The sequence below is a fragment of the Amphiura filiformis genome, chromosome 11, assembly GCF_039555335.1.
Source record: "Amphiura filiformis chromosome 11, Afil_fr2py, whole genome shotgun sequence".
NCBI lineage: Eukaryota > Metazoa > Echinodermata > Ophiuroidea > Amphilepidida > Amphiuridae > Amphiura > Amphiura filiformis.
In genome coordinates, this window is record NC_092638.1 from 40,857,639 (window position 1) to 40,984,347 (window position 126,709).

Here is a 126,709-nt window from a genome sequence, read left to right on the forward strand (position 1 = left end):
GGGCTAAAAATTTTCAGAGCCCCTTTTTGCATCATGCCCTCCGTTTAATATGACAAGTGTTTGTGAACGGCCCTATGTGTTGAATATTATTTGGTAGAAAGGATAAAAGTCAAATTGAGAAAAAAAATTCTAGGTATGAATTGTTGTGCTAGCCCAATTAGGCCTATTTCAAGCCAAAATTGAAATTCAGTCCCCAACCCATGATTTCAGTAGGCCTGTATGAAATTTATAGTACATGTATAGAGCATAGGACTTTATTAAAATTATCAAAAAAAATAGAAGCGCATGCTAAAAATGATGTGATTTATGATATTAATTAGGTGATATTGAAATGTTACTACTAGTACTGTTCAAGATTTCAACTTAAAAATTAATGCCTATATTTAACGAGCCTTATTTCTTTAGGGGTAGGCTACAGAAGTTTATAGAACCAAAATTTAATTTTCTGAAAGATATAATTCATATGGAATGAAATTCATTGCATCTCATTCATTGCATTCATTCCGCCGCATACATGGAAATAAAACATTTCCTTCCTCCTAGTTTTCTTTGACGTGACGCGTGAATAGCAAAAGGCAAAACCATTTTATGGGGAACAATGTTTATGAACTCGTGAAAGACAACTCATGAGTGAAATCCCCTAATAATAATCCAATCCAAGCTTGCCGACGCGGCAAAGAACAATCAAACTTTGATCGTCAAGCGGCCTAACATAAAACCAGTAAATTGGTCGATTTTACGAGTTTTACGACCTCTGGAAAGAAACAAAGTTGGTAGAATAATCATGGTGCTCAACATCTGCAAACTCGCGTAAAAATCTCCACGACCTTGTAGTGAGGCCCACTACGGGTAATAAAATATGTTTTGTTGTTGACTGAAAAATGAATAAATACTGAAACACATAAAAAGGTGCATAGAAAAAAAAAAAATTTAGCAACAACAACGAGGGCCGGGTCATGCATATGCAGGCATCTCGTGCAAAGTAATAATAGGCGCCAAACAGCCGCAACGATTGACCGGACCCCAACCCGGCAGGGTCACAGGGAGAGTTGGCTCATGGAGTCAAACTACTTTCGGGCAATTTTGGCATTCGTGCAATTCCTTCTGTGTTGTGTGTGCGCTGGTATAGCTAGGCCGAAATTCACCGAGGTCGGTCGACCAGGGCGGCTTTTCATTTCTTCTACAGCAGATTATTATATAGCCCTGTAATTTCCAATGTCCCGCAAACTTCTTTTTATTGTCCACCTCTTTTATGATTCACTTTATTTCAACACAGCATGTATCTACCACACTGAGATGACCCGCTGGATTTCCCGTGCGGTCTACTCTTTTCGCTTGGCATGTATACCAAAATGCTTTTTATACCCGGAGGGGCGGATTAATGCAAATAGGGTAGGCAAAGAGCCGAAGAGATATTATCAGTTAAAAAGAACTAGAATTCTATTCATAAATTGTGCGAAGATATCGCGATATATGGAAGAATTTACCGCTAGCATTTAAGCACCTTTACATTATTTTATTGTAATACTGGCGGTGAATGCGGACGATCGTTTGTTTTCATCTAAATACTCGTTTTATCCTAAAAGTCCCTCCGGAGACGATTTCTTCTCTGATATCCCCTATTTAACTAATAAACGTGGTCCAATAAGGTGGGCATTGATTGGAGCGGCACGTCCTTTGAGGTGACGTCACTGCCCTTTGGGAGCCATCGGGCGGCGGGCAATTGCTTTGATGTGTTGCACTTTGAAACACAGAAAACTTCCATGCATTTTGAAGAGACCACGGTTTGCCTACTTTGAAGGTAAGCACAACGTTCACCAAAATTTTGCTACTTTTTGACGATTTTCTCCGTGTTTTAAGTCTCAGGTATGTTTCATAAATATATAATGTACTCGCAGGAAGCATATTTCCTCCGTTAGTGTATACTGCTGTAAGATTTCAAGCGCCCATAGCGTGGCTTTGTTGATGGTTGAGATATAGGGAGACACCATTATTATTACGGGCTGTTAACACATGCACATGCATTAGCACACTCAGTCGACGTACCGCAGTTCCACAGTGTACATGTGCTAGATGGTTTGGCGAGTTGATCGCTTTGGAGTTTTAGTTCTTGCATTGATGATTCCAGCGTCTGTGTTGTGAAGTAAGCTCTATACTAGTCACGCAAACAACAAAGTGATATACCAGTGATTCTTTACCAGTGGATCATACTCTATTTTTGGGGATTTTTTGTGCTTCGAATGTGTGGATTTATACCAAGAAGTATTTTAAATAATTGTGTAAGTTTCTCTACCACTACCAGTCGTGTGTGTGATTATTTATACCAGGGGGTCTGTGAACGCCACTGGTCAGTCGGCCAATCGGTTACGTGTGTTGGCCATTTTACTTTATCCACAGTCGTGTATGCTACACCTTTGCTTGGTAATACAGGGATTATATTTTAGTTGTTGCGTTTTCGTTGTAAAAAATTATACCAGTCATTCCAGTTTGTTAACTGGAGTTGGAATTCATTAATACCAATACTGTGTCGCTGTTTGGAATAATCCTTTTTTCACAGAGAATCGAGGCCGTCGACATGATGGAGGAACATTCGAAATAGAAGCCGCTAAGCTCGGTCATCGGTCAGCTTTGTTGAATGGTATTTCATGATTTTAGATTTAAAGAGTCATTTGAACTGTTGAGGCGAATTTTTCTTTTATTGGTGAAATTCCAGCCATCCTTTTGGATATTTGTTAAATTTGTGCTACAAAAGTGTACAACAACATGAACTTGTAAGGTGTTCATTGTGTTGATTTAGTTTGGTGTTTTTTATTTCCAAACATGTTTTTGTTTTGACTTATTAAATGAATAAATTGAAAGTTGGCATGCAGTTCAATAAATTAAATAATTTCCTAAATAAAAATACATGATTTAAAAGTGGCCTTTTAAGGCCTACGTTTGATTATGGATTTATATTATCATGCATGATGGCTAAGGGGCACTTTGTGAACCATAGCCTCATCCCCAACTTACTTTATGCTTCAAAAAAGATTACCATTATATTCCTAGGCCTAGGGCTACATCATAATGGGGCACATAGGGCGTGTGCCCCAATCAATCAGAAAATTAAGAAAATCCCATAGGAAAATGGCTTGTGCCCCGATCAGACCTGGTGCTCCCAATCGTGGTTAGTGCCCCCCATATGATGACCCACGCTACACCACTGGTTGCAGATGCGGTTGTTTGATAATGATATTGTCCGATTTATGCTGTGGACAGCCGAGATGAAAATACTAAAATTCTTCTCAGGTGGACTGCAAAATTTAAAAGTTGAAACAACATGCAGTTGCAATCATTCTACAATGTATGTCAGAGGTCAATACACCATTTTGTTTTAAATGGCTTACAATTTTTGCAATTTAAAAAAAGTTAAATTTTGAAGGTGATATAATCCATATCATACCATAGTGATATGTGATACTCATTTTAAAATATGCATCAGCAACACATTTTAATATCATGTTTATGAACACCACCACCTGCACCCTTGACCCTTTCCTCTTCTCACCATGTCACTAAGTCATCATGGGAGCAAACTTCCTGCCATATAGATAGCTATTGCCCAACCATATCTCATTTTTTCTTTGACAAAATATATAAGTCAATAATGATAATTACATGATAATTAATTTAAAAACAAAACTAAAACTGATGACTTCACAGCTTTTAATTAACAACTGCATTATTGGTATATTGCATCATTTGCAGGGGGGCATGTTCTAGATCGATCTTCACATTTCACATGAATGAAATCATGAAATGTGCATCAGTATGACAATGACAACATATGTAGGGTTACAATAAAATTGCAAAGCTAGGCTTTTCAGGATTTTTGTTGCATGTCAATTGTGGGGGTGGCCATTTGCTGTGATTCCTATTTTTGTGGTGCACCAGAGTTTTGATGGATAGGCAAGTTTGAAATCACTTCAAGTGTAAATCTCAGTTTGTTAAGTATTCAGCGAGAGAACAAACTTACCAATTTTTGCCAAATGTCTGTCCCACCCAATCTAGATTTGCAGCCACGTTCACACAATTTGTAGGCCTACACAAAATGCAGAGCTGGATTTGGATAACTAGTGATCCATGTGGTTGTGGGTGAATCATTTTGAAATTTTTAATACATTTTTTCATGTTGAAGCTTTTAAAGATATTTGTTGTACGCTTTAAATGTGACTCGTTAGATTATCATATGCTTTTTATTTTGTAATTTGTGAAGTAATGATGCGATTAATCACATGGGCAGAGCAGAGCTTCAACAAATGGGACCGCTATTAGTATTAATGTTTTAAATTAGTATGTACCGTACTCAAAATTGTTCAAATGATAATAATGTAAAAATTTGTAATCCTGACTACTGTATGTATATATGGCTCTACCCATCAAATAACAATTTTTTTAATGTCAAGTGAAAACAATTAAAATATGAAATAAAATGTTGTTCAGTGTCAAACTGTCAATAAATTTTGAATTTCAATGTTAAATGACCCTAGATAAATCTGGAAAGTAAATTTATTTATGTTAATTTTTCCCCAAAATTTTAAAGTGCACACTTTTTGCGAGAGCCTGTACAGTGCACAGTTAATACGCTTCTTGCCTAACCTCGGAGCTTTGGGTAAATTACTTAAACCATGGTAATCCGTCCTTAAGAACGTGCAAAATTCAATTAAGTGATGTTTGTGTTGCCGTCAAGTTGCTGGAAATGAAAATCAATTAAATTCTACGACTGATGATGATGATGACGACGGGTGCAGATGAGGTCATTGGAAATTTAAGAACATAAAATTTGGATCAGTGGATTTCTCTGTCCTGTGTTGCGAAAATGTTTCAACATAATTTTAGAAAATAACATGGATGAATCAATTTAAAAGCACTCTGTATTTTAAGAAGGACATGTAGACCTTACAGTTACATGCAGTACGTACTTGGTCCAACGATGAACCCTGTCCACATTTTGTAGAAAATTGCAAGCAAGCAGTCAAATTTTACATTTGTATGCGACATATTACTTATTTTATGGCATTCTAACATTATTTATTAAAGGCAATGTGCACTTCACTTTATATGGAGGAAAATGCAACGCCCGCACCGCCAATTATGATTTGAAATTGAAATTAAATGAGGTACACATTTTTATGAAAGTGTGTTAAGCATTAGTACTACTACTAGTGCCTGCCTGAGGCATGGAAAAAAGGTAACATGGTCAAAGACCCCACTTTAGCTCAATAGATATTCTCCTCCGACCATTGATTTTTGAGATGCTGTCTGGGGCTAAATGATGACAGGAGATTTGTGGTGCGTAGGAACGATATACAAATGAAGAACCGCATTGAAGTGATGTTAAATTTTTTTCAGTGCAAATTTGAAATTGATGATCGAATCTCAAGGTTGCAGTAGTATGGCAGTGTTTTGCATTGGATCAGTTTGATGAGTGTCTGATGACCTAGGGAATATTGTGAGATTACAATTTTAATATCTCAAGTAGTTTCATGAATCATGAAGGCCTTATGAAACATTATTTTGAAAGATATTTGGAAGTTAATCTTGATGAAAATGGTACCCCTCACCCTTCCCGACTTTTTAACGAAAAGTCAGAAAAGAATTGCTGTGTTATAATTTAAGTAGGGCTGCTAAGAATACGGAATTGCATTTTGTGGCGCAAATCACATATTTTGGCTCGCAAGTCGCATGCACGTTTTGACATTTTGGGGAATGTTTTTTCAATTTTTTATGGTGTATGTTTGTGGTTTTTTGCTGTATTCTTAAGCCAAAAAACAAAGTTGTCTCAAAACTGGCACGCGCATTTGTAAAATTGTGTGATTTGAAAAAAAAAATGCAGATTTTGTTTTTTTCCTCATTTTTTGTGTCAAAATACCATAAAAATACCAAGTGGGGAATAAAAAAAAATCGCATTTCGCATTTGTTTTCAAACCGCTCGTGAGCTGTGAGACAAAGCTTTTTTTTAAATCTTAGCAGGCCTATGTTTCAGTGCTTGATATTATGATAACTAGGGTTTAGATTTCTGCAAAATTTGTGTTAAATTCTGGTATGGTAAAACACCATTCAACAGAATGATTGCCAACTGGTAAATGAAAGGCTTCCAGCTGAGCATAAGTGGGTTTACTTGGTAGAAGACTTAATCCTCTCAAGATGAGTGAGCTCAAGTGTAGTTTATAGACTCTCCATTTCATTCCCCTCTATGTGACCTCATTTGCATATTGATCATAATGCAGGTTCAAGGGCTGTGTGGGCAAGGCCTCTTGAGGATGTTGTATTCTGAGGATACCCCTAGCTTCCACGATTACACGCATGCACAGGTCTGCAAATTTCTCATTCAGGTTCCATTCTCATCAATTACCGGTTCTCATCTCTTTTCCTCTCTCACATGTGTGATTTTTAAAAGGCTATGTCGTCTATGCAAGTCTATGTTCATCTGTAGATTGTTCTCATCATTGCTACAATGTAGTAGTCCATTAGAATAATTGCCGAGAGTTGGCGATGATAACAAGTTGCAAATCCCGGCAATCATCATCGTATTTACCATGATCAGAAGAAACGGGCAATTTGTGAAGTTTTTCAGGTGTGATTCTTACTAGTGCTTGTATAGCCTACTTGTATGTGTGGATGACATGAAGCTTAAATTTGACTGGTAGCCTGGATGCTAAATCTCTTACCCAGTCATTCCAAATTGACCATTTTTATAAGTGTATGTGGACACATTACTGTAGTGTTTTTTAGACTACTAGTACTAGAGAAGATAAATTAATCTTCCCTGATGGAGAGAAATTGATGGTTTCTAACGATGCAAAATTTGCAGCCATTGATTAGCGATTTGCCAGGAGTTTCTTGCTATCTCAAATGTATACGTCCAGAAAAACTTGTTCGTTTGCTAATTCCAAAATGCCAAATTAACAGTTAATTTCCTGTGCCTCTTCCTTGAGCATCAGCTGTCATAACAACTGTGCCATTCTCAGGGGTCATTGTCAGCGATGGTGTGCGGTGGATTTCCCCACGCTGTAGATGATCTAATCGTATTAACGCAACCACCGGGATCGTATTTTCCGCATCCTCTCTCGCACCCGAGTTGTGATGCTATCAATCTATGCAACTCGTAAATTGCCCCATAGACTTTTTATTCAAAATTAAAAGGAAACCTGTCCCCTCGGAGAAGTGTAAATTGTATGCAACTTACAGAAACTTCGCAAGACACATAACATTGTCGAGCGTCATGCAGCAGCCATGTTGTTCTTTTTCCTGACCATGCCTGTTGGGACATACACAGGAATGTGTTGTAGCTGGTTCAGAGATTCGTAAAAAGTTCATTCGATCCCGCTGGTGCTTTTTGCATTTTGGTTATAGTGATTCAAGATGCTCCAGGAAACCCTTGAGCTATTTTCAGTCATCCTTTTTTCTTCTTTGAAGAAGAACTCATCATGATTGACCCTTTTACTGGCAGCTAGTGCCCGTCTGTTCTTTTGCTTCTTTACAAATCGTGTGTTCTGATAACTTATCACGATGTGCTGATCAAATTGTTCGTCAAGTGGTTTTGTGGGGGAAAGATTGCCACTGTAGGGCTACAAAATGTAGGCCTATGTTGTTGGTCGGTCATTTTATAATTTCTTGTAGATTTTTTATTTTGTGCACATGCTCTGCAGTCTGCAAGGTCCTACTTTGTATTTATTTTGTCCGTTTGTTTTTTCAACAGCAACTGTTTGATGTAAAATTCAGAGAGATTTTAAATACAACCAGGGCTCCACCTCAAAATAACAATGTCTATTTATGGACAGATTCAATGGAAAATGGCCCTCATGTGTACTTTTTGCCTTTATTTTCAGCCTTGACATTTTTTCCAGAGCATTTTGTGACATTTGGCCCCATGGATTTTGAGCCCTGTCTATGTATACAACATGCATTTTCCAATTAAATTTCTTGGCCGATTCTTTGCAAATGTAGCCCCCGAAATAAAATAAATTTAATATAAGTATTCGGAAGCCCGATAGACTTCAGTCGTTGATTTCTCCACTATTCCATAGACCTGTCCATCATTTATGTATGCATGCTTTAATAGCATTAGTTTAGATGCAATTACAATCAGTGCCAAATTTTACACTACCAATTGAAAATCGTAACCACCAAAAGACGCTGTAAATTAAAATTGACATCAACCTAATTTGATTTTGTCACTTTGTAATGCTGGCCACATAATGTAACAAATGTTGCTGAAACCCATCTGATGGAAAATTTTAGCACCCAAAGATGGGTAGAATTAAAATTGACATTTTGGAATGTAAATTGTAATTTAATTTGTCTCTTTTTTTGGCACAGTTCATTTGCGATTCAGCACTGAAGTTCATAAATGTGTATGGTCGTCATTAAAACACGAACTTGTAGATTTTCCTTTTAGTTTTTGTTTTTGTCATTTACGATGTTGTTTTTTGTTTGTTTGCTTGTTTTTGCTTTTCTTCTGAAAATAGTTTTGATGCATACCTTCTTTCAGTAATTTTGGACTTCAGTTACTCAATTTGTTCAAAAATGATTTATTCGGGAAAATATGATACAATTGATATCAATCTGAAGGTGACGGTAACCCCCTAACCCCCGCCAATCTGAGTTGTGATGGAGCGGAGAGCAGCCAGGGGGACACAAAGGAGAAGGCAGGCATCAAAAAGAAAACTAGTCCAAAATTTGAACCCACCCCTACAAACCTTTAGCTACAGTTGGCCAACAGAGTGTGACACCTCGCAATTGAAGAGTTGCTTTTTTGGGGAGCCGTTTATTTGACCCATTTTGTCCGAAAGATATCTGATTAACCCCTTTTGTGCTGATATCATCATACTCAAATTCCTGTATCATCAAGTAACCATATTAAAGAGAGAAAAACAATTTTAGTCCCAACAAACATGCAATTAAAATTTAAGAAAGAAATGCAGTCTACATACATGGCTGTTTTTAGAGCTTTTCTAAATTACCAATGTATAATATCATCAATATACTATGCAGATCTCAAATTTGTCGAGAAGCAAAATATTTAAAATTGGTGATTTTTTTCCATTGAGACAGTGACACCATGTAGTTCAAGCATGATTCACCCACAAAAGGTATGATAGTCAGCAATCAAGAAGACAAGCTGTACAAGTTAGTGAATGGCTAGGAATTGAAGCGTTGCGTTCGCCTACCGAAAACTGTCGTCAACTTGTCTGCTGCTTCTGTGCACGCAAGGTTTTGAAGCTAGATTTGAACATTTTTGCAACTGCTGTCTGAATTTGAGTAAAAGAGTGCAATTAAATTAATTGATATCAAGGCTGAAGTAGTTTTGCTGCAAATTACAGATGAAGGACTAATTAAAATTTTAGGGCTCAATTAAATTTGAAATTAATAATGGAAAAAATACTTGCGGAAATTAAGAGTTTGTGTTGACAAGTAAAAAATTAATACATGAACTGAAATACATGGCCTACATGTAGGCTACATTTTATCTTTTGAAATATTTATTTATATTAAATTTTTTTATTTGAACATTGAGAATTCATGTAAACCTTGCACTTGTTAATTTTCTCGCATAGATGTGAACTCTTCCGTACACCGTAGCAGGGCGAAAGATATGCATTTTTTGTGCATATATTTACACATATTGCAATTATAAATTTTATGAATTTGTTTTAATTTCCCCTTTTGATCTAAATCGGGAGATTTATTTTGTCCCTAATGAACATCCATGGTGGAAATTTTGCAAACTACATAGTTTGATCACATGTATCATTGTATAACAGTGGGACCGGTAAATTACTAATCCCCAAGTTCAGGACGTGGGTGGTGTTTTTTTTTGCCATTATTCAGGAGGAAACCATTCTCTCTGGTTCAGTGGACCATTCAACAAATTGATAGTATCAATACACAACTGATCTGTGTAGTCACTTGAACCATCAAATTACAATTGGCCAGGTTAATGTGTTAAACATAGTCTGTTAAAATTACTGAAAAGTTTTGTGGAAATTCTTTTTTCACAGCTACATTAGAGTATTCTAGACTTTGTGAACCACTACATGTGACTTGTGTGTAAATGTTTTTGGTTTAATTTTGAATCAACACCCTTCAAACAAATGGAGGTGGGGGATTTGTAATGAAATTTAAGCGGAGACATTTTACTGCACCGAAAAGGAAGTCTACATAGGCCTACATGTACATAAATTGGCATAATTTCATGATTGTTGTAAATGTAAAGCAGAATTGCATACCGGTACACATATGTAGGGGCCTAGGGGGCCTATGTAAAATTTTGCTGGCAGTTGCAAAATTTGATAAAAATTATTTGCATACATGCTACAACATATTTCAGTTCAGAAAGAAAAGAGGAAAACCATCTTTCGTGTAGGTCCGTTTAATTTTTTTGTGGGCAGCGGTATCAATGTTGAAGTATGCACTTGGATGTGTGATAAGAGTATTTGCAAGACACATACTTCAATACTCCTTGCATCTACTTAGCAAATACTACAGATGATCCTATAAAGGACAATATCTTCATTAGGTTTTTTGTTTCTTTATGACGATCGGACGTTTGATAAGGGTCGTATTCTTCGCTGCAATTGCCCTTGCCTGGTGCCAGCGTTCTGATGTGAGTGTCTTGAAGAAGGTGTTGCTAGGCTGTTACAGGGTATTAGGAGCTGCCACTAAGCTGTGTTATCTCTCCACTAGCACACAAGAAAACATATCTCATGATTGTGATATGCCCACTTCATGCCAGTGCAATATATCACATACAGGCCTTTTGACCAACTGTGGCCCCTGTGCCAATAAACTGTGTACCCAAATACCTCTGTGATTATGTAATATATTACACAGGTTTATGTATGTGAAACTATACAGTGTTGTGTACAATAGCCTATCTATTTGCATGCTATTATTTATTAACTCAAAAGTTTTTTGTTGCCTTGTTATTCTTGCAGGAGAATACTGTGTACATTTGGATCTATGCAAGAAGTGGAAAATATGCACTACCTGAGCCAGAATTGGATGATTGTTGATGTCCTCGTTGTGGAGAGTCTGGTAACTCAAGCGGGCTGCTAAATGGTGCTTGAGGAGTGGAGAGCACGCTTTGCACACAGCCATGAGTCTAGAGGTATTTCGATACCTATCCGACTCAGGCGGAAACTTCACAGAGAACCTGCCCACCAGCCAGCGACCGCCGGTGCCTGGGGAGGAAAACGATAACCTATCGAATGACGGGAGAGGTAGTCAGTGCAGCAAAAGCGGGGATAGTAGTAGCGGTGGCGGGACCGTCCGCAACGAAAAGTCGCCTGCCGCAACACCACGCAGGTCAAATTTATATCCAAGTACTTTAGACCCTAATAAAAAACTACTGGCGATGACAGATGACGACGCCCCTCTTGGATTTGAACCGGAGGGCTCGGCATCAGTTACGCCCCCTTACACAAGATGGACAGAAAGTTTACATGCGTTGTTAGCGGACGATGATGGAATTAGGTTATTTCAGGAGTTTTTAAATCAGGAAAGTGCCGAGGACCCGCTTCTATTTTGGCTCGCCACAGAAGGGTTCAAAAAGAAATCGTCAGACGATCCCAAAAGAACCGAATTAGCTAAAGTTATTTTTAGAAGATTTGTTAAAATTGGCGGCCAGCAGGCAGTGAAAATATCGTCTGTAAACAGAACGCTAATAGAGGAGAATGTCCGAAAGGGATCTTTTGATCACACCTTGTTTGATTTAGCGCAAGGAGAAGTGGAGGAGAGCATACGGGAATCAACGTACCCTCTGTTCTTGAAATCGGATTTATACGTGCAATACATCAACAATGGAGGTATTAGTCCTAAAAGCAGCGAAGGTAGCTCCAGCTCAGGGAATACACGGCTACCGGGATTTTTACCCACGCTTCCGGAGGATGCGGAACTAACAGACATTCCTCGCGATGAATTAGTGGACTCTTTTAAAAAACCAGTGCCTCTTACTAGCGAAATGTTAATGGCAACATCATGTTACCGCTCAGGATTTACCAGAGGAGAGCAGGAAGGGTGGGTATATTTTTACACCTTTTTATTTTATCGTATTGCTTACCATTTTTTTCAATACATGTAGTTGCATATTCCAATTAGAGAAGTTTTCAGTGCGCAACTATGCAGAAGATGCAAAACGCTTTTTTAGATGGAATCTGGATGTTAAGTATATAGCGAGATTAGGGTGCATCAAACACCCCTCATGTCAATGTTATTTTTTGCTCATATGATTAAAGTGTGCCACTTGTCAAGTTAAATAAGTGGTCCAAATTTAAATTCAAACGGAGGTCGGGAAATGGGTCCACCGCGAGCTCAAAGTTTGCCGTGAGGCACCTAGTAGGAAACGTTATAAACTAATAAGGCAGCTATTGATTTATACATTCTGTTGTACAGTATACAACAATGGCTGCCTTCAATTGAACTTCCTATGGTACTTAAAATGAACTGTATAATCAACATAACACAATCATTTATAAGGCAGCTATTTAAAGACCTTTAATTGGCAGTTGAAATAATAGCTGCCATGTGCATTTTTTTGATATTTATCACTATTATAGCCAAATTTACTTGATTATAAGCTGGAATTTCCAAGTATGTTGCTTTTTAACATAGGAAAATCCCAGTTTCCTTGAAATTTATTTGGTTTCTAATTTTAGAAGCTGGAATTCCCCAGGGTGCAGCTTGTGTTTCAATACAACAGAGACTTCGGAAACCTCTTCTGTGGTCAGGGTGCAGACACCACATCGGAGAGGTGATTCTCACCCAAGTCTTCAATGATCTCCAGATAGAAACGTCCAGGTCACCTGATATCACTGTCTTTTCAAGATTCCGCACAAACTATAACTTGCTGCCACATGATAGTGATGCTGAGCCTCTAGCACCATTGGATCTAGCAGACTTCAGTGAAGCAAACCAAGTGTTGATTGAGCAGTGGAAAGCAGATACTGAAAGTATCCTCAGATCTAAAGTGGACCCAACTCGAGATGACTATCGTGAGTTTGCTGAATTGTGTTTGTTCTTCCTCGGTTGTAAGCAATCCATCACTTTCAAACAGCCAGGTGCTTTACACAAAGCAAGATGGATGTCCAAGCTGTTGTACAGCATCAAGATCTCCTTGGTGCAAGATCACATTCAACTTCTCCCACAAGGCACTGTAACAACAAAACATCAGCTGCCCAAGTTACGCGAGTTTGTCATCTTCGCAACTGTAATCTACAGCTCCTGGTGGATGACATGCAGCGTTGCAGTTGATGCTCCCTAGAACGATCTCTGCTTATACAAGAGTCTGCTTAAGTATTCTGATGTCAATGCTGATGTTGCTGCAAGTGCCCTAAAAGCCATGAAACGACATCTGTGGTACATCTCCCAAGAAATGATCCCACTGGCTCTCTTCAGTGATAAGGTGCCACCACAGGAGAAACAAGCTCTTGCTAGTAGGCTTCTCGCAGTTAAACCCGATGAAGTGATGGTCACACCAACTAATCGGTATGGTTCAGGCTTTGGTAAGCCTAAGTTCTCTGATGAGAACATCACACAAACAACAGCTTTAGCTGACTTTGCCGGCAGAGACTCTTGGTTTACTATGAACATCTTGCAGATTAATGAGGCGTTCTTAACAGATGACGTAGACACATGGCCAGAATCCCCAGCGTATCTATCCTCCTTAAACAATGTTAAAGCCATCAATGTGGTTAATGACGCACGGCAACGTGGTGTGAAACTGAGTGCCGATTTCCTGGCTACAGCCCACAGTGAGAAACATTATCAGAATGTTCTGCAGGTGGTGGAGCAAGATCGGAAGAAGACACCAAATTTGCGGAAGCGTAAACTGTATAGTGATAGCCGTGATTAAGACTAAACTAGTAACTTTCACTTCATGGGCAGTATCTTGAGCAATGGTAATATAAATAATATAATGGCTTTTTAATTGTTCACTGCTCAAGCAGAAGCATCATTGTATTTAACTGGTTATCTATTGACTCCTTTCTGATGGCAACCGTAAAGTGAATTAACACCAAATAAGACTATAAGAGATATGTATGCTTTATTATGTATTTGAATACATGGGGCAGCTATTCATTTTGAAGGCATATCTATAACCTGTGACATCATCCTAGCATGATTATTATGATTTGTAAGTATGAGATCATTGAGATGATACATTTTGGCTACTTAGTGCACAAATCAATGAGGCAGCCTTTATTGTGCATGTCATAAAGTACCGAAAACTAAATAGCTGCCTCATGTGTAATTATATGTTATACATGCAAATAACGTTCAAACTTTGAGCTCAAGGGTGGACCCATTTCCCGACCTCCGCTTGAATTTAAATTTGGAGGGGACTTATTTAACTAGTACAATGGCACACTTTAATCATATGAGCAAAAAATAACATTGACATGAGGGGCGTTTGATGCACCCTAAGCGAGATGCGTGATAGACAATGAAATTATGCCATCTGGAAGTGGCTCCCGGTTTACAGGCCTATCGTCTAGCATGTGATTTCGCTAGTTTACAAAAGAACCACCTGAATAGCACTCGCCATAGCTGCACACAGAAAACTAGATCTCGACTGCATGTGTTGCATGTAAGGCCAAGTAAAATAAAATACAAGTTTCTCGTCCCCGCCTCGCCCTCCTTTTTTGGCCACCGCCTTCTTTTGTTTACTATTTACTATTTTAAAAAATTCAAAAAAAAACAACAAAAAAAAAAAAAAAATCGAGACTCAGTACACCAGTCGATCTTACCGTTTCCGATGTTGATTAAGATACTTCTTGCATCGATCCCGAGATGCGGAAAAAACCAATAGTCATTTTGTCCCACATAAATGAATAAATAACAAAACCCCGATCCCCGAGTGGACTCACCCATTCGGTGACGCACACACGATAATCATCCCTTATCCTCCTTGGTTTCTAGATGAGATAGACGTGTGGATTTTTCTTTACCAACGCTAAGTATCATTACTAACCAAAGGATTTAGATATACAGTTTGTTTGTTACACCTGAGGTAAAAACCAACCAGTATAGTATGCTAGGGAGATAGTTTTGACGACATTTTTCGACTAGAAAAGTGACAAAAACGATCCAAAAACTTAGCTTGTATGAGTGTTTCCGTTCGTATACGGGACACACGTTTTCAAAATGGCCGCCCTTAGGACGCCATTTTATTTTTGTTCTCACTACCTTGGCCGAACACAAACCTTAAGAGGGGCTCATGACCGCTTATTTATCACCCACGCAGAACCGCACGGTCCAGCCGCTAAACAGACTCTGGCACGGTGGCTGGTCCAGGTGTTGGTGGACTCGGGCGACAAAAGACGCCGCCCCAAGGCCCACTCAACCAGATCTATCTCATCTTCGTGGGCCTCCCATAGGGGGTCCCCATTGAAGAGATTTGTCAGGCTGTGTCCTGGAAGAACCCGTCGTCCTTTTCCACGGTTTACTACAAAAACGTAAACCAACGACCAGGCGATAAGTTCACCAGGGCTGTTCTGGGGAGATAACATGGTGGTTGGGTATCAGGTGTTTTTCAGATAATCAGTATTCCAACATGGTAAGAACCAGTGTTTCTATTCTTAACCACTGCACTTTCAGTTCAGGGTTTTTGTCTGTTCACGTAGTCTTTCTGTTTCCGGCCGTGAGGGGGGGGAAATAGTTTGACCTCGCGATTACCATGCTACCCACTCTCCCGATCCTTATCAGATGCTGGCCAATCTTGTACCTCCATCCGTCGGTTACTTGCTAGATCGATCTTTCAGATGTTGATGCAAGAAGTATCTTAATCAACATCGGAAACGGTAAGATCGACCGGTGTACTGAGTCTAGTCCCAAACAAAAATGTTTGGTAGACTCATAACCGTGCGATCTTACCTTTCCGATGTTGATTATCTCGACCCGCCGCCTTCTACAAGTTTGGCCGGTAGGGGCTGCCCAAGTCGGATAAGGGATGATTATCGTGTGACGCCACCGAATGGGTGAGTCCACTCGGGGATCGGGGGTTTTTGTTATTTATTCATTTATGTGGGACAAAATGACTATTGGTTTTTTCCGCATCTCGGGATCGATGCAAGAAGTATCTTAATCAACATCGGAAAGGTAAGATCGCACCGGTTATGAGTCTACCAAACATTTTTGTTTGGGACTATTTTTTTATATTTTTTTTAAAAAATTTTTGAAAAAGTTTTAAACTGTTTTTCCTACCCTTGCACAAACTCTAACCCACCCCCAAACCTTACTACATGTATACAAACCCACCCAAGCCCAACTAGCCAAACACCCTTGACCCAACCCCCAAAAGGGAATTAGGGGTGAAATTGATTTCACCCCAAAATCGAACCTATATTTAACTTTTAAACTTAGTAAATGCATGAATATATTAATAGTTTCAATTACTTTATTTAGCCTCATCTCATCTCATGGCAATTTTTATGGTTAATTATAGGAAGGAGAAACCTTTCACATAATTTCTAAAAATACTAGAAAAATACATTCAAGTGCAAAAGCTTTTTTCTTCTGGGTAAGAATTTTTTTCTTACGTGCAACAGCTTTTTTCTTGCAGGTTAGAAATTTGATAAATAGGCCCATGCATGAATTTTGTATATGATGACCTATTTATCAAATTTCTAACATGCAATAAAAAAGCTGTTGCATGTAAGAAAAAATTTTACCCAGAAGAAAAAGCTTTATACTAAATGTATTTTTTGGTATTTTTAGAATTTCAGAAAAAATTTCCAAAATAATATGAAAGGTTTCTCTTTTATTCTGTTAGTAATAAAAATAACAATTTCGAAGAATTGAGGCAAAATAAAAGTAATTATAAATTGAACACATTCATGCATTTTAAAACATTGAATATAGGTCTGATTTTCAGGTGAAATCAATTTCTCCCCTAATTCCCTTTTGGGAGTAAGGGCAAGGGTTTTGGAATAGGTTAAAGGTTAGTTTGGCTTGGGTGGGTGTATATTTGGGGATGGGTTAGAGTTTGTGTAAAGGTAGGAAAACATTTAAAAAATGTTTAAAATTAAAAACAATATTCGATATCGGTTTAATTTCGGTATTGATTTCAAACCGATATAAACCAGGAAATTGGGTATATCGAATATGCATATTGTCAAGCTGAACAAATGTACATAATTTTCACTGTTTCTGAATTTTGAAGCATGCTTATACCAAGTGGACTAAAAATGATACAAATCATTTGTTTTGTCATACATTGCATCAGTATACTCAAATAGCACAATATCGATGATTAAATATACATTGAACAGCCATATTTAGCATGGCGGCCATCTTGGTAAAAATAGCAAAAAATTGAAAAATAGTAAATAGTAAAGCCCTGCCTCCTCCTTTTTTGAAAAAGTGCGGACGAGAAACTTGTTTCTTTTTTTACTTGGCCTAAAACAATCTACAGTAGCAGCTTCGTAGTTTTTTCACTGCATACATGGTACAGCATTGTGGGTTGAATGTTGTGATCCCATACAGTGTAAAATTCCAATTTGAGACAACTGATGTACAATAACAGATGGTTTAATTGAATGCAATACTCAGCAGGCCATTGTATGACATATGTAAACCATTTTGAAAGAATTTTTTTCCATCTATTATTTCAAACCAATAAAATCCATCTGTTTGGTTTTAATTCCATTCATTTAAACGCAGCCCCAGAAGAACTTGACGAGCCTAAATGCCAAAATGAAAAGTACTTTTATTTTCATAATCTTGAATTTGTATGGTTTTTTTTATAATTTAGGGTAAAAAATATTATGTGCACTGGCGTATCAAATCCTATTGAAAGCTTTGCCCCAAACTGTAATCATATTTCTAATGTAAGGCCCCTAACAGTCAATTTTGAGTTTCCCGTCACATAATTTCTGAAAACAAGTGAGGTAACTTTTTCATTAATCATTATTCATTATTTGTCTGCCTTTCATTATATGACCAAGATGCATGTAAAATGTGTTGTTATTTGCCGCTCACTCACTTGAAGATGGATGTTTAGATTCAAAAGTATATTACAAAGAGTCTGCAAGGTTGACAGCAAAATGTATGTTTTGATTTTGATTTTTCCACAAAAAATAAAGGGCTATTCATAATATAACCAGTTTTCATTGGTATTTTTTGGAAAATCACAATAATGAATTCAAGTGAGGGTCTGAAAATGAAGTGAGGGCGGGTGACGGGAAACTCAAAATCGACTTTCCTTGGCCTAAACTGAATGAGAAACAGAACATGTCATGGAGAGATGTTTTGTGTTTTCATACATGTATGTAGGTCCAGGATATAAACCTGTAGAATACACACTTATTCACATTCACATGGTACATAAATTTGTAAATTACTGTGCCACAGTAAATCTGTTTGAAGTTGGTCAAAGGTACCGTTTTCAACTCCATTGAATATTTTTAATTTAATGATCAAACATTGAAAGTGTGTGAAATTTTATGAAACTCTGAGAAGAAAGAGAGTTCTAGAGGAAAATTGAATTTGGAATAATTCAAACAATAAATTAAGTGTTAGATGATGCAGAAAACTAAATAATTTTGGCAAATTTTGTGTTGAAATTTATGAAAGCAATAATAACACTATGATGCCATTGGCCCTTAGGCTAGATTACTCTAGGCTCTGTTGCAGTTCTGTGCATTTTGAGAGAACTAATTTTTTCCTTAGACTACCAAGTCTTCAGCAAAGACTAGCTTGCCCTTGTTGGTTCTATTGTATCACTAGCCCCTATCTGGTGTCTTTGTTTACACAAGTGCTTTGCAGCCCAGGTCATGTCAACGAAAAGGTCACAATGCACAGCCTTCATTTTTGCCTTGTACCAGGTACATGTACAATGTGCATACATGTAACACAATGCTCTAGATTAGTGATGTATGTGGACATGCACAGGTTACCCTTACAATATATGTAATGTACATCTAGATAGTTTTACAATGCTATAATAAATACAGTACACAAATTAAATTTGAAACCTTTAATTGAGGGGAATAACTGATGCAAAAAGACATGCCCATTGCCCTCTAGTACATAGTATACATGTACAATACTAAAAACATGCACTTGCAAAACTTCTTAACATTGGAAAGCTCACTTGTCTCCGGTAGTGAACATTCTGGACAATATAAAAAATTTTAAATTAAACAATTTCATTGAACATGAATCCCAAATGTTGGCTGCATCAATCAAGCTGAAAGGGTCAAATATAGTCTATAATAAACCATTTATATAGGACCTGGTTGATGTGATGAGAACCAAAATTGCAAGGTCTTCAATAGTTTACAAAATAATTTAAATCATGGCTTGAAGTGGGATGGCATGAGCCATGCATACTAATTACTATTCCTCTTGTGTGTCAGCTTCATCTGTCTTAGTATTTGATTGCAAGCACTACTACTACTACTACATGTAGTACCTCTCATGCTCCCCTTCGACCCGCCTTGAAGTTAAAATCGCTGACCTATGTACTAATGCCAAAAGTGGAAAGATGACTGTTTTTCAGAAACACTGAAATGTATTTACAATGTACAAGATTGTTAGCATTGTATGACATGACCAAGCGCACATTTCAAAATGTATTTTATAACATTACCATACACATAATTTGATGCATGCTGTTTACTTTCCCAAAAATACAAAAATTTGATCAAAGGTTTCAATGAGGGCAAATTGTGGGCATGATATTGGCTTATTGTACAGGTGCTGAATCAATCATGTTATTTGCGATGTGGCCAGTCATTTCACCAGGGAAGAAAGATTCAGCTCCTTCTTGGTCCCCAACATATTAAAAATATATTTTGAATTTCACTTCACAGCTGTTGGGGGGAAAAACAGTAAAATTTATTAGTGGAATAATTTGGGGAAACATTAGTATTAATATTGGATTGAAGATTTTGCAACAAATCATTTTCTTTTATGTGTTGAGGTGTGGGGGTGTGTGTGTGAAATAGCGTGTTTCTACTGAGCAGACGGTTGCGGGTTAATTCGAGTGAATTCGGGGTGATGCGAGGAATACGCGGTAACGGCCCCAGCAGAAACAGATCGGGTGAAGGTTAATGCGCGTAATGCGAAGTGAATCCAATCAACCACCTATTGAGGTGGTTAATAGTGGTTAATACGCTGTAACGCTCGCAGTAGAAACAGTACGGGTGACGATTTTGCGGGTGACACCGAAGTTAGCCTATCACAATACAGTGTGAGCATTCAAAATTTGACCTTGAAAGGTCACAAAACTATTTGCTGGACTTCCGCCTTCCCCACTAAATAGGTGGGTAGTGAATTGTTACCCTGCATTAACAGCGCAGTAGAAACGACCCAGTGAATGCGAGAGGATTGAAATGCGGGTGAAGGTGAATTCGCAGTAATGCGAGGTGCTCAGTATAAACACGTAAAAAGAGTGGCTAGATCTTTTTTCATTACAGGTAGACCTACATGTTTTATAAATCATATTTCAGGAATGTCACAGGCATGAGAATCTTCCTGCTTTTGCAGGATTTCCTGCTTTTTTGTGGTCCAAATTTCCGCACTTTCTTTTAATTTCAGCCCGTTTTTAGCCTCATTTCACGCGCTTTTTCAGGCTTTTTCAAACTTTTCAGGTTTTTTCATGGATGATCATTCTCATGCCTGAATGTCAGGTTATTGTTGTATTTTTATAAATTCAAGAAATTGTGTACTGCTCCTACATTCAATAAACTTTGAATGTGTTTTGGTACAAATAATTTTAAAAAAACTCATACTCCATAACTTGAGGTGAACTTGTGAGCTGTGATTGTTGATTGCAGGTCACTGAACTGTGCAAGTGTGAATCCATGTGAGCATGCAGACCTGTGGGCTGGCATCACTCTGCCATTGAAGCCAGCCAAACCTTGGTTGGAAGAAGCAGTGTCCGATTACAACAGTGAAATTGGCCTATGTCACTGGAGGGGTCTAGTTAATTACTGCCCCAGGCAATTGCCAACTCAGTCAACCAGTCAGGCAGGCGGCCATCTTGGCAGATTTGCAACCATTGATGTCATAGAATCACATTAAGATCTGTGAATAAGCTCAAAACTCACACAGAAATTTAACTAAATTTATACATTGGCATATAACCCAGGTACTTTAATTTGTTATGAATGTAGAAAGGCTAAATATGAGCTACTGGGTGAATTATAGAATTCAGGCCAAAATTTTAGCAAGATCATTCAATGGCAAATTCACCATTTATACATGCTGCAAATATAAAATAAACTGAATCTGTATTAGAAAAGTAATTATTCCCTTTAACATGCACAGGATTGAACTAAAATAGTCCAGAATTCAAACATCTTTCTTTCCTTGATTTTGGTGCAAAATTAAAACCCAATTTGTTTTAGGTCAACAAACTCATCAGTTAGCAAAATAAATTATAACTTTTATAAAAGAAGTTTGTATGGCTGCAATTACATTCTATTCTCTTGGCATAATTGCTGTCCCAAAAGGGATGAAACTCAAATGTTATCAGGAATGAGAGCTATCGTACAGGAAAATAAAATTCATAAAAATTTATATCAGCTGATTGACAAAGATTTCTGGAAAAAATGTGTGTGTACTGACTGGGAACATTTTGCCCATCTTTATCATCATCCTGTCGGGGTCTAGATTGAATGATAACAAGAGCAAAGACATGCCGCCATGGCTAAGTTTCAATGCATTGCAGCGATCCTCATGTGTTTAATTTACCAAATCTGTTACAAACTTGTTTCCATTTTCCAAATCTGATTCTAATTCTGCACAATTCCCCCATGTCACTCTTTTTCATCCACATATCGGCATGGAAACTCGTTCTGACAATTGTCACTGGCTCCCTGCCACGGCCGGTTTACCTTTCTTCTCTCGCTCTCCGTGATTCTAACTTTACCACCGCCAATAGTATTTGGAAACATTTTGTCTAAGTGCCGATCGCCCTGAAGCTACCTCTGGACCCCTCAGTCGGCACAACTTCAAAAAGGGGACTTATCTGCTGGAGGTCACAGGGTCAAATTGGTTTGCGAGCTAGCAAGCAGAGGCAGGCGGCTTGTGTGTGTGCAATTCAAAGTTAAATTGTCCAAGGCATAATTATTTTCTCTTTTTCCCCTTTTTGTACAATTCAAAGAAGTCGAACTTAGTCAACCTTGAAAATAATGAACAAGCAACTTAGAAGACTGTTTGCTGAAGCAAATGTACACAAATTATGAGTTCATCTCATCTCCTTTTTGAAAGTTTTTAAGATGGATTTTATTTTTTATTTTAAAGTCTGACAAGTCTAGACAGTAACTCATACCTCCTCCCTTTAACCCAGGAAAGTGATACCATCATGATTGGTAGGTATACTAGAATTTGATACCAATATTCCTGTTTTATTTCTGAAGATGATTCCGTAACCATGGTATCCATTATGCAATTCCCTGGAGGGAGCGACTTGCCCCCAAACATTTCCAACTGATGTGTTACTTGGCTCTAATGTGATGACATCACATAGGGCTCAAGTTTTGGAGAGCAGGTAAATTGTGAAGTGGAACAGTATCCGCTTCTTCTTTCCACTGCTACATGAAGCTGCAAAGCAAATGGGTTGGTGTTGCATTTGTACATCATACATTGTACAGTGCTAGATTTATAATGTTTTATGGTCCTACTTGTAGTCTTCATTGTGTGGCTAGCAGATGGTTGGGGTCAGGGGTTTGCCCAGAAATCTTCTAACCCCGGGGTTGGGGATCTGAGAGCATTCGGGTGGTGGGGGACTGTCTGCAGATCTGTGCAGGAGAGGCTGAAATGTGCCCCAGATTAGACTGGTTTGTCATGTTTCATTCATAAACAGGTGGGGGAGGGGGGAGTTGTCACCCCTAACCCCTTTGGGCATGGCTCTGGCCTGTGGGTGGGGAAGCATGGAGGAGAGAATCAGCAGCAATTCAAAACATTTGTCATAAATTTTGTACATCATTACTTTAGGAAATCCATTGAATCACACATCAGATTGTATATTTTTGAAAGAATTTGCAAGATTCAAAAGTTGAATTGATCAATATAAAATGGGTCTGTTGTGGAAGGACTACATTTATTTGCTGTCAATCACAGTTAAACAACGAGAGAAAAAAATCGCTTGCAATCTTTTTTACCCCCCAGAAAACTCATCTGCATCGCAGGCCGTCATTTATGCCTTCGATGCCATTGGCCAAGGTATTGAGTTCCCCGACCCGTGCTTGATAATGTTGGTAATAGGGCGCAATGTTGCCAACAAGGGGGATGGAGATGAAATAGACGTCAATCACAATTTACGGCGCAAATCGTTTCAAATGTCGTAATGTGATCAATTTGCGACTTGCAGGATTTTTATCTCCTGAAGATGTCTAATTATGGAATAAGAAGTTCTGATATTTTATTAAATGTGTCGATGCTTACGAGTGTATATAGATTGGATCAATCAAATAATTTACTGGATGATAGGGTATTTGATTGACAGTAATATCATTTATTGACATAATTCACACACATTAAAATGATGTAAAGTGACATTGTTGTCCCAAATATGCCATAATAGAAAGTGCAGTACTTAGTATTTGAAATAAATTTTAGGCAGTGGTGACCTTTTTTTTAACAAAAATGGGTAAAAACCATGAGACATTTTTAGCACTCAGAGGAAAGCACAGTTTTGGAAGCCAAAACGCACCATGATTTTTTCAAACAATATGATTTCATTTCATTTTTCATTTTTTACAAAAATAAAAAAATTATTTAGTTATAGACTCTAAATTACTTGGTATTCAAGGTTGGAAACCAGAAATGTACATGTACTGCTACTTTGAAGCTGGTTCAAGTTGCAGGGCCTTCGTTTTTAATTGCATTTTGTTGGGACTTTCATGTTCTAGTGCAAGGAAGATTCTAATTTGCCCTTTTCAGATCAAATCCACTTCTGACAGAGTATGAAGACTTTTCAGTTTCAAAAGATTATTGAACCCCCTTCCCTGGCCTCCTGTACAATAAGGTGCCAGTGAATAACACTGACCGTGAAATTGCCTTGAGGTCACAGGTCACAATAATGGATGAGAATGAATGAGAATTTCATTTGCATTTTATACAGAAATGTATACAGCAAGATTTTCCCCTTTTGTATTTGTACAGTGTGAATATATTATGTGCTTGTATTGTAATGTAATGCATTACTGGTAAATATTGGGTACTAAACATTAAAAAATTGTAATTTTTACTACTGGTGACATAGTACTCTGTTCTGAACTTAAAAATTTGCCGTACAGACAAATGTACAGTAGCTGGGGGTAATGGAGAAAAAAGCACCTAGAGCATGTGTAAAAAGCTCTTTAATAATACTGCTTTCAATTTAACCAAATCAGGCCTAGTATGAGATATAGCAAAATGCGCACAAATTAGTGAGGCGGATAGGAACGTTGGTTGTTCTCTTGGATTTATACCCCCTGACTTAACATGATTTACATGTATGGTGGATTTACACAGCAAATTTTAAAAATATATGATGAAATTATGGGTTGAAAATAAAGATTTTAGGGGAAGTGGGTGGGGTATTAAAATATTCCTCACGTTTCGTCGAAACCTGAGGATGTACCTTTTTTTTTGCTAAACGTAGTGCAGTACAGTGGGGGTTACTGTGTATGGATAAAGAGGGGTAACTAGCGTTTATGTGGCGCCGGCACTTTGATTGCAAATGACGGTGTATTATGGCTCGCCAAATTTGAGTTACAGGATGGAATTTATTACCTTGGAGGATTGAAGGAGCTTGTATGTTCACTGAGTGAGATGTCGGCATTGCTTGTATCAGTGATTTGGGGAGATAGGTTGCCTGGGATGCGCCTGGCAAATGGTACATTAAATGGCATTGTGCGGACATAACTTAGTCAAATGCCCTCGAAATGGGGCATGTGGTAAATAAAAATAAATTCAGGATGCCTTGATCTAATTTGCTATTTGTGTACAAATTCATTTGTTTCATAAATTCATACCGGTACCAAAATTCAAATTACAGCTCGTTCCCATATCCTGCACTCTCTTTCTCTTGCCTGTGATTGAGTTGAAAAATTCATAAGTAGAAGAAAACATGATTGAATTTTAGCAAGAAAGTAAGAAAGTGTTAAAAATGTAATAATATGGCCTACACATGTACATGGTTTTGTTCTTCCAAATGCCAAAGGAATTATTTTTTGTTGGCTTGAGGTGAGCCAGGTAGAAATATAGACTATAGTAGCTCTGGCATTAAAACCAACATAAAATTTCACAAATTGAAAAAAAGAATTATGTTGTCATTTAAAAAACCCATTTTGCTATATGATTTCAGGTTTTTGTCTAATTGGTAAATGTACGTACATGTGCACACCACTGAAATTTAATTTAAGATAAAATGAAAAAATATTTATTGCATAATCTTAAAAATAAATTTTCCTCAAAATATTATTTTACTGGTACCAGCTGCATGAATGATTGCTATAAAGCTGAATGTCAATGTTGCCAAATTGAAAATCTGTTTTCAGGGATCACAAGAGCATTGTGTGTGGATTTAAATTTCACAAATTTATCAATTCCAAGGTCCATCATAAACATTTTTGTACAGACATGTAACAGCTTTGCAGCCAACATACATGGTAGCTAAGAAGCAAATCAGCACATAAATTCATCAATTAGGAAAAAATGAAATGCGTACATATTATTCAAACCCCAGAAACTAAACAAATTCAGATTTTTATTTTAAAACCAAAAATAATTTTACTAATTCTTTACAGCCTTTACTCAATAAGCACAACTGAGTTGGAAAAGGTCTTAGGCTAACAGAAAAAAAAACTGAAATCCCAAAATGTTTCATTTAATTTAATAGTACTAGTAGGCCTACATACTATAGGCTCCTATATTTTATGATTAATTACAGGGTTGGACAAACTTCAATATTTTTAAAATTAAAAAATAAAGAGTTTTAAATTGTTTGCATGTGTGCATGCATACAGCACAGCAGCGGTATCATAAGCAAGGCTACACACACAAGCATAATAGCCATTTTTGATTGCAAGACTAATGAAGTGTACAGCAATGGAGAGAGAGCAACCCAAATGAATATGTTGTGTGAAGCGCGATCATATCGACGAGACCGTAGACCTGCGACCCTTCACTGACTTCCTGTGTCGCTGGCACAATTCAACCAAATGTCAAATCGGGTGTAAATTATGAAGGTTTTATCATGTCATTTACATTGGCCTTTTTCCAATGTCAGAGATTTACATTCAGCATTACCGTAATGATAGAGTGATAAATTTGACTAAAATAAATTTTGAGCATTTGTTGTACAGCAGGCCTCAAAATAGTTAAATTATAATAAAAAAAATTGGGGGGGGTACTTTTGAAAAAAAATTGTTCCTGTAATTTAACTTTCGGGGGATACTTTCAGGATTTTGAGAGCTAAATCGCCATTATTTGGAGCCACAAGCCTCATAAATATTTTCATTTCAGGACCTACTTTTAATTAAAAATCGCCCGCATAATTTAATTTTTGAGAGTTATTTTGGCATTTTCCGGGGAAAATTGCCCTTGGCCCATCTATTTTGATCGCTTGTATAGTGAGTGTACATTTGTAGTCAATGAGGTTTCATTTAAATTGGAGAACAGCAGAAAGTAAAATATCTTTCTTTTTATTTATTTTTTATTAATAATCTCCCCTCCTTCATATTAAATCGTTATGTAGTTGGCTTGGCGAAAGTGAACAATGAACATGTAGAAATGTCTGAAAAGCAGACATCCACTTGGCACACATGGCTCCTAAATTTGGTTACCAATTCCTTGAAAGTCTTTTCCCAATTTAATAAAACTACCCATGGCTAATTTCAAATAATAATAAAAATTAAAAAAATGAATGAGCTCAATTCACCAGTGTAGATGTGGAATTCCGTCCGCCATTATCAAAACAAAGAGGAGGAGCAATTGTACGTAATTCTGGCTCGGAAATTGACGGTGGAATACAATTATGCGACATGTTATAATAGAGAAGTATTGCCCTCCCTTCCGTACGGCCCTTGTAAAAACAAAATTAAGTAATATTGTACGTAATTCTTGCGTGGAATTATAATCTATTGAGGGATGTAAATTATTATAGTGTGGTAGAATGAAATGTACGATGTTTCGTCTCTCTCTGTCTCTGATGTCGTAGCATGAATCAGCTAGCCAGCATCATACTGTTGTAAAAACGATAAAAGACCCCTCACTGCCTTGTGACCCGACTTGTTTATGCTTGCACGGTGGCCCAGTCGATTGCCTTGGTAAAACAACATGAAACGCCTCCTGGTACCGTGGAGAAGATTCGGCCAAACACGTATGGAGCACGCAGAACGGTTGAAAATAGCGAGAATTTATACCCTAGCTCGCCAGCACTGCAAAAAAATGTAGTAAATATGGTTGGTGGCAAGTGTTTTGTGTTATGGGAAAATTTGGTGTGTTTTTGCGATGGAAGGACAGCACAACACAGAATCTTGAACAAGTTGTGCATACTTTCACGTGTGCATGTGCTTGTATGGCCTATATTTTAAATATGATTTCCGAGTTACATTTCAAATTCGCAATGATCTAAATTAACACTGGTTTCAAAAAATAAATTGCAATAACTCAGTGTTGATTAGGCCTTATCATGCTGCAGTTTACAAACTGCCCAGGTAGCTATCATTAATTCACAAAAGAACAGTTTTGTGATCCTTGATCAATAACAATGAAACAGGCTTCTCTGAACAGTTAATTTGATGCAGAATTTTGAAGACTTTCAATATAATAGCAATCCTAGTGAATTCACCATCGAAGTGGTTACGTAATTCCCTTGGTTACCGGATCACGCTATTTTGGTATGCCTTCGAGTGCCATATACTTTACGTGGTGATTGTTTCGATCGTGGTTCACTACTCAAGTGCGTGATCTCGTTGACATAGTAACATTACGTAACTTCGATACTGAATTGGTATGCATACTTTGTACAAATCCATGCGCCTTATTTGATCCCCCAATTGAAAAACAATATTGAACAATTCAGAAAGAAAACGCAAATACATTTTCCAAAACATGAAGGTTGCAGAGCTAAATTGGCATGTGAGGTCTATACAAAGAATGCTGGGGTTAGAAAGTGCAATGCATTCTGTCAAAGGTGTATGACCACTTGCAATTATAATAGAATCAATATTAATTTAGCCTCATCATCTGAACACTGTCAGGATGGAGTATTATTATTGATGTCATTAAACCTGGTGTTAATTAACATGATTAAAGGAAATAAAGAGGGATGATGAGGATGATGATCTGCATAATTCATACATTTTCAAAAGTATCCATTGTGAGTATTGTACGGTATTGAAACAATGGATAAGTTAGCAAATTGTTGTGATTATTGAAAAGAAACCAGAGGAGGAAATCAGGATGAAAACTTTTCAAAAACAGTATTGGAAAATGTATGCCCACATAGTAAATTTAAAAGCCGTACTAGTAGTACCAGTAAAGTTAGCATAATATTACATGCAAGTCAAATTTAACGATGTCCCTCTACAGTATTGTATGTAGGCCTATGTCGAAGGCTCGCTAAATGTCAAAAAATATGAAATTGGAATCTGGATTAATATCACATACTTAACAATAACATACATGTTTAGGTTTGCTACGTCGAATATAAAATGGTGTGTTTAGGGGTATTTGGTTAGATTTAACATGGATTATAGCGAATTCACCTTATTTTTATCGACATGGTGAACCTTTGGCAGGCTGTGTTAATACAAACTTAACTTGCATGCACAATATATGAAATTTTATTTTGAGCCATTAGTAAAAATTGACTCTCTAATTGGCCGTGCATGGGAATGTTTGGGCATTAAACCTGCTGTGCTCTGTAACAAAAGAAAGGAAAGACCAGTTGAGAGCCAACTTGATCACACAAAGTCCCCACTTTTGGCCTCTGGACTAGCTAAAGTCAATTACACTCAAAATTTGACCTATTTATTTATTCTGGTATTTTGAACCAACCAGCAAGTAAAAGCATGATGAATTATATGCGATTAGCTTCTGCATGAGTACCCCCTTCTTACTGCATGCCAGACCGTTGTCGCCCAAAAAAGTTCCAGTGAACACCGACACCCCATATCCATGTAGGAATCTAAATTGAGGCAAGAAAAAAAAAAGGTTCCTAATCCACCTTCCTCTGTGTACATGCAGTAGATGCACCAGCCGTGTGTGTTAATCCTCATGAACCAAACAGACCGAACATTCACGGCATCCCTGATCTTATGACGTGATAGGAGCCAGGTAATCTCCTCACATGCTATCCACGAGGCTTAAGCAGTCGGCAATAATGAATTTGGCGAGATATTTATCTGTGTTTTTTGAATATTCAATTTTTGTTTTTTGCTTATAGGCATTATCTGAAAGGCAGCAGTGGTCGTTCCATGGTGAGCCCATACCATGCCAGCTATGCAGCATTTGCTCCAGCAGCTTCAGCGAATGATTCTGAGTTGCAGAGTTTGTCCAGTGATGCCATCTCAGACGACACCATGTCACTAACTGATTCTAGTGTGTAAGTATATAAAAACTGAATAGTCACGAAGAACCCCTAAAAAAGCAATGTGTTTTTTACCTTTTGGGCATATTTTAACATGCACAGGCACAAAAGCAGTTATTCAGAAAGTTAGTTGAAAAAGTGAATTTGGGGGGGGTGAACCCCTAAAAATCTGAAATTATTACAGAAATAATTAGTAAATTTGAGTCGTACATTATTCTGAAATGCAAAATGTACATGTATGAACACAGTCAAGTCACCCACACATCAGGGGTAGCACTAGGTTTTAAAACCAGGGGTTCTCAGAACCCTGAACCCCTGAAAGTGTTAAAAATATGCGCCAAATCCTAAAATGAGGGGTTCTCTAGTCAAGTATTGAATGCCCGTTTCAACTGAGACGAATAGGTATATTCGCCTCAGCGCTTCAATATATCAGTATCAGATTTTGTGATTTTGGTTATGATGTGTAAATAGTTAAGGCCTGGCAAAAAACGCGATCTCCCTTTCACGCCGTGATTCTCGCTATTAACCAACTATCTGGCTTTTAAAGAAAGTTCCCACGCAGTGTACTTGCTATAAAAGTGTTGCTTTATGCCATAAAAGTTCGCCGAATTCCATAAAATGCAGTTCAACTTCTGCAAAGTGCAGAATTCAACAGCATTGCAAGTCACATGTCACGAGTGAAAAAGCCATGATTTACTCAATAAAAACTGACATTTCATTGCAAATGAGTTCAAGTTTAGGCCAAATATCATGATATTTATTGAATTACTGGAGTATTTTGACTATAAAACATAATTCAAGGGCAAATTTTTGTCACTTTTTTCTTCTACGGCCTCGTAAATTTCACCGCGGGCATATCTCTACACACCACCCTTGAAGCATTTCTTACAGATCCCTAGAATTAGAAATTACCAACTCACGTCCGTGTCGTCATTCAGTACTGCAATAAAACTCATCAGTGATTCTAGACAATATCACAATCTGTGTTAAATTACGCTGGCGTGTGTGTATTTTATTTTATTTTTAAATTATGTTACAATGCTACGGGCGACTTCACATCAACATTTATGTTATTGCATTTTATGTTACATAATTTCTGGACAGGTCGTAAATATTGGAGATCAAGCTTTTATTTTTCTTTCACATGTTTTCATTTTTCTGCGCGCATGAAAACCCCCGAACTGGTATGCAAAAATGAATAGATGCGCTCAAACTTAAAAAAATGCGCGTGGCGCGCAAGAACGCAACTTAGCGCGACCCCTGCCACACATCCATCACCACACTTGCTTAATTTAGCAGATCAATGTTTTTCAACAAATTCAAAGAAAAAACACCTATAAAATGTTGAAATATTTTCAAATTCACAAATAAGTAACGGTACCTGTGCAATGCATTTAGGTTTATTAGAGTTAGACAATTTTAAGATAGTTGCACTGCGGAGAAAATTAAAATTGATTTTCCTGCTCCGATCATGGTAGATGGAAGAGTGACAGGGAGTGAATGTAGCGTGAGCCTGCTCATCACGCCAAGGTGAATCACATCTACGTAATTACATCAGCGCCGACCAGGAGATCCAGTGCAATAAAATTGGAAATTGTATCACTTGAGAGAATAACATTTTAATGCTCCTCCCCCTTCCGATTGTGTTCTTTGAAACTGCGAGCGCGGAATCAAATCGAAATTGCGAGGAAGTAAATATCTGATATTTTTTTATTATCGCTGCTTTGATTGAAGGTTGAGTTCAACATAGGTATACGCTCTATTAGCATGATAGTTGGGCTATTGTGGTGTGTCATGAAGCGTGGTTGGCCTGACATAGAGTCTGGGCATGAATTATCCAACTGGCAGACTTTAATATTGCATAAATACAATTGGCTCATTATGTGTGACATTGTAAGCGAAACCTTGAAATATTGCAGCATTTTATGTTTGGATTCTCAACGAGTAGCAGCGAAATCAAAATAAAGTCATAAAAGAACAAACAAAATGAGGGACCTTGGACTTGGGGTTTGCGAGTGTTCTTGGTGTGCACCATGTTATGTAGGTGGTCGAGGTAGTCGGCAAATGCGAATACCAATCAAAGGGCATTTAGATCTTCATTCTTTTCACCGACTGTCGCTTCTTCTAAGCTTTAAAACGAATTGAGGTGTACTTAATAACAGGGTTTAGTATTTTTATACGAAAGTAGATGACAACATCTCAGTGTGTGTGTGTGTGTATAGTTTGAAAGGAAAGGGGAAAAATGTGTGTGAATGTATCACCATGTTTTGGCATTGTTGTAGAGTTATCTCAGAATCTGATTGGGTATACAGGGTCGGTCTCTTTGTACTCAGTCTGTCCCCTTCGTGTGCCGTCATCCAAAAACTGCCGCTTAATGTTGACTAGCTCTCTGCGGCACTGCCTAATCAGCTAATTTACAATGTAGAGGAACACTTTGAGTTTATGGTTCGCCATGTTTCCACCCTGCTATGCTGGACAGGTTTTTTCTTTCCTGTACAGTCGGTTTGTGTGGTCTACAAATTTGTTAATTACTTTCTGATGCTTCACGTCGAGTTTGCCGACATTAATATTCCTTCCTTCATTAGCGAATTTGGCTTTCAGAACTCAGGTTGTCTGTTTGTTAAATATATAAACCATGATGCTGATTTGAAAAGCTAAGGAAAATTTGATTTGCAAAAATTTAACTCTGAAACTTTTTTTTGTGAATCTGGAAGCACGGTGTATGGAAAGTGATGCAGCATAGCATGGTAAGATCCATAGCCAAACTTTTCAACTAACGAAAAATAAAGAGCGAGACAATTATAATTTGATAAACATTGCGGACGGCACGCCAACTTTACCCATTCCCTCCTACCAAGTTCAAGGCATTTTTAACTGTAACAGTTGTGCCCTCAACTTTATTAGATACGCCCACCCTGAGAGAGATGGTCTGGGCGGTGTGCTTTGGCATCGGCAACGGGTAGATATTTCTTGCGTAATTTGATTTACTTGTAGCAAACCCCCACATTGATGAATCTCAACTCGCCCAGCAGGCCTATCCCAGCATGCGATTTAACGCCACCAAATTTGGTCGCAAATAAAATTACAACCCATTTTCTGTAAAATCAACAGTGTCATATTTGGTTAATATTCAAAGGATTTGAAGTGTGATCACAGTTGTTGGGTTTTTTTCTCAAAATAATAAATTTTATAAGTTTATTTTGTGAAAATTAAAAGAAATTTTAAGTAGGAGTTGTATTTTTGACTTTTATTGAAAGTAGTGAAATAATGGTGTTGCTATGTTAGTTTATCTTTTATTCAAGTGACCTGGCCATAAAATACAACCTCTTGTATCTTTTGAATAAAAAGTTTCAAACAAAAATTCCTTTCAACACCCTATTTTCAAGTCAACCTACCTACACACTCCTGAATCCTAACAAGAGACAGTAAGGGCTTTTCTTTTCATTATCAATCCCATTTTAAGTGGTTTCTTTTACAAAGATCCCCATTTTTTGTGTTCACCGAATACAATAGCATTAAAGCTTTGAAATGGTAGCGGGCAGAATCACACACACAGAGCCCATACATGTATACCATTAATCCTTTCACAATTTCAATGCAGGTCAATAAGCACTAAAAGAAGGGAAGTCATAATATAATAAAATAAAAAAAGAGAAAAATACTGTTTTATTATTCATGGTATTGAGTCGGCAATTTAAGTAGCAAATTATGGTGATCATTTACAGAGATATGTATCTTGAATGAGCATCTGTTTTGGCATGATTTAATTGAGTAGTAATTATATTGTTCATTTGTTGTATTTAGCAGAAATATTTCGGTACCCTTTGTTATTGTTGTCGTTTAAAGTTTGATCATATCTTGAAAATGTTCTAGTCGGGTAAAAAAAAATTTTTTCCAGTGGTTCATTCAGTTGGGTTTACCCAAGGTTTATATTTGAAGTTTTCTCATGTACATGTACATGTATCTGGGGCTACCTCAGTGTGCACCAAAAATTATTTGTAAATTGTAAATAATATAGAAAATTAACTTCACCAAAATTGTGGATCATCAAAAATACTAGTAATAATTATCTATTCACATACAGGCACAAAATATTATTGCTTTTAAATTTAATTATGGTCATTTTTATTATGCTCAAATTATTCTTTCCAATGTTTTTGTGTTTTTTAGCCTTGGTAGTGTATTAAACTCCATGCATGTTAAGCCTTTTTGGTTTGTTGTAGCATTGAGTTGAATTGGCCTGGCAGGCCAACAGGGTGAGCAACTGAGCGGCAGGACTCCAACACAAAGGTGCAGAGAGATGAAAGAACCCGGTAGTATAGGCCTTGAGAAGGGCAATGGAAAAAAACAGTGCTCAGACTTGCTCAAGAGAAAGCGGCCTTCTTTTGGAATCATGACTGAAGTAATTGGATTATCTCTTCTGAGCAGGGGCCATTTTTGAACTTGGGAATTATAATACCCAATATTGACTGATCCTGGGTGTACATGTAGCTACTTATGGACATAGTATGAGCATTGTGTATTGAGAGACTAGTGCATGTACATGTAGAAATGTACTGTACATGCACCATTTGATAATTAACATATTTTACTGCAAATTAATTCTTGTTTGAATGTGCATATGTGACAAAACATTAAAAAGAGGTTGATTAGATAGATTTTAGTGTTACCATGACAACATTGACAAATGTAAGTACAATGTTTACGTGTGGTTGCAGTAATATTACTTCTCAGATTGAAAAATGAAAAAAAAAAGCTTTAAAAAGGCTAAACTTCTATAGATTTGGAATGGTGAGACTTACACAAAAATTAGACTTATTTATTTGCCCGATATTTTTTGATTAATATTAACGCTCGGTGGACTGTTGTCAAAGTATAGAAATACAATCTCTTCCTCGCCAGCCAAAGCAGCTCGAATGATTGGGGCAACATTTGCAGGGAAAAGTGCTAACATGGGGAGAAAAACAAACACAAAATATAAATACCATGTAACCGAGAGGTCAGACTACTTTTTTCTTGAGGGGTGTTTGTGAGCAATGAAATGTAAAATTGATCAAATTATATGATTGGTGAACTTGCTTGGCCAGTCAGATGAAAATCGCTGGGCCCACAGGCAATTTTTTTCCTGCGTTTTTATGGAACAAACGAGATGGCTAAAGTAAACGGCCGTAAAGGCTTTACACGTTTCCGATAGTCAGCAACGATTTAGAAGTTGTGATCTAGAAGAAGGAGTTATTCATTGCTAAGTATCATAGCCAGGAGGGTTCCATTTAATTAAAGTCGTTGAGTTGGCAACCGTTAGGTATCACAAGTTTTCAGGAAGCTGAAACTGCGAGAGTTGAGAGCTTGGGAATGAAACACATCTTTTAGTCTGTCAAATCAAATTTGCCCAATGAAATCAAGCTCTCCCGTCCTCTACTCCTCTCACATAGTTAACGACTCGACGCAAGATTGTGGTCGCTCAACTCGATTTCCATCCAACAAATAAAATTTTGTCGAGTTATCCTAACCTGGGGCTGGCACTACGGCAGACGACACTGTTGCAACTAGTCCCATCTTCGCTCGTTTATTCCATGCTGTTGCCATGGCAACATTGACAAGCAGCCCTTTAAAAAAAAAACCTGATGCAACATTGCATGAGAGGACACGAATTTGCTAGGAAACATGGCCGAGGGGTTTCCCATTTAAAAACCTCGTGTCAAGCAAATAATATAGAATTTAAAGACGGGGGACAGTGTTTCAGCGAGACAGGGGAAGTTTTGCCCCGGAATTATTGACATCTTTGGTGTTGTGGCACGGCAGCCATATTTAGCCATTGGTCTCGCCCAACTCTGAACTGTCAGTCGATATAATAGCGATCGCCTGACGTGGAATAAAATATTCATGCGGAAACCTGCCCAGGAAAGGTTGAAGCACAAAATCAACAGTGAGGCAGGTGACGAGAGCAGGAAAGACGAGACATCCATTGTTGATACATGTTTTGCAACCTTTCGACTTGTCAAGTTGCATCTTCTATGTTAGGTTTAAATTGCAAAATTCATGGGTTATCCAGCAACAACTTTGCGGAAAATAGAAACCGGTATTGTTGGCAAAAAAATTGAATCCTAACATTTTATCTTTGCATTAACCATCAAGTGCAATTTAATAAAAATGTAGCTCAAATTGATTCGCATAGAGAAACTTAATATAACACCCGGGGTACTCAGTACAAATGACCATACGGGACGTGCCGCAAAACATGGGTAGCATTTTCGCCTTTTGGTATATGAATGGGTCCTTTTTTCAAAATTTTCTCAATTTTTTGGGAAAACATCCCAATTTTGCCTTAATCTAGCCAAAATTTTGGGAAAATTTGTAAAAACTAAGACAATTTTGGACTTTTGGTATAGAAATGGGTCCAAATTTCTTGAAAAATTGGTATATTTATGGGTCCACTTCCAAAATCTCAGCGGCACGTCCCTACCAAAACCAAACTTGAGTACCCCCGGGATATAACATGCCTGTTAAATTTCCCATTCCAAGTTACCGTTTACTTTTTTGCACTATATTATTGCTGTATGAAGACGGGCATATTTTTTTTTGCACCAGTGCAATTTTAAAAGTCTTTATTAACGTGCGAAATGTGAAGGAAGGCTAGATATATGTGGCGTACGTAAGAGCAATAATTCCAGCTAGCCTCTTAAAAAGCTTTCTAAATTTCAGTTGATGATTCATTTTTCACACGGCAAGGTGTAGGTTGTTTGCGTCAAAGGCTCAATGAGGCTGTTAACAAAACACATCGGGGTAATATGGCGAGACCTTGTCATGCTATCATACGTACGTACGTATGTAAATGCCCTATGGAAATTACAGTTTTGCATTAGCAAACAGATGAAAACGATAACGCATGACATGAACTTGAGCAAAAACTGTATTATTTGAAAGGTTTTAAAAGGTGAATTCCAGTAACTTCATACGCAAAAATCATCTGTTTATGGGCTCCAACCTCATACCCATGCTAAAAACCTTAAACCTAACCCTAAATCACTTTATAACCAAACAAAAAATGAGGTTGGAAGGAATTTTCTTATCCACACCTGAATGCTCCAAGCTAAACCTCATACCCAAGGTACAGTACAAGTGGCAGCTCTCAGTATTTGTATACAAAGTACAAGCCTGTGTGTTCTGGTCTTGAGATTAGTATGCTCCAATAGTTTGCACATAAACTACATGTTAGTAGTATACTACATTATATCATGAATCAATTTCCGAGTACAAAAAATGACTGGGTTCATGTAATAATTTTTGTCCCAACTGCTTTTATTAATTTTAAACATTTAAGGAAATTCCGGGAGCTTGAATATATGCAGTTGCAGAGCGAAATTTATATTCCAATTAATAAAATTTTGTGGATGAATTTCTAATTAGTAAATGAAAAGAGCAATCATAATAGCCTACTCCATACATACGTAGCAAGCCAGCAAAAATAACATGGCCTGAAATCAACAGGGAATCCCTAGCTTGGACTGGCCGACGCACTCACGATTGTCTCTGAATATATTCTGTAAAGTCAACTTAATTTGCTGGTCTTATAATTTCACAAATTTCCTGCTAGGTTTCAAAAAGCCAAATTATAAATTATTAATGAGGAGCAAGTGATAATTTGTATGGTGCCTTGAAGAATAGCATGTTAATATGAAGTGTATTGTTTCAGGAATGCTATGGAAGCTTTTGACAATGAGGTGGGATAAAAAATGTCGCAAAATATGAAGCTGTTGTGCAGTATTGATTGATTGCTTTTGCATCTCGTTAGATCCGAATGTGAATGCTGAATCACTGAGTTCAATTTGAGTCAATATATGTTGGCTTATTGCAATTTGTGGCAGTTTGTTTTTAAAAAGGATGCATTGTTTCCTCCACATTTACAATGTACACATATATTTGCTGCTATGTGCGCAAGTATGTTTGTATGTATTAAATCAAACCTTCCTTGCTCCGTGAGGGGCAATGATGGCTGTCATTTAATATTCACCAACAAGGATAGATAATTTTATAGCATTTATTGCAATATTATTTTATTAATGAAACGCATGATGAATCCCCCCATAATCTTGTGCCCATATTTCAGACTTGCAGCTATCACAAGAATCTCAAAAACATACTCATGAGGAGACAGGAGGGGTACAGAGGGCAGACCAGCTTGAAAAAAAAATCAACCAAAATTGCTTCAAGTGTGTTCTTTATAGCAGGCATGAGAATTTTCAGTTTAAAAACTGAATTCAGTTTTTTTTATAGTTAAAATTTCCGCAACTTTATTTAATTTCAGCCCGCTTTTGGTACTTTTTGCCCAATTTCACGCACATTTTCAGTTTTTTTCAGTTATTTTTAGGAAGGTGCAGTCTCATGCCTGTTATAGGCCCCTCATACCAAAATTCACATTGATTATGGGCAAAAGTCTGCAAAATTTCACATTTTGGCACAAAAATTATCCGGAGAAATTAAGTCCTTTTTATTCAGAAGATCCACCGGATTACTGCACACAGTGCACAGTCTCTCCCCGTAAATTAAATGTCCCCAGATGCATCACTGATAGGACAGAGTTCTTCATACCAAACTGCTTCAGAATGTTTTGAGCACAAAAGTCTCCAACACTTGAGGTCAAATCTGGGATTGTGGTTATTCAATACAGGTATGAACTATGCCATTGGAAATGAGGTAGTGTTTGGATTGAGTATAAATGGGTGTAGTGCTTTAGCTGGTCAGTGAACCTTTGACACTAGAATTGTAACCAGATCCATTTTGGTTGGGTTTAGAGTACAAGAGCTGTGCCATTCTCTCTCACTATTCCTGCTTTTGATCCCTATTCATATGTAAATTTTGCATGGTTTAAATGACCTGATACCTCTGTATTTGCTGGCATAGGTTACTGTGTTCCACTTTTCCCTGGCTTGTGTTTAAATTTATGCAAGTAGGTGATAGTTTATTTGATTTTGTAACACCCTGGTATCATAACAGTTTTTGTTAAAAAATAATGTTCACTGTATTTTTCAAAACATTCACATTTTGCAGATCGTTTTAACCATGAACATCCTCACCTATTTTATGTTTTAAATTAATGAACATAAATGTGGACCCCTATAATTTAGCTACTAAGAAATATTTATGCCATAATTAACTTGCTGAAATTATTTTACTTCAAGTTCAAATTGACATTTGACCCCTTAATATGCACAGAGTTGTAACATCAGCTAGCTATTGTAAATGGAGAATTGCATGTGTAGGCTTTTTTTCTCTTTATAAGAATAAAGTGGTACATCTCACTTTGCTGGCTTGGGCATATATTGCATACAGTAATACATCACCAGCCTCAAGTCATATTCGCTTGTTTTACTCCTCCATCTTTTTTCCCTTTTTCTCCAATATGTGCGATATTGTTCTCCTCTTTCCATCCCGCACTTTTGCAAATTACCTGGGCGAGCCGAGGCTAGAGCCGTGCGAGATGGTGTTGAAGCGATTCAAATTCCCTCGGATTGAAAGCGAGCAATCAGAAATATACAAAAGTAGAAACTGAAAAAAATTGGACTGTGAGTAGTGAGGGCAATTTGGCAACATGGGGATTGACAGATAGTATTTTATACCCAACAGCAGTTGAGGCTGTGTGCGACTTTAAAAATAATTTAGCAAAAAGCATCAATTGACAGTTAGCGTCCCGGTGTACATTTGTTACCTGAAGCTGTTTTGCTACAGAATGTGTGTTGCACATGTATGTGGTGGCTGTTGAGGAGTACATGAGGTGCATGCTAAGCATTAATCTATGCAACTGTTGTGGTAGAAATTTATACATTATAGTTTTGTTGTCCATACGTGTCAAATTCCAAGATGGCCGACATTTGACATTTTGAAGTAATGCGTGAAATATAACAGCAGGGTTATGGTACTTGATTCTAGGTGAACATTTTCTTTAAATAGAAAAATATGCATGATCGTTTTAAATAATGCCTTTTTTATGGTGCGGGATTTTTTGTAGGCATACATTGTACCATACCGATGATACCATAAATTGGTGTAGATTTGTTTTCAGGTTTTAGTGTATGTGTTGTCATATTATAGAGCTACTTAATTTTATGTGACCATGTCAAGTATTTAAAAAGAATACTAGATCTAGATTATGATTGTAAAAGAAACTTTAAAACAAAAGTTTTGTCAAGGTACATAATGTAGCTACAGCACAGAGCAAACAGTCCTGCGTTTACCAAAATGAATGTGGCACTTTCTAAATTACGTTAAGCATCTTAATCACAAAACTGTCAGGAGCTGCTGCTTCGTCTTTCCTGATGTAATATAAAAACTGTCACAAGCCGTAGTTCCTCCTCATCAAGTTTCTCGAAACCGAACAGACATCTCGAAAATTACAACCGTGATCGTCTTTACTAACTCAATCCCAAAGATCACTTTCAGTTTCGTAAAAATACACATCAATTAAAATCCTTTTATCAAACGGAAGAAAGATATCTCCAACATGCGACTAGCTCGGTAATTGATGACGACATGTTCTATTATTAAACCCCTTGTCCCTTCTTGAGGTAAACGTTTTGTATGTGAGACTCTTTCAATGTTCCTGACACTCTCTTTTCCGGTACTCAATTTTGATGGTGCAATGTGTGATGAAGCATTTATAATTCTCCTTTACTTTTGTTGTGTCGTTACAGAGATGGATTCCCGGTTAGCAGGCATTCACGTCACACTCAAAGAAGAAGGCAGCACCGAGCCATGAAAACCAACATCCGCAAAATGGCAAAGTTGCCTCATTCCCACCATTCCCGTAAGCATATCAGTATGATGAAGTGTTATCAATTTGCAATCAACCAGATACCAAATGGTATTTTAAAGAAATGACAAGATACTGTCAAGAAATATAATGCCAAATTACAGTATTTAAAAATCTTGGACAAGAAAACCCCATTTATATGAGCCCATACTTCTTTAGTATTAACTATTATTTTTATGCGTTTCATAAACTCATTCAAACAAGAGTGAAGCCAAAATGCACGCTACATTTAGCATTCTCTATCTCGCTCGTTAGGCACTGTTCGAGCACCATCAGGCTAAATTGCGACGTGGCAAGGTGCAATAATTGAATTTCTGTGACTTATCTTGAAATGTGTGAATTGCGATAGTTCTCCCTGCTAGCCATAATGCCACTTTTGTCTATGAGGAGGCGAAATGATAAGCTAGTTGGCATCATAGTTAGATTATTTTACATTTAATATGTTACAGTTTAAACGAAGAGGTGTTTTATTTCAAAACAGTCCCACAATCCTTTGCAGGTCGTATTTGTTTTCAATTTTTCATTCCGAGTCGAAGATATACATGTTCATGTAGTTTTGAAAATAAGATAAGTCCATAATGAGTGTTTAACATGGCTTCCAAATTTTGGCTCTGTAAGTCATTGAATTTAATCCGAAATTGGAGTACTTAACCATGTAGGTACATGTATACATGCGTATTGGCAGTGTTAAGACAAAACTCATCATTTCCAAAATGTCACATGTTTTTATTCATAGCATATGCAACGATCTCAGAAGGAAGTCCCCCCAGATGGAGCCAACAGAGTTTGCTCGTATCCTGACGGAAAAACTGGAGAGAGTTGTTCAGGAAAGGGACTCTCAGGAAAGACTTGCTGCCAGGCTAAAAGAAGTTGAGGTAAGTCATGCAAAAATCTAGACCTTTCGATCTAAGTTGTTGAAGCATACAGTATAGGCCTAACCATTGTTTTTTTTCATGTAGTACCTCAACACAATGTGAGGGTATTTATTAAAACAAACAAAAAGATCGAATGAGTAAAAATCAGTATCTACTGTTGACTCTGTTGTCATATATTGGTCATCAAATTTAATCTCCATATCAAACCCAGTCTTGCATCCTTCCTACCTAAAAAGACCAAATTTCATGTCAAACATGTATCATTTTCAATTTGAATCAATTGAAGCAAGTATTATGAATGAAATTAATGTCACTGATTAATGAGGCTTTAAGTATTTACTACCCCATGTTTATAAGGAGAGTCCAGATTCCATCAATGTTTAATGTCTGTTATGATTGTTACTACCACTAGATAACACTTATGTCGTATTTCATTTCAGGGGAGTGAGTGCGAGGCTGACATCAGTAGCTCATCAATGGCAACTGAAGGTGCTCCAGTCCTCTCTAGTTTTAGCAGTAATGGTAACATGGTCGAGGACGATCCTAACAGTATTTTAGACGAGCATTGCTCACGGGTATTCATGGACTCCATAAAGGCATTCTCGGTGGCAGCTTCTGCCCAGTAGATCGAAATCTCCCGGAGCAGCACGGAGGGCTAAGTCTGCCGGATCTATACCGGGAATGCCGATGCCTCCCGGTTACACGAAGCAGATGCTTCACAAGCAGAGGTCGAAATCAAAAGATGCCATTTTGCGTGATAGTGGCTTGCCACAGGACTACATAGAAACGGACATGGATAAATACATGCATAAGTATCATCACCACTATTACGCACAAAAAATCTAATTCTAAACATCAAATTGAAATGGATGCAACTCGTAGGACTATGGCTGTCTATGCACAAGATGGCTCAGAGCCATCATATAATAAATACTGTGCCCATTCAGACACAGGGGTCTCGTCCTACCCCTACTATGTGGACACTGGGAAATACAAGAAGGGCAAATCTAGCTCCAGCAAGAAGTCAGATACGTCCTCTATTTCCAAGACAACAGACAGTGGGATATATGAAGGGCCGCCATCATTGCCATCAGATAGCGAAAAGTAAGTAAAAAAGTGCTCTGTTTAAATTTGTCAAATTATTTTCAGTTTTAACGCTGTCTTGAATTTTGTAACAAACATTATTTGGGCTATTCCATTTGAAATGCATACACCCTCTTTGGAAGACATGCCCTTACCTTATTTTCCATAAGACATACAAACATTCCATACATCCATACAGAGAGTGTGAATTTTAATGGGGATACTTGACTCCATTTGAAATCTACACCCCTTTGTGAAAGATGAAGGTCATGGTTTTTCATGGGGGTGTATGGATTTCTACTGAATAGCCCATTTATTTGGTTTATTAATGTGCAAAGCTCCTCGACACATGTGGCTCATGATAAAAATGGCAAGTTTTGAAAGTGTGCATACCTATAGACTTACTTTGTAGTTTTGGTTCATTATAAAGAATAAACCTGTATGCCTCTAGAATTTTTATTCTGAATGAATAAAGTTACATGTTTTTCTAACTTTACTGTGGCAATTATATTTATCCAAAAACAGGACAAAGTCGATAGAGCAGTGGATAATGCATGGTGAACATTACAGCTCCTCTGGGAAGAAAGTGCCCTCGAGAGGTCGTGATCAGCAGCATCACAAGAGGTCGGCGCATAAGTTACCAAGTGAACATCAGATGTCTTCATCTCTATCATCGCATAAACCTTCCCATTCGTAAGTACCAGTGCCTTCATTAATTGTATGCATCTAAACAGGCCTTGAAATAAACCAAAACCAAAAGTTATGTACAGGCATGTTGTGTACCAAAAGTTGCGGGCCCTCCAGAGAAATCCAGGGACCCTCGCCATTGGCCCGACAGCATGTCTTATTTAGAGGCCTGTACATAAACTTAATATAATGTCACTTATGGGGGCTCTTATTAACATGATGAAATGCAAGTCAAAATTTGAAATTGACACTGTTACATGCATTGCATACATGTTTAAAAAATATAACTGTGCAACTGAACATGATCTATCTAAAAGCAGGAAAGTTATGATGATAATTTTATTGCGACCAGTTTGAGTTGTACAGGTGCATTGAAAAGGAGGCATTTAAACAGTTCATCACTAGAAAATTTCTGTAGGGGTGCTTATTAGACGGGGATGCTAATTAAGTCAAATATGGTACACACAAGTGTTTTTTAGGTATTTGTTTTACAGCCTAACTTACAATAGATGATTTTTTGCACTCTACAGGTCATCTAAGAAGGCAGCCTTACACTACAATACCTCAAGACCCGACTCAGTGGAGAGGCCGATCACGCCGACCAATCCCTCAACGTTCACAGCAAGCGTGGTGTGCCGAGTCAGCCCATTATGCAAGACCCTAGTATGCCCTCAACCTCCGCTGGACTCCATGACATTATTGGAGGAAGTCAGGAGAAGAATAGAATCTTCAACTAAACAACAGAAATTAAGGTAAAGAATCTGTTTGATTGCTAACATGCCCAATAGTGTTGTATATTATGGTTTACGTTTGATCCGTCAAAAGTTTTGTGAATAGAACAGCCTTCCACTCTTGCTTCTCCACATGGTGCATTTAGAGTTGGGTATATCAAGAGGATTCCTTCCTTCCTAGTGGATGTTAAGCCATCAGTCCTGTGTGCAGAAGAGTTATAGCTATAGCTTGCAGTCAGTTTTCAGAAAAGTAGGGTGTTAATTAACCCCTGACTGTTCCCAACATGTCACTGTGTTCACCCCAATGGAAACAAGCTCATAAGAGGCTTTCTTGGGTTACCCAGGGTTGTCAAACCTGTACAAAATCAAAAATCAAATCAAAATGCATCTCTGATATTTATTGTTGAAAATATTCTCTTTGGTATAGACCACATGTGGTGCTTGTAGCTAATATTCGGTTTTATTGTAATTTTGCAGGCAACAAGAGGCCAGTCGGAGTAAGGAGAGGAGGCCGTCATCAAACTCAAGCAATCAGGGAACGTTAAGGGTAACTTCAGCCCCAGTCCAGAATCAAGAGCTGCCTGGATCTAGTTCATCAAATACAGGGTAAGTTTTGTTGAAACAATTTTAACTGAACCAGTGTGGAAATTGTGCAGTAATATGCATAATTTGGGTCATGCAAACTCAAGGAACTAAATACAAAGGCTACATGTGGTTGAATGATCAATTTTAACTTAAAAATCAGTGAAATTGGAACAAGTACAATGCTATACATGAGGTTGAATGAATAATTTTAGTTTTTACTTAAAATATCACACGTAGTTCCAAGACGGTACAGATTACAAATTTACTACAGTGTTCTATTTACATAGAGAATGATCTGTTTGCCTTGCACCATCGTCGTAAGATTCCGTGCACTGAATACATGCTAAGCCATCAGCTTTACCATAAAAACCTAGTGCTTATTGGTGCCACCTCACATGTACATATTTTAATTTTCATGAGATGTAAAAAATTGAATAATATAACATGTGAAATTAACACATGCAAAAAAAATGAGCACAAATATTCCTAGTAAATGTCACTTGCAGCTGCTCTTGAGATGACAATTTTATCGAGTATGTACAAAACTAAGTAAATCATAAAGCAAACCTTAATTCAAGTATGAAACCTCATAATACAAAGCATTGAATTCACCGCGTTGTTGTGTATAGTAATAAATGCCTGTGTAATGTAAATACTTGTTTTAACACATCCACGATACTAGGTGTATGACCTTAAAAAGCCGCCGCAACCTCATTAAGCCATCTCATGATGTATTCATTCAATAAGCTTGTACCAAATCACACTGGGGAGAATTCAGAATGTTTCTTGTAACTGGGCTATTAGAAGTGGGAATTGGAATGTTAGTACTTGCCTAATTTAGCAGCACTTAATACCATATTCTGCAGTCTGCTTCATTTCCCTAGTCAGATACAAATCAGAACCATGGCGGCATTTTTACATCATGCAAGATAGCGGCATACAAAACGTTAAAAGAAAAACACCGCTGATCTGTCTCATAATTACATATTTATAAATGTGAACATCAAATGTTGCCGCCTTGATGAACATCTCAACGGTTTACAATAATACAAGCCCCGATTTAATGTTCACGTCGGTGCCTTTGATGTTATGCGCATCCATTTCTGCAACCAAGTCCCGTGTTTTTTTGCAAAGCACTGGCACAAACTGTTTTTATCCACTGTAGACTTGTCAGCATTGTGTTGAAATAGAAATAAAAGAAGATTTGGGAAATGGAATTCAACGTATCAAGGTGTTTCAAAAACCAGTTCTGGATTTGAAAGAGGAATACTACTCTAATAAAAAAAAAACAGGTGTTTTAAACATTTCATTACAGTTGTATTTTATCGTATGTTTTTGAAATCGACATATTAAGAGAATTTAATCCAGGTGATTTATTTGATTCAATTCCGTTTTACTTAAATGCGCACACACATGCTGAATTTGTATTTGGCGGATGTGTTTGAACTTCATTTTAAAGAGAATTTAATCCATATTTTATTCCTTCTCAGTTTTACTCCCGCACACACAGGTTCATTTTTAATTGCATGCCACAATCTCCTCAATATGATAAGTGTGATTTCCAAACAAAATGGGAATTTAATCCAGGCGATTTATTAAATTCATGTTCGCACACACAACTCAATTTGCGATGTTTTTTAAATTCATGCTAAGTTCTACTGGCACATGGTCATGTTTTTTATTCACAATTTTATTTTACATTTTTAAAGAGAATTTAATGCAGGTGATTTATTTGATTCATTCTCAGTTTTGCTTGCAAGCACACAGGCTCAGTTTGAGATGTTTTTAATTGCAATGCTGTGATCTCCTCGCACATGATGGCGTTATTTCCAGACAATGTAGCATTGGGTGATGTCGACGAGGTGATGAATGATCTTTCCCCATCATCTAAAAGCTGTTTTCCCATAGCCTGTGGTGTTCTTTTATCTTGAACTGACATGATAGATGGCTTTTTTTTGCGCACACTTGCACAAGTAGAAAAGGGAATATAGAAAGCCAAGAAGCCCCAATTCAATTCGACTCATTGTGTCAAAAAGTGAATTTCGGGACGTCCCACACAATGGGAGAATATCGGAATCAGCGCCAAGATTCTTGATGAAATTGACATGGTTACACTCACTCGGAAATGAGCAACCATCAATTGTCCAATTTGCTCAACCTTCAGTCCCCTCGTGGATAGTACACACACCCTTCTAGCCCCAGTTTTGATAGCATTGCCTGGATACAAGCTGTGAAAATTACAAGTAGTTGGCAATCCCAAGGCATCGCTGATGCAATTTGATTTATGCGGAGATCAGGGGCAGATTGAGTGAAGCTATTTGCATGAAACTTTTAATTTGTCACCCAAGCTTTTCTGGATCTTTGTACAAAAGAAAAAAAATGCACTTGTTATTCTAACCCAGAATGCATTGCAGTGAAGGTGGTTTTAGGCATTTTTTTCTACAAACCGTCATATTTTATACAGGAATCAAAATGATTTCAAAACATACTCCGGCATGTTGAATTTTTAATTTTTTCCCCTTTAATGTTTAGAGTACGTACATACTCGGCACCATTTTTAGACAATTTATTTTTAGGAAGTTCCAACTCCTCGGGTAACATGCGCAGTGAGAAGCATACTTCAAAAACAGGCATGGCTGCGAGGGCCAATGGTGTACTCTTATCATTCCCTTCCTGAGTTGCTGAAGATGACGGTGCTGCATTAACCCAGATGCGCGCTTGTCTCTACTCCGGAGGACTCTCCCAAAGGCAGTACTAATCCTGTTAGTGGCTGCTTCTCACAAAAAGCACACACATGATATCATTTCGCTCGTTCTATGCATTCATCATCGAGTCTATTCAAGTAGCAGCGGAGGAATTGCTTATTTATGCTGCACAATTTTAGCTGAGCTATTTTCTTTTTATCTTTTTTCTCAATGCATACAAGTGCTCCCCTGAAGGGAGAGAGGAAAATAAAAACCTAAAATCTTGCCAAATGATGTTGGTAATTCAATAAAATAAAAATAATTGATGATATTTGTATTGTAATGTTGGGGGAAAAAGATAATCTTTTAGACCTGTTGACATCGTCTTTTGATAATAGCGTGACCTACTTCTTGCGTCATTTTTGTCGCATCGTTCTCGTAACAATAAGCTTCTTGTAAGCTTCAAACAATGTTGCTCACTTGGAGAAAAGCTTAAAATCTCCTCCAAATTGCAGTCGCAAAAGCTACCTATACATTATGCATCGATGCCTCGAAGTGAAAATGCTGTATGTCACTTGAGGAATCTCTTAGACGTTGACAATAAAACATAGTCGGCCATTTTGTTTTTTCCAAACCTTGGGGATATAGAATAAGAAGCAAATGAATTTGCCCCACCTATCTATCTATGCGTGACTTCAGGCATACCTTAAAGTTGAAGACATGAATATGCGATTTTTCTTTCACATCAGTGTTCAGAAACAAGGCAGACGTGAGTGGTGCGATCAAATTTCCATTCATATCCATGCAAAGGAGCGGACAGAATTACTTGAAAGTTGGAAATGAGTTGTTACTATTTTGGGACTGCCATGTTATGTTGTCATCACCGCCAAGATTTAATTCTACACTTGTTCTTAAAAGACTAGAAATTAAATTGAGTCTCAATAGTGTTCAATTCTGCTTACATATAGATAATTTTTGCTTCCAATCTATGGATTTCACATCATTTTTAGCCTGTCTGAAGCTAATTGAAATTATATTCTTTCTTTTCAACAAATAAGCATTCCCAGTTAAAACTCCTGTCAGCGTGATGTTGATAATTTTAGTTATCACTTTGTGCAAACATAATCTTTGTATTGAAAATATCCCAATGAATCCTTTATAATGGTCAATTTTAGGCATTTTCTTGAATTGAAAGTTTTGCGTGTGCACCAAAGTTGCCACATTCTATTTCATTTTTGCTCAGTGCTTTAGCGCAAATCTAATTGTCCGCGATCATTGGGAATAATTTGATTCTGGTAGCAGTGGTACGTGTGCCGGCCTTGTGTATCTTACCGCTTCATTAACCAATGACAGTAGAGGCGACAGGATGCAATGGTGTTCACTGTTTATCTTAGACCATTCCGTACTTCTTTTTAAATTTTACAGAGTTCATGTCACCGAGGGTACCCTTGAAGGATTTTTTTTTTATATAATACATGTTGGGGTGGTTGCTATGGGTTATTATATGTAGGTCATACTGGGGTCATTTGTAGGTTTCCAGAAATTGGGTTAATGTATTTGAGGAAAATGTTGATGTGGATTGTTTGACTGAAAAAATTAATACTGTTTTCCATTTTTTGCTGTTGCAGGAAAAAGAACTCCTCATCGTCATCATCAACGACGTCTTCGTCAAAACATCGTCATTCGGCTCCACCAAATGGGGAACAGAAACAAACGGTCACAGTAGCGTACTATTTCTGCAACGATCCTATCCCATACAGGACTACAGTACCAGGCGAGAAAATAACATTAGGCCAGTTCAAGACGCTTATTTCTAAGAGAGGCAATTACAGGTAAGCTTATGAGATCATTGCTGTTTTATTGTTTGTTTTATTGGTTTTTGTTTGTTTATTGGTTTTTGTTTGTTTGTTTTTTTAGTTACAAACTTAGCTATTGTTATTGAGTAATAGCTTGTTTCAAAGATTGTAACTTGTGTGTCTTAATCTTTCTATGGTGCATTTTGTGTGCAATAGCAAGTGACGGAACCACTCCAGTATGACATTTAAGACGTGCCTAACTCTTAAATGTAACAGTTTCCATATTAAGGTGGGAAAAGTCTTGAGGATATAAGTTTTTAAAAAGTAAAGAAAAAAAGATGAAATGTAGGTCGTGAGGTCGCTGTTATAAAAGAAAGTCAAAGTTCAAGGAGCTAATGAAAAAACTGCATGATACTGTATCCATTTGTTAGCCTTGAGCGAATGTTTTGTAACATGTTAAACCAGGCTGATTTTTAAAGTGGAGTTCTTAGCTGAAAAAATAACAAAAATAACACATTATTTGTTGGTTAGCTTTATATTGCACCTGGTTCATGTTGTTTTACAAGTGGGGAAAAATTGGATTTCAATTGCATTGTCGTAATCTGATTTTGAGGGGTCAGGAGACAAGAAAGAACCTGAATTCTTTATTATTTTGTGAGTCCTAGAATGGTGTATTGAGTGTTTTTACTTGTCTAAGCCAGATGGAGGAGTATATGGACTGAGACCAAGCATACTATAATAAGGAGGGCGTGTATATGATATTCTCCTTTCCCTCTTGCTACTGTCATGATATTCATGTTTGAAGGCTACGCAAGATTAAAAAACATGAGGACAGAATTTTTAGAGGGACGTTGTTTCTGCTGCTTTGCCGATACTGTTGAATTTTGTAAGCATGATGAATAACGTGGGTTTGTTTTTGATGAGCCTGTCTGGGAGTTTGTTGAAGTTGTAGTAAAACGCCAGTCAGTCGCTTTTGCTTGCATATGTGTGTGTAGCGTTTCTGGGCCTTGGGGTGAAATAACTGGCTATACATCAGTGTCTATAATGTTGTTTCCTGTGGAAGAGTCATCGACCCACAATCCTTGTTTTGTGGGATAAACATGTGAACATAAAACTATGGACAAAATGAGATATTTAGTATCATGTATTGGTTTTGAAAACCACACAAAAACATTTGGAAGTACAGGCCTATATACAATCATGAAAATGATGGCAGGATTATCCTATCCTCTCCCCCAAAAAAAAGGTTAAAAACATATAAAAAAAGTATGACTGCATAATCATCTGCCGTGGTCATTGTTTCCCTCATTTGTAAGAATATTACAGATTTTAAGCAATTCTGATTGAAAAAGGAAAAAAACAATCATATAAGTTGAAATTTAAATTGTAATTTCCTGTTTGTTGCTCTATAGGCCTATGTTGTTAGTGGACTGAAAGGCTATTAATTGTAATTCTGGAACATAATCTTTTAATGTGTTTACAAGATTTGATGCCAATGTCTTTTGGGTCTGGAATGGCAATTACTTAGTACAATGAAATTATATTCAGGTACTTAGTACAACTACTAGTAGTACTTACTAGTGTAGTAGTACCATAATAGTAGTGCATGCAGCTTCCAGTATTTTGCAATGTTGCAAAAATATGTTAATTTATAAAAGGATTTTTTGATTTGATGGGGGTAGGCCTAAATCTTTAATGTGAATGTTTGTTCCCCTGTTCCAAGCCAGTTGCTAAGTATAGCAGGCTTTAGCAGTAACATTCATTATGGCCATAAGAAAGGGATCAATACTGGCACCAAAAAGCCATCTTGAAATACACACATTCAGCTGTTGAGTTCAACATCATCATCTCACGACCAAAGTTCCAAACTCACCATATGCCCGCATCACTGTTTGTAAAAATAACAATACCTAAATGTGCAAGCTGTGTAGAACCGTACATGTAGATGGAAGCTGTACATCGGGGTCGTTGAACCGTGCAGCTGGGTATTGTGCCAGGTCATACAATGTCTAGGTCAGCTAGACCAGTGGCACCAATGGTAATGACCATTTTTAATCACACAGAATCAGTGGCTGTCATTTCAACAGGAGGAATCTTTGTCCACTGTATAGCTGCAGTATTATTTTGTTCAGCATTGAGATGTAGGACCATCTATCAGCTATAGGACATACCTTGAGGCTCAGAGTATTCTGGCTAGTCATTACTCATTCAGGGCGCAGATCTTTGGCTACAGCAGGCACCATCATACTCTAAAAATTGTAAATTTTGTGTATGGAATTTTTCATGCTCTGTCGATTTTGAACTTCTTTTTTAAATTCGCGATTTTGAGTTTTACATCGATCTATTACATGTAAGAATATATTTGAGAATATATTTTTACAGTAGCTGTTTGAAGCACAAAAAATAGTAACAATTTCTGTTCCACAAAAATTTGAAAAACATTACAGTACAAGCTGCACATTATTCATGTGATAAACAGTTGCTTGTTATCCCCTTTATTTCCATCAACAAAATTTGCATTTTTGACCAAATTTAGGTATTTTTAGTATTCCACAATAAATATTGCTCCTATAGATAATGAATCTGAAATATTTGCATATTTTACATGTGATGTATGCATGCATGTAACTGCACTAAATATTTTCAGGAAAGAGATAATCAAAATGTGTATTTTTCAATGTTTTTTAGCATTATTAGTTTTCTAAATTTGTCTATTTCTGAACAGTGACTATGGGTCATGATATTCACCCATGCTTTAATTTGCCACTATGTGTTTATTTATTTATTTATTTCAACTTTCTTTATACAGGGTAGCTCCTTCAGTGTAAGAGCACTGTTATTCTTGGAGGCCCTGTGACATACAGGGTGTAATTTAATTAAATATTACACAATATTACAAGAAAACATACAAAACCATTATAAAGAAATTACAAGAATCATGAAAAATTATATAAAACTGAAAATCAATGAACAGTGGGGTTCAAACCATGGAAAGTAAAAAACAAAAACCATGAAAAAAACCCAATGAAATAAAATTCCAATAAATATTTTGAAACAGCCTTTCCAAATAGGCTACCGATTGATACATAAATAGGATACCAAAGTGATTTACATACTGTATAGGAACTTGACCTCATGACATGTATCAAATACCTGTCCAATCAAATCTCTTGTATTTTTAAATCCCTGACAACATGACCCAGTCTTTACATGTTTTTTTTTCCTTTTACACAAAACTTGTTTTGAATTTACCTACCAAACTGGGTGCAAATAAATGGGTTTAAAAACTCTTGCTCGCTCGCCCCACACACATCTGGTTTTGTTCAAGACCATAATGGTTGCCTCTGTATGTTGCATGGCTAGCTGTGGCTTTAGATCATTTTCAAATTGGGAGAAAATATTAACAGTGTAAAGGAAAAAAATGTTGTCAGAGTTCAGCAGGTCAAAACAAAAGGGAGGCATAACAAAGCGCAAATGTTTGGCAGACATAGGGTTAAAAAGTAAGCGGGCCTCTTCAAAGGTATTTCATCAATGGAGAGAGGTCAATGGGTACACAACACCCTGAGGGGCTCACTTGGATTCTCTCTCTCTTCGTTGCACCATGTGGGCCTCTTTACCGCCCTCGCATTGGAGGATCAGGATTGGTCGATGTCGTTGACCCCTGGGATACTGAAGCTGGGTCATTACAGAATGGTGTAAAAGGATACATGGTTGTAGGCAATAAGGAGCGACTTGTTAAAATGGAGGAAATTGGTAGAAAAGGAATCTGTTTAAATAGCTAGCTAGAAGGTTACTCGTGTATTTTATTCCATTCAAGCCAGGCTGGTAGCTGGGATTCAGTAATGGTGTGAAGTAAAACGTTGTAAAGGGCAAGCAAATGTACTGAATTTGACAGTATCCATACTAAAATGCATTAGTGTGTATATGCACCACAATCATACCAAAAGACTAGGCAAAAGAGTGAATCATAACTTACATAGTAAGCTTACTTGAAAACAAAACCACATTATTGATGGAATGCTAACTCTGCAGCAAACTTCTGAGAGCTGAAAAGTATCAGTTCTTGATCATTGTTTGCATGGTATTTGTGGGTTGGGGCATTTCTATTGTTCAGCTGACCTCCAGTTTAAGCAAGAATTGTTTGGGAAATGATAAGTTAACTCAAAAGTTTTGTGATGGAAGCTGTGCAATTGAGGAAAAGTTTGGAACCAGCAAATGCAGTGCACAGTTGGTATTTACCATAAGTTTATAAATGTATGAATGGAATTAATGAACTAAAATATGTATTTTTATGTACTTGTGAACTTAACTGAATACATTTATTTGGGTACTTGAATTCTTATCTGTTGAAACCTTTGAGAATACTACTATTGTTCAATACTGGGTGTCGGAGATAAGGAAAAACCTTTGAAATATGGTCTCAATAGGATACATCCATCAGGTAAAAAAGGGTCTACCACAAAGAAATCACATAATTAGCCATTCACTCTGTCTGTCAACATAAATTTTCCAACGTAAATTGAATTTGCAAAAAAAGAAACACTTTGAAACTTGGTGCACAGCTCCAAGTACCATTTGCCCTATAGCTATAAAGGTCTGTGTGCGGCACTTTTCTGTAGTTCGATGTGTGCTTGCCCCCGACATTTTCAATTTAGCTAAACTTCGCCATGATGTTTTGTTTTGGCGGAAAGTTACTGCATGGTCTCCAGCTGGGTCTGTTTTGTGAGTTGCCAAAGAGCGGTTCACTTTTCATCAATCTGTAACTTTATGCATGTTAATTTTTTTTTTTTTGATGTTTAGTCCAAAGATACCTAGCTTCCTAGTGGTATAATTTCCATAATTTGAACTAAAGCCAAGGAAGAATCAATGTTTGCTCGGTTGCAGTATAGCATTTCAGGCCAGGATTCTCGGTTTATTCCTTTGGCAAAGCAAACGAAATTCCATTTTGGTTTCCTCTGCTTCTTACTCTGTGCCGTCTCACCCAGGGGCCTTTTTGGAACTCTTTGCAAACTGGCTGCAGGGGCGGCCCAACTTGTAAAATTGTCTCTAATTGACTCTGTAGAAACACTACACCTCGCATCTAATTGGTTGATTGGTAGAGGAGCCAAGAACGCAGAGATGAGAGGAGAATGAAGAGAGATAGATATTTGTAGCCTCGGTCACTGCCAAGAGTGATCGCAACGCTTTGCCGCCTGTCTGGGTGGCGGGTTACTAAAGCGCCATCTTTGATTCCGCTTTCCTGTCTTCTAGGTCTGGCTCTCATTCCCTCGTCAACTTATTAGTAGTGTTCTTGTGTGGCTAGAGGTCCCTTGTTTAAAAAAAAAAAGGAAGAAGAAACTGTTGCAAATCGTCAGATAGAGCACCTGTCGAAGAGAATCTTCCAAGTTTAAATTTGAGTCGCAATGATGAAAGGGGATGGATTCATCTTGAGAGAGTGTTGCAAACTTTCTCTCTGTGGGGATACCGCCGATGGTGGTTTCTATCTACTCATCTCACAGTCATCACATTGCCTACGGTTGATGTGTCAGACAGAAATGTGTTTTGTTGATACATGTTTTGCAAGTTGAATATGTAATGGTGCACTGTATTTACAGAGTTTTAATATCTAACTTTATACAAAGCAACTTGTAACAGTTTCTTTCCATGTTCTGCAAAAAACAATGTTCAAATAACAAGTTTTTTAAAAGGTTTATATAGTTTGGACGTGAATTTGCCAATTTGCAATTCTTTGACAAAAAATGCAAGATGGCAACTTGCTTGGATGAGCCAGAAAATGGATGTTTTTGTAAATTCAGGCTGGAAAATCAGGTCAAACTTAAGCTTATTCAGTTGTAATGGTTGTCGAATTCTGCAACCATGCACCACAAAAATAGATTTTCATGGTAGAAATGAAACTTTTAAAAACAAGAAAAGCACTAAAAAGAGAGATTCACAGCCAGATTGTGTTTTAGTCAAAGGTCACTCTAAGTTCACACAAAGATTGACTCTGTAACATACTTGATTCCTTAGTGGCAATGTGCTAACCCTATTGCCCTATCATTATTTAGATCGTTAATAGACATGTATTCAACTTTAAATTGACTTTAAAACACTGGCTTTTTAACTAGTTTTTTGAGGACTTCAACTTTCTGTGAACCTCCAAAACGTAGATGATCATGTCAACATGCAGAATAGGAGCAAAATGAATTACTGTTATTTTAATTACAAAATTAAACTCCAGTTGAACCTAAACAAGTCTTTTGTGTTTCATGGAGTAGCTGGACTGAAGCAGTCATTTTGGAAGTTGATGTCCTGTCCAAAGGTAGCCCAGTGGCTATCTTGCCTATTGAGGACCCTTTGAGTGATGAATTCTGCAGCAGTTCAAATCAGATGTTGATTGGTGTTATAATTAGGACTGGGTGCAAAGGTTCATAGCCTATTTATCCCCTCATGTTTTTGTTTTGGAATTATTAGGCTCATCAATTGACGATGTCTGGTGTTACTATTACAATAATGAGCCGGTGGGTGAAAAGACCGGGATTTATTTCCCCCCGGTGTAACGCAACAAGAGGGGGAATGTTGCGTTGTCTGAGGTCAAGTAGAGTTCATCCAAGTTCAAGACTTCAGAGATGGAATAGGAACATGTTTACGCAAATTTGTGAAAAATGTGCTAACCCTTTGGCCTTTTTAATTCAAATTCTTTGATTTTATTATACTGCTTATTTACATCACCTAATTTCAGAAATGAACCTCCTAATAATATTGTCTGTTTCTTCTTCTCTTTTTGCTTTTTATAGGTACACCTTTAAGACACCAAGTGACGAGTTTGACACCGGCGTAGTCCACGAAATCATCACAGACGACGACCAAGTTCTTCCAATCTTCCAAGGCAAAATCATCGGCAAAGTGGAAAAGATGGATTAGACATCAACTTTGGATTTGGACTTCAATTTGACGATTCAGATAGTGCCAAAAATGATATCTTAGAAAAGTATAATATTGTATGTCTGCTTGCACTCTATAAGTATTTGGCTTCTCATTCACAGGATCTAGTATACATTTAATAATATCGTTTCCATTAATGCATAATTGGACAACCTTTTGGACCAGGGAAGTCTTTAAAGAAGGAATACCACATTTGAGTGGCATCTTGGACCAGGGAAGTGAGATCTTACTTCCCTGCTTGGGACAGACCTGTGCATTTGAAAAGCCTCTCAGCCAACTGTCCAACAGGAATGGCCTATTCCAGTTGAAATCCATATATGTACACCCCCTATGGAAGACATGGCCTTAGTGTCCTACACAGGGAGTGTAAATTTCACATGGGGTTACCTGAGGTGACTCTATTTAAATCAACACCCCCTGCAAGGGAAATAAGGTAATCTCTTCCACAGGGGGTGTATGGATTTCAACTGCAATAGCCCAGTACTTAAGGTAGTTGCTCAGGGTTGTTGACTTCAAAATATTGTGATTATTGACAACATTGTTACATGACCAACCATGATAGCCGTAATTATTTATAGCAGTGCAAGGTTGTTTGCTGCCCTCTATGGCCATATTTAAGAAAGTGCCAAAATCTTGGATGAAACTCTTGTGTAACCAGGGTGCAAAGTTCTAGTGTGTGCCTGTTGTAATTTACCTGTCATTGTTGATATGTTAATTAGTGAAAAAAACCAAATAACTGTTTTTTTATGTACATTTCCCTAATAACTAACAATCGGATTAGGCCAAAACTGTTTATTGGGTTTCTGGATTTCAGAATAAATTCTTTAGTGGAGCAAATTGATCAATATTGTTCTTAATGGATTGTAGATTTTAGAGACCAGTGCATCCCATCAGCGATTAATGACATCAAGATAGACACATTGGCTTAAGAATAGAGTTCAATTGACCTTTTCAGCAGCTTGCTGGAAATCGCTGGAGATAAGTTAAGAGAGATGTTGTGTGCAGGGAACACCATAACCAATCACACACTGGTGACTGCGCTGTCAAATAGTGTGTGACATGGTATGATTGTTCACGCCAATCATGTACCACGCTGTTTTACTGGATGCCGATATTGAATGCGTTGTCGAATACACATTCAAATCGCCAGAAACTTTTTGGTTGAATATGTTTTGATGGTCGCACACGATATTTTTTTTTTCGTAATTCAAGATATCATGAAAAGGTCCATTGGTTCAAGCTCATTATTTTGTAGTAATAAGAGTTGATTGCTTCATGCCAATATGTCACAGGCTGACCAGCATAGCTGCCTGCTTCTCAGATGCATGTATAAAGTGTTAGTATTTGCACATGTCTGCTATGAGTCAAACTAGCCTCATTTCCAGTGACTTGAGTTCAACAACCTCCATTCAGCATATGCTCAAAGGTTGACCTCATGGATGGAGTATGAGTTTTATGTACCCAACACATACAAAGGTCATTCTGTGAGTGTACAAGCATGCTGGGGTTAAAGGACTTCGTACAAGGAGATGAGCTTGTTGTAGATCTTAGTGGGCAGCAGTAAATAAAGCATTATTGTTTTGAACCATCAATAAGAGATTCAGAAATTAGACATCACTTGATCACAACTGGCCATTTGCTCCACAGTAAAGCCCTTTGTTTAATATAGTAAACAAAAACTTGACTACCTCACTAACCGCACTGTGTTCCATCTAGAACCTATTTATGTAGTCTTTGTTCAAAACTGCCACAGAATTGCTTATTTTCATGTTTGTACATTATCTAGAAAAGAAAGGGTTTTTTTTCGGATTTCAAATTGGGGCGTTTTTAGTGTGGAATCGAACTGCTTGAAATAAAAGATTCATCACATCATAGATTTTTTTTTTTTTAAATAAAAATGGTTCAGTGAAATTTTGATATAGTTGATAACAAGTTAGTGTGAATACTACTGTAACTTACTCAACTATTAACATGCAGGGGTCAATAAACATGTATTTGCGTGTTCGAGTTGAAATCTGCAAGTTGCCAAGGAGAGTTGACGATTTGTTTTGGTGGTTGTAACTCACAAAACAACTCGCATCTTCCTGTCACAATTCCCAACTTGCTGATTTCAACTTGCACATTATCCACAACTGTGTGCAGACAGTGTTGGGAATGAGTACGGGGTCACTTGCAAGTGATAATAGATTGTAGTATGCTGTGGTGCAAAACGGTAATGTTGTAGGCCTAAATATTACAACATGACCTCGACTGTAGGCTAGTGATCAATAGCTCATTGCATCAACACCACAACTAAATCTGCTTTTTGGTCATTAATAATGCTTTTTCAGTTTTCCCACATTTGTCAAGAATCGGTCGCAATTCTTGAATCCAAAGTCTGATTCCCAAGGATTGGCTGAAAAGATGGCTGTGGTTTTATCAGGATTCCTGAAAGTTTTTTCTTTTATTTATAAGAGTGGGGAAACTAACAACTTCAGTAACTTGCTAGCCTTGAGTACAAGTGGTTACCCTTCTGTAAAGGGATTTTGGTGTGATTGCCTAACTGGAAAACAAGAAAAACCTTTGCAAATTCTACAATGATGAATCATTTTTCAAATCTTGTAGATTATTATATATCTAAACTGGAGAAAGCATGTTATTAAAGTTGTTGGTTTCAGAATCCCTACTCACTATTAAATAACTACCAGAAAACTCCTGCTACATTTCATCATCAGTTCTTGAGGGATTTTAAAACTAAGTAATAGACCCCATTCTTTTGATTGAAAAACAATTATAATTTTCCACTTTCTTTACAAAATAGTTATTTTTACTGATGGGAAATTTAAAAAAAAATTGTGACTGAAATGAAACAAGCATGTAAAGACAACAAGAAGACTGGATTCATATGAATCATACCATGATAGGAAGATGTAAAACTAATTATTGCCAAAAATGAAAGGTTTATTAGTAAATGTGAAAATAAGATCCCCTCCAAAAATAATCTCTGTCATACCATGTACACCAATGTGGTCAAGTTCAAGTAAGGGTCAATAATTATGTATCCCTGTAAAGGTCGTGTGCTAAGGTCAGGTTGATTACGTCTTGGGGGTAAGGCAACATATTTCCTCCAGTTACCAAGGGAGAAGAGCAAGACTATTAAGAGGAATATTTTCAAGTAACACGTTTTTCACAAATTTTACAATTCTGAGCAGTTTTGCCATCTATTTTATTCACATTGTCAAAGACCTACACATTTAAATCTCTCTGTGTCAAAATATATTTTCACAGGGTTAAAAGTTAATGGTTCTAAAATAACTTGCGGAAATGAAAATTTCATCAAAATTTCCTGTTGTTTAATACTGTTTGGAAAAATTTTAATGGTTGGATATTATTATGTACCTTTCTAATGTTATTTAAGAGTAATCATTGGCAAGATTTGATGAAACATTTTCTATATAAAATATTAAAGAAAGAAATCCATAAAAATTTGACAAAATGGCAAGGTTCTGTAAGTCCAACAATTGTCAACTTTATTTAATCCTTATCAATTAATGTTTTGTAGAATTTTGTATGGGTCTAGGAGACCTTTTTAGAAGCAAAATTGTGAATGCATCACATGAAAAAGGACCTTAACATTAAATTTGAGTTCAGATTAATAGTCGTAGCAAGGTTTGGAAAAGTCTAATTTATATTTTACTTTGTTTTACTTTTATGTAATAATATGCAAGGAAATGAGTTTAATTATTGTCTGATGTTCAAAAGGATGGCATCTGTTTTATTTCTGTTCATATTTGAATATCAATTTTCAGTTGTAAGGTACAGTAGTGAATTTGACATTGACACACTGAATTTGATTTCAAGTTTTTTTATACATGTGTATAACATGCAATAAGCAGGGTTTTCTCTTGCACTCTTGTGTATATTGTCATATGAATATTATATAACAAGAGATAGTTAACTTGTGTAAAGTCAGCCTCATCCACCAATACCTTAGCTCTAAATGAGTGACCCAATTATCTGAGTGCGTATTATGTATCCCATGATGCATCAACAGTGAAGCGCACAAATTTGCTTGCTACAGTAGTCATCGTGTTTTCAACTAGGAATTGCCGAGACTCGTATAACATGACATTGTCTACTACTAGTTGACTAGTTGAACAAACTAATTCATTGTTCATCAAAAAGATTGAACTAAGTCTGTATGATGGCTGACTTGCATAATTGTTAATATTATCAGCATTAATTAAAATTATTTTATACAAATAAAGGTAAAACAATGCAGTGTATGATAATGTATTAGTCATTTGATAACATTTTGTTAGATACAAGAAAGAAGAAAAATACTATAAGAAAAGTTTTTATTTTGAGAGGTGATTTCTTAGATCACTTAATAAAGTTAATATTCTCTTTTATTTCTCAACAATTGCCCCACAGGAATAAAATAATGTATTGTTGGTTATAATATTTAATATTTTTATACTGTGAGAACAGATACAAGAGAAATTATGGTTTAGTTTGACCAGTACAAGTTGGTACTGAAGTGGGCGATTCTGCTCAGACCAAGAAAGTAGACAACCCCAAATATCTGTATTCGGATTTACATTATTGTTATTATTATTAATATGTTTCTTTCGTTGTATAATGTAAATGAAACAGAAGTTGCCAAATTTAAAGGAGGTGAAGATTGGATTTACTGCAAAGTTGACAAATTCATGTTAAAGGAATGTGTTCCTTTTGATTTGAAATTGGCGCATACCACAGCGTTGTGGGGTGCGATTTAATACCAATTTCTACTTCAAGCCAAATAGATTTTGGTTTAAGCCATTGTGGTTTGAAAATAGAAAGTATTTCAGTTGAAAGCCTGGTTTCTTATTTGCATTATCAACAGAAATAGAGGTGCAACCTTGCACCAATATGAAATTTGTACACCCCTATGGAAGACATGACCTGAAATTAATCTTACACACAGGGGGTTTAAATTTCAAGTGGAGTCACCATTCACGTAACCCCATTTGAAATTCACACTCCCTGCCTGGAAGATTAAGAGCATGTCATCCATAGGGGGTGTATGTATTCTAGCTGGAATAGCCCATTTTGTATTAAGCCACTCGTCATCAGCAGTGGCTGTACCAAATAGTTGCAGCTCAGAATGAGTTACAATAATAATGGTTGGTGAAAGGCTGCCCTCTGTTGTCAGGTTTTTGAAACAAAATCTTCACCTTTTTAATTTGGTAAAATAAGTAACTGCAACTTTGAGATACCGATTATTTGTATATAATATATTTGTAACATCAAATTATGAAAGAAGAAAAAAATCATATTTCCCTTAACTATGTCTTATTAAGTTTATGTAAAAAGACCCTCCTTATAATACTTAATTGTACTTTTCCTTTTCTTTATAATATTAATTTAGACAATACTGAGTGTTTTATATTTTTGTTGAACACATCTCCTTTGTTGACATAATAGGTTTATTTGTATACATGCAGCATATAATATATCATGTAAATATTATAATATATATTAAAAAGAAAAGTTATGTGAAGGAATTTTTGAAGTTCAGTCATTTTTGTGTGACAGAATTATGCAATGTATAGCCATAAATTTGTAAACAAAAAGTAACTCTTTTATTTGGGGTGTAAGTTAGACCTACTTATGATTTGAAAATTCCTTTCCAATGTATTATTATTTCCTTATGTAGGATTATACAAATTTACCTATTAAGTTCCATATACTGGTGACACCAACTTATTCAACGCATATTTTGAAAGAATCATTTTGAAAACTTCCTGATTAAAACTTGATTATGCTTTTTGGGATGGCAAGAATCTTTGAAGGAATTCTAAGGTCTCAACTCCAGATTGCTAGATCTTTCATTTGATGAGTTTTAGAGTCAACTTTGTACACAATGTGACACATTTGATTTGCATTGAAACCATGTTCAATATCCTGGTTGAAGGGTGTTGCAGGGATGTGCAAAGATGTGCATGAATCAACTTTTGATTTATGCGAATCTAGTTCGGAGAATATTTAGAAGAATAGATTCTCGGATTTGTGCCGACATTCTTATGGCTACCGTAATGTCTTGCAGATATTTTACTGTTGCAACACTTGGGCTATTTTTCTGCAGTGCCTTGTACTGCAGAAGACATTGATCAAGCGAACGGAGCTAGTCAAGTTTGCAGCTGACGATTGCAAACACCTTGTCTGTTGCAACAAAAAAGCAGCAGACTACACGGTAGCCTCTAGTTTAGTGTTTAGACAGTGACCATTGATCAATCATGGTAGCAAGATCGGTCTGCATGACTTCATCTGAAGAATTATGACAATTCCTGAAGTTGTGAGAAAATAAAATAAAAAGCAGAATAGGTCAGGGTCACCATTTGATTGTAAATTCTCAGTATTGACTGTATACTCATGGACATTGGGTCGATCTAATATTATTATATCGGAATCTACTGTCCACGTTACCAGATTGTGTTATAAAATTGTAAAATGAGTGATTTGTTTTATACTTTTTTTCCTGTTTTGTTTCTGTATCTCTTCTAGATATTATGTTGTGCCACATGACTCCATAGAGATCGTGTGTTTAACACTTGTAAACAAGAATAAAAAGTGCTATATTTTTAAGAAATTAATATTATATCTTGTGTCTTCTGAGATGTTTATTCATGTGTTTGATAAATAGTTATGTACTAGGAGTTGGCATCATCTCCTTTGCACCCCCAGGACTAAACCAAACCAACTTTTTTAGGTTCATGAGATGGTCCTAAAATACATTTGTATACATTCAAGATGTTCCCAAACTTAAAAACGGCCCAAAGCATCGCCTAATTGCATCCCGGGGTGGATTCTGGTTGGGTATCCACTACCCATGCTTGATCCGGTTTTGCGAGATTAGCGCTAAGAGAGAGACTCACTAGGGGTATCGGATCAAAAAATGACTCTTTCTGGTTCCAAATTCCAAAAGTTTTTTCTAGTCCTGCTAGGGGTATCAAATTCATCTGGTCTAGTCGCCAAAGGGATATCAAATTTTCTGATTCCATGCCCATGCACGTACATCGTAATTTTTGGAATTTTTGATAAAAAATAAAACAAAATGTGAGGACTTGAGTTTCAAAAAGTAATTTCTAGTGGTACATTGTATTTGTGCACTTGGACTTTCTGGGGACGTTCACTGAAGGTGAAAACTGGTCCGAAATCTGACTAGGGGTATATTTTTTTAATAGAAATCTGGTCCCACTTGGGGTATATTTTTACTTAAAACTAGTCTCGGTAGAGGTTACCTAAAAAAACACCACTATTTGGTGGCCATTTTGGACGTCATCTTGAAACTTTACTTGGTCTGAATTTCTTACCCAAACTTTTTCTGAACGTCTTCGTACAACATGAAAATGCATCAAGTCTTTGAAAGAGTCACGTACACGAACTTCCCACAAGACAATGCATTTTAATGGTCATTGATCTTTATCATCTGGTTAAGTGTCGCAGCAATCAGTGCAATATACACTCTTTTTGAATCTCTGAAGGCAGAGGAACAATTTGATGCAAAATTTGTGAAAATCGGAGCAACTTGATTGAAATTTTGACCCCCTGTACACAATGTGAAGATTGACCTCTGACTCGATAAGCCATAGGTCAAACGCGTGTGAACTCTTATAATGTTTGGAATTTTTTGGCATGGCAGGCCTAGGGTGGGGAAGCAATTTTTGGCAAGCCGAGATGGGGAGCAAGCAATTTTTGGCACACATTTACGAGGCACGCTGTTCATAAATACCTTGGTGGGGGATGGTAAAAAGGGAGGGGCCAAAAAAGATTTTTGGACGTAAAAGAGGGGACACAAAGGTTTTGGGTGTTTCGAGGGGGGAGTTTTCCGCTTTAAAACCCAAAATTTCCGCGAGCTTCGCGCGCATTCAGACTCTCTATATCACACTAACATGGGCAAGTTTTGGGTTTCAGTGCTTTAGTTCGACAAAATTATGGCACTTGGTGCACACTTATCTATTAATTAATATAACATTAAAGGGCAGGTCTATTGCAAAAACAAGTTTATCTATTCGAAGAGAATAATTACCGTATTACATTACAAGTTGACACCCGTTGCAATTTTTTGATGCGTATTTCTCCTGAAAACAGAGAAATTGTGTGGGTAAAGTTCGGGATCGTACGTGTTCTTCCCCCGTTTGAAGCGAAATTAATGTTCAAGGCAGCGGGCTATGACGTAAGTAAATGAAGCGGAAACTATATCATGCTCTCATCATACAATCACAATCACTTTGACAAGTTTGACATTAGCAACAATGAGTTGTACTATTATTTACCATAACAATGCTGCATAACAATATGCAGACTATTGTTCTCTTTTGGTAAACAAAGCGTCACACAGTATTGTTACTATACGTTTGCTTTGTAATATTTCATCCAACTGAAACTATAATAACTATAGCATTGCAATGTCGCACAGGGAAATCAGATACATGAGTTTGTGGTCTTAACACGGTTTATATGCTATAGTCTCAGATTGATCACGCTGAAATTCTAAGCTCAAATTATTTTTTATTTTTTAGCCCAAATATTTCTCATGATATTGATATAGGCCTACATATGAATTTTAATATCACAATTTACTATTATATAAAAAAAAAAAAGAAGCGGCTGATTTTATCCATATGTTTAAAACCCATTAAATTTGTAATACTTAATTCAGAGTTTTTTTCTGTGAACCACAACAGTATACGTTTTGTGCATTGAGAATGTTTATAGTCCCCTCTCGCAAAGCAGGCACAGTCATTTCATGATGTCAACAGTTTTCTAGCAATATACTTGACCTTTAAAGATGATCAGCAACATGCAACATCTGGGTTGGTCAAGGAAATACTGGCATTTTTATCATAGAATCTTATATTTCTACAAAGTAGGCTAGTGAAGGCTACAAACATGATTAGGCCAAGTAAAAAATAAAACATGTTTCACGTCCGGGTTTTCGAAAAAAAGGAGGAGGAGGGGGCTTTTTATTTTCTATTTTTTATCGCAAAATTGGTGTAAATACCCATACTTAGAGCTGTTTTAGCGTATACAATAAATGCCTGGAAAAAGGAGGAGGCCCTTTTTTATTTGTTGTTCTGAGAGTTACACCCCCTCCAATGATCACAAAACCTTCCTAAAATGTTTCTTGTATCTTAACAAGGCTATAGAAAGCATTCCAACTTCCTAGACATATTATTTGAAAAGTTATAACTGAATTTCAAAAATAAAATATATTTGAGGAAACCTCAAAAAGGAAGCGGGAGGGACGTGAAACATGTTTATTTTTTTTATTTTGCCTTATGTACCATCTGATCAACTGAGAAAATAACTAAACCAAGAAAATATTACAAATAAATTGGATTTCTTTGTACGTAAACATGGTAAACAGCACACGTAAGTTTACTATTTCTCATTGCGGAATTATTTTGTTCACATAGACCCAACAATTTTGCATGTGCAAAGGGAAAAATATTTTTGCCAGGCTGGGGGGGGCATGACAAGCAATTATTTTGGGCAGGCCGAGAGGGGGTCGGAGCAATTTTTCGGGCGAGCCATTTTGAAATTTTACAGGGGGTGGTCGTAATTATTGCACAGCCTGAATTGGAAGGAATTTCAATGTTTTCAATAGGGCATCATTGGACGAATTTCAATGTTTCTCAAGTGTGCAAATTTTACAATTTAGCCTCTTCTGCAAATGCTGCTGCTACAGCCTGCAAATCACGGCGTTTACACAAGAAGGCCCTCAATAAAAGATTTCCCAAAGGAAATGCTTAAATAAAGATGATGGCGCTAATACCAGAGATTGAGTTGAGTCAGGGCAGGGCATGAGTTGAGTTGAGCAGTAGGCCTAACATGTCTTGTGTGAATCTATAATGTAGTAATAATTTTTGTACATTATATGAAGAACAGGTACACCCACACAGCACCATTTTTGAGGATCAAAATATTATTAACCTGTTTTACCAAACGAGATATAGATGAATCTTAAAGCCATAATGTACGATCTTATAATATGAAATTGGTTAATTTTTTTTTCAAACCTGATTTTTTTTTGCAAAGGCCTATAACTTAGTTGTAATGTTTACCATGTTTAGGCCTACACAAGTCGGCCAAATATGTTGTCTTGTATGTCAACAGAGCAAAGTTCGACTTTATGTCCTCGCATAGAACTGCAAGTTAAATGGCCAAAATAACCAGTTTTACTTTGTTGTTTCAGCTTAAAATGGACAGCAACCATTCCTGGCAGTTATTACTAATATTATTTCAACATTTTAAATAAAGAATAACAAAATTAAGATTTGACGGAAATCGTAGGCCTACGTTAAATAAAGCTTTAACCATTTAGTTGAAGGAAATAGTGAACACTAGCTAATACTATAGAAGTAAAAATTACATTTATTTGATAAATAGCTAGCTATCAATGTTGGGAATCAAGGGCCAGATAATGATATTTTTTTGGTATTTCTATATGCCAGAATAATCATCAACCTGACTCAATGTACAAAGGTGTATTTTTGTGTCCATTCTGAGTTTTGACAAACACGTTTTCTAAGCATAAATATTAATAAAAAATAATAAAGAGAAAAATAGGCCTAGCTCATGTAGCCCATGTTAGTCCATAGGCCTGCACTCAAGATTCAAAACGGCACTTTTAATCGTCTATTGGACTTATCCCCCATATCCCAAGTCCAGTTTTGAATTTTGTGCATGTGATTGTATTAAATAAAAATATGAAACGGTGCTTGTCGGAATTGTCCCTATGCCTATTAACCATGGGTGCGTCAAATGTCAGGAACTGTCAAAATTTCGGAATTTATTCTGGAATTGTTACAGTGGTTTAGTCAAAAAGAACTATTTGGTAACTTCGGGTTCATGCTATTTTCTTAATCAAGGTTTACGGTAGGCCTATTCTCACTAGCTTTCACTATTCAATATTCTGGTTAAACTAATGGTTGCAGGGCAGTGGGGGGGGCTTCTCAACAATCAAGTTTGCCTCGGTGTGCTCCGCGCTGAACTTCTTTTAGCGAATCGTAGTGTCTTGAACGGCTGTTACGGTGGGGGGGTGAATATTGTTGATATTCAGTAACATTTTAACTTAATTAATAGGCCTAGGCCCTACTAGCCCATTCAATCAATTGTCTATAGTGCATAGTAATTGAATAACACGATTGGATGAAAATAAAATAATAAGAAAACGATTTTGGCCCGCGCCCGGGGATTTTGGCCATTTGTTATTAGGGGGGCTACTTCTTTATGAGCCTATTAAGGCTACATGCTCTTTTTGTTGTAAATTTTGGCGGGAAATAATCCCGCCAAAACATTAAAGTAATCTTTTCCCACAACTAGATATCATAGTCAGGAAATTAATGATGCATCTGGTAGCTTAGATCATAACTTAGTTGCAATTATCCCAGATAATTCTTGATTTGTTTTTACAGAGTCTTGAATTGTCGATGTTTTTTTTATCAAAAAACATTAGGCCTACTCAGTGTAGGCCTATCATTGAAACTCGAGGCATTAGGCCTAACTCTTCTCAAATTGGCCCCAAATCACAATTTATTATATGCACGTGTAGCAAACACCAATGGGAATAATTGGACGTTGTTTGCGGAGCCTAAATTTGGTTTGATTTTATTTAACAATATTCTAAGGTGAGAATTTTGACCTGACATTTCCTTTTTGGATTTCCAATTTAAATTAATTGATATGTGATATTTTGAATAAATAAAGAGTACGCTTACCTTTCTGCAACACTTCCCGGTATCATTGAGCATCAGCTGATAGCCAACATTTTAGCTGAAAACAGTCCCTTATCATTTTTGAACAAAATATGGTTCAAAAGTCCCGGGGTCAAAAGTACGTGACACTACACGTATATACTGGCACAACGAGGTAATGAAGAGAGCTATTTACGGTGGGGTATATCTATTGTAAGCTATTAGGCCAGGGTACCGGTATAAGCCTATAGTATATCTTCCCGCAAGGACAAGATGTGTCAAGCAGGTGCATACACAAGGGCGGTATACGCTGGCGAAGTTACGTAATAATCGGATTTACTACCATAGCAATAGGTGAAAACAATTTTTGAATATACCGCGCTGCACTGATACGTTCACGCGGTACCTGTGCATTGAACCATGTCATGCTGTTCACTTGCACCTGTAAAATTAGTATCTTTGAAAAGACCAGTATTATATTCAATCTATGATTGCAGACATACACAGGTGATGAGTGTAAGCTGCTTGTAGTGCAGCGCGATATGTTCAAAATTGTTTTCACCTATTGCTATGGTAATTAAGCCGATTAATTACGTAACTTCGCCAGCGTATATATATTCAAACGGTATTGTCTGGATCATTGAGTATCGATTTCGCACGTAGGCCTACACGGATGTGTGTGGTCACTCCCCAGGTTTTGACATGAATTACAAATGACGTCGTGAATGACCCAGCGTTTTCATTTTATTATTACAAAATTAATCGTCGTATATCACGAGTCCTAAGAGTCGTACCAGTTCAATTCATCAAAATTAATTTGTATTAAATGAAAAACAAACAGACAAGTAAAGGTATATGTCTTTCTATGACTGTATTCCTACCAAAATCTGATTTTCAATACACTAGAAACGTGTTGATATGTAGGCCTATATCTTTGAAAATCGCCGAGTGTTAACCATAGTCACCGTGGCACGGTAGGCATCTTTAGCATTCATAGTGCCTTGGTGGCAGTGGTTCGAACCCTGGTGAAAATTTTAGTATTTTTTATTCTTTTTACTAATGCGCTGTGCCGTTTTTCAAACACGCCCCTGAATGAAATTGATGGGCCAGTACCCTTAAGGGATCTAAAATGAGCGTTTATTGCATTTCGACAGTATTTTTGTGGGACATGAGAGCACCTCAGACCTATCGAATTGCATTCTGAATACGAAGCATGTCTTTCTGATATCAAATAATTTTCATTTTGAAAATCACAATATAATACAAATTTTATGACAAATTATAAAATTTAATATTTTTCAAATTTTTGATATATAACAGTCCTCGAAGTAAATTATATAAATCTAATAATATATTCTTAAAGTGTATGTAGCAGGGAGGAAAAGCCGACGGTCAATTGAAAATTTTGACCTTTCATATTGAAAATATGGATTTTTTTCCCAAAAAGACCTAATTTTTTTTTGGTGTTTTGGGAAAAAATCCATATCTTCAATACGAAAGGTCAAAATTTTCAATTGATCGTCGGCTTTTCATCCCACCTACATACACTTTAAGTATAAATCATCAGATTTATAAAGTTTACTTCAAGTACTGTTAAATATCAAAATATCAATTTTAATGATTTGCCATAAAATGTGTATTAAATTGCAAATTTCAAAAAAGCAAAATTATTTGATATCAGAATCACATTCTTTGTATTCAGAATGCAATTCGATATGTCTGATGTGCTCTAATGTCCCAAAATAAATAGGCCTACTGTCCAAACGTTCATACCCCAGCCCTTAAGCCAAAATAATGAGGTAAAAAGTAAAAACACCCGATTTCATAGGTCTAGGCTATATCTTGGCCGATCTTGGCCGCTTCAAGTTCGGATTTATAACAAAACTCAACAAATTTAGCCGATTCCAATTTAAGTGCAAGTTGGGACATAGGCCCTACATTACAAATCATGTCAAATAAATTAGGCTTGGAAAAAGTATCTAATTCATAATAGGCCTAAACAAGTTTGTACATTAGCCTATAGGCCTATGGCTTTAAGAAGTTCCAATTTCAGCATAATGTTGTATTTGCCTTGATTATTAAAAAATAAAAACTTCATACATTTAGCTAGGCCTATGACTGCCTATGGGTTTTCTTTTGCACAGCAAAAACATTTTTATACATGTCCAAAATTAGGGTCTGTCGGGAAAGGGCAATTGAAAAATACCGCTCGAGACTGGAAAATCGGTGAATCACAGGGCCTGTAAATCGCTTCCCAGCCCTGTAAATCACGGTCAGGCGGCATAGGAAGCGCAAACGTGACGTACGAGGCTGGCGAAGATACAGGGCTGACAGTTCCATTCAAAATACACGGTTAGCAATTACAAATGGAAAATTATCATACTTGCAGTGGGGTACTTTGTAGAACCCCGACGGTTTTAGAGTAAGATAATTTTGCTTTGACACCACATAACAAATTTAGAATTGTTGTGTGAAGATTTCATGATTATGTGTTAATCCAATGGCGACCTCAAAATTGGCGATATCGCTTCCATCACCGCCTGATCACGGTGTTTACACAAAGATGCCCTCAATAAACGATTACTCAAAAGAAATGCTTAAATACAGGTGATGGCGCTAATACCGGCAATAATATTGAGGCATGATGGAGTCTGTTGAGTAAGAGCAACGCAATGGTCCATCATGTGTGAATTTATTGTACTGAAAAAAAATCCAAAAACCCACAAAAAACAAACACTGAAAATCAATTTAGCATGTTTAGTTTGAATAAAAGTCAAAATTAAATTAAATTATTCAATCAATATTGGGAAATGAAATGATCAGAATAACAATAATAACAATTAACAACTCTCACGGACTTGTACAAAAGGTTAATTATGTGTGTATTCTTCGTTTTGACCAATCTTCTATTCCCCTTTAAACCAATAGGCATAATAAAATAATTAATAAGATAAAAGAATAAAGCTATATGGACCTGAATGTATGGACCCACAGCTATGGACCTGTGCCAATTTTGAGAATGCGATTATCTTTTCAATTCAAACATAGCCAGTTTTGGACATAATAGGTCCCAGAGGCTGCCTCTGAGAGGCACTTCCCAGCAAACAGAAAAACATTTAGCTAGAAGGTTTTGGGTTTGATCACGTGGTTTCCTATCATCTTGCCTAAGCTCTTGAGTGACATCATTACCAATACCTTTGTCTATACCCTTTGTTAGAAACTTAAAAGTTGTAGAAAGCCGTTTCTGTTTTCAGTTCAGTTTGGTACATAATCAGTGACCGCAGGAAATAATGTTTGAAGTTGCAAAGTATACAAAAGAAGTTTTAAATTTCGCAGTTCAAGTCAATCTACATTTGAACGCGTGATTTAGTTTTGAAAATAAGCCTGAGCTTTAATATAGACCATCGAAATATTTTCACTGAGATTACAAAAGAATTGACACTAGAGTGATTATACACTATTATACACTACTCTATATCACATGCAGTAGGATCGATAGAAAGCTACATATATATGCTTTCCAATATAGGCTGGTTTACTCGAAAGAAATGGGAAGAGAGAGAGAGAGAAGAGGGGGGGGGGAAGAGTGTGTGTGTGTGGGGGGGGGTAAGGGGAGTGAGAAAGAGAAACAGAGGGGAGAGAGCATTGGAAGTGGGAAGGGAAAGAGGGGGAGGGAGGTGAAGAAGAGAGGAGAGCTCGAGAGTGGAGTGGAATAGTGTGTAGGGAGTCGAGAGGAGATATCGAGTGTGGGGGAAGCGGGGGAGAAGGGGGGTATATAGGTGGGGGAGAGGAGCCTAGCGTAAGAGGTATGGGTTGTGCTTTCCGGGACAATAAACTAATTCATAATCAAATCATCTCCATCATTATGCATCGTTTATGTTAATACAAACAAACAAAGGCAAGTTTTTTTTTATGACGCTTTAATACTTCCAGCACCCATGCCACGCCAGTCCTGTTGATATCCGATCCATATTACTATATAATATAAACACAACCGAATTCGATATTTGCTTAGCACAATCATGACAATAAGCAATTATAAACTGATGGTCTTCTCTACATAGTGCAGTTTTGTCCACGGCAAATTCACCGTGACCTTTTCAGCCATAAACCCGCTTAGTGAAGATTAAAACGAAATATGCAGTACTAAACCATTATAGTAATCGATTGTCCAATGCACATTTCTTACCACGTGATAATATTAATCCAATGAGTGATCGAATTGTCCGCTACGGTCGACTAATCCAATCGATAATGACGCTATTGACATGTACGGGTGGAGCTCCACTGACTGAGTTTTGGGGATTGTTCACTGGTTTGCTATCATTTACTCATCAAGGCGCTCCACCGTTATTATAAGGACTATGCTAATAATTTAAAGATTGACATGTAGAAAATAAACCATACTTGATTGACAGAAAGTACTAAATTTGTACCTATTACGGTTTGGTGGCACTTCTCTTCCAAACGCGACCAAGTCAGGGCGGCCCGGTGAAGCAAAATGTGCATTGGATTAACATCAACACGGGAGTTTGGATAAGATGGCAGATTTCCTTTCTCATACAAATGCATGCTCCCCCGTTATTAAAGCTTGTACCGGATTAAAAATTCAGATATTTTAAGTAATTGAAACATAGAGCAAGTACTAAAATCAGAGCTTTGATACTTTTTGATATATGACGCTAACTAGTTCATCTCATATACCCACAGCACAGCGCTACTATAGTACGGGTCAATTACCTATGTGAGTGCCCCTGTGTTGGGTGCATACATGTAGTTAACAATAACTGCATGATGACAATAAAGTTGAATTTATCATGAGCGAAAAGCGGTTGGTATTTGACCAATGAGGTACATGTAGTGGCGCTTTTCAGATAAAAACCAATCGCTGTCGCTCAGCTATGTAGTATAAATTTAGCTTTAGATGTTATGATTGCAGTCAAGTTCTTATTACTTGAAACGAGGGACTACTTGCATTGCTTGTATTAAAGCCATAATTTTTTTTTTTAAGCGCAGTGATTTATAGTGCGCTACGCACAGGCACAACGCCTACACGTTGATCCACAAGCCTCAGCACACTTTACAGGTTGCCGCTGACCACTATGGCCCCACATCATTCCATAAACCATTTAATAACAATTCAGGGACTTTGCTGCTACAAGAGCGCACACCCTAGACATTCCACAAATAACCTTCGCAACCAGGATCAGTTCCCCGAGTTTCGTACGGGTTACAACGAGACAATTAGCAGTAAGTTCCTTGTCCAGGGAATTTCAAGCTAACTCAATTTTTTCCACGAGAGCGTACTAGGCACCGCCAGGGTTCGAACCCGTAACCTCTCGCACCATAGTCGAACGCCTTATCGATTGAGCTAACTTGACTGCTTAATGTGTGATTTGCTTCACAGCGACGCCCTCAATTTTACTCGGATTTCTACTTTTTACATAATTATAATGCCCAGTAGTGTACTAAAATACCACGTAAAAGACTAAGCCTGAAGTGCTTTAATAAAAGTAATATGTAACTTTTTATATTAACTAGTTCATCTCATATACCCACAGCACAGCGCTACTAGTACGGGTCAATTCGTCGGCTGTATTCCATAGTGGCGTATAGTGATTTTTGGTCATTTTTTGAAAATTGGCACATATGTTTTTAATGATGTTCTCTTTCATTTTTCTAAGTCTCATCAGTCATAATTAGCTAATTAATTAGTAATTAATTAATTAAATGTGGCGTATAGTTACAAAGTGACATTTTTGTATTCCATAGTGGCGTATCGACCATACGCCACTTTTTATACATTTTATAATTATGAAATATCGGCAAAAATGAAAAATATCGTACGCGTATTTCGGACCTATACGCCACTATGGAATACGAATGACGAAAAGTAACGCCATAGGGATTACACGGCGACCGAGGTGGCGTACGGTTAACGTAAGGTTAGGGTATTGCGTTTTGTTCGTTTTCCATAGTGACGTATAGTTTTATTGTCAGTTTGCCAGCAATAGTATGTATTTATTTCCTTTGAAAAATATATAACAATAAAATCTATTTAGTTTACTACAGAAATTGCACATCATTTACAAAATATAATGAATGTCTGACTTACACAACTCGATTTTAAATTAGCATTTCTTCAAACCCGATTTTCTCGAAAAGTTGTTTATTCGCGGCGCCCCACTATACGCCACTATGGAATACGGACGACGAATTACCTAGTTCATCTCATATACCCACAGCACAGCGCTCATCGATCGACTGCTTGCTAACATCTCCTGTGGATGTCCGCTTATGTGTACACAGATCGAGCGCGATGCCCCGTGCAGTATTACATGTTACGATCGGCGAGCGTAGTACACGCATTGTAGGCGCTGGAATGAAATCGCAGTTTTCTTCGTTATACCTCATTTGTTTGGCTCGAAATTAAAAGGGATAATGTGATCAGTGAAAACAAACATTTAAATAGGAATCTATTCTTTATGCAAATCACACATTATTGCTTTAATATCTCAACTCTAGTGACCCTTCTTTTGTACTATTACAACTCCATTTCCTTCCGCAGCACACTCCGACCTTGGTGAATTTGTTACCATTTCACGAATGGTTGCGAACACCTCTTCTTTCATTCCTGCCTCCAAAGGAGCTTTAGTGAAACCTTTCACGTGGGTCAAGAAATCAAGAAGCATGGATGCGTCATCTGATGGGTCCTTGTCAAGACATCCGCTCACATCAACCATTAGTGGATAATCATAAACTTCAGCAGTGATACCTTTGGTTCGAAAGCAGTCCAGAATAGAGCGAGACGATGTCCAAATGATTTTGGTGTATTGGCTCGGTATGATGGAAACAACACGCTTGTTAACACCAGTCTCTGAGCAAAATAAAGAAAATAAACGGTTATTTAAAGAGGTAGGCCTTAAGGGCTGGGGTATGAGCGACCTTGAAGTACAGGTATCTGGAGAAGGGAAGCAACGAGTTACCCCAAATCACAGCGACAGGTAGTGACTGGGCCGCCGAGTGCTAATATATATTTATTTTGGAAGGTTCGTGTTTGTTTTAAATTTTGGGGCGTTTTTCCAAAATTTCATATTTTTATGATATTTCAAAAAGCGACATGCCAAAGACAAATCTTTTGCACATACTTTGTTATTGCTAATACAACTCTTTTCTGCATACCTACGTTACAATTCGTTGTGGTGATTTAGTAATATTATAAATTTTGTGACTGCATTTTTGCGTTTTCGATGCGATTTTAGGCTTACCGTGATTTAACGTTGATATCTGGTCTTGCTCCTTTTATAATTTTACTTTGACCGTCGGCTTTTGTAAATAACAGAATGTAGATTGGCTCTGAATAAGTATCGTAGTCTTCTTGGTGGGTTTTTTCATGATATAATTAGTTTGTATTTGCATGTAACAACCCAAAATCGACCTCTGAATTCGGGGTTGAATGCTGTTTCCGGAATACCTGTGGACTCAAACAAGTGCACGAGTGGCGACTATGGTTTTATACTTCCCGCATTCATGATTGCGTCAACGCCTAATAATATACTTCTTTGTATAGGTTGAGTGTAGCTGGTATACAAAAAATTGGTTACATGTCAATGACCATTAACTTCAGGGATAGATCCTTTGCACGCCTTTCTATCATGCAGTATCTTTACCCACAGACATGTGCCCGTGTCACGTGCCAATATTGCGCAACGTTAAAGGTTAATATATATTTTTGACTTGGAGAAGACTGTGTGCTTCTATGGCCGAGTGGTCTAAGGCATTGTGGTTTCTTCGTTGCTGTTCTCAGTGTCGCTTGTTCGAATCCGAGCGTCTGTTTCTTTTTCTTATGCGCTGATTTATTTTTCCAGCGTAGGTCCTAGAAAAACTAATTTATAATATAGTTTCTTTTTGTATTATTTATTTATTTATTTATTTATTTATTTATTTATTTATTTATTTATTTATTTATTTATTTATTTATTTATTTTATTTATTTATTTATTTATTTAATGACGTTTTGGGGCTCGAGAGAACGGACACATTTATTTATTTGTTTATTTATTTATTTATTTATTTATTTATTTATTTATTTATTTATTTATTTATTTATTTATTTATTTATTTATTTATTTATTTATTTATTTATTTATTTATTTTTCGATTGATTATTTGATGATTGAGTGAGCAGATTTATCGATTGCTACTTTAGTTGTGGGACTTCTATTAGAGTTTGAATGACATCGTACATTAGTATTGATTTTTCCGTGAAACATTATCAAGAATTAATATCACAGGTTTTATTGCAGATAGGAAGTTGGCTTAGTGATACTATCTGTTGATTCAGAACCGGAAGGTGCCGGGTTCGATTCCCACCTATGTCTATTTTTTTTAAGACTTGGAAAATTACTGCAGTAAGTTTATTTGGCGCGCGATCTCAGTTATTCATTTTCTGATGGCTGTGCCTCTTACAGGCACCCTCCCTCTGGAATCCAAACCACGGTTCGCTCATAACACCTCCCTTAAACCAGGCCCGGAAAGTAACATTATGATATAGACTTGAGGGGCAGTGCAATAAGTATTTTTAAATATTTCTACCTAATTGGATAGCCTAGACCTAACGGTAATGTTTGGATCATTTTAGTTCGAAGGATAGTAAGTGGTTCAAGTTTGGGTTTAGAGCATTTTAGGTTAGGATTAGGGTTAGGGTTAAAGATTAGAGTTAGCATTAGGGTTAATGTTAGGGATAGGGCTAGGGTCAGAGTTATGATCAGGGCTTAGGTTATTCCGTGTTTACGATGTATGCACAAAAAGAAAGGAGAGCGGCGTACTAGGGGTAAAATAGGTACATTCAAAAAACCTACAGACTTCGTGCAGCCCGATCATACTGTGTCCGCCATACCTCTAAAAGGCTATTTACGAAAGTGGTTCAAGTTTGGGTTTAGAGCATTTTAGGTACAGCATGTAGCAGTATTGACAAAGTTGAAACCCCATTCAAATAGCTAATTTCTCTTCTTAAGTAGACAAATTTTACAGATTCATGTAAAATGTCTTATTTTATCTTTAATATACGGCTTCCGGTTTAACCACCATCATGCAGTTATTGTTACCTACATGTATGCACACGACACAGGGGCACTCACACTAGGCAATTGACCCCTACTGGTAGCGCTGTGTTGTAGATATAGGAGACGAACTAGTTAGCGTCGTAAAGCTATGATTTTAGTACTTGCTCTATGTGTCAATTACTTATTCTATTCAATATATCTGAATTTTCAACCCGGTATAAGCTTTAATAACGGGGGACCATACATTTGTATGAGAAAGAAATCTACCATCTATATCCAAACTCCCGTGTTATTCCAATGCACATTTTGCTTCACCGGGCCGCCCTGGCTTGGTCGCATTTGGAAGAGGGTGTCACGAAACCGTAATAGGTACAAATTTAGTACGTTCTGTCAATCAAGTATGGTTTATTCTCTACATGTCAATCTTTAAATCATTAGCATAGTCCTTATAATAACGGGGGCCGCCTTGATTGGTAAATGACAGCAAACCATTGAAAAATACCACAAAACTCGGTCAGAGGAGTTCCACCCGTACATGTCAATAGCGCCATTATCGATTGGATTAGTCGACCGTAGCGGACATTTCGATCGCTGATTGGATTAATATTATCACGTTGTAATAAATTTGCATTGGACAATCGATTACTATAATGGTTTAGTACTGCATATCTCGGCTTAATCTTCACTAAGCGGGTTTATGACTGGAAAGGTCACGGTGAATTTGCCGTGGACATAACTGCACTATGCTAGCAGGCTATCTACGCGGGTCATTCAAAAAGTTCTTAATTATGTGTCAGTTAAAGCGAATCTATTCGGTACGTCGGAAACGGTCTGTAAAGAAAGGCTAATTTTGATTTAAAAGGTTGCCCAATCGATTACAGATTTCTTTCTGAAAATGATTAAATTGCTTTATTTTTTTTCAAATAATTCAGTTTTACTCTCTATCGTGTCTTTTGCACAACAAAACCGATACATGTTCAGAATAGCCTTCACATTTACCCTTTTTGTATAGGCTGTTAACTTCGATCGGGTGAGCGCTTGTTGGTTAAACATAATATGCCTTATATATGTTATATGTTAGAAAAATAATTATCAAACACGAATCATATGGTTTTATTTAAAACAAACTCATAGTGACTATGAGTTTGTTTTAAACATTTTTCTAACATATAAGGCATAATCTTATGATTTAAATACTAATTAATACTATATAATTCACTTTAACCAACATATCTAAACAACTACAAATCACGTATTCATCAAATAACATTTATTTTGTGTCCCAAGATTTAAGATTTAAGAGCAAAATCATGGGTCATAATCGGTCATTTCACTAACAAAGGTGTCAAACAAGTTTGATAATTTTAAGTTACCTGTTGTCAGCACCGTCAAGAGGATTCCATTTTCTTCAAGTTTATCGTACAAAAATCCAAGAATCTCTTCAAGATTATGGACATAATACAAAGAATGAATAGCAGTGATGAAGTGATACTTTTCATTCTCTTTCAAACTTGTCATGAATTCCTCCACACGTTCTTCACGCCATTCATATGTCACTCCTTTCAACTCATTTTGTAACACGCGCGTCTTATGTTGGTTTATGAAGTCTTTGTTTGGTTCAACTATGCATTGGTGAATTTCCTCGAAATGGGGTTGAAAATGAGAGACAAAGAAATCTTCGTCTCGACCTGAAAAGAAAACAAACGCATGAAATATTTAATACGCGTTAATCGACGACATTGTGAGAATTACATTGAGGGCATTGTTTATACTAGTGACAAGTTCAAGCATATCTAGAAAGTTGCCCAATCCGTGATTTAGTAGCCCAATTGGACAACTTCTGATGATTTTGAAGATCAAAATGGACCACAACTTTCAAACTATTAGAAGTAGAACCCCCTGTGTTTTATATTATTTCTTTTTTCTCTTTCATTTGACACCACCCGGGTGGTTATACCTTCTTGGCATTTGGAGATATGTTCGTTTAAGACCATAAAGCTAATACCGTAAAACCTCGTCTACAAGCATGTGCTTTTGATGAACAGTGATGAATGGTAAATTATTACAGGCGCCATCCATTGACAAAATTATGATTATGGAGTTTGAGCAAATGAATTGCCGATACAAGTATATACAAACAAGGACTATTGCAAGGCCAATGCATTGTATTGACATATTCACGGCTCTATATGCGTGTAGACGGGGTTTTAAGGTATAGACTGATATCATTTGACGGTTCAGCAAAAAGTCCTTTATTACTTTGTCATGCCCCTAGACAAATTCAAGATCAAGCTTACGTACCACTTCCACTTCCTATGCCAAGGGCTTTAAATGTCTTCCCGGTAGATTCATTGACACTCTGTATGATCCTTGGCTTTATCTCGGCAATGATGCCAGTCTGCCAGTCTGTTCCTTCACGCACCCTACTAAAATACGTATCCAAACTTGTTAGAAAATACTTTTCATCATCCAGAATGCCCTGTACTCTTGGTAATACCTTTCCTGTGACAGCAGCCATTATTGACCGTATTACCAATTGCACGAACGACAAAGAGTTGTTTTTGACTTAAATACGTAAAAAAAACACGACGTAAAATGCAACGACCTGCATGCCTTCTATATTGAAAGGCCGGTTCGGTGGTGGTCACGGTATTTGATTAAAGGCCCTTTCAGCATGTTCAGCGACCTTCTCATTCGGAAAATCGTAAAAATTCAGTTTTTCGCATAGACAATATTATGATACACATGTGTTGTTCAAATTTCATGATATTTTCGTTAACCGAACTAATCTGCGAGAATTTTTCATAAACATTATGTAGCCAGAGGTTTCCAGTGGTATCAAAACCTTTTAAAAGGGCATTTCGTGCAGTATATCGTGAAATTTGAATTACGTTCTGGTACCCCAGACCGAAATTACAACACATTGTCTATGGAGCAGTGTAATACACATAATCATGCATAACTCGCAAACGCAAAATCGGAATCAACTGAAGTTTTGGGGAAAAGCTTCGTGTATATGTAATTATGTACTGAAATGTCATTATGAGAATGCTAGGATCACGAAATAGATTAATGACATGTATTTGAATGGTGGCGCTTTAATTTTTGTCAGCTGTTTGCCAAATTTTTCCTCTCAGAAATATTCACTCGGTCGGACATCCGGGAACATTGTCCCCTTCGTACAAGCTCGCGCATAGCAACCAGCTCGAGAAAGGGGAACTGCACATGCGAACACTGGTTTTACAAGGCTATTTCCCCTTTGTGACGTCAGCCCGACCAAGAGAATGGTAAGTTAATGACCCATCCTTCACTTTTAAGCAATTTATGCACACCTTTTAACTTTTTTTACACTTTCTCTTAGATCACTGAATGGACCTTTAATGGTCAGCTGGCTTTTTCCACAGCGAGCTTAACCCGGGAGCTTAACGAGTCAGCGACCTTGACATTGATGCATGGCACCCAAGGTACCCAGTCAACTGAGATATTATATAGAATCAAATTTTACCACATTGAACCGCCGTATATTTCTTAGTATTAGAGAGATTGCGAAATTTACGTGAAACGTGAAACGGGAACGGGAACGGCAAACTACATTAGTCAAAAATAGGTTAGTGTGCCCTCTAGAGGGTGAAATCTATTGTGAATTGGTCAATCGTGGAATTACCGTAAGGCGATTACGTTGCGGTTGGTAGCAAAAAATGACGTTCCAAAATGACAAAAAGACGCATTATAAAATGCAGAAAAATGTTATGTTTGTCTTATTATGAAGCGAATCAAAGTATCCTAATAGAGCAAGTAGAGTCCGACATGTAATAAAATCCATTTTGGGGGTTACAATTTGACCTAGTATAGACCAAAAGAGGTGAGTAAATTTCGATTTTTTTCGACGCGAATTCGAACGGGAAGATTACCTATTCATTTCTGTGTGGAAAATGCCGTCCAAAAATCATCTTGCGAAGAGGCGTTTTAGGCAAGATCGAGTCGTGTTACGGCAAATTTGCCGTTGAATTTTTTTTTTGGACGGGGGACAGAAGTTCATGCAACGCCATTTTTCGCCTTGCTTTTTCGTTGTGTTAAACAGCTGTCAGAGTGTTTTGCTTATGGATACTATTCAGCAAACATCAAAATATTTTTAAAACATGATCACGTGTTTTGGTTAAAACATTTTGATAAAATTTTATTAAAATACCAGGGAATGTAAAGGTCACGATACTGTGGGAAAAGCAATTTTGTAAAATGTTATTTTGCAAACATTTAAATATTGTATGAACACTTTATGTACTAATAAGTCTATTGTGTTAGTTTTTTTACCTAGCTGGGGGTTTACAACCCCGAGCTAGGTACTGTTTTTCTATCCGATTCTTCTTTCTTCTTCTGGCAACAAACTTTAAAATGCTCCTCCTCCTACATGTTACACCCTACAATTACGTAACTTGCACATATGTATCGGCTATATCCAGTGCCCATAGGGTCTAAACAGAATTGGGGTTAAAGGTCATTAAGGGGGAATTTCCGGTATTTAACCAAATACTTTCAAAATGCTACTAATGCTACATATTATAATTATAGTACAATGATGTCATTTGCATATATGGCATCGGCTATACGATACGCCTATAACTTGTATACAGAATTGGGGTCAAAGGTGATTAAGGGGCTAAATCTTACAATTGCATGATCTGGACATCTGTAAGGGGTATGGGGCTCAAACTCGGTGACAACAAATCTCATGACCAGGGGCACATTTTGCAGGGGTCAGGTCAAAGGTCATGCAGAGGTCAAATTTTAGAAACGCATTTCCTGGACATCTGTAAGGGGTACAGGACTCAAACTTGCTGACAACAAAATTAATGACTAGGGGAACATTTTGGAACACTTTGCAGGGGTCAAATGTTATCTTGGGTCAAATCTTATAATTTCATTTTCTAGATATATGTAAGGGGTATGGGGCTCAAACAGACTAGATGACCAGGGGAACATTTTTGAAACATTTTGCAGGGGTCATGTCAAAGGTCATCTGGGGTCAAATCTAAAATTGCATTTTCTGGACATCTGTAAGGTGTCAGATACCTCCACAACACCAGCAAGTCCTAGCTAGGTTTGTGGTCTATGACCACCATTTGCCACTAGTCCTTTATTTCTGCCCCTGTGTAATTCACTTATACTGTATTATTCTCCTTTTTCTTTTCTTTTTTTCGTTTGTTTATTGCAGTACCGTAGCGTCACAGGGGCATGTGCCCATGTGCCCACAATCTATTTAAAAATTTAGAAAATCCCATTTGAATATTGCCGGTAAACGTTTTGTGGCACCTGATCAGGTGAAGTGCCCCTAAACATGTTTGGTGCCACCCTGACACCCCACCCCATGAATTCTGGTACGACATTGGTCCATTCCGCCCATTTTCATATGTCAACATTTGATATATATAATATACTGTAGATCCTTAATTTTTGGACCAGTTATAACCAAACTTCCAAACTTGGGCAAAAGCTTCACTGCCCCAGCCGTTGCATTTGGCATGACCCAATTGAGGTAAAACATCACGGTTGAGTAATTTTACCAAAAATGCTTCTTCTCACATGTTCCATGGCACAGTAATGAGATTTGGCTATAGCTAGCCTGGGCCTATAGGGTAAACATAGATTTGGGGTCAAAGGTCATTAAGGGTGTATTTCCGGTACATAACAAACAGCTACAAAATGCTTCTTTTCCTACATATTACATGGCACAGAGATGTGACGGACACATAAGCATTGACATTAGCTGGTGCCTATGGGTAACCGATTTTGAGTTCAAGATCATGTAGGGATCAAACATATGTGATTACTGAAAACAACTAAAAATTCACTTTTTGCTGCATATTAAGTGTTGTAATCATCAGAACAATGCCAAAATAGCTATAGCATTAGGTGCATATAGGCACTGAAACCCAAATCTGAGTCACAGTGACTCATAAACACGTGTCCAGCCCTATGTCTAAATTGTCCCAGTTAAGTGAGTCAGTAAAACGTTTTATTGACTCACTCAACTGGGTCATTTTAGACATAGAGGTTAAATACCACTAATAGGCCTGGGCGATACATTGAAATACGACGAGGAACTATTTGTTTTCATGGCATTCGAAAAGACTGCATTAAAATCGCTGAAATTGATCAATTACCCTAAGACAGAGAAATTTAAGAAAAACAATCGGACGCAAATTTGCAAGCATATTGGCAATCGGACACGACAACCATTTATTGACTTTTGTTTAGGACCCGCACCAAGTACCTACACTCTCAGCCGTACTATAGCAAAATATATAATAGGAGATTCTCTAATCGAGCGAACAATACCCAACCCAAGACTCTAGCGATACAACGACCAAAGGCGCAGAGAAATCTCATTTTGGACACTCTCAGCCGTACTATAGCAAAATATATAATAGGAGATTCTCTAATCGAGCGAGCAATACCCAACCCAAGACTCTAGCGATACAACGACCAAAGGCGCAGAGAAATCTTATTTTGATAAACCAACACGTGATCCAAACTTGCATTCGGGTAGCCGCCACCCGAAGCTCAAATTCTGAGCGTTTGACCCCGAACCCTTGGATCAATAAATCAAATATAATGGCTGGAAACTCAACAATAAATTACGGTACTGGTGCATACAGGTCAGACGCTCCCGAGTGTACCAATTCTCGAGACTCTCAACAGGTGATTGCCCTGAAGTTACAAAGGATAAAGTATTAATGTTAGCATTCTATGACATGTACATATATCATAATAAATAAATACAGAAAAGATAATTCAAAACCCCACCTTATTTTATTTTGCTTACTGTGTGAAGTCTTTGACCCTATAAAAGAAAGCATATTCTATTAACACTGTCTTTGAAGACACCTGTGCCAGCATGTAACAATATGATTCTCAATTCCTGTAAATATTCAGAAATATATAAGTTTGGTGACTTACTTCCCTCTTGAACTGTTATCCTACATACATTGGTTAATACAGAATAAATATATAAATTATTTGTAGCATATCGATGGCTTACTTACCTCTTGAAATGTTATCCTACATTGGTTAATACAGGACAAATATATAAAATTTTTATGTAGCAACATATTGAACACATGATCTATTCGACAGTGTACATTGTACTTTGAAGATCTGAGAAAGGGAAAATAATTGTAAGTCACATGTAATTCTAATGATTGGCGTCAACACTCCATTCCTTCCTCCGTAACTATATGAATCATAATTCTTGATTTTTAAACTTGCAGACAGTTGAATGCTTTACTTAGCTATTTAACACACTACTATGTAGTAGATGACTGTACCTAAGTAGAAAATTTTTTTTCTGCTGTTAAACGGGTCATTACTTATGACTGTCACACACAATTATATTTTAACTTCTTCTCACACGCTCATATAGGGAGCGGTGGGTGGGAAAATTTGTGTTGTTGTCGAGTCCGATACAAAACCAACAGTGAATAAATCATCACCTAATCACGCCCGAAGCCCGCGAAGGCGACAAATCCCATTGGTTCCCGATAGAGACAATCAACATAAATATCGGCATGACAATGATTGACCTCTGACCCGGTAAACAATAACAAGGATCGCCCAATTTCTCAGCGGTGGTAAATGAGTTTAACTGGTTGCACGGTGTTAAACTTTAGTTATATAGCCAAAAAATACTTTTTAGAGTTTGATGCTTCAAAATGGTACATTTTCTCTCATTATATGACATTTTTGATGTAATAGTACCAAAATTCATACGCACGGCTTCGGTTTTTAGTAAATAGTCGCACTATCATATTGTAACTTTCAGCTTCGAGGGCGCACTGTCATTTTAAGGTGTTTACGGTTCAGTGCGTTAAAACAAGAAAAGTCTCAGGTCAACCTATGTTGAAATTTTGATCATTTGGCATCTAAATCATATAGTTTCACCTGATATTGGTGGCATTGAACTGTGAGAGTTCTGAATATGAGAAAATTCCACCCGAAATTAGGCATTTTCCCATTGAAACACGTGTAATACATAATTAGTGGTATTTAACCTAGAGTCAATGTGACTAACAAAGATGAGTCCAGCCTTGACTCACATGGGTGAGTCAAGCTATGTCTAAAATTACCCAGTTAAATTAGTCAATAAAATATTGATAACACATGAAAAGTACCATAGCAATAGATAAATACAATTTTTGAATATGCATTGAACCATAATTATATGTCAAAGAAATGCTGATCACTCGCACCTGTAAGCTATCGTATCTTTAAAAAAGTGGTATTGTATTCAATCTGTGATTGCAGAAATAAGGGAGTGTTCAGAAATACTTTGGAGGGGGGGGGGCTGGTAAAAGGGAGGGGGGCTAAAAAGTTTTGGTCCTAAAAAGGGGGGGGGACCAAAAGTTTTAGGTGGTAGGAAAGGGGGGGGGGCAAAAAAGTTTTCGGCTTTAAAACCCAAAATTTTCGCGCGCTTCGAGACCGTCTATAACACTTAGCATGGGCAAGTTTGGGTTTTCAATGCTTTTGTTTGAAAAAATGATAGCACTTAGTGTAGGCCTACACATAGGCCCTATCTATTAATTAATATAACATTAAAGATGATCAGCAACAAATATCTGGGTTGTCTAAGAAATACTGCCACTTTTTATTATAGAATTTTATATCTCTTTAAAGTAGGCTACAAACATGATTATGTACCAATCTGATCAAAATACAACTAAATCAAGAAAATGTTGCAAATAAATTGGATTTCTTTGCACGTAAACTGCACACTTCAGTTTACTCTTTCTCATTGCGAAATTATTTTGTACACATAGGCCCATGGGTAGATTTACCATAGGGCAGAGTGGGCACAGGCCCAGGTCTTTGGGGGCCAAAACTGATACCTGTGTACATTTGCGTGACCAAATTAATCTCATATTTGACCATTTCAGCTTTTTGCATAAATTAGTTCCAATTTTACCAATATTTGACCATTCAAGCTTCAATATGACCAAATTTTTGGCACCGTTCGCACGCATTTGTACTATCATAATAGCCACGGATCCAAATTATGCTGATGTGCCTGATGAACCTCCAAATAATCCTCTATTTCATTTATCCCTGTAAAATCAGATAAACAGCCTGATTTGGGACAAATCTAAATTAAGTATAAAATGAAAATTTCCTTGTTGTATTTCATGCGCAATTGTCCCACCGGGAATGTTTCAAACATTTACCTCCCTCAATGACATGTGACCCAGATACCACACCACTGGAAACAACACTATTAAGTATAATGTTTGTTATACGATAATGGGGAGGGGGGTCAAAAAAGTTTTGTCTGTCAAAAGAGGGGGGCAAAAAAGTTTAGCGGTCCATCGAGGGGGGGTCAAAAAGTTTTCGAGCGCAAAATTTGAGGAAGACCAGCCCCCCCTACTAAAGTATTAATGAACACACCCTAAACAGGTGATGAGTGCAACCTGCTTGTAGTGTAGGGTGATTTATTCAAAAATTGAATTTATCTATTGCTATGGTAGTTAATCCGATTATTACGTCACTTCGACGGCGAATACGCTGGCGAAGTTACGTAATAATCGGATTAACTACCATAGCAATAGGTACAAACAATTTTGATTATATCGCGCTGCACTACTACGTTCATGCAGTACCTCTGCATTAACCATAGATGTCAAAGAAATGCTAATCACTTGCACCTGTAAGATTAGTCTCTTTGTAAAGAGCGGTATTGTATTCAATCTATTATATGATTGACGACAGGTGATGAGTGCAACCTGCTTGTAGTGCAGCGCGGTATATTCAAAATTGTTTGTACCTATTGCTATGGTAGTTAATCCGATTAATTACGTAACTTCGCCAGCGTATAGAGTGTGTCAGCAATTTATTGATTTGCCCCGTGGCAGCGCACCATGCGGAATGCGTATTGGGCTGTTCCATTTGATATCCAGAACCCCATTGAAGATATTATTCTTTTGCACAGGGACCTGGGGGCACTTCAATATGAAATGGATATAGGTGTAGGGCTGGCACTTTCGCAGTAAGCGACATTCGGTGAGAGCAAAATATACAAAATATGGGGTCATTGGGTGAGAGCATGTGTTTGGCTTTCGGTGAGAGCAAAATGTAACAAAATCAGCGATACATGACTTGTTGGTGATCAAATGAAAATATAAGGGTATTTGGGTGCCAGATCGAAAGGACAGCTATGGGGTCTTTTGGTGACAAGAGCATGTGCTCATAACAAATATGGGGTCTTAGGGTGACAGCGGTGCTGGAAAAGGGGTCTTAACAACCCTACATACGCGTCACCTCCAAAGTGGGAGTGCCCCCCCGGGGCAGAGGGAGTATGTATTTCAAATTGCTTTACCTGAATGGGCGACTCCATTGAAGTCTACAGGCCCTTTGGATAAGGTCGTGTCCCGGGGGGGGGGGCACTTCATTTTGGCATTCGGTGAGAGCAAAATGTAAAAAATATGGGGTCATTGGGTGAGAACATGACTTTTTTTTAACTGGAATCTTTGGGTGAGAGTCAAAACAGCGCAACAGAAACCTCGAAAATCGAATTTCTAGTTCTAAATGGCTTCAAGTTTCTTTGTTTTATCAAAATAAGTGACAAAATCAGTGATAAATGAAAGTTGCTGTTAAATTGAACAAGTAAAGGTCTTTGGGTGACAGATCAAATGAAAAAATAAGGGGTCTTCGGGTGACAGAACATGTGTTCGTAAAAAATATGGGGTCTTTGGGTGACAGCGATGCTGAAAAAGGGGGTCTTAACAGCCCTACATACGCGTCACCTCCAAAGTTGGAGTGCCCCCGGGGGGTCGTGTCTTCCATGTATGTGTATACACTAGGATCAAAAATATGCTTATCTATTAGTATTAGGGGAACAGTTCTTAAACAGTGTGTTAAATCCCAATATATTTCTACATTCATTGAATGAACAAAAAAACTCATACTCTGCAACTTGAGGTCAAATTTTGCACTATGATTATGTAATTGAGATTATTGGACTATGCAATTGGGATGATGCTCTTGTGGTCCATAGTGATACTAGTATCGGGTTCCAAAAATATCCCAAAGGAATAGATTTCTCAGATTTGCCAATTTGGTGTTTTAATACGACCTATACAAAATAAATCAAATTTTGCAATCGAGTCAAAGCAAAATGTCCTTGGTTTGAATAATAGCGTCAAAATATAACATTTAATGTACAAGAAAATTGTCCGAACATTGCTTCAATTCATGTGACATCAAAAAAGGAAACGTGTATTTCGATCATCAAATCATCATAGCACATTTTGAACATTGTCCAAGAATCTCATCAGTGGATTCAAATTCGTACAATCTGTATAAACTCAGGTTTTTACTAATCATACTCGCTTCGCCATCCGACACCAAACTCTTGTTTTTCGTTATTTAGACAAACATGACAAATGACATACACCTGTTAAAAATACTCGTTTAAAAAAGGCCCGGAAAACATCGATGATATATTCTAAACTGGAATGATTGCAGCCAGTCGTATTTGCATACCAATACAAATGTGGGTTCGATGCACCCAAGGGTGAATGGGTGATTCATATCTCTTTATAGATGTTGTGCATATGACTACTCAAATGCATTCAACAAAAGCATGACTGCAATCTACCGCGACTGTTCGTCTCTCACACACATAGCAAATGCACTACGATCAAATAGGTTGATGACAACATTTGATTGAATAGACTGGACTGCGCCATGATTGCGGTGAAGGACACCGGTTCAAATCCTTTGTTTGGATCCAATCGAGAAAAGCATGCATGGCATCTATAGTATATTTGTTTCGGCATAGCGCCACCATGAATGTATTGTATTTGATTTTCGCGGCGAACGGCATTATGACGGTCGCCCGCAAAATGCCGAAACACGTAACCCGTATGGCGTTTCCAGTGAACGCCTCTCCGCAATCTCTCTACTAAGAGCCAGACTCCCTTATTATGTACCCATCTGTGATACAAAAAAAAAAGAATTTTCTCTAAAAAAAAAAAATTTTGGTACATATTAACACCAACAACACTCATGCAAAATATGAGCGTGCACAGCGCCCTCGTTCAGCTTAAAAAAATTCTTGAAATTTCAGCCACTCTGAGCCTTACTTGCAAATGGTAAACTTAGGAGGTGCGTAACATCATGCGCCATCATTATCCCAACCTGCATTTTGCATTTTTTTGAAGTACCAAATGGTTACATTACAAAAACCAAGAAAAAAGGTTGGGATCTAGATGGCGCACAAAATCAGCAAATCCAACTTTTTGATGAAAAGCGCCCTCGTGCAAACTTCAAAGCATCATAACGGTCTGCGCCATCAAGATCCTAAGTCCGAACAAGTTTGAAATTAAAGACCTCAATGGTAAGTTTCATTTTTCAGCAAAACGTTTTTGTGGCGCCCTCTACGGAGGCGCCACAATATATATGCATGACTTTGTGAAAAGCTTCTAATTTCACTCTTGCTAGATTGACTTCGCAATTGTTTTGCTAAAATTATGCCCAGCTCAGAAATAAAACCACAATTTGCTTGGATTTTATTTTATTATTGTTTTCTGATATTCACGGGATAAAATGGTGAGCGTATATTCTTTTGTTTAAAATACAAAATTAGGATTTATAAAAACACCAAATAAATCCTGACCTTTGTATGCGTTCAACCAGTTTACCGTGTGCCTTAGAACCCGATAGACGGTGACATTTGACCATACATTAGGATCCACAACATGCTCATCTATCATGGGAACAGTTCTTAAACCCTAATACATTTGTACCGTCATCCTTTGAAAATTTGGGTACACAAACTCATACTTTGCAACTTGAGGTCAAATTTTGCACTATGATTATGTAATTGAGGTTATTGGACTATGCCATTGGGATGAGACTCTTGTGGTCCATAGTGATAAGATCAATTAACGAGGACTCTAAACTGGCCTAACCGCTATATAGATTCTATGGTAATTAGCAAACAAAAGCCATCAGTTCGTTAAGATCTTAAACTGATGGCTTTTGTTTGCTAATTACCATAGAATCTATATAGCGGTTATTGCCAAAGTTGCAATATGGTGGCACAATTGGGCGGCAAACTGTATGCAAACAACGCGGCATATTAATTATACATGTTCTACGTTGTTGTATTTTTAAAACACTGAAGATCAAAATTGACGTTAATGCCATGATTGGATCAAGGAGGTAGTACTAGCTACTACCTCCATGATTGGATTAAGTAAATAACTAAATCCTGTTATCTACCCAGCAATGTTAGTCTAATGTTTGCTTATCTTAATAATTGTAACAAACTGTAGTGTACTAAGAAAAGGCAAACAGACAGAAATTTAGAGTTTTATATTAGAGAGTTGACAGGAAGTTGTAAGAGTTAAATTGTTATGGATAATAGGATAGGAAGTTGTAAGAGTTAAATTGTTATGGATAATTGGATATGATTGGTGTAAGCGCGAAAATGTTGAATGTCAGATCAAAGTCATCCGGTGAATTAAGTAATGTCAATCACAAATTGTTACAGGTCATTTGAGGTGGACTAAGTTTATATTTGGATTGTCAGAACACCTTCCCCAATCAAACACATTTCTCTTGCATTTGATCATCTTCTACTCTTCCCTAGAAAAATCATTATAATACCAAATCTACACACCATGGAATTCACCATATCACGTCCAAGTTCACATTGGGCGCCACATTCCTTTTTTAAAGGAATTTTTATTGGGATTTCGATGGCGCACATAGTTAACAGAGGTCAAAGGTCAAAAATTCCCATTTTCGCACATTTTTACATGCCTGTATTATTGCGCGCCAACGTCACCTGACTCTCTGAATAGCATTTCATCAAAGAAGCAGTAATTCTCTGCAAGTATATACTGGAAAAATTAGCTTGGGATCTCTTGATCTTCAATCCGGGCCCTCAATATTACTCAAAAGAAATGCTTAAATACAGGTGACGGCGCTAATATCAGCAATAATATTGAGGCCTGATGGAGTCTGTTGAGTAAGAGCAACGCAATGGTCCGTCATGTGTGAATATATTGTACTGAAAAAAAACCCAACATCCAAAAACCCACAACAAACAAAAACAAACAAACACTGAAAATCCATTTAGCATGTTTACTTTGAATAATAGTCAAAATTATTCAACCAATATTGGAAAATGAAAGGATCAGAATAATAATAATAACAAATCTCACCGTGGCTTATACAAAAGGTTGATTTTGGGTGTATTCTTCGTTTTGACAAATCTTCTATTCCCTTTTAAACCAACTAGCGGGATACCCGCGCTTCGCGCGGGTCCCCGCTAGATGAGTACGGTAAATGTGAGCGTTTTGTCATTTTAATTTCATTTTGCTTCATAGTACCGCTTGATGTTGTTTATACAACACACATCTTTTTCCCGTATTTATTACGTCCTCTCATAGCGTACATGCGGAAGTGTTCATCCGTTATCATAATCCCGTGACCCGTCCATATACCTTTTTGTCCTTAATTTTTTTATTTATTTTTCCTTCTTTCTGTATTATCATGTCCTCTGGTCTCTGGCTCGCAAGTCGCGTGGCTCCGCGCGCATTGGCGTAGTGCGCATTACGCACGCGGCGCTGACGCGCTGCCTGCCAGCTGCAGTTTTTCATAACAAAAACCCCGTTTTTACCCATATTTTCACTGTTTTTGCAGCCAATTCTTGACCGATTTCAACCAATTAAAGTCCAGTCCATTTCCCGTATATTCCTCGATCTCTCGTATGAATTTGGCGACATTTGGATCGAAACTGACGGAGCCTTTTACATATGCCACATACACACATACACACACCCCTACAACATTCCCCTATTTATAGTAAGATAGGCATAATAAAATAATAATCACTATACACAACGGCAACTTTGGCACTCTATATTCAACAAAATTATACCAGTCTAAGCGACTTTGCTGCCGGGCTTTGCTGCTTCATATAAAGTTTGCAAGAGTTTGGTTTGATGTTTTCAAAACTGAGGATATCAGATGGCTTTGTGACTGTGATACATGTACTCGACTCCTCCTCGGGGGAGGAGTCGGCGACCTTCACGTGGTCTCCCCTGTTAAACTCGCTAAAAACGAGAACGAACGTCGACAATGAGTCAAGGAAGAAAGCGACATATCGCTAGTCAACGCAGTGTTACCCAGGAGCAGCGCCGTGACCCTGAGCCCTGCTTCGCGTCCTTCTCAGGACGGACAGCTACTGCTGTCGAAGGTTACGGTGTAACGACGTTGCAACTGAACGTAGAAGGCCTCACCTCTGCCAAGATGAACATCATTGAGCAGCTGGCAGTCAACAACAAAGCCATTGTGATCCTTCTCCAAGAAACACACCGTGAAACCAATGAAAAGCTAACTCTACCTAACTTCTCACTGGCAGGCTACATCCCAAGCAAACACCATGGACTAGCAACCTTCATCAGCCAAGACACAGATGACTGGTCTCTTGAGGCCCAGTCCTCACCCGACTCTGATACTGAATGGATCGCAGTGAAAGTGCTTGGCATCAACATCATCAATGTGTACAAACCACCTCCAGTACGCCTGACCAACACATCTCTACCTTATTATCTAGCACCATGTGTATACGCAGGAGACTTTAACTGCCAGCACACTGACTGGGGCTACTCTCGCTGCAATAGTGATGGGACTTGCCTCGCGGAATGGGCTTCTACCAACAATCTGACCCTCTTGTTCAATCCTAAGGAACCTGACAGCTTCTTCTCAGGACGGTGGAATACTGGCACCAACCCAGACCTGGCTTTTGCTGAACCCAGCCAAGGAAACCAACTCCCTGTGCGTAAAATCCTGGACAAGTTCCCAAGATCTCAGCACCGACCATCTCTGATAACCCAACCTGCTCTGGTGTCTCCAACAGCTAGCAAACCAGTAAAGCGGTGGAACTTCCGGAAAGCAAAGTGGGACAAGTTCTCTGCCGAGGTCGACCAGCGTGTTACCAAACTACCACCACCAGAGAGTGATGATATTAACACCACATACTCAGCCTACTGTAACTTGCTCATAGATGCAGCCAAGTTGTCGATCCCAAGGGGATACCAGAAGAGCTACATCCCATGCTGGGACGATGAGTGCCAAGCTCTGTATGAAGACTTTACCTCGGCTCCATCGAAGGAAGAATCTGACTCCTGCGCTTCCACTCTCCTCACAAGACTGGATGAGAAACGCAAAGAACGCTGGATCGAGACTGTGGAATCAATCGACTTCACCTACTCAAGCAGAAGGGCCTGGCAAACCGTCAACCGCCTGACAGGCAGATCAACACCAAATGCCGGAAAGTGTCCAGTAACTGCGAACGCCATCGCCAGCGTACTTGTGAACAACGGCCGCTTCACCAACCCTGACCGTGATCACTCCAGGCGGGTCAAGAAGGAAGTGTCCAATCTTTGGAAGATGCCATCCACCTCCGATCTCTGCAGCGATTACACCATGCAGGAAGTAGAAGATGCTTTGAAACTACTCAAAGCAGGTAAGGCACCTGGACCAGACAGTATCCACCCAGAATTCCTCCATCATGCTGGCTCTGCTGCAACCAACTGGCTATGCAAGTTCCTGTCATCCTGTATGAAACGATGCAAGATACCAAAGATTTGGCGCAAGGCAACTGTCATCGCACTGCCCAAACCTAATAAGCCAAAGGATGACCCTAAGAGCTACCGTCCAATCTCTCTTCTCTGCATCCCCTACAAGCTACTGGAGCGCCTGATCCATAGCCGTATCAACCTGATTGTAGACCCACAGCTTCCTCACGAGCAGGCCGGTTTTCGTCGGGGCAGATCAACAGTGGACCAGGTCACCCTCCTCACCCAAGACATCGAAGACAGCTTTGAAGGAACCAGAAGACTGGTGCTGTATTTGTAGATCTGACAGCAGCATACGACACCGTTTGGCATAGAGGCCTGATATGCAAACTCCTCAAGCTCATACCAGACAGACGGATGGTGTCCTTCATCGTGCAGCTAATCTCGAACCGCAACTTCATTCTTAAGACCAGCGACGGCCAAGCTAGTAGACCACGCAGTCTGAGGAACGGTGTGCCAGCCACAGGGCTCCGTCCTAGCACCCTCTTATTCAACATCTACATCCATGACCTGCCCAATACCATTGCTAAGAAGTATGGATACGCAGATGACCTGGCAATCCTGAAGTCGAGCAACTCTTGGGACACAATTGAGAGAGCGCTCAGCCTAGATATGGACACCCTAGATACTTACCTCTACCAATGGCGGCTCAAGCTGAGTGTTGCTAAGACTGTCTCCTCTGCCTTCCATCTCAACAACAGGGAAGCCAACCGAGAACTCAATGTAACCATCAAGTCAAAGCGACTGAACTTCGAGGCTTGCCCCACATACCTAGGAGTGAAACTGGACAGAGCCCTCACCTACCGGCAGCACTTGGTTAATCTAAGGGACAAGGTCACAGCAAGATGCGCATTGATTCGTTACCTAGCCGGCACCAGCTGGGGAGCAAGCGCCAAGACCCTCAGAACATCAACCCTGGCCTTGGTATACGCACCAGCAGAATACTGTGCACCAGTATGGAGCAGGAGCCACCACACCCACCAGGTAGACACTGGTCTAAATGAAGCAATGCGCACTGTGTCAGGATGTCTGCGACCAACTCCAACCGAACAGCTTCCGGTTTTAGGAGTAAGCCCTCCGCCGGACATCAGAAGGAAAGCAGCCTCCGTAGCTATAGCACTCCGATCTGAAGAACCAGGACACCTCCTTCATGACACCCTGTCAAGAGCTAGGAACAGTGAGGGGAAAGCAGGAGATTGGTATCCAGGAAGCCGTTTGCTCAGCAAGCAATAGTCTTGATGAAGACGACACAGCCTAACCAGACAGCCAAGGACTGGACAGCTAAGGCATGGAAAGACCAATGGCTTCAGTCTTCCTCACCACTCCAGCGCTTTGTCACAGACCCAACAGACACCATCCCAGGCTTCAATCTACCCAGGTCTGCTTGGACAAAATTAAACCGCCTGAGAAGTGGAGTTGGACGCTTCAATGCCAACCTGTTCCAATGGGGCTTAAAGGAAAGCCCAGCTTGCGAGTGCGGTAGTGAGGAACAAACAGCCGACCACATCATCTCATCCTGTCACCTCCATAGACCACCGAATGGTATCGCCGGCCTGATTGAAGTCGATGAAGCCACCAGGGACTGGTTGATGCGTACTGGGCTTGAAATTTAATGAAATTTATGTTTTGGCTTTTATATCTTGTTTCTTCCTGACATACGCAAGAAGAAGATGTACTTAACCGGCAGTCTTCTTCTTGTTGATGCTGCTGCAATGTTCTGGATGGCTATTATATACATATCCTTGTTCACTTGTCCTGTGAAAATCACTGTTCGGCGAAGCGAAGTCCACTGTACACTTGCACCTATATATCCTTTGCGTATAAAATTCTCGCACAGAAATGGTACTATTTTTATCCAAACACTCAAATTCTTGCGCAGATGACAATCTCCAAAAATGTTGCTTCTTTCACCAATCACTCTCTTTCTCCAGGAAACAGGCTTTTTCTGCAATGATCCACTTAATTGATAGATGTGTTGTTTTATAAACCAGACTCCAGCAATTTGACAGAAGAATATTAAACCATTAGGGATGAGGAGCACCTTCGTTTACTCAAAATCTCCTTTGTTGTTGTATTAAAATAGCACATTATTGCCTGTGTAAATTGTTTCAAATGTACCTCCTTTTGAAGCACGACGATCAACACACACATGACACAGAGAGCCTACAAACTCTCTTCATATTATATGTAGACTTCTCCGTAGTCCACTTGCCCATTTTGCATACTCTCGCTATTACATTTATTATTTAAGCATAAAACTCTGATTTATAATGTATTGATTTGTGTGCAACTGATAGATTTTCACATCTGTATCTGATCTTTTCAGTCACCGCACTCCCTCTGTTTGTTAGCTTCCCAAGTGGACTACTGACTTTGCCTTGCGGTTCATATCAAAACCTTTCTATGTGAAAAGTAACATGTTTTTACCCAAAATAATATTCACTGCGCAATGAAAAACGAAAGTGACCTTCATGAACGCGAGCTATGTGGAGTCATGCTAAAATAGATCGTATAGTCTACGCAAAGTCTACGCTTGGTCGCATTTCACTGTAATGCGAATTATGCTGTGCCATATAGACTGTGACTAAGACTAGCAGACCCAGCGAGTTATCGAAGGACTAGAACTGACTTCTGATTAGGGGTACCCATAGTTTTTGTATGCGGCGAGACTAAATTCATGTCTATCATAACCATTTTTAGATGACCATTAGGGAAAATGTCTATACAGTCGATTAACCCGAGGACTTTTTTAATAGCGTAGCGCTATTTCGTAGAGTGACTGTTGGAACAGGGCAGGTTTGACAGGAAAACCCAGAAAAACTTGATTCCACGCATGGAAAGGAACACAATTTAGTGAAAACATGGAATAAATAAAAATTCAGACGGGTTCATGGAAGCACCTACAGCTTCAAAAAAATAATTTTAGGCTTAAGGAATATCTCGAGGTAATATAAACGTGGGAATAGAATTCTGAGTTCACTAGTTCGAAATTGACGGCGATTTAAAGAAAAATTTGGCCATTTTTAGCCAGTTTTCTGTTGCGTTTTGAATGGCCAAGTCTGTCGTGGATTCACTGATTCTGAAATGTTACTAAAGGTTTTGATATGAAGATTTTTAACACGGGACTCTATGGAGAGTTAGGCCAATTTCTGGCCTAACTAAATTTGGCCATGATGTAATGCATCTTTAAATGGATCTGCCTTGTGATTGGTCGCCCATATCTCGCTATGGTTCAAATCTTCCGGGCCCGCGCCATTACCATTAACTACACCGTACACAACTATCTGTGGTATTTGCGGCGCTTTTGTGTTGACGCGAAAGTTAATCTCTCATCAAACATCTAGCGCGTCTTGTACTATACCATGCTTAGTAGGCCTACTTGTGGTTAATGGACGGATAAACAAGTATGCTTGACAGTGTGTTTTTAGAGAGCAAAGTCCTGGGGCAAAGTTCTGCTTAAAATTCAAAGTCCATAGTCGGATTTTCGTGGTTCGCTATCAATAAACTGGTAGATTCCAAAATCCGAATTGTTCAGTATTAAAGTGAGCCATTATAATTATGCAAGATAATGTTGCATTCAATTACTTTTATTGTCACTAATCATCTGACATTCTTAATTCTTTATGACCATTTTACTATTGAATACTTTAATTTTAATAAACATCAGTATAATTTTGAGTTCAACGAAATGGGTTCATCATGACTAATAATAACATACTTTTAATAAAATTCGACTATGGCATAGTCTAGGGCATGAATGGAGATTAAAAAGCTGTCACGTAGAACCATGTGCTTCTATTGTCCAATTTGCCATCAAGATTTCATATGGAAACAGTTCAGACCCAGAACAGGATCATGTCAAAAATTAATATCAGGGAACTTCTATTATTATCGGGAATTGCCTGTCACACATGATCGCACACAAAGGTCGTAGGCAATTGGTCGGACCTCATCTGCCCAGAACATATTGACCCAGGTCAGCATACCGCCATATCCTTCCCGACATGCTTAGTAGCCAAGTCCGAAGAAGAGTGGATCCACACACTATGTACACAATATACATTTGGCCACATTTTATTATACGATTAATACGAATTTATTAAACATGGTAACAAATATTCTCTAGCAAATCGGTTATTGATGGACCTGGTAGGCATATTATAAATTCGGGATATTAAATATCTTCCTGACCAGCCAGATCTGCGCATGGTCAAAGACGAGTATCAGATCGACGCAAACTGGCTTAGTCTCCACATCAGCCAGTTTGGTTCCGCCCCTCCACAGGGAGCGTAACCTGTGTAGGAGACTCGGTCGGACCTGGTCGGACCTCATCTCTCCCAATTGATTGTGACCTATAATCCCCGACATTGTTCTTATGAACTTACATCCGCCTGTTAATATTTTGTTCTGGGTCTGATTATTCGGACTTTTCGAAGATTGTAAAGCTTCAACAAAAAGTCGTGTTCACATTGTCGGACGTACGCCCGGCGAAACTTGGTCGGCGCAAGTTGCTAGGAGTTGCGGTAGGCGCTGCCAGGAGTAGTGGCAGTGTGAACGATGGTCAGCGTAAGTTCCGCCAGGCGTACGTCCGACGATTTACTCCTGACAAAAGTCAGGAGTAGCGAGCTGGGTGTAACCTCCGCGAGGCGTAAGTTGCAATGTTAACGCTGTTACTCCTGGCACCCGGTGTAAGTATGACATTTTGTTAGTCGGAACTAAGAAATTACATATCGCGCGGTTGTTAAAGGTCACAGAAACACCGGAAGTGGTAGCCAATGTTTACGCCGACCAGAAGTGAATGCTTGGTGGAACTAATTGGCGTAGTGCTAGGAGTAGGCTAGGTGTGGACACGCGGTAGGTGTAGGGAAAATATTTGTGGAATTTTGATCAATGTTAGCGTAAGTTTACGCCGGGTGTAACTCAAAATGTGAACACGACTTAAACACCTGGGGCACTTCAATATGAAATGGATATAGGCGTAGGGCTGGCACTTTCACAGTAAGGGGCATTCGGTGAGAGCAAATTATATTAAAAAAATATGGGGTCATTGGGTGAGAGCATGATTTTTGGTATTCGGTGAGAGCAAAATGTACATAATATGGGGTCATTGGGTGAGAGACAAACCGTATGGATCTAAATCAGGGGGGGGGTGCATTGGGTGAGAATATGACTTTTATTAAATGGAGTCTTTGGATGAGAGCCAAAAGAAGCCTCGAAAATTGAATTTCTAAAAAGAAGTGACAGATGACTATGATGACTCGTTGCTGTTCAAATGGAAATATAAGGGTCTTTAGGGGACAGATCGAAAGGGAAAAATATAAGGGGTGTTTGGGTGACAGAACATGATCATTAAAATATATGAGGTCTTTGGGTGACAGCGGTGCTGAAAAGTGGAACCTTAACAGCCCTACATACGCATCACCTCCAAAATGGGAGTGCCCCCGGGAGTTATTACTTGAATTGCTTGTAAAAAATAATGCTTCAATTCTTATGATCCTTCTTTTGTACTATTATAACTGTATTTCCTTCATCGTCAAAGGGTGAATCACGAATGGTTGCGAACACCTCTTCTTTCATTCCTGCCTCCAAAGGAGCTTTAGAGAAATCCTTTACATGGGTCAAGAAATCAAGAATCATGGAATCGTCATCGGAGAGGTCGTTGCCAAGGCATGCGCTCACGTCTCCCGTAAGTGGAAATCCGTGAACTTCGTAAGATATACCTCTGGTTTGAAGGCGGTCCAGAAGAGAGCGATACGATGGATTAAAGACTCGGGTGTATTGGCTCGGTATGATGCAAGCAATACGCGAAAAAAGACAAGTCTCTGCGGAAAAGAAATGAAAACAAAAAATCTAAAGAATATACCAGGCCCTGAAAGGAGCATTTAGGCCTATATTTTCAAATGTAAATATATAACTATCAGTGGCATATCGTCATGGGGGCACGGGGGGTGGGGGGGTGGGCACATGCCCCAATCAATTGCAAAATTTAGAAAATCCCATAGGAAAATGGTCAAAAACGGTTTGTGCCCCAATCAGACCCGGTGCCCCCCCATCATGTCGCCCCCCGAATATGATGACCCACGCCACTGATAACTATTAAGTTACCCAACGGAATTGATCTAGAGAAGTAAATTTAGCCACTGTAGTCCAGCAGCTGCCGGCCATATTTACGTTGTCTTTTTTTGTTTTTGATGTATTTTGCTTCTTAAGACCACCTATATTTGAAAAATAATTTTACTGACCCGCTGTCTGTATTTTTAGATACAGAATGTTAAACAGATGTAAAAATTCATACCTGCTCGAATGTTGCTGATAAAATGGACCCAGAAAAAGTGTCCTTTTATCTATCTTAGTTAGTGAAGTATAAAGGTCGAAGGTCACAATTTGGTCTCAACAGGGTCGAAAACTCAAGTTCCGATTGTCATCAGAGTAGTCTCAATTATTCGTCTTCTTTAAGGGATGGGGTATGAACGTTTGGACAGTATTTATTGTGGGACATTAGAGCACATCAGACATATCGAATGTCCTTCTGATATCAAATAATTTTGATTTTTTGAAATTCAAAATGTAATACACATTTTATGGCAAATGATTAAAAATTGATATTTTTGATATTTAACAGTACTCGAAGTAAACTTTATACATCTGATGGTTTATACTTAAAGTGTATGTAGGTGGGATGAAAAGCCGACGATCAATTGAAAATTTTGACCTTTCGTATTGAAGATATGGATTTTTTTTTTTTTTTTCCAAAAATAATTAGGTCTTTTTGGGAAAAAAATCCATATCTTCAATATGAAAGGTCAAAATTTTCAATTGATCGTCGGCTTTTCCTCCCAGCTACATACACATTAAGAATATGTCATTAGATTTATATAATTTACTTCGAGGACTGTTATTATATCAAAAATTTGAAAAATATCAATTTTTTATAATTTGTCATAAAATTTGTATTTTATCGTTAATTTCAAAAAATGAAAATTATTTGATATCAGAAAGACATTCTTCGTATTCAGAATGCAATTCGATATGTCTGATGTGCTCTTATGTCCCACAAAAAATACTGTTGAAACGCTCAAACCGTTCATTCCAGATACCTTAAACAATTGAAATAAAGATGACGAACAAGATCAATGACCATTGAATCCTATAGACCGTGGTCTATTTTGCGATGTAACCCATGTAACGAAACATTTTACACAATACAAAATATATTTTTCTAAATTGCTTCTCTATGATGAAAAATTTGATAATATTTTGGTGAATATCGAATCATTTTTCAGGTTGTCCCGGGTTTGAACTGTGACCTTAGACATTCTGCTTATACTCCAGAACGGTACGTCACAGATTGGTAAAAGAAAGCTAGATTAATTTGGTGACGTTGCAAAATTTGACCAAGTTTGAATTTTGACCTCTGTGTGAACTTTGACACTCTGTATCTCAAAATGCCCACTGTTGATTACGGACCAGTAAAATTTGAAATTTCTTGTTAGTCCTGGACCTGGCTACACCCTGGTCTACAACACATCCGGCAGAGATTTTGAAAGTTGATTTGTGTTGGTGGACCACTCACCTTCAGGAATCACACAGGTGGATTTTTCAAAGCCCTTGCCAAAATGGAAATCCAAAAATATAAAATTTCAGCCTCTAACCACAGGAGTATGTGTAATACCTCGTTTTAGGGTTTTTTGCATACGGGTAATCCATTTCTGACATCATTTTCACGATTGGAGGTCAAGGTTACGTGATAAGATCAAGTTAAAGGTCAAAATTCAAGATGGCCGCCAGTAACTACATGAAAATCTACATTTTCAACCATTCGCCAAGAATGCGTAGCACCCACTTTTTTTGGGTTAAGTTGCAGAGAAAAATTATTTCTAACGTCATAATGGGTGGTCAAGGTCATATGTTGCCGTCAAGGCCTGGGTCAGGAATCCGCAAAACAGCTTAAATTCAATTTGTACACATTTAGAAAGCTAATAGTCAGAGATAGAATTACTATGTTTTGTAACTCAGCTCATCTTTTATTTCAACTTAAATACTCCTTTACAACTTTAATACTTCTTGTTTACCAGAGACCCAGTATTAATCAGTCCATTCCCGATCCATCATTGATCAATATCAAAGACCCCAGATACAAAATCTACCATTTAATCGCGCATTCTTATATTTGCGATATTGAGCAATACTTTGACGAAATCTAATATAGTTTGATATTGATTGACGTTGTCACAATAATATTGTACCATATGTGTTTCGGATATTTTTGATAATATTGCTTACTTGTATATATTCTGTATCCATGGTCATTGATATTGATCAATATGATTAATCGTGCATGGGGAGGTTTATAAACTGGTACAGCACACAATGATAGGCTCAGATTTACAGGTGTATTCAGAGCGTCATTTCCAATGAAACTACTCTTCGCCTGAGACCTGCAAATGATTCTTGAGTGTGCCTGCTGAATACACCCTGAAATGTTAAGAATTAAGCACAAACCTGCACATAGGCTATTTTTTTCTAATTCTGAATGGTTGAGATTCCCAGACAAGAAAGGTAACTTTGGGACTTAGCTCTTGCTCATTTATTTATGCAGGAGGACTCATTGACCCTTTTATGGCAGTAGATAACACACATAACATCTGCTACTTTGCATGAACAGCTGCCGTAGTTTTAGTTTTTGCACTGACCCACACTTGAACAAGGTATATCTGCTTCTGAGGAAACAGTCGATTCTCCAAAATTGGAGAGGAACCTTACTGGACTACGTATGAGTGCTGCATGCTTCGTTCCTATCTTGCTGAGTGCATCATCCCCTGTCAAGACATGGGCCTTGATGAGAGTCCGACACAATTCGTCTCATAGCTTGAGGTGCAACAGATGAAGTGGGATCATGCACTTCTTCTCTCCTGTCCCAAACTGAACCCAAAGCTCCTGCAAGCCATTCTCCTTGACAAAGCCGATGTAGCGAAGAAGAAGGATAATAGTATCTGTGTCATTAGACACAACAACGGTTCGCTCACATCCACTTTCAACTGCCCAATGCACGTGAGGTATAACGACAGTCTGCCTCTTCTTGCCAGTTGCCAAGGATTGATAGATCACTCGCAGCTGAACCACTCAGCTTCATTCTCGCAGATAGCAGCTCTTCATCCACCACCATTCCACTCAGTACTATGTCTACTAAATCTCGTTCTGCTACTTCTCTTGCCAGCAGTTGTAGATTCTGCTTGTTCTGACTAGATGCCCAGAATTTCTCCAGCTGGAATGGACTAGGCACACAGACTCGTTAATGACTGCCAAATCAACAGCACTATTCTCACCAGCTCTACGGATCCGCTCTCCCTCCTTAATGCTCTGCTCTCTGTAGCTGTCAAATACTATGTGAGTCATTGTCAGTGATGGACAAATACTTCTTGAATGACTCCACCAAAGTTTGCAAACGCAGATCGGAGATTGGGGAATTGTCGTATTTTCGATATAAAGTCAACCGCAACATGTGTTGTTTGAGTACAGTCCCACTTGAATTGGTAGTACCCAGGGGTGAGATTACTTTCAAGCTCAGCAACCATTTGCGCTTTGTCAGGCTTTGTTGTGAATTCTCCCAGAAATATCGGGCTAGACTAGAAAAGATCATGTACATATAGCTCTTCTGGAGCAAGTGCATGCACATAGTTTAGCAATCTCTGCCTCCCTCTGTGCAGATGCAATGTCCTTTGTAGAAACATTGGTCTTGGTTGTTTCATTGCTGGTATTATTCGTGTCACCATGTGAGTTGAAGGCTGGAAAATTTACCTTGGATATTGTGATACTCAGCTTCTTGGATCTGCGTACGTAACGCTCATCACGAAATTTCAGATATGCTGTGCATTCTCCAGTGCCTTCAGTAATCTTACCTTGACGATGTCATCAACGATTTGTTTTGTTTTATACAAAGTTGTAAAGTGGAACAGCAGGTTCCCGCACTATGAAGAGGTTTTCCCGTGCCTTTACGAAGTATAGAAGCCGTGCCACATTTTGGTCGAAGATAAGAACCTTGCGTCCGCCAATCTCATGCTGTATGGATGTTTCCAAATGATCCATGAGTCGAACAGTGCCCTTACGAAAATGCAGGCAAAAAAAATGTGTGCCGATTAAGCGTGCTGCACGCTTAAATAAGTGTGCAAAAGTGTGCAGAAGTGTGCAGAAGCGAGCAAGAGCGTGTTCATGTGTGCGAACTAGCCATGTGCGTGCAGGCAATGCACGCAAGTATCAATTGCACACATATTTGCACACATAATAAACTGTGCGCTGCACGCAACTTGCACATTTTTCCCTGCACGCATTTTTTAAGTGTGCAGTGCACGCATTTGCACATCTAATATTCTCTGCACGCAAACTTGAAGCGTGCAGCGCACGCATTGACCACTTGCACACATAATTGCAGGAAGCAGCAGTGCAGTATGGGATATCAGAGGTCACCAACTGTCAAGGATCAGAGAAGTGCTAGCTCCTCAGAAGCTCCCAATAACTTTGAAAATTTATAAGTTTGAAGTGTATTTTAGGGGTTTTCATCATTGTCTTGTTGATGTTGTCGAGCATATCAAGAATAGTCTCTGCAAGAAAAATCGAATTGCGTAAGTTTCAAAAGTGTTTTTTGCGATTCTTTTCCCTCAGGAAACCATAGTCTATGAGGTTAGTGTTGAATTCAGCAGACATGCATGAAGTGTATAAATACCTGTATATTATCATCAGATCCTGCACGCGTGCAGCTCCTGCAAGCGGCAAGCTCCTGCATGCGTGCAGCTCCTGCATGCTATATAAGCATGCAGACTGTGCATGCATATGCGCATGCGTGTTTTTGGAAAAAAAACACGCATGCAGCTCCTGCAAGCGTGCAGCTTCTGCACGCGTGCATGCAGCTCCTGCAAGCGTGCAGCTTCTGCACGCGTGCATGCAGCTCCTGCAAGCGTGCAGCTTCTGCACGCGTGCATGCAGCGTGCATGCAGCTCCTGCAAGTGTGCAGCTCCTGCATGCATGTAGCCCTGCATGCGTGCAGACCGTGCACGGTGCATGCATGTGCATGTGTGTTTTTTTCCAAAAACACGCATGCGCACACTTCATATGCACATGCGCGACATGTGTGCGCATTCATGCTGCACGCTTGCAAAAAAAGCGTGCCATTTTCGTAAGGGTGGTGAGTAACTTGAGAAGATCTCATGAAATAGAAGTCCAAACTCGGCCACGACAGCAGCATCTCCAGAGCTTCCAACAATCACATGTTCCCCTGGTCCCTGTGAGAATCTGTTCTGGGACTGTTCCAGCTTTAAGTCCCCTGCCACATCAGTGAATACGGCATCAGCTCGGTCCTTCACAACAAAATACCCCATACAGAACCGGCGGTAGAGGGTGGGGTAGGTGACCTCCAGAACCTGAATCCTCTCCAAATACCATGATGCATACCGCAGATAGTTTATGGCATCAAACTCACGTAGGATCCCCATGGAAGCCTTCACTGTACCAACATGCAACGGCACTTTGCCATCTCGGTCTGCAACAATCAGCTGCTTGATGAGAGAAACGATCTTGCAAAAATTCATGAAGTACCTGAATAATTCTGATTTCTCCTAACACTCTAGGGCAAATGCTGACGGAGAGCCACGGCAGTAACAGATACATGCTCAAACTTGGCTCACGCTTCTTGGTTTGGAACATTTTCTTGAGCTCAATGGCTGACTGGACAAAAGGAATAGATGTCTGGTCATTGGACTGCCAGAACGCACTCCACATGAGCGAGTCAAGGACCTCTGAAACAATAAGTATTTCCCTTCAAAGACCTGACATTTTACAAACTTCTACGAAAAGTGGCAGGAAATCACAATCTTCCATATGGCTACTGGCGGCCATCTTGAATTTTGACATTGAACTTGATATTATCATGTGACCTTGACCTCTAATCGTCAAAATGATGTCAGAAATGGGTATTAAAACAAGGTATTACACATACTTCTATGATAAAGTTGATATTTTCAATATGGCCGCCAGCGGCCATCTTGGATTTCCATTTTGGCAAGGGCTTTGAAAAATCCACCTGTGTGATTCTTGAAGGTGAGTGGTCCACCAACACAAATCAACTGTCAAGGATATTTCTCACAATATTTATTTATTTCTTTATTTATTTATTTATTTATTTATTTAGTTATTTATTTATTTTACTTATTTATTTATTTATTTATTTATTTACTTATTTATTTATTTATTTATTTATTTATTTATTTATTTATTTATTTATTTATTTATTTATTTATTTATTTATATATTTATTTATTTACTTCATAGATTAGCTATTCATTGGTTTATTTATTGATTGTTGATGACTTGAATACTTGCTTGATTAATTGATTGATTGATTGATTGATATTTTAGTTTATAAGGGACTTCCATTTGATTTGTAATCGTACATCAGTATTCCATTAAGCAATATCAAGGATTAATATCACACTCCTAACAGTCTGAGATTTGTAATTAGATTTGCCTAGATATAGTGTACCCTGAAGGAGGGCAGTTTTTAAAGTGGGTAAACCAGGACAATTCCAAACACTTTACCCAGCAAACACAAAAACGTTTTAAAAACGTTTTAAATAGGTTATATTTTGGCTTTTGGTTTAGGTAAAAACGTTTTAATAACATTAAAATGTCGGGTTATATAAAGGTCATGATAACGTTTTAAAACGTTTTGTATGAAAACACACTACAACAATGTTTTTAAATGTTTTCAAAAAATGTTATTGTAAACTGTATTTGCAAACATTTTTGCCAAATATTGTGTCAATACTTTTAAGTATTCAAAAATAACATTATGTTAAAATATTTGAACCCAGCAAACATAGAAATGTTCTTAAAATGTTTTTTTCAAAACCTTTTAAAAACATTTAAATGTCGGGTTATATAAAGGTCATGAACACGTTTTTAAAACGTTATTGAAAATGTTTTGGGTAAACATTTTTCGCAAAATATTTTTTTCAACCCCAAAATAACATTCTGTTTAGAATGTTTTGTATCAAGTTTTCAAGAATGTTTTTGGAATGTTATTAAAACGTTTTTATACCCTTTATATAACCCGACATTTAAACGTTTTCTGTAAAACATTTTTGTTTGCTGAGCAGCAGATTATCAAAAAATGTTTTTTAAGAGTAGTAAGATAGACTCTAAAAGTGGTGAAAATTTATAAACGCTATACAATTTATAAACGCGATGTGTTTATAAACGCGTTAAATTTAGAGGCGTATTACCTTAATTACGTGTATCATATTTATAGGCGTGAGGGGCGTAGAAACGTCGTTAAAATATAGACTAGATGATTTAATCATTGAATGTTGAATGCAAATATTTCAAGCTCGAGGGAAAAAACAAATTAGGGCCTACACGTGCCTGAAGAAATAAAGTTGTTCCGTTATGCAATAATTAGGCCGTGTATTACTTGTATACAGAAACATCTAGAATCAAATTCAAGCTGTAAAGATTTGACCGTTAAGAAAATATTTGACCGAAATGAAAATATATTAATTTTCTTTATAGACGTTTTGTTTTCTTTGTAGAATAATTGTATAACGTTATTAAACGCCTAATGCTACCCGAGATGAGCATATCCGGGATAAACGGGGATAAAGCGATTGACAAAATATGGGAATACAAAGCAAAGTGAATAAAGAGTAAAAGAACGAACAAACATGGCGTCCGTAGAACTTATGGATTTTGAAGACGAATTTGTATTCGTGGATCGCGGGGAATTGAAACAAATTTTACGATCCTTGTACGGAAAATTAGTCAAGGAAAATTTTGAAAAAGGTTGGAAGAGTTACACCACGGGAGGAGTTGTTTGAAGGGATTTTCGGCCTTTGCTCAGCAGAAATGCTGCTGCTACGACAAGAGTAGTTATCCTTATTATCATTTCATGGTGGAAGCAGAAAACGACTTGGACCCTCAATTCTTGTATAGTCTTTACACCGAGGTATCCATTTGTTTAGGCCTCGATCCAAATATGATAGATGCGTACGCCGCTATCGACGAATTCAGACAATATAACCGATTGACGGAATATCGTGAAATCGATACGTTTATCAAACAATCCGAAGACTCGAAAATGGCCGAACGGTACGCTAGATTTAAGATTCATCGTCGGAATGCCAAGGATAAGAGATATTACGACCCGATGGAAACATCCTGAAATTGAACGATAATTCCGGATAGACGCTCGGACTGATTCAATCATCCGGGGATTGAGGCTGTATCACGCACCATTACCATATAGACGATATAGACAAAGTTGATTTCAAACATCCGGGATCTCTGTAGTGGAGATAATTCCGAGGGTCTTATAAACAAACGGGGTGAAAATTTATAAACGCGTCTTACCCAAAGACTATGTTTTCTTTTTAGGGTATTTTAATAACGATATAAAGGGGGCCTACAACGATCCGAGATAAGCATTAACAACGAACGTAACCAAACATGGCGGATCGAGTACAAGGACAGTCTTCACAATGGATCGATATTTACGGATCTGGTGAAGAATGGCCTGCAGAAGATAATTTAGATGAAAAGTTTTTGCAAGACATTGAGGAACGGGAGAATAATCCGACGACGAAACCGTCATCATCATCATCTCCTAGTTCGTGTAGCTACGTGCCAAACTATTACAAGGAGATAGTCAAGACCAATACGACCATGAAGACGTTCGATCAACTCGCTAAAGAGGCTGAAAATAGTCGGATCAACGAGGGGGCTTCATGTTCAAAAGTTCTTCCGAGCCGATTCAACTTTAAGAAAGAGAAGCTTGATAAACCGAGGCTCGGAAAGTCAATTAGCAACCACAAGTACCGAAAACACCCGTACAAATTCATGGAACAGAGGCCCATGGTATGGAAACAGGGGTCAAAAGACCAAGAACTCGTGAGAATACCTCTTGATCAAAGTAGAAACAGATTCTGCGTCGTGGACAAATGGCAGAACGTCCCTTACATTTGTCTTCGAGAGTATTACAAACCCGAAGGCAGTTATTCAGAGGCTTGGAGACCAGGAAAAAAGGCATTAATCTCAGCCTTTTGAGTGGGGGAATTTGAAGAAACAGATCCAGAAGATCGACCAGGCTTTGGAACCCTTCACAAAATACAGGACAGCTGGCGTTGATGAAGTAGATACGATCATGCAGATTGATTGATACGCAAACAAGGAATACAACTTACCGAAATTTATTGTTTTTAAGGAGTCCCGAGGCTTGCTGAGGTGAAAAGAATAGACTATATAATATTCCATCGTGATCCACGCACAAAAACAACAACAACAACAACAAATATAAGTTCCTCAAAATAGATAAACTCAGAGATGGAGTCAGCAACAACTTGTGAGATCCCGTTATTTTCATTCGGAAGATGATATCGAACATTCTCTGATTCCATTTAATATCTTATGATAGAATAATAGTACGTGTAAATTGTAATATAAATTGTAATATAAATTCAATAATAGATGCAATGAGTGACACGGCGTGTAAATAAATGTGTGTAGCCGATCGACGGACAAAAACAAATACTATATCGTTGTTATTCGTGGTTTATTAAGTACTGTCTGTAGATCTAATTGTCACATCTTTGTTTTCCTTTAATCGTTGATTGAAATTTAAACGTTAAATCGCGAGATGTACGTTAAATATGGTTCTGGTTGTCGAAAATCTTGCGCAAAATGTATATTCAGTTCTGCTTATTCCAGAAGACTCCACGCATCCCGGTTTATATGGAGTGCCGCATACATACATCGTGATAAGTACAATTATAATTCCTTTGGTTTAATTGGTAATGTTGCAATGTCCACCATATTCCACCGATAGTCCATCATAGTATTTGCAATTATGACCAATCGATATCAAACGAGTATTTTTTTTTAAATACTCGCAGTGCAAACTTTACCTTCTGTTGCTCATGTCGCTTTGCACAAACTTTTTATACCACTTAGAAAAAATGTTCTGGTATGTTTTGCAGAATTGTCGCTTGTTTTAACCATGTTTCAACTAATAAACATAATAAAAGGACACCAATATCTTGCCCCATGCACGATTACATTTTCTGTAAACAATATCCCCCATTATCTTACATACATCACAATTGAACTTCCTGAGGCCATCAATTCAGGGACATGTCGCTTTGATTAGAAGCGGTCAGTTAGGAAACACCTTAATTATCATTTACTGTTTGATAGTTACGTCAGAACTATATAGCGTGACCTCCCATCGAGGCAGTGTTAAGGGGGGCGTCCGGTGGGTGGGTAATTCTGGGAGTCCTAATTTAGAGCAGTGTATAGCGTCTCTAGTAGATCCATGGTTTTTGTAAGGTGGATAGGGTGGGCAATACCTTAATTAATCAGGATCTAGTTACTTAGCATTGGTCCAAAGCTTTGGGGCTTGGTGTACCGATAACTTATGGTGGTTTCTCGGATGTTTTTTTTTTTAATTTACCTTTGCAATGTTAGCCTTGGTATATAATAGATCCTATAAATATAATCCCATGTTACACATAGTTGCCACCAATAAGCAAATTCAGAGATGTGTATTAAACTCTAGGCGTTTCTAGGGTCTATGTTACACTTTGATCCATTCACAGGGCCACACACGCATGGTTTATAGTGTATTTTTAAATGTAAAATATGTTTAATATGTAAAACATGTTTAATATGTAGCGGGTAAATATTTTATATAGGCCTACAGGACTGTGCCTGGAATGTAATAGGACCCCGGTAAATTATATACCTTGATTTAAATGGGAGTTCGCAAAAAGAAATGATTTAAGCCTATGCCTACATGATTTTTTCCCCAAAGATTCATTGACGAATGTTATCTTATAGGCCCTATACCAAAACGACTTGGTCAAGTCTACCAGTTACTATGGAGACACTTAAAAACAATAAAAATACTCGACGCTATTCGGTATGGGTTCTTCACAAAACTTTATTATATCATCTTTTTCAACGTTTTTTTTTTTTTTTTTACTATGTATTGAGATAATACGCGTAACAATTAAGTAAAAACGTACAGCATTTTACGCTTATAGTTCTGAAAATATCCCACCTAGTAGGATAGTAACGATCATCGTCATTCAACAAGACCCTCCAATCAATGTTTTGCCTCGTTAGGTATTTGTCTACCGTTATAAGAATATCTCTTTTCAGGTCGTTATCTTTAATCCCGGCGCATACGTCAAAAGTACAAACGAGTAAAGTCAAAGCTCTGTAAGAATTTTTGTAGATCCTTGCTCTTTTCCGTAAATACTTCTTCCATCAATGTTTTGAAACCTTCAACCGACGCTCCATTTCTTAAAGTCCAATCCAAAGTTGATCCGTAATCAGGATGCTGTCTAATAGAGTTGATCTTTTCAGAGAGACTTCGTAACGTCTTACAATCCGTACATTCATCGCGTTCGCATTCCATTTCGTTCAGATGTGTACAAATGTTTATCATTCGGTAAACATTTCTTCCAACGAACAAATCTTCGTAGCTGTCGTTACAGACGCTTCGATGCAAAGGTCGTCCGAGTTCTCCAAAGTCATTTTCGGGTCTTTCCCATTCCGTCATTGTAGACATTCCTGTTAGTGGCGAAGTCTACGGTTCAGTCACGGTGGGTTCTTCCCAATGTTATACTTTGTCTTATATGTTTTGTTTTGATACTGATGAGAGATTTCCGATCTTTGGGGATAGTTGGTGAGAATGGGAGATTTGGGGGAAAGGATATAACTGGACGAATACAATATTCGTAGTTTCGACACGAACTTTCCCTCCTTCTTTGACGTTGATCCCCGTGGTCGGGTATATTTATACACGATTTTATACGGTACCTTGAGAATCGAGATCATTTTAGAGACGCTATTAGATTAAGTTACAATATCCTGTAGTGACTTAGTTATCGGGCTCTAATGGTCATCGTCTTCGATGTCCTCGTAATCGTCCTCTTCGTTTTGATGAAACAGTCCCTCAAAGTTGGTCCGGTATTTAGGTATCACTCTCTTTATGGCTTTGTCTACGTCCATGCCTTTATCTACTCTTCCTTCGAGATCTTCCACGACATCTAGGTGAGTATCGTCGTCTTTCAAATGCAGATAACTCGACAAAAAGTCTTCGTAATGATTGAAGAAGATCCGCTTGACCTCCCAGAGGGTCTTCCTACCGGCTTTATCTTTGGCTCCATCTTCGCTCATACCCTCGTTGATGTACTTTTCGTATTTTTCAGCTCTCATCTCGTCGGTGGCTTCCATGGCTTGCGCGTACCATTCTCTGTACGTGGCGTTGTCTTCCAATTCTCGAAAAGACTCATCATCACCCGATAACTCGTCGTCTTCCGTCTCCGATCGTTCATTCTCGGAATCTCCGCTGGAATCTTCATCCTCTGTAGATTCGGAATCTTCCGAATTGTCAAATCTGCGCTTTTTAAACGGAGGCTCGTAATCATCTACGTAGGGCCCATTTTTTGTTTCAACTCAGGGATGTGCACCGCAGCACCTCTTCAATTTTTTCTTTTTCTGTGTAATGATTAGATATTGATGAAAGTAAAATCCTGAAATTTGAGCTTCATACTCCATTTCGTTTTTGCGTATATCAATTTAATGAAATTCTAGGAGGGTCAGCGTAAAAATGTGTCAACATTTGAAAAGTATGTATCCTGGGGTACGCAAATCTGCTATCAGAGACGATTTGAGTCCATGTATAAAGGTGGGAACTTTTGAAAATATGTATCCTCAACATTGGAATTTTATCAGTCTGACATTGGTTTTCAGGGGGTCAAAATGTAAAAAAGTGGTTTTGCATGGGTAATATCTCAGCTAAATGTATTCTAATATGCTCAATATTGATAAGAGTAATGTCCTACCAAAGGGCTCTGACTGGCAAAAAATGGACAAAAAATTATTTTTACTTTTGGAGTTCTGACCCCCAAAGTTGGTCCTGGTTGGACGAAGTTGCATTTTGAGGGCCCTATATCTTTTAAAGTAAAGGAGTTACAAGTTTTCTGATAGCAGATTTGAATTCTAAACCAAAAAGTACCCCAGGATACATACTTTTCAAAGTTTTAAAGGGTTCCTTTATACATTTATGGACCTCCAAACATCGTCTTTCGCGTTGCGACACATTTTTACGCTGACCCCCTAAATTTCAAATTGATGCCACGGGAAAACGAAATAGAGTATGAAGCTCAAATTTTCAGGATTTTACTTTCTCATCAATATCTACCACCACACAGAAAAAAAAAAAATTGAAGAGGTGCTGCGGTGCACATCCCTGAGTTGACATGGAATGGGCCGTAGGAATAATCGGGTTGATTAGCTTCCATTTCAGGATCGGCGCCAACTTCGTGCGATTTTCCTACGTGCCTCTGCAAGTTGTATCGCCGACTAAAGCTTCTGTCGCACGAGGAGCAAGCGTAGGGTTTTTCCGTAGCGGATAAAGCGTTCATGCTGACTCTTTGAAGGTTAATCTCCGAATGATGAGAAACTAACGAAACCGGTCATTTAGGCGCTCCGTACTCCGCTCTTTTTACCGCTCATTGGCTCATTCTACTCATCCGTTACTCATTTTACTCATTCGTTACTCATTTTACTCATTCGTTACTCATCCTTTACTCATCCGTTACTCATTCTACTCATTCGTTACTCATTTTACTAATCCGTTACTCATTTTACTCATTCGTTACTCATTTTACTCATTCGTTACTCATTTTACTCATTCGTTACTCATCCGTTACTCATTTTACTCATTCGTTACTCATCCTTTACTCATCCGTTACTCATTCTACTCATTCGTTACTCATTTTACTAATCCGTTACTCATTTTACTCATTCGTTACTCATTTTACTCATCCGTTACTCATTCTACTCATTCGTTACTCATTTTACTAATCCGTTACTCATTTTACTCATTCGTTACTCATTTTACTCATCCGTTACTCATTCTACTCATTCGTTACTCATTCCTCTGTTTTGACTGACACGTAAAGAAAACGATAGAAACGATTTTATTTCGTTTATTTTATTTCATTTTATTTTATTTATACATTTTGTTTCCCATCGCGCGTTCAATAGGCTCACGCTTACAAATTCTAATTTACAATTTACGCTTTCTTTAAAAGCCAATGTATATTATTAAAAGTTATTTACATCGTTCACGAGTTCAAAGTTTTGTCGAATCGTTTGTTTAAGCCGTCCACTCTTTCCCGAACTAGAGCGACCGCTTCAGAATCGAGGGCAGGATTCTGACTAAATTGGTGCGCATGACGCATGATTCGCATCAATCCGCGACCGGCGTATCCATTTCGAAACTGAGTGTCCTTCCATTGTTCGAGGCATTCCTCCGCAGTCTCGCAAAAATTGATTAAACTCGCGTTCAATCGTCGGATGTTCGCCACCTCCAAAAACACGATTTGCACGTAGTTGAGATCTAGTTCGGCGAAAGCTTCCTCGTATACTATCTCTCGTAGCGGGTCATCTTCGTCTAGTTCTAAACACATGTGTTGCGACTGGCTAGGATGGTCGATGATGCAGCCGTTACAGCGCTTTTCTAGTAACGTTCCGGACAAATGCTCCAATTCATCCCCTATGATATAACATAAAAAGTTACGAAGAACTTGCTTTTTGCCTGAATTTTCCCATTCTTTCGAGTCATCAAACTCTTCTCTCGAGGTGTCGTAAGGCGACGCCATTGGTTCCCGTTCAAAACGCTTTTATTTGCGACTGCGCGAAGAAAATGTTTCCTTTAAAATATACGATTATATAGTCTCTCCTTCTTTAGTTTGCTCTTGAGTCTCTCCTCCGTCGTGTCAACAAGATCACAATTGTCTAAACATCCACTGATACGTAACTCTCGTTGAATTATTCCTTGTCTTTTTTTACACAAAAGTCAGGGTGCATTTTTATCAACGCGATTAGCAAAAACACGTCAGGATGAATAGTACATAGAGCTCTAGATTCCGTTTCCCATTCGTGAATTTTCGAGAAAACGTCGTCGCTAATAACCGTTCCAATTTGATAAGGAAATTCCGGGATACTCTCTTTTCGTTCGCAGCTGAAAAGGTACTTCTTGATATCGTTGTCTGCGCTGAAGTAAATGATCACCAAGTCCAAGTTGATCGATTAAACTGCCGGCACCGCAACAAGCGAAAAATGGATCGCAGTAAGGACAATCGCATTCTTTTTCATCTTTCACAAATTTCATCCTACTGTCCATACGCTCAAACCAACATCTCGATTAATCGCTAATAATGTCTTTCTGCAATTCCTATATTTATGATGATGATGATGATTGTACTACCATGTTACGTTCGATGTTAATACTTATCTCGGATCGTTGTAGGCCCCCCTTTATATCGTTATTAAAATACCCTAAAAAGAAAACATAGTCTTTGGGTAAGACGCGTTTATAAATTTTCACCCCGTTTGTTTATAAGACCCTCGGAATTATCTCCACTACAGAGATCCCGGATGTTTGAAATCAACTTTGTCTATATCGTCTATATGGTAATGGTGCGTGATACAGCCTCAATCCCCGGATGATTGAATCAGTCCGAGCGTCTATCCGGAATTATCGTTCAATTTCAGGATGTTTCCATCGGGTCGTAATATCTCTTATCCTTGGCATTCCGACGATGAATCTTAAATCTAGCGTACCGTTCGGCCATTTTCGAGTCTTCGGATTGTTTGATAAACGTATCGATTTCACGATATTCCGTCAATCGGTTATATTGTCTGAATTCGTCGATAGCGGCGTACGCATCTATCATATTTGGATCGAGGCCTAAACAAATGGATACCTCGGTGTAAAGACTATACAAGAATTGAGGGTCCAAGTCGTTTTCTGCTTCCACCATGAAATGATAATAAGGATAACTACTCTTGTCGTAGCAGCAGCATTTCTGCTGAGCAAAGGCCGAAAATCCCTTCAAACAACTCCTCCCGTGGTGTAACTCTTCCAACCTTTTTTCAAAATTTTCCTTGACTAATTTTCCGTACAAGGATCGTAAAATTTGTTTCAATTCCCCGCGATCCACGAATACAAATTCGTCTTCAAAATCCATAAGTTCTACGGACGCCATGTTTGTTCGTTCTTTTACTCTTTATTCACTTTGCTTTGTATTCCCATATTTTGTCAATCGCTTTATCCCCCGTTTATCCCGGATATGCTCATCTCGGGTAGCATTAGGCGTTTAATAACGTTATACAATTATTCTACAAAGAAAACAAAACGTCTATAAAGAAAATTAATATATTTTCATTTCGGTCAAATATTTTCTTAACGGTCAAATCTTTACAGCTTGAATTTGATTCTAGATGTTTCTGTATACAAGTAATACACGGCCTAATTATTGCATAACGGAACAACTTTATTTCTTCAGGCACGTGTAGGCCCTAATTTGTTTTTTCCCTCGAGCTTGAAATATTTGCATTCAACATTCAATGATTAAATCATCTAGTCTATATTTTAACGACGTTTCTACACCCCTCACGCCTATAAATATGATACACATAATTAAGGTAATACGTCTCTAAATTTAACGCGTTTATAAACACATCGCGTTTATAAATTGTATAGCGTTTATAAATTTTCACCACTTTTAGAGTCTATCTTACTACTTTTAAGGTTATGAAAACGTTTTATACTCTTAATATACCCTTTATATAACCCGACATTTAAACGTTTTCTGACAACCTTTTGCGAATGATGTCGAAAACGTTTTGTGTTTGCTGGGTACCCACTTCGTGCAATGCCCTCCTATTATGTCCGCCACACCTAATTAATAGTTACCTAATGTCATCACCATCAAGAGAATTCCATTTTCTTCAAGTTTGTTGTACAAAAAATCAAAAGCCTCATCAAGATTGGTAACGTAATACAAAGAATGAATAGCAGTGATGAAGTGATACTTTTCATCCTCTTTCTGACTCGTCATGAAATCCTCCAAACGTTCTTCACGCCATTCCTTTCAACTCTTTTTGCAACGCATTCGCCTTATGTAGCTCTATCATATCTTTGTTTGGGTCGACTATGCATTGGTGAACTTGATCAAAATGCGGTTGTAAATGAGAGACAAAGCTGACTTCTTGATTCCCTGTTATGTTATAAAAAACAAAAAAGAAAACAATCAAAAGAGTGAAAGAGTGATAATTAATACTCATGTCATTGACAGAAAAGCACGGGACGCGTGCACCCACCCAGCACACTAACCCGGCCGGGCACACACACCAATATGTGCGCATATTTCAGAATTAGAGGACCTTAAGGGGGTACTACACCCCTGTGGTAAATGTATGACTATTTTTGTGTTTGTATTTTTCTCAAAAATAATAACACACTGGTAACAAAAGTTATATATATTATTGGGGCAAGGAATCCAATTACTACACTGAAATTTCAGTGACTCAAGACAAGCGGTTCAGTATATATGATAGGAAACGAGGTACATCCTAGCGGTACCTGATTTCTTATCATAAATAACGAACCGCTTGTCTTTGGTTACTGAAATTCCAGTATAGTAATTGGATCCCTTGCCCCTATAATATACATAACTTTCGTTACCAGTGTGTTATTAGTTTTCGAGAGAAATGCAAAAATAGACACAAATTTATCGAGGGGTGTAGTACCCCCTTAAATTATGTAATATAATTGTACGTAAGGGCAACTATTTGGGGCAATCGTTGATAAAACTACGTATTTAGACTTGTTGAGGAACATACAGCCAATTTGGAGAGGTTCAGGTTTACATTATAGACCACTTTCCCGTTAATGTTCTGAAGATCAAATTCAATTATCGATTAATGCATCACAGGCAAATGATCATGTGAGTATTAATGGAAGTGCGAAGTTATAATGATTATGGTGTTTATGGCAGTTGGAAGTTTGGTATACCGTTATCAGTTTGAATATACATGTAGGTCAAAACAAAACACAGCAGCATATTGGTCTGTTAAGCCCGGGGGGTCACTCCCATTGTGGCCTGTGCACCATCCGCGATAATCAACTTTTGAAAAGCACCCTAAACAAGGATTTAACCCTTGGCTAAAACGATACCCTAAACTGGTGTTTTCACACACTAAACAGGGATTTTATTCCTTGCATCAAATTCATACCCTAAATTGCATTCCCGCGTATTAGCAATTGCAATTTTGCTACCTTTTTTTCCAATATTTCATGTTTTTGACACCCTAAACACGATACGCGCGTATCGTGCATATCAGGCTCATATCCACGAAAAACTACCCTTTTTACGTTATTATCGCGGATGGTGTACGAGCTGTTAAGCAACGGGACGTGTGGGTCGGGTAATTGACCAATAGCACAGACGGAAACCCGACAAGATATTGAAGATGCTGAACTTACTAGAAATTGCCATGAAATATCAGAAGTAAATTCAAAATAAAGCCTTGTCAGAATTGCATAACGTTTGAAATCATTGGTAAAATTTTGAGAAACGTGCTGTATTTTCTCCCATAAACCCTGGGAAACATTTCAATGTAGTGGTTCATGACTTTTCTATGAAGTCGAACTCCATTTTCATAATTAGATTATAATTTTTCTTTTTTTCTTCTACCAATCCGTATGTATCGAAACAGTTTTTGAGCTGTTCATGAAGCTTCATGAGTGGGTCCAATATCCATTTTTTGGGTATTGTTATATAGAAACCCAATGAACTTATTAGTGCTCGTTAACTCATGTATGCAGAAGCAGGTCACTGACGGCGTGAAAAGTAATGCATGAAAGAAAAAAGAAATTAGACTGCTTTTGTGGATGAACCAATCGATTGCGTACGGATTATGAACAACCCTGGGATTGAACTTCCACCTAGTGTCAGACAATTGGGGTTGACGTTATTGACATGAATAGGCCCTGGGAATAGGGCTATACAGTGGAAATATTATGAGGTTGACTTTTTCCACTCTAATGCATCGTAATAGGAAAAATCAGTCATATTAAGGGGTGGGGTATGAACGTTTGGACAGTATTTATTGTGGGACATTAGAGCACATCAGACATATCGAATTGCATTCTGAATACGAATATGTTAGATTTGTAATCCATAATTACAGAAATCCATTCAAAATATCAATTTCTACCCTATACTTACAGATTTTCTTAAACTTCAAAATATTGGAAATCATGCATTTACGTCTAAACCGCTAATTAGCGGTAATAATTGATATGCGCACTTGGCACATGCTTTACATTATAAAATGAATCCCGCATCTATTTGTGTGCCCGGGGCTGCCCGAAATTGCTGTTGACCAGAATGTCCCAGAGTCGGGTATTATCTTTACATTTTGCGTAAAACAAATTGTATTTCATTTCATTTTCTGTTTTAAAACTGCTATCTGAAAGTCTAGCATATATATAGGGCCTACATTTAATTGGTAGCTTTTCACATAATTACATACTTTTAATAAAATTGTATAAACTAAACTGATATCATTCTGACCATTACGTAGGGATTTTATAAAATCTGTTTGTGTTCATAAAACTAGTCATGCACTGCGGTAATATAACACAGCCCATTATCAGGACTTAGTACACGACCTCGTACTGCTATTGATTTTTAAGCGGGAACTTTGATTTTAGACATGGTACACGTTGACCATGCGATGACTCAATTGTTCCACTTTCAATTGTACTGCTTTTGTTCAGTATCGCGGCAAGTATGATACTCACTTTGATGTAGTATTTGACCAGCTTCCATGTGTATTACTTCCATGGTTAGATGTATCAACATCATCAGTATTGAAACGTTCAGCAAAAAAAAAAAAAAAAGCTGCAAATGTTGACAATGTCCTGAGGTTTAACAGCAATAATATATTGCATTGAATGGTTTCGGGAATTGGCGACCGGATAATGACTTTAAAACGCTACTGTGAGAATCACCATCAACAAGGGAAGCAAGGGAAGCTATTTTAACGTGTCTGCTGGCACGTTCGTGCAGTGAGATTTAAAATCCGTGCTGTAAAAATTAAAAATCCGTGCTTATGCCATTTTGCTGTCAGAGTAAAAAAGCATGCCGATTTGAAAAAAGGGCAAATTGATAGCCACTCCGGCTCAATATCGAGCCAAACTCGTCAAAAATATATGCAGTTGCCCTCTTCTTATAGACCAATTGATGACCAAAATTCAATTAATTCTATTCTGTATTAATTTGTACTTGTTTCCACACGTCCAAGTTGGTGTACCTTGCTCTTTTTCTTTCCAGTTGTTCATATTCAAGGTATCCTCTTGTATCATTTTATTGATCCTCGGACATGCTTGATGTGTTTCTCGTCCGTTGGATTCCCCATTACCCACTTTTCGCTTCATCGCTTCCCATTTCTTAGCCCGAACTTCCGCTAGCGTCTTGCTTGTTTTGTCTTTTTATATATACCTGATTGTGAATTGGGTCATGTCCTTTCGCGTGGCTGCAGTTATTGGGATACTTCTCCCATCCCAGCAAACACAAAACGTTTTCTACATCATTCGCAAAAGGTTATAAAAGGTTGTCAGAAAACGTTTAAATGTCGGGTTATATAAAGGGTATATTAAGGGTATAAAACGTTTTCATAACATCAAAAATCATTTTTGATAAGCTACTGCTCAGCAAACAAAAATGTTTTACAGAAAACGTTTAAATGTCGGGTTATGTCAAGGGTATAAAAACGTTTTAATAACATTCCAGAAACATTTTTGAAAACTTTATACAAAACATTCTAAACAGAATGTTATTTTAGGGTTGAAAAAATATTTTGCGAAAAATGTTTGCCCATAATATTAGCAATAACGTTTTGAAAACGTTTTCATGACCTTTATATAAGCCGACATTAATGTTATTAAAACGTTTTGAAAAAAAAACATTTTAAGAACATTTCTGTGTTTGCTGGATGCAAATATTTGAACATAATGTTATTTAAGTATTGACAAAATATTTGGCAAAAAATGTTGCAAAAATAGCTTACAATAACATTTTTGAAAACATTTTAAAAATATTGTTGTAGTGTGTTTTCATACAAAACGTTTTAAAACGTTTTCATGACCTTTATATAACCCGACATTTTAATGTTATTAAAACGTTTTTATGTAAACCAAAAGCCAAAATATAACTTATTAAAAACGTTTTTAAAACGTTTTTGTGTTTGCTGGGAAGTCCCTGAAGAAGTTTATGAGTATCCATGTCCATAGAAACTAGAAGCGTCTGTGCCTGTATGGACATGAAAGGGGATGATTACATTCCCTTCGTTGAACAGTGTTACACAGTTATAAATCCGTTTGATTCCCAGTACACCATTAATTTTTGCCATATTTGTAATGTTTACACATGCCAGTCCCAACTAACACGTAATTAGATTTAACCAAATTCATTGTGTTTTTAGGACATAAGCAAATTTGAATTAAAATCCACCATTAGAATACCACAGTTAAAGCCTTAATGTACGATCTTATTATATGTAATTGGTTTTTTTTCCAAACCTGATTTTTTTGCATATTTGTAATGTTTACACATGTCCCAACTTGCACCTAAATGGAATTGGCCATATTTTTGTCTTTGTAGGTCAACAGAGCAAAGTTCGACATATTATCATAATTTAAAAATTATGATAATATGTCCTCCCATAGAACTGCATGTTAAATGGTCAAAATAACCAGTAAGTGGGATTTCTTTCACATTACCTTGTTATTTCAACTTAAAATGGACAGTAACAATTCCCGCCGGCAGTTATTACTAATATTATTTCAACATTTTTAATAAAGAATAACAAAATTAAAATTTGACGGAAATCGTACATTAAGGTTACACGAAGAAACGTATAAAAAACGTATAAAAGACGTATAAAGTTGTTCTCTAAAACCGCGTTTTCTCAGCAATCAAATATCGCAGTGAGTCAAATGTTGGTGCATGGACGTATCTTAACATTATTTTTGTGTCTTTATACAAATTTTTAGAATCCGTTTGAAAATCCTTCGTTAAATCATTTTTACGCACCGTGTTCACAAGATCAAAAACACGTTCCATGCAGTTTTTTTCAAATATTCGCTCCGTATAAAACTACGCCGAGTGATTGTTTTCTCCTTTTTTTTATTGAACTACAAATCGACCAAAGAAATAATGTTGCCATTGGGAAGAACCAAAAACAGTACCGATTAAATTTTATTAGCCCGTTTTTGGGAACAATTTTCGAGAATCTTGTACCACAAAACACTGTTATGTTACATTATCGATATCTGGATTGTGGAACATTAATTTTGATTTCTAACTGCCTACATTATTTCTCAAAAGTATGTCGATTCCTTTCCCATTTGAATTTCACTCCAAATTTAAGCTACTTTTGCAAAATCGAGGTTTTTCGCCATCGATACCTCCGACATTTACAGCGGTGATGAGATTGTTTATCATAAGAGCCTGGTATGCACTATTCCATAATAGTCAGTTTGAGATCAATCGATTTCACAGATCACTCAGTAGCTCAATCGGTTAGCGCGCTGGGCTCACGTTCGACTATATAATACTATAGTTTTGAGCTGGAAAACTTTGGTACGTGTTCGAGTCCCTATGTGGTCCATTCCATCTATTTTATTTTATTTTTCTCTCACTTTTTTCTTTTTTCTTGTTCGTTTCTTTCTCTCTGACTGCAGCGATTGATTGTTTTTGCCCGTTTTTTTTTCATTATATAATTCAGGAATTTTAGGCTATACTAGTCTATAGGCGCGGCCTATGAATATATTTTTACAAATTAGATTAACAAAATATTGGTTGTTGGTTTTGTTACTGTTGTTGTAGTTTTTGTTGTAGGCCTATATTTTGCATAATCAGGGTATAAATAGGCATACTATAGGGCTATTATATATAGAAGCATTGATTTATTTCACTACAGATATCATCCAGGATAATTTTAAAAATTGAAAATTTAGAAAATCCAAAGGAAAATTGCCGAAAACTTTGCCCACAATCACCCCCTCCCCCATATCAGCCCATATGGTCCTATCATGGTCGCCCCTTCCCTATCCCTGCAACATATAGGATGACTCACGAGCCGCGGTTTGTCCGTGTTCTAGTTCAGATTGATACACTATTGTACGCGTGAGTTCATTCTTTTCTGCATGGCTGTTTCCATTATTAACTTCCGCCCCTCTGGAATCAAGCCTTGAAAATCAATTGCATTTAACCTTAAGGCTTTAAGCGCGGATGAGATAATGAGTGAGTTTTCTGTCACTTAAGTTATTGTGACCCGGCAGCACAAACGAGCCGTAAATTCCCTAAATTGTATTCTGAGTTATGTGTAAAATGTGTACGAAGGTCGTATTTATCGGTCACTTAAGCTGGCGCGACATCTGTCTTATTTTGATAGTCACAACACCAATCAATAATCCTATTATTGAAGTGGATAATAAGCTTCTACCTTAGATGGCTATAGAACTTTTAATAGCTCTGGTCTTTGTTTGCTTTTGCTAAATCCTTTTCAAGTGGTGGGTTACCAGGCATTGTATTTTGTATAGGTATGCATAACCAACAATTAACAATGAGAGAACCTTCTTAAACCTCGTTGACTTGGGGATGATTTGAAATGACCGCCAATTATGACTGTTTGATATTTATTGCCAGCAATGTGGAAAAAGAGACACACGTAAAACGAAAAAGCTATAATTTTGTTGAAGGAGCAAAGTTATTATTAACCATAACCCCGCTTCTGGATATCGTTTGAAGTCAAATGATATACCATTTTAAAGTTTATGATGTTTATTCTTTAAACACGAAATAAAACAAAATTGACCGGGGGAGGAATTTACCGCTCCTTCGCCGTGGACGGTCACAGTTATTAGTTTGGATTAAAATTACAAAAAAAAAAAACTTTCCTTATAATATTGCATAATATTTTGGCAAAGAATAATCAAATTAAAATTTGACTGAAATCGTACATTGACACTACTATTATTAAAACAGTCCATGGTATAAGGAGCCCTACGTGTACGTGGGATGTAATCGCATTTTTTTCCTTATTTCAATGTCAAATAATTTATATAGAATACGTAAATTGTTGACATGGAATGATTTATATAACTGGGATTTATGCATACATTATTTTTTCAAAGGTTTCCATGACTACTTGATTGATTCATGAGAATACACGTGAATAATTTTCATAATGATCAAATGACCCGTGAATTCTGTATAGCGAAGAATAAAGTTCATTACACATGTTACAGGTAGATCTATAGGACTATTAAATTTAGTTCCGATGATAAAAAATATGGAATGACTTCATCTTCCATATTTTTTGGCAGTCATTAAAGTTTTAAAATTCATAACCATTACATTTTGGCCAGGGATTATAGAATTTATCAAACATCCACGTTCTTGTGTACTGATGCGCGAAATTTCCAAGCGTCCAAATCATCACGCACGAGATTCTCATCCACCTGCATCTTTAACTCTCGAAAGTCGTGTTCACACAGTCGGACTTAAATCACTTATTACCGGACTTAAATTACGTCGGTAATAGTATCGGATATAAGTGGCAGTACTACAAGCAGGTTGCATTCATCACCTGTGCATGTCTGCAATCATAGATTGAATACAATACTGGTCTTTTCAAAGATACTTATCTTACAGGTGCAAGTAATCAGCATGATTCACCTATTGCTATGGTAGTTAATCCGATTATTACGGACTTCGCCAGCGTATAGCCTCTGGTATAGCGCTTTTGCCGACTAATGTGGACGCGCTAAGGAATTAGCGGAAATATTTAATTCGATCGGACATAATTCTAGATAAAATATCACCGGTAATAAGTGCATGTGTGAACACAGCTTAAATTCCTTAGATTAATCTAAGCGATTGCGATCAGGGACAAATCCAAAAATGGATTAAAGTCGTGTTCACACAGTCGGACTTAAATCACTCATTACCGGTCTTAAATTACGTCGGTAATAGTATCGGATATAAGTGGCAGTGTGAATTAGCGTCGGATATAACTATATATCCGACGTAATGTGCTTTAAATCCGACAATTTGTTCACACAGTCGGACTTAAATTACGTCGGTAATAGTATTGGATATAAGTGGCAGTGTGAATGAGCGTCGGATATAAAAAAAAAATACTATATCCGACGTAATGTGCTTTAAATCCGAAAATTTAAGGCTGAAGATGACCAGGGTTAAGAGCTGTTAAGACCGATTGAAACGTTACATCCGGTTTTAGTAATTACGTGTGGACATGCAGCACTATTGGGCTCTCGGATATAACTGTGAGTATATCACTCGCGCAAAATTTTAAGCAGAGTCATAGGCGTAGATCCAGGGGGATGGGGGGGGGGGGTAAATCCCCCCAATATTTTGCCAGGGGGATGGTCCATACAATCACCCCCCCATGTTGACGCCGGATAATGGGTTTCTGACCAAATTAACCTCATATTTGCCCATTTTTGCCCCAAAAGCGCACAATTGAACCAAAAACCTATTCTGTCGCCAAAAGGTGCTGGATTGACTATACTTGAATTTTTTTCTTCCAACTCCACCCCCCCAATGTCAAAAAGAAATCTACGCCACTGAGCAGAGTAATTTACTGCGTGATGTCATCATGGCTGCAGCTGCAAATATTAATATATAAATAAACGCAATAGAGGGGTCAATTGGAATGACAAGGGCACATTGGCTATCCTCAAAATTTGGAGAGACACGGAAAGTATTTCTGGGATAAAAAAAAGCTTTGGGAGGAGATAGCCACGCTATTACATGACAAGGGGGGATTCCCCATGCGGTCGGGTGAGCAGATACATGCTAAGATAAAGGCACTGAAAACTCTCCATCGCACCCTCCATGATCGGGTAAAAAGTTCAGGCGCAGGAGCAATTATTGACCATCCTTATTTGGATGATCTACACGAGTTTCTAGGGGGAGCAAATGTAAACCCTCCAGAGGGCTCAGTGGGGGAGGCGGGCAGTATGCCATTGGAAGTAGATGGAGATGACATTTATTAAGCCATAAGCATGATAACAGAAAGGAATGTAATTGGATTTTATAGGGTGTAACAATAAAATTTGTACAATTTTGAAAATACAATGACACAAGTATGCGGCTTATTTTTGGTTTGATATTTATAATTATGTATATCAAGATAATTTCTTTAGCCACCAGCTAAGCATTGTTCCAATAAAATCCGCTCTATACAAGTGGAGATATGGCCAAGTGTGTAACCTAGTCTCAAAACCGCTTGGGCCACTTACTTTTGTCTAAGCTTGTTACAAAAGTGACTGAATAGAGTTGAACCATGGACCAGTTGGACGATGCTCTTATGATACGTAGTTTCAAACAATGGGGTATTCGAAGTGGTAGAAATGATTGCATATTAGAATATCTCCTTGAGTTTTTGAAAGTCACATATTAGAGGCACTGACATAACAACCTCATTTATTAGAAATCGTGGCTGCAGCTCAACAACTTCAACCACCCCAATTCACGGTGGAAGTGCGTATTTTTATGGTTGTGACATTCTTCGGTAGCACATGGAGTCAAGCAGAAATTAAACCATAAGATTGTTTATAGCTCATTTTCCAAACTCATGTCTTCCATCAAGGCATACAATTACATATCTATGAGAAGTGTGTAGAATTTGTTAACAGAAATGCTGGCATATAGTGGTCGCCCCAGAACAGCTAGAAGCCCAGCTGAACTTAATTTCAAAATTTTATTGTTTTGTACGGATGCAACCAATGATATCTCAGGGATATGAGAAATTGCTTTTTTTATAAGATATTTTGAAAGAAATTTCATGACTTCATTTATAGATTTTAAAGAAATATCATATTATTATTAAATTCATGTTAATTATATGAAGAAACAACACTTATAATCCTTTTGTGTCAGGTCTTTGATGTTTAATGCAGGATAAGCACATCTACGCGGTTCAAACTTGATATGCGCAAAATTAATCGGACATAACTTTTGAATCCAAGCTAGTAAATAAACCAACTCAACGTCTTCTTTTAGCCAAGATATTACTGATTGTATTGCATATAAGATTTGTGCCATAACTCTTTTAGTTTTTTCCTGAGAAGTCAAAATGCAATTGTATAAAATTATTGTTACACCCTGTATAAGATGATTAGGGGGGTCCGAATACGGAAAGAAAATAGGGGGTGTCATAAAATATTTTTGATGACCAAAATGTAGGGAGTCACAACACAAGATGACTACAGATAGTGTGTTTATTTTATTCCAAAAGACTGATGCCTGTTTTTTGGGGGTGCAAACGGTGGGGGGGGTCATAAAAGCCTACATGTATAAAATGCAATATAGAGCTAAGTCTACTGTAAAATGGGACTACGTTGTCAAACTAAAATAATAATAATAATAACAACAACAACAACAACAACAACAACAACAACAACAACAACAACAACAACAATAATAATAATAATAATAATAATAATAATAATAATAATAATAATAATAATAGAACCTACATAAATACAAAATTGGTCTGAATTATGGAACTTTTGAATTTGCATTTTTCTTACAT

General features: G+C 37.7%; 2 protein-coding genes across 2 annotated transcripts; one reads left to right on the forward strand and one right to left on the reverse strand.

The window, feature by feature from the left end:
• Nucleotides 1-1,961: 1,961 nt before the first annotated feature.
• On the forward strand, nt 1,962-56,291 carry LOC140164844 (axin-1-like). The gene is given in 13 exon segments (XM_072188221.1): nt 1,962-2,279; nt 10,980-12,060; nt 29,429-29,587; nt 40,261-40,373; nt 41,115-41,254; nt 41,695-41,847; nt 41,849-42,100; nt 42,102-42,358; nt 42,863-43,030; nt 43,555-43,776; nt 44,233-44,361; nt 48,653-48,856; nt 55,597-56,291. Coding segments are annotated over 12 exon segments (2,844 nt in total). The 5' UTR covers nt 1,962-2,279; nt 10,980-11,140; the 3' UTR covers nt 55,724-56,291.
• Nucleotides 56,292-73,570: 17,279 nt separating this feature from the next.
• On the reverse strand, nt 73,571-79,050 carry LOC140164007 (histamine N-methyltransferase-like). The gene is made up of 3 exons (XM_072187293.1): nt 78,834-79,050; nt 77,906-78,220; nt 73,571-74,344 (listed from the first exon to the last, which is right to left on the reverse strand). The coding sequence occupies exons 1-3, from the start codon at nt 79,048-79,050 to the stop codon at nt 73,989-73,991; spliced, it is 888 nt and encodes a 295-aa protein (XP_072043394.1). The 3' UTR covers nt 73,571-73,988.
• Nucleotides 79,051-126,709: the final 47,659 nt, after the last annotated feature.

Coding starts and splice junctions, on each gene's coding strand:
- LOC140164007 (XM_072187293.1), bottom strand. CDS start 79,050: ATGGCTGCTGTCACAGGAAAGGTATTACCAAGAGTACAGGGCATTCTG. Junction 78,221..78,833: donor TGGCATAGGAAGTGGAAGTG/GTACGTAAGCTT, acceptor TTTTCTTTTCAG/GTCGAGACGAAGATTTCTTT. Junction 74,345..77,905: donor CTTGACGGTGCTGACAACAG/GTAACTTAAAAT, acceptor TATTTTGCTCAG/AGACTGGTGTTAACAAGCGT.